This window comes from Cibotium barometz, chromosome 54 (genome assembly GCF_041138505.1).
Source record: "Cibotium barometz isolate CiBa-2024 chromosome 54, ASM4113850v1, whole genome shotgun sequence".
Classification (NCBI taxonomy): Eukaryota; Viridiplantae; Streptophyta; class Polypodiopsida; order Cyatheales; family Cibotiaceae; genus Cibotium; species Cibotium barometz.
Genome location: NC_141099.1, coordinates 14,057,290 through 14,201,468, shown reverse-complemented (window position 1 = coordinate 14,201,468; position 144,179 = coordinate 14,057,290). Strand labels below are relative to the sequence as shown.

The 144,179-nt window shown below is 44.8% G+C and overlaps 2 protein-coding genes across 4 annotated transcripts in view; one reads left to right on the top strand and one right to left on the bottom strand.

The window, feature by feature from the left end:
• The window catches only part of LOC147607872 (protein STICHEL-like 1), a 5,707-nt gene extending 3,324 nt beyond the window's left edge, over window positions 1-2,383 (bottom strand). The window contains exon 1 of the mRNA XM_086789911.1: window positions 23-2,383. Coding sequence (XP_086646037.1) covers window positions 23-2,215 — 2,193 coding nt within the window. The 5' untranslated portion in view covers window positions 2,216-2,383. The remainder of the gene's footprint in view (window positions 1-22) is intronic.
• A 51,201-nt stretch (window positions 2,384-53,584) lies between these two features.
• On the top strand, window positions 53,585-133,950 carry LOC147607871 (lipase class 3 family protein). Of its 3 annotated transcripts, XM_086789961.1 has the most exons (16): window positions 53,649-54,013; window positions 54,139-54,414; window positions 80,524-80,633; window positions 81,712-81,774; window positions 81,873-82,077; window positions 82,296-82,400; window positions 82,496-82,641; window positions 82,810-83,407; window positions 84,068-84,133; window positions 84,283-84,359; window positions 95,219-95,500; window positions 127,614-127,968; window positions 128,691-128,843; window positions 131,245-131,805; window positions 131,958-132,270; window positions 133,570-133,950. In XM_086789961.1, exons 2-15 carry the CDS (start codon window positions 54,388-54,390, stop codon window positions 132,135-132,137), a joined length of 2,928 nt encoding a protein of 975 aa, XP_086646087.1. In that variant the 5' UTR covers window positions 53,649-54,013; window positions 54,139-54,387; the 3' UTR covers window positions 132,138-132,270; window positions 133,570-133,950. The 3 variants fall into 3 exon arrangements, with proteins under 3 accessions (XP_086646085.1, XP_086646086.1, XP_086646087.1); XM_086789959.1 differs by having other exon boundaries at window positions 53,585-54,414; XM_086789960.1 differs by lacking the exon at window positions 128,691-128,843 and having other exon boundaries at window positions 53,585-54,414.
• Window positions 133,951-144,179: the final 10,229 nt, after the last annotated feature.

Below are 144,179 nucleotides of genomic sequence, written 5' to 3'. Positions count from 1 at the left end.
AACACTAGCACACTTGACTTACCAGCTCTTGCACTACTGATAGAGTGACTCTCTTCCCAAGCAAGCTGATCTGATCGAGAGCCATCTCTGCATCACGCAAGGAACCATCGGATCTGCTAGCAATAAGCTGCAAGGCATCAAGTTCTACATCAATATTCTCCTGCAGAGCGAGCTTCCGAAGTCTTAACACTATGTCTGCATCTTTGATCTTGGAGAACAAGAACTTCTGGCAACGCGAAAGTGCAGTGCGGGGCAGCTGATCTGGGTCTGTGGTGACAAGAATGAATACCACATAGCTAGGGGGCTCCTCTAAGCTCTTCAGGAATGCATTCCACGCTTCTGCAGTCAGAAGATGGCACTCATCTATGATGAAGACTTTGTACCGAGAAGACGGAGGCAGGGAGACGTGTTTAAGGAGAAGCTTCATGCTCTCAATCCCATTGTTAGCAGCTGCATCCACTTCTCTCACATCAAAGTTCTTTCCTGCATGCAGAGAGGAGCATTCCTTGCACAACCCACATGGCCTAAGCTCTTCTGCTGATAGGCAATTCAGCGCAGCTGTGAACATCCTAGCTGCAGATGTCTTCCCTGTCCCTCTAGGTCCCTGGAAAAGATACACAGGTGCAATTTTGCCTCTCAATACAGCATTAGAGAGAGATTGGGCGACCATGGTTTGCCCTACTAGATCCTTGAGAACCTTTGGCCGATGCTTCTGGCTCAAGCTCCGGTGCCGATCCACGGACCGTTTCTCCTTTCTTGCTATGGGCAATCCTAGCTCTTTACAATAAGAGTCATGCTCACTCCCCCTGAAGCTGTACCCATTACTAGATCTTCCATCCTCCTTAAATCTGCTAGCCTTCCTCAGACTGAACTCTCTGTAAAGGCTTTGAGTACCCCTACTTAGCTCCACAGAAGAGTCCACAACGTCATCAGTAGTGTAGTCATGGAAGGGCTCTGGCTCAGTCATGAGGGGAACTGTTTCCAAGTCTGAATCAAAGGAGGAAAAGGAGCCCTCTGAGTTATACTTGTCCCATTTACAGCCCTTTCTATTTTGTGAAACCAGCAGTCTTTGCCCAATTCTTCTTCTAGAAACTGTGGGGAAGCAGCCGCCTGTGTAGTGCATGAAGGAGTCATCTTTTGCATGATGTGCATTCGACCAGCGCCACGACATGCCACAGCCAGATCTCTGCCCATCAGAGTCTTCATCCAGACCATCCTCAGAGGCATACATTGAGACAGGAAGCTGGTGTTGAGGCTTATTAGAGATGTCATTGATGGGCTGCAGCGATGTTTTCTTGGCCATACGGTGGGGTTGATCTAGGTACTTGACAGAATTAAAGCCTCCTGATTGAGAAGAGCCAATTTCAGCCACCCCCAAAGAGCCCGAATTCTCCTCATTCTGCAGCTTCCTAGCAGCTTCTCTCTCTTTAAGATACTCCTCTAGAGTAAGCAGAGAGAAAGCCTTAGTGGCATGGAGAGATTCTCCAAGTATCTGCAGAGAGCTCACCACCGCACCTTGGCCTATAGTAGAGGGGAGGTTTCTTCTTGTCTTAATCTCTCTTCTTAGCTGATGCTCTCTCCTCATCAGCTTCCTTTTGCTATGCATCTCCAACACATGGTAGCCAGCCCTTCTCCTACTTCTTAAGCCACCCTTCTCCCTTCTAACCCTAGTTAAAGCGTGTCCACCATACCCATCTCTCCTCCTCCTCTCAGAAATACCTTCAAGCTCACTCACCCATCCTGAGTGCCTAGAGTTATGCACAGCGAGCCTACCTTCAATCACCATTCTGCCAGCATCTCTTCTTAGCCTGGAGATCCTTCCGTCTATAGATTCATCCGCAAGATCCTCTTGTTGTTGATGGTGATGATGATGATGATGATGATGATGGCGATGATCGTGCTGCCCACTATGGATCCACTTCTTAGACCTCCAGTCCCACCCCACACCAGCCACTACAGCCAGACCATCACCCCTCTCTCTCCCCCTGCTAGGGCTTCTTCTCAACACATGCTCTTCTTCTGAGAAATCCTTGTGGTGGTGGTGGTGGTTCTCCTCTTCATCAATCTCCATAGCTCTAGTGTAAGGGACAAGGCCAGGGGTGAACCATGGAGAGGTGTTAGAGGAGACAGAGAAGGTGGGGGATCTCTCCACAGGAGTGGTAGTGGGGTTCCTGGTAGCTCTGCTGGTTCTGGGCATTGGGTCCTCCATAGCCATCAGTTGAATGCTCAAAATGGAAACCCAATCTGTTAGGAAGTCGCCCACTCTAATAAGAACCTTTCCTGTAACTATGCATTTGGGAGCTCAGAAGCACATCCCAGCAGACAATGCATAGGAAAAGTTGGCAGAGAGCCTCGGGATGAAGATGACCACCAAATTAAGAGCAGAAATAATAAATCATAGTTAACCAATTAAAGAAAAACAAGCCAAAATAAAAAAAGATAAAGTAGGACTCTTTGTACATAAGAGTATGATAAGACATTACAGAAAACGGATTCCGAGGCAGACAGAGCGACAGCCATGAGTATTTAATAAAAAAAGCTGGCACTACAGAGCCAGAGAAACCTTATTAAAGAGGAAAGATAATATCAGAAAATACGAAAAAAAACATTACCGGTAATTAAAGTTTTAAGGATTGCTGCCACGTCACATACCGGTAATTAAAGTTTAAGGATTTCTGCCACGTCACATCTACTCGAAATCTAGCCTGGATTCACCTGTCGCTTTCGCTTCGGTATTCTGTGGGCCCATTTTGTTGGTTTTCATTTTTCCGAAATTTTACTTCCACGTCAGTGGCCAATCATTTGTCGAATAGTCCCCCTGTCGCAGTCAGCTGATTGGCTGCGGGCCCCACGCTTGGTCATTCTCAATCTGCAAGATGCGCACGCCACCTGTCACCCGCGTGCCGACACGCAGCGCCGTCGGATCTCGAAGGGGATCCTGCGGACGCTACTTCGCGAGGGCCCACCCTGGTGCTCCCGGACACAAATTTTGTCGGAGCTTTATTTTTTTAAATTTAGATAAAATCACGCCCACTCGATCTTGCTAAAATTCTAATGCCCACCTTGCTGCCTTGAGACCTAGCCACTCAATCCTCTCAACTGTCTACTTCGGAGTTCGAGTCCCTTTCACTTTTGTGATTCGTGTGACAAGGTAATTGTACCTTCTAGAAAGTTAACAGCTTATATGCTAAGAGACTGTTCACACGTAGCACGAATGTGCACTTATATATACATAGGTGTGATATATGCGCCTACGTGGCCACATTGTGGGGCCATGCGATCGGTGCTCATAGAACACCACGCCATCGATGTGATGGCCATCACCCACCATGTGGTGGGCGCTAGAACCGGTTAAAATTCAAAAAAACCAATTGAATTCACTCGTCTTTACAAAAACTGATAAAATTTACAGGTTTTTAATTATAAAAACCGGCTAATAATGAGATTTTGAATAGGGAAAACCGACTGTACTCCAACTTGTCTTTTTTCTCACTAGCTAGGAAAAAAGTTTTTCTCTCGCACTGGCCAGCATGTGCGCAGCTCCTACGTATGGACTTTGGATCACTATGTGGCATGGACCAAGGTGTTACAAAACACTTGACTCTTCATTCTCAACATCCATTCTAGGGAAAGAAATAGGAGCAAAAACATCCACTGTTGGGAAGAGAAGTCCTTCATGGTGGTGAATAAAATCCATTCAAGTTTTAAAAAGGAATATCCTCTGTGATAAAGGTTGAGGCATCTCTTGGTGTGCAACTAGAAAATCAAACACATTGCTTGAAATCTAAGGAGTTATAATGTAAAGCATCATACCTAGTGCTTGAAATTTAGGGAGCTATGATTAGCAAAGCATCATACCTTATAGCTCCAAAATGTCCTTTGTTTATTTTGAGCACGTCTAGAAGAGCCCAAGAGCTAAGTTGAAGGTTTCACTAGTAAGATGTTAGAATCCACAAGACACGCTTGCATCTCCCTAGCTAATATGTCCACTCTCCATCACACGTCAAGTGTCTTTTTAGTGAGATTGTTATGCACACCTAGGCCTTGCCTAGCAAAAATTGAAAGACCTTGTGGATGGCCTGTATGATCCCTACATTAACATTGTTCACACACCATTGGAAGTTAGGTAGCACAAGAGACAACCATTTGGAGCAATGTACCTACATTTTTTAAGGGGCCCTATTTTCCCCAAGTGTCACATGGAGTAAGAATGAGCAAGGGGGCCCTATTTTCTCCAAGTTCCACATGGAGCAAGAAGGAAGTAGGCAAACGCCAAGTGGCATTTACCCCGTTCGTTTAAAAAAAAGCCTTCATGAGGAAATAAGAAAGAGCTCTACCATATCTTTCAAAATAACTCTTTTTCTCTTTAACTTCTACCTATGCGTTAAAGTCTTCCAACCAGTATCATACTCTCAAATTGATAAGTATTTCTCTCGAGATGGCATCATGCTCCTTAACTTATAGCTTATAGAAAACATTTATAAGATAGAGTCTTTTTTCCTATCCATGTGCAACCAACTTCCATAAGCCTTTTAAATAAACTAACATGCTCACTTTTCATCTTCTTGAGCACTCTCATTCATGTACAAATACTTCTAAAATTCTCTTTCATCTCTTTCTTAAGGATTCCTACATTCCACTTAATTTTTCTTTTCTTTGAATCAATTTTACTTTTATCTTTTCATAGTGGTGGTTTCTTTATTGGAGGAGGGGAGGTAGGAAATGGATGCCACTCAATTTTCTCCCAATTAATTCTAGTAAGGATGCGTGGTAAGGGATATATAGGATGTGGCACTTGAGAGTCTTGCTTTACTCATGTGCAATAGCATTTTCAATTAGATCACTAGTTAGCTTTTTATCTTCTTTAGCATTTGTGTACCAATTAAGTTTTATTTTTTCTTCTCTTATTTCTCTTTACTCTCCCCTTCCACTCAATGTATTCTTTCTACATGAACATGTTCAATGCTTGATATACGATGATGAAGGAAAATTTAATGAGAGCATCAGAGTGTGAGTTTGGAGTGAGCTTTTTAGAACGAGCTTGGAGCGAGCTTTTCTTGACAACCACTCTCTCTTTATACCCATACCTCCATACTTCTTCTCACTCTTCTTTCCTTCTCCCTCCTCCTTGTCCAGCCCTCAATCCCCTCTCTCTCTCTTTCTATCTCTCCTCTCCTTATATGCTCTCTCTGTCTCTTTCTATATCCTCTCTCTCTCTCTCTCTCTCTCTCTATATATATATATCCTCTGTCCTCTCCGTCTCTCCCTTTATCCTCTGTTCTCTCTGCCTCTCTCTCTCTCTCTCTCTCTCTCTCTCTCTCTATTTTACTCTTCTTGTCTGCTTCTCCCTCTCCCTCTCTCTCCCTCTCTCTCTATTTTACTCTTCTTGTCTGCTTCTCCCTCTCCCTCTCCCTCCCTCTCTCTCTCCCCCCACATCTCTCTCTCTCTCTCTCTCTCTCTCTCTCTCTCTCTCTCTCTCCCCCATTGCATAATCCTCATCTTCTTCTCTCTCTATCTCTCCTCCTTGCACTAACTCTCTCTCTCTCTCTCTCTCTCTCTCTCTCTCCCTTCTCCTCTCTCCTCTCTCCTCTCTCTCCCCCCTCTCTCTATCTCTCCCTCTTACCAATTGTCTATGCAAACACCAAACCCTCCTTAGAGTGCTTCTATCCTCATCCTCTCTCTCTCTCTCTCTCTCTCTCTCTCTCTCTCTCTCTCTCTCTCTCTCTCTCTCTCTCTCTCTTCCCTCTTACTCATTGTTATTGCAAACACAAAAACCCTCCTTAGAGTGCTTCTATCCTCATCTCTCTCTCTCTCTCTCTCTCTCTCTCTCTCTCTCTCTCTCTCTCTCTTCCCTCTTACTCATTGTTATTGCAAACACAAAAACTCTCCTTAGAGTTTTTTCATTACAAAGAGGATATTAATAACCATTAAGAGAGAGAACAAGAGAGGCAAACATTTAGTGTTGATTTCATGTTCTACAATTTGATATTAAGTGCATTAGTAAGCATTAAGAGAGAGAACAAGAGAGACAAACATTTAGTGTTGATTACATATTCTACAATTTGATATTAAGTGCATTGAACACCATAAGAATATTGTACAAACAAAAAATGTGTGTGTGTGTGTGTGTGTGTGTGTGTGTGTGTGAGAGAGAGAGAGAGAGAGAGAGAGAGAGAGAAGTAAAAAATAGAGACGAGGGAGGGAGGGAGAGAGAGGGAGGGAGAGTGACTGGCAAAAAATAGAAAAAGAGAGGGAGAGCAAGGTGAGAGAGAGAGAGAGAGAGAGAGAGAGAGAGAGTAACATAAAATTAGAGAGAAGGGTGGGTGAGAGAGAGAGAGAGAGAGAGACGATGGGGGAGAGAGAGAGAGAGAGAGAGAGAGAGAGAGAGAGAGAGAGAGAGAGAGTAACATAAAATTAGAGAGAAGGGTGGGTGAGAGAGAGAGAGAGAGAGAGATGATGGGGGAGAGAGAGAGAGAGAGAGAAAAAAGATTCCCCTCCCCCACCCCCCGCCACTTGGGGATGGGGGAGAGGATTTTTAAAAAAATATTTTTAAAAAACTATTAAAAAGTAAAAATTTAATAAATATTTTTAATAATTAATTATTATCTTAAAATAATATTAAAAAGTAAAATTTTATAAAATAGTTTTTGAATAATCAAAAATTTCCCTCTCCCAACTGGCCAAGCTTGGGGGTGGAGAGTGGGTGAGAGGGAAGGGGGGGGAGAGAGAGGACAGAGATAGAGTGAGAGAGAGAGAGGGTGGATGGGGAGGGGAGGGGGGAGGGGGGGAGAGAGAGAGAGAGAGAGAGAGAGAGAGGTGGGGAGGGGAAGGGAGGGGAGGGTGGATTGAGAGAAAGAGAGGGAGTGGGTCGGGAGAGAGAGAGAGAGAGAGAGAATTCCTTCCCCCCACCCCCCAAGTGTTGATCTTGACACTTGGGGGGGGATGGGGAAGAGAAAAAATTTAAAAAGTTAAAGTTTTTCCTCCCCCACTCTGCAAGTGGTGAGCTTGCCACTTGGGAGGTGCACTACTAAGAAGCCCTATGTATCACGTGCATTCAAGGGGTATTTAAAAAACCCCTTACCTGTAAATTTTCATGAATAAAATGACCAGATTTTTTTCCAAAATCGATTAAGAAAACCCCTTCGTAAATGTATTTCTGTAAATTTACCTTGAAATTTTGAATTAAAAAACCCTTCATTTGAACTCACGTGGTATACTTACATATTTTTAAGTGAACCGCGCCGAGGGGGGGTCTCTCTCTATATCACTCCCCCTCCCACCCCCTCTTCTCTCTCTCTCTCTCTCTCTCCCTCTCTCTCTCTCTCTCTCTCTCTCTCTCTCTCTCCATCCCTTCTCTCGCCGAGAGAGAGAGAGAGAGAGAGAGAGAGAGAGAGAGAGAGAGAGAGAGCCCCTCTAGGGGGAGAGAGAGAGAGAGAGAGAGGGATGGGCTCTCTCCCCTAGAGGAGAGAGAGAGAGAGAGAGAGAGAGAGTGGAGAGAGGAGAGAAAGAAAGGAGAGAGAGAGGAAGAGGGGAGAGAGGGAGGGGAGGAGGAGAGAGAGAGAGTAGAGAGAGGGCTAGGCTGTGCTGTGCTGGGAGAGAAGGGAGGAGGAGGGGAGAAGAGAGAGAGGACAAGGGTAATAGAGGGGATATAGAGAGAGTGGATGTCAAAAAAGCTTGGCCCAAACCCATCCCCAAAGCATCATCACTAACTTTCATCACATAGTCTTTTGGTACTCAACCTAGGTTGGGAGGAGGGACGATGAGGGGAGGAAAGAGAGAGGACACATCGTCTCTCTCTCTCTCCCCACTTTCTCTCCTCCATCACTCTCTCCTCTCTCTCCTCTCTCTCCTCTATCTTCCTCTCTCTCTCTCTCCCCACTTCTCTCCTCCATCACTCTCTCCTCTCTCTCCTCTATCTTCCTCTCCCTAAGAGAGAGAGAGGAGAGGGATAGAGTGGAGAGAGGAGAGAAAGGAAGGAGAGAGAGAGGAAGAGGGGAGGGAGGGAGGAAGGGAGGGGAGGGAGGGGAGGAGGAGAGAGAGAGAGAGCGGAGTGAGAGCTGGGCTGTGCTAGGAGAGTAGGGAGGAGGAGGGGAGAAGAGAGAGAGGACAAGGGTAATAGAGGGTATAGAGAGAGAGTGGATGTCAAAAAAAGCTTAGTGCAAACCCATCCCCAGAGCATCATCACTAACTTTCATCACATGGTCTTTTGGTACTCAGCTTATAAAACATTTTCTCGATTAAATTAAAGTACAAAAATGGAAAAATTTTAGCCCATGGGATGGGTTGGGCTAAGTTGGGAGGAGGGAGGATGAGGGGAGAAAAGAGAGAGTACACGTCGTCTCTCTCTCTCTCTCTCTCTCTCTCTCTCTCTCTCTCTCTCTCTCTCTCTCTCTCTCTCAGGGAGAGGAGAGGAAGATAGAGGAGAGAGAGGAGAGATAGAAGAGGAGAGAGAGGAGAGATAGAAGAGGAGAGGAAGATAGAGGAGAGACTTTCTCCCCCCTATCCCTCTCTCCTCTCCTCTCTCTCCTCTATCTTCCTCGCCTCTCCTTGCGAGAGAGAGAGAGAGAGAGAGAGAGAGAGAGATATATATATATATATATTAAGCGTCTACTACTAAAGACCCAATGTGCCTATGAGACCAAAGTGATACAATAATATCCATGGCATATCTCATCATGGAATGGAAAATAAAACAGAAAGAAAACATAAACATAGCTATCTCACTGGGGTGATACAAAACTGTACATGGAAACTCATGATGGAATACTAAGAACATAGAAAACATGAGAGCAGCATCAGCCCTGAGTAGATGGTATACCACTCTCCAAAATATCAATCATGGGGCTAATGAGTATGGCCGAGAGGTCTCCCTCAGCCATGTCACGTGGAAAGGTAGCTTGATGGCGGTGGAACACGTCCTGGATCTGGAAAGCTGATGAGGTGATCGTGGTCGGCCGGGGGGCCGGGGGCGTGGGCACGCTGGAGTGTGGAGGCTCAATCCGAGGTAACTCCTCTCGGGCGAGGTAGGTCCGGAGCAACTCGTGGAGGGTCCACAAGATCCGCTACTATATTGGTGTCCTCGACCTCCTGGGGCCAGAAGAAACTGGCGATGGTTGGCTGGCGAGGGAGGGGGCGGAGTGATTGGGGTGGAAGCTCTCTTAAGAAGGTGTCTGCGGAGCTCAAGCAGGAAGAGGCCTAGGCAACGCTGGTCTTGGAAGTCAATGATCCTGGAGAGTGGACCAAATCCCTCACGAAATAGACAGTGAAACCTCTGCGGATCTCATAGTATACTAGGCAGCAGCATATGTAATGCTCCTTCGTCTCAACCTTTGTGTGGCATAATTGGCAGATCCTCTCCTCTCTGGGTCTCCGTATGAGCTTCCCAGCTCTGAAGATGCGCTCAGCTCTAAAGATGCGCTTATCTCCACTCTAAGGAGGCGGTGGGATGAAACCCGTATTCGGCCAATCACAATCCGCATGGCATGGGACATGTGAAGACTCAAGTAGCCCGGTTATTAGAAGAATCCATCCTCAGTGAGTGTGAGGAAGTGATCTTTGTAGAAGTGCATCTTTGTGGGGAGCTCTGGAGGTGTGATTCATGTGCAATGGGTGTAGAGGCTGAGAAGATCTAACTGGATAACCTGGTTGGTATCCTCGTGAGAGCCGAAGAAAAGGGGAGTCCAAACTGTACTGAAGGGGGGTAGGCGGTCCATGCGGAGCCCATATACTGAGAACCAAGTGAAAACTAGTGCATACCATACTCCAGAGTGTCCCTAAAGTGCTAGCTGTCTTGAGGACTCCAAGGCAAGCCTTGGGTACCTCTGGGGATCCATGTGACTGATGTGATGGAGCTATGTGACTGTCTGGAAGAGTGCATCCACTACCATCAGGGCTGCAACAAATTCTGCCTGGATAATCTGGTGTGGGACTGATGGTTTGTTGCGGATCATACAGGAGAACATCATGACTTGGGGCCTCTCAACTTGCTGTTGCCAATCCTCATCGTATAAATCTGGCCACCAGAAGGCTTCTCCAAACATCAAGGTTGGTGTGACAAGGGTGTCAAAAAGCTAGCCCTTCGTCTTGGGCTCCTAGAAATGTGCCTAGAAGCACTGCCGCTCAAGTAAGCTCAAGGCTGCTGTGTCACTCTGGCATGTGCTGCGGGAAGCATGGTGAAGCATGGGCCACTAAAAGTCACACCAAGGTAGATATTGTTGAGATATTGAGCTCAACTAATACTACGGTGGACATTGATGACCTGCCTGGGTGATAGCTTCCGCATCTACACCACTGGCATGGTTGGTGAGATTATGGGTGATATGCGGCCAGTGGGATGACAGGTTGTGTGACAGCCATTTTGGATTACTAGAGATTGGCATAGTTATAGTGCTAGCTCATTTAGTCGGGTTCACATTATGGACCGACCCTTATATGTTGTAGTAGTTGAGTACTAACCCATATAGTGTGTACTCTCATCTTTATGTTATGTTGGTTGAGTTGAGTAGAAGAAGAAGATAGGAGAAAATTCAGTCATCCATCTCTCTCTTGTGGTCTTGCTCTCTCTTGTGTGTGTGTGTTTGCTTGCTAGGGTTTGAAGCTCTCCCTCTCCCCCACATTCTCTTTATGGTATCAGAGCCTGGTTCGTGTGAGAGCTAAGGAGGCAAGCAAGAGGCAAGAACAAGCAAGGAAGGAAACGGTACTATATGGGTAAGAGCACCATCATCTCTTTCCCCTTCTTGGTTTAGGTACAACACCCCCTCAGTAGCTCTGGGAGCTACACATCTCCGATTGAGGAGCTATCTACAGGGCAGGTATTTTTTCCTATTGGACTTGGTTTTTTCGGCCAGATTCACGTTTCGGGCGTGTTACGGGCCCCGTTTTGTCACTGCAAGGTATTTTCGACAGTTTTCTGGAAGTTCTGGTAGAGAATTGTTTCTGCTCGAAATCTGGTTATTGCACTGCAGTAGTGCATTTTGAGAGTGCAGACAGGGTTTACACATGTATTGTTGATACTGGGTGTATGTACATGTACTCTGGTCACATTTGGTGACACACAGGTTGTGCTGAAGTACCGCTGCTACAGTAGTTACAGGAGATACTACTGTATTACAGGTTGTGCTGAAGTACCGCTGCTACAGTAGTTACAGGAGATACTACTGTATTACAGGTTGTGTACAGAAGTTGTCTGTTTGCAGGTTATTTGATTGCTGCAGGAAAACATGTCTAACGGAATTAATAAGATTGTTAGTGAGAAGCTGGATAAGAATAACTTCTATGCCTGGAAGTTCAGAATGACCAATTTCCTAATGGGTAAAAGATTTTGGGATTATGTAGAAGGAGACAATGAGGAGCCTCTAGAGTTATCTGAGGAGAATGCTACTCCTGCAGATGTAAAGGCATTCAAGAATTGGAATCAAGGTGCAAGAAAAGTCATGAACTGGCTTTCAATTAGTGTCACAGACACTATGATAGGACACATACAGGATGCAAACACTCTAGGAGTTGCATGGCAGAATCTGGTTCAGATGTTCCAGACTACATAAAGGCAAGGAAGTTGCAGTTAAAGCAAGAGTTGCATACTGTGGAAAAGAAAAGCATATCCATCAATGAATATTCCTTAAAGATCAAGGGCATTGTTGAATCCCTTGGGTCTATCAATGTATCAGTGGAGGATGATGATTTGGTGAGTGTCTGTTTAATGGGCTTGGCAAAGACTACAAGCCATTCAAGACCTCCATTGTAGTTAGGGAGAATATTCCCAACTTTCGGGACTTGATATCTATGCTGATCATAGAAGAAAAGGCTTTAGGTGAGGATTCTTCTTCACAAAGTAAGAATACATCGAAACAAGCCCTCTACTCTAATTCAAGTAGAGGTAGAGGTAGAGACCGTGGTTGAGGCCAAGGTGATAGCCTACAAGGAAATCAGAATTCTGGACAACAACAGTTCAATGATTCACAACAGCAATCATACACAGATGGAAGAGGCCAGTCTAGAGGCAGGGGCCTAGAGGCAGGGGGAGCTAAAGAGGCCAAGGTGGTTGGCAAAGAAATCAGAATGCAAATAGCATAGAGTGCTATTACTGTGGCAAACCAGGACACATGGCAAAGGACTGCTACAAAAAGCAGAATGACATTAAAAGTGGGAAGTTGCAGCAAGGCAACTATGCATCATCTAGCAAACATGGAGGTGATGACAGAAGTGAGCAGGTGTTTGTGATGCAGCACATGCTTAGTTCCATAACAGAGGATGTGTCAGGATCTCAAGATATATGGTACGTGGATTCTGGCGCCTCTAACCACATGACTAGTCATGCTGAGTGGTTTAGAGATATGCAGAAAATGGAAAAACCAGGTTATGTAGAAACAAGTGATGATACTACGCATCCCATTGCGCATGTTGGTAAAGTACCATTGTTTATGCAAGATGGCTACTTGGCTGATGTACATTATGTTCCAAATATTACAAAGAACCTGGGTTCTGTTGGACAGATAGTTGAGCAAGGTTGGCAAGTGAGGTTTAATCCTCAAGGATGTTTTGTGGAAGACTTCAAAAATAAGTGTCGCTTGGTTGCAAAGGGTAACAGAAATGGCAGGATGTTTACTTTGGATGTGAGCATGCCTAAGATAAAGGCAGCCATGTTTGCGTATGGAACAGGTGTCATTGCAGATATTGACATATGGCACAAGCGCATTGGTCATGTGAATGTACAACGAGACTGAAGTCTATGCATGCCCAAAATATTGTTGCAGGTTTGCTAAAGTTTAAGGTTGATGGTATGCATAAGGTATGTGAAGCATGCCAACTTTTGGTAAGCAGAACAAACATGCTTTCCCACATGAAAAGCATGTCAGTGCAAGGCCATTGGATGTCATACATTCAGATGTATGGGAACCGACCAAGACTGCAACAATTGTAGGTTGCAGGTACTATGTTACATTCATTGATGACCACACTAGGAAAGTGTGGGTTTATTTCATGAAGGAGAAAAGTGAGGTGTTTGCTCACTTTCAGAGATTTAAAGCCTTGGTCGAGAAAACACATTGCAGAAGTGGCATGTGCCTTGATGGGGCTGAAAAGAATATGCCACATTACTTTTGGGTAGAAGCAGTAGCAACTGCTGTGTACATTATGAACAGGACACCCATTGCATCTATTCATGGTATGACTCTTGAACAGAAGTTTACAGGCATAAGACCGGATGTGTCTCACTTGAAAGTGTTTGGGTGTATTACATATGTACATGTTCCTGATGAAGTGAGAACAAAGTTGGATCCAAAGGCAGAGAAATGCATCTTCATTGGTTATGCTATGGAGCAAAAAGGTTATAGATGCTATAACCCTACCACTCGTGAGATGCGAGTAAGAAGGGATGTTGTCTTCGATGAGATGAGTAGCTGGTATACACCAGTAGTGAAGGCAACAGAAGATGCAGATGTAAGAAGTGTTGATGTTGCACCACATGTAGAGTAGCAACAATCACAGGTGCTGAGTGGACCTGGGGAGTCCTCAAGCAGTGGATCCAATGTTAGCCCATGGTCAGGCAGGTTGAGGAATGATGCAGGTACACATGTATCACAAAAAGGGAAGGAAAAGGTAGATCAACCTTTTGTGCCTGATCTATCTCAGTAGGTCACTCATATGTGGATGGTGACTCTAGTGGCTCTAAGCAAAGCCTTGATGAGGAGCTTGGCATTCCGTCTGTAAGGAGAACCAGGGCTGTTTTGAGGACACCTAGCAATGATCCAGGTGTACGTAGGTCTACAAGGGTTAGATACCCTGTTGACAGGTTGAGATATGATGGATATATAGCCCATCATCATGCTTACATGGTAAAAGCGATACAGGAGGTTGAGCCCACTTGCTTTGAGCAAGAAATTGGAAATAAGAAATGGGAAGATGCCATGGATGAGGAGATGGCAGCATTGGATGCAAATGCAACATTGGATGAGGAGATGGCAGCATTGGATGCAAATGCAACATGGGAGTTAGTGCCTTTGGCCTAAGGAAAAGAAGGCAATTGGATGTAAGTGGGTGTATAAAGTCAAGCACAATGCTGATGGTTCAGTGAGCAAGTACAAGGCAAGATTTGTTGCCAAGGGCTATGCATAGACTTATGGCATAGACTATGAGGAGACATTCAATCCGGTTGCAAGAATGGCAACCGTGAGAGCTGTCATTGCTATGGCTGCATGAAGGGTTGGTCTTTGCATCAAATGGATGTAAAGAATGCTTTCTTGGATGGTGATTTGCAAGAAGAAGTGTACATGATGCAACCACCAGGTTATGAGAGTGATGCACATCCAGATTTTGTGTGCAGGTTACGCAAAGCCTTGTATGGCTTGAAGCAGGCACCCAGAGCATGGTCAAACAAGATCAGGGAGTATCTTGTTACCATTGGCTTTCAGATATCCAATGCAGATTTTTCACTATATGTGAAAAAGACAGATAGAGGGATCATGCTATTAGTCATCTATGTGGATGACTTGATTATCAGTGGTGATAGTGATGCAGACATACACCTCAATGTGCATTATCGAGGTGCATACACATTGAGGTGCATTATCACTTTGTGAGGGGAGAAGGTTCTAGCAAGAGATGTAGATTTGGTATATGTCAGCACATAGGATCAGGTGGCTGACATCTTCACTCACGAAGGCATTGGGCACAGAGAGAAGCTCCACAGATTTAGGAGCTTACTTGGAGTGCAGTGTGTAGAGTTGAGCTCGAGGGGGAGTGTTGAGATATCGAGCTCAACTAGTGCTACGACGGACATTGATGACCCGCCTAGGTGATAGCTTCCGTATCTACACCACTGGCATGGTTGGTGAGATTATGGGTGATATGCGGCTAGTGGGATGATAGGCTATGTGATAGCCATTTTGGATTACTAGAGATTGGCATAGTTATAGAGCCAGCTCATTTAGTCAGGTTCACATTATGGACCGACCCTTTGTATGTTGTAGTAGTTGAGTACTAACCCATATAGTGTGTATGCTCATCTTTATGTTATGTTGGTTGAGTAGAGAAGAAGAAGATAGGAGAAAATTCAGCCATCCATCTCTCTCTCTTGTGTGTGTGTGTGTGTTTGCTTGCTAGGGTTTGAAGCTCTCCCTCTCCCCCACATTCTCTTTAGATATAGGATGAGAGAATCTCCACAACATCCGCTCTATATGTGAAGCTCAATCTGGATGTGAAGGGGCGAGAGGTATTGAAGAGAGAGAGAGAGAGTGGTTAATGAGGGGGAAGAGACATAGAGAGAGAGAAAAGAGTGAGAGAGAGAGAGAGAGAGAGAGAGAGAGAGAGAAGAGGGGGATAGAGTTGAGAGAGAGAGAGAGAGAGAGAGAGAAGAGAGGGATAGAGTGGAGAGAGGAGAGAAAGGAAGGAGAGAGAGAGGAAGAGGGGAGAGAGGGAGGGGAGGAGGAGAGAGAGAGAGAGAGTAGAGTGAGGGCTGGGCTAGGCTGGGCTGTGTTAGTGTGATTTTTGAGGGAGCTTGGTGGAGGGAGCTTTTCTTGGATGTCTTCTCTCTCTACTTGAACTATCTCTCTCTACCTATTGCCACCACCATCTCTGCCCACCACTGCCCAACCCAGCCCACACCACCCTCTCTCTCCTTCTACCACCCTCTTCCCTCCCCCTCTCTCTCTTCCCTCCCTTTCACTCTCCCTCTCTCACTCTATCTATCCTTGTCTCTCTTTGCTATCTCTCTATATCCTCCCCCTGTCACTCTCTCTATCCTTATCTTTCCTCACTCTCTCTGTCCTCCCTCTCTCCCTCTCTATATCCTTCTCTTTCCTAACTCTTTCTATCCTTCGCTCTCTTTGGTATCTCTCTGTATCCTCCCCCCTCTCTCTCTCCTTCAATTCCCTCTCCCTCCCTCCCTTGCACTCTCTCACCCTCCCTCTCTCTCCTTCTCCCACTCACCCTCCCTCTCCTCTCTCTCCCTCCCTTTCACTCTCCCACCCTCCCTCTCTCTCCTCTCCACCCTCTTCCCTCTCTCTCTCTCTCTCTCTCTTCTTTTCCCACCACCGCCCAGCCCACACTACCCTCTCTCTCCTTCTCCCACCCTCTTCCTTCCCCCTCTCTCATCCCTCTCTTTCACTCTCCCACCCTCCCTCTGTCTCTTTCTCTCACCCTCCCTCTCTCTTCTCTCCCTCCCTCTCTTTCACTCTCCCACCCTTCCTCTCTCCTTCTACCACCCTCTCTCTCTCTCTCTCCTCTCTCTCTCTCTCTCTCTCTCTCCCTTCCTTTCACTCTCCCACCCTCCCTCTCTCTCCTCTCCACACTCTTCCCTCTCTCTCTCTCTCTCTCCCTTTCACTCTCCCACCCTCCCTCTCTCTCTCTCCCTCTCCACCCTCTTCCCTCTCCCTCTCTCTCTCTCCCTTTCACTCTCCCACCCTCCCTCTCTCTCCTTGCTCCACCCTCCCTATGCATAATCTCTTCTTCCACCTCATTTCTCTCTATCTCCCTCATCTTCACATACATTTGCATAGCATTACATGTGAGTTTATTTTCTACATTTGTATTTTTGTGTTTGCATGACATGGGCTACTCTTTATTATTCAATTGCATGTTAATGCATGACATGGGCTACTATTTATTATTCAATTGCATGTCAATGCATGTATGTGCCGTTATAATACATTGCATTGCATCTGGATGTTATTACATGTGCATGTCATTGCATGGTACTCCATGTCCTTTGCATAGTGTTGCATGTCATTGCATGCCTTTATTATCAAATTGCATGTATGTGCCATTACAATAAATTGCATTGCATGGCATGGATTACATTTGGATGTTATTATATGTGCATGTCATTGCATGGTACTCCATGCCCTTTGCATAGTGTTGTATGTCATTGGCATAGTGTTACATGTCATTGCATGCCTTTGTATGTGATTTCATATCACTTGAAGTCTTTGCATGTGACAGCATATCATTTTATGTGAGTACAATTAACAAGATGAATAATTTAAAGAATTATACATACAAGATCATTTCATTCTAGGCAAGATATCTAATATGCATTGCGTAAGAAGCAATGAGGAATGTAAATTTATGAAGGTCAATAATTTTTCAATTATGATTGAGATCATGGCCTAATTATTTGAGATGAAAAGTGAGTAAGAGAGATAAGAACATGACGAAATTACATCCTTAGGATCAAAAATACCACTTTCAATTACAGAAGATAAAACCAAGTTCATTCACATACACCTTCCAAATACAACTCTTCTATTATAAATGTTATTCAAAACATATAATAAACTGAGAATTTGACATAATTAATCAAAACAACAACAAACCCCAAGTTAATTAATACAAAAGACAAGGCGATCTATAGTTGAGACCACTTTATTCCAAAAAAGGTTATTACATGGGCTACTGTAATTTAAGATTGTTTAAAATTGAAAACATACCATAACTACCTTCGTATCCTACACCTATACACTTTTTTAGGCTACTCTATTCTTTAACTCCTCCCGTTAAGGGCTCCTTCTTCTCTTTAGCAATATACCCATAACTTCACCAAGTGCTGATGGCACTTCTAATCTACATGTTCCACACAAACAAATCTCCAGAATCAATAGGCTCATCCCCGCTAGCATCTTCGTTCAAAGATTTGCGGGCCTTTGCTATGATTCCGAGATGTTCTATTGCATCTTCACCCATTTTATTGTATAAATCTTTGCAAACCCTTTCCAGGGTTTCCTTCAGAGTATAGCTAGGGCCGTTAGAAGAAGCCATTAGAGATGAACAAAGGTTAGTTGATGGTGTTGAGGGTTGTAAGAAAGAGAACGATAGTGAGGGAGAGAAATACAATGAGAGGGAGAGGGAGGCAACAAGATTTGGAAGTGAGGATTAGAGTAAGAGGCAGGGGTCAAATTTATAGATACATAAAGCAAAAAGCAAAAAGGTACTTTTCATGGTTATCTACTAAATTTAGAAAACTAGATGCATGGCTTTTCCCTAAATTTAGAAAAGTAGATGCATGGCTATCCACTTTATTTAAAAAAGTAGATGAATGGAATGAACATATTCCATTGACATATAACCATATTAATTGTCCTGCTAAAACATAAAAAAAACAAAAAGTAAATAGTCCTTGCTAGAGAATTGACACAAAGTTAATTCTTTTTAAAACTACAGGACAATGGCATCAACAATACTAGATCCTTTTCACATTGTTCTCCTGCTGCTGCTGAACATTCTCATTAGGTCTTACTTTTTTAGAGTGGGTTGATGTACAAACATATTATGGTTCGCATCTAACCCAAAGATACACAAATATACAAAATAAAGGTGCTTGCATGCAAATATGGCCGTCCAGCACCTACCTTGATTGGAGAATCGAGACATGTGCATGATGGATTCTTTCCCATAGTCACCCGGTATTTTTCATTGTGTACTAGTGATTCCTGAGTCTCAATTACAAACACTTCCATCTGCCCAACCTTAATGACCAAATTCTCAAAGACCGTAGTTGTACTTGAAATTGCCAAATCTATTCTCTTGGCTACCATATCTGATATGCCACTTCTATAGCTAAAGAAATAGTGGGTGGAAAGCTTAATCTCCTACCTTGTTTCTTGTGTGACTGGTTTTCTGTGACATACTCTAGACGATGTCATGAGTTATCTTTCTCAAGATTTATAACTGTGGGTTTTTGATGTCGGCTAACAGTAATGTTATCACCAAAAAAGTTTGGTTGCACGTGCATTAGTGTGCCACTCACTGCTTCCCCCACCAATCTGCTTGACGAACTTGGAGATTTTGATGTTTTGGCCTTCTCCATCACCTTTGTTATTCTAGGGCCTGATCCGTGATATTTAACTTGCATGAATGCATGCTTCTTTGTGGATTGCAAGAGGGCATTAGCGAGGTTTAAAATAGTTGTATCATATAAAGAGATGGCTCGCCTGAAACCCTCTCCTGTAAACCAACTTGCATGTTTCATTTCTGCTAGATTGGTGGTCAGCATGTGCGGCACACAAGCATCGTCTCGACATCCTACAACAGGAGATTAAGTTAATTGCAAACTCCAACCGCATTCTATAACCAGCTAGTTAAATTGACAATTTAGATTCAAAATACAAGCTATTCTTTTCTAAAACCAAGAAAATAATACTTACTCCTACAAGATGTTTCCTCCGATGGGGATATCTAGTATGCCACCAACTAAGCCAACAATCCATGGCTGGTAAGTTTGCATTAGCGACTTTACCGTTCATCCACCACGATCTAATGTGTTTGTATTGTAAAAGTGCCTGCCTCTTCCTCACTCAATGCACAACGCCACTGTGACGACATAGTTGCTTGTGCTCTTTCTGAAAATTCCTAACTACATATTGTATTGTATGGATGTTCAAGCTTTGTTCCTAATGAAAAAGACATGAATGCTCATGACCTTCCAAGATATTCTTTGGTCCATTATTATAGACTATCCTAACTGTCCTCCAGTTGGCTCTAGCCTCATCAGCCACCATGAAGCCAAAAAATATGTCTTGGAAAAGCCTTTTTAGACCACAACATGTTAATCATCTCTTGGAAAAGCACTTGTGCCAATGTGTCCTCCTCTTTCATTTCACAAGCTCAGCGTGCAAAGCATGCAACAAAAAGTTAGCACTAGCTGAAAAAGAAGCCAAAATACTAGTTGATGAAGAAAGTGCTAAAGCCAAAGAGACCAGACAGGTGCCTAAACATTTCAATACCTTCCAAATGGCCAACCGATTTGTTGTCTAATATGATTCAACTCAAAGGTCTAACAATGGGTAGCCAGGGACCTCTCATGATGGTCCAACTAAGGTCAAGGAGATAAATTTGGCAGGCCCAGGTGAGGACTCGAGGTCAGTGTCTTTGAGTGGATCCAAGGTCAGTGTATATTTTAGAGAATTCTAGGATTGCTTCACCTAGAAGTACACAAACATGAAAGGTGTACCTCCAAAAGTAGTCCAGCATACCATTCCAATGGTTGATGGAGCTAGGGACCTCAAAAAGTCAGAGTGTGTGTAAACCTCAAAAAGGTCAATGCCACTACCATCATACGGGACCACTATCCCTTACATTTCACAAAGCATGTGCTAGAACGAGTAGTAGGAAAGGAAGCCTACAGCTTCCTTGATGGATTCTCTCGATATAATCAGTTGTTGCTGATCGATCCCAAGGACTAGCACAAAACAACCTTTGCCACCAAATGGGGCACATATGCATACCAAGTCATGCCCTTCAGGCTGACCAATGCCCCCAAAACCTTCCAACGTCTCATGTGTACGACGTATAAGGAATATCTTCGAAAATTCCTTGAGGTCTTCATGGATGACCTTTGTGTCCGCGGAACCTTCCAATGTCTCATGTGTACAGCTTACAAGGAATATCTTCAAAAATTCCTTGAGGTCTTCATGGATGACCTTTGTGTTAATTACTCCTGAAAGGAATATCTTCAGAAATTCCTTGAGGTCTTAATTCCTCCTGGAAGGAGCACCTTGCATGTTTATGCAAAGTACTAGAAAAGTGTAGACTATACCGCATCTCGTTGAACCCACTCAAATGCCAATTTTGGGCTCAACACGGAGTGATCCTAGGACACATCATCCAAAGTGTGGCTCATCCTAGAGTCATCCTAGAGCTGCCCCCACCTATTAACTTCAAAGGAGTCCAATGCTTTATAGGACATGTCGACTACTATCGGTAATTCATTTTTATGTACACTAATATTGCTCGACCTCTTTACAGACTCCTCATTGTCTTTGAGTGGACTGATGAATGCCAATGTGCCTACACTATGCTCAAAAAATCCTTGGCAAGCACTCCAATTCTCAGGTCCCCAAACTAGGACATCATCTTTCATGTCCACATCGATGCCGCAGCCTTTGCTATAGGATGTGTGCTGGCCCAACTAGGAGAACACAAGATGGATTTCCCCATTAGTTTTGCTGGCCACACGAACTTAATGAAGCTGAGAGGAACTACACTACGATTGAGAGAGAGGGATTAGCCATGGTCTACACCATCAAGAAGTTTTGCCATTATCTTCTGGGCAACTAAGTTTGTTTTCTTTGTAGACCAAGCTCCCGATCTTAGCACTCCCCCCACAAACACCCTACCAACTCATTGACTTCCATTTTTGAGGCGTCCGCCTAAACCTCCTCTAGCACAACCTCTACCTTGATGAGCCCCTCTCCCGCCGTTTTACTTACCTCCTCACCAAGCTCCCCATTTCTAGCATCACCCTCATCCCCCACTTCTTTTTTCAAGGCCTTCTTTCTTTCCACCACTCCCATGATTTCTATGAGCTCCCCCAACACCCTCTCCAAGCCACTTTGACAAGTTGGTGCCAAATATTATGTTTTGGCTTCCCCTTTGACCCCATCAAGCTTATTGACCTCTCCATCTTGGAAAGCCTATGCCCCTATCCCTACCCCTCCTAGATCTCTACAGGGGCTATGCACTATTTACAAGATGTCGACTGGCATGTCGTTCAACAGTGCCTATCTCTCCCTCTGGGTAGATGCTCTCCCCCCTTACTCCATTGAAGGCTTACTTATCCTTTATCACTCATCACAGGTGTTTTGAGCTGATAGAAGTCATGGCTACAAGTGGCCTCTGCCAGTTCGATGACACCCATGTTACCTTCCCACTGGAGTTCACTGTCGACAAAGCTGTTGTGCAGAAGTTTTCTTCCATGCACACGGCCCTGCATATGCCGTTGAAGCAGGCTCGACCCCTGACGACAATGATGGTAGAGATAACGGCCAGGGTAGTATACCACCACCACCCCCATGACCCTCTTCTCATCCACCTCCCCCACCACCACCTAGTTCCTCTTTTGCCCATACCAGCAAAACCAGCCCCCACCATCTCTACCCCCGTCGGGCATATCCACCCTCCCACTCTTCCATCATTTGCGTGTAGGGAGGGGGAGCCATATTTTCACGTGTAGGGAGGGGGGGGGAGTGGCTTCCACATTCGTAGGAGGGAGGGGAGAAAGGGAGTGGTTGTCGCATTCACGTGTAGGGAGGGGGGAAGTGGCTGTCATGTTTAGGGAGGAAGGGTAAAGCATTTTTTTAATGGGGGGGATTGGCTTCCACATTCGTAGGGAGGGAGAAAGGGAGTGGTTGTCGCATTCACGTGTAGGGAGGGGGGAAGTGGCTGTCATGTTTAGGGAGGAAGGGTAAAGCATTTTTTTAATGGGGGGGATTGCGTGTGCACCCCCCACTAAGGGTGACGGTTGGCCTTAGTTGGTGGGGGGAGAGTGTGCCAACTAAGGGTGACTATCACACTTAGTTGGCACACTCCCCCCCCACCAACTAAGGGTGACAGTTGCCCTTAGTTGGTGGGGGGAGAGTGTGCCAACTAAGGGTGACTGTCACACTTAGTTGGCACACTCCCCCCCACCCACTAAGGGCGATGGTCACCCTTAGTTGGTGGGGGGAGGGTAGTCACCAACTAAGGGTGGAGGGTGTGCCAACTAAGGGCAACTGTCACACTTAGCTGGCACACTCCCCCCCCACCAACTAAGGGTGACGGTTGCCCTTAGTTGGTGGGGGGAAAGTGTGCCAACTAAGGGCGACTGTCACACTTAGTTGGCACACTCCCCCCCACCCACTAAGGGCGATGGTCACCTTAGTTGGTGGGGGGTAGGGTAGTCACCAACTAAGGGTGATGGTCGCCCTTAACTGGCGACCCCCCCCACCAACTAAGGGTGACCATCACCCTTAGTTGGTGGGGTGGGGGGGAGTGTGCCAACTAAGGGCGATCGTCCCCCCCACCAACTAAGGGCAACGGCCACCCTTAGTTGGTGGGGGGTTTCCAACTAAGGGCAACGGTCACCCTTAATTGGTGGGGGGTTTCCAACTAAGGGCAACGGTCACCCTTAGTTGGTGGGGGGTTTCCAACTAAGGGCAACGGTCACCCTTAATTGGTGGGGCTGTGCCACCCCTCCCCCCCAACTAGGGGCGATGGTCGCCCTTAGTTGGTGGGGGGGTCGCCAACTAAGGGTGACACTCGCCCTTAGTTGGTGACTGCCACCATCAACTAGGGGTGACAACAGTCGCCCTTAATTGGTGGGGGGGTGTGCCACCCTCACTAAGGGTGATGGTCACCCTTAGTGAGGGCCCTAAGGGCGATCGTCGCCCTTAATGAGGGTGGGGGGTCACCCCCCACTAAGGGTGACTGTCACCCTTAGTTCATAGTTGGTGAGCTAAGGGCAGCAAACGTCCTTAGTGGGGGGTGACCTCCACTAAGGATGACCCACTCTTTTCCAAGCACATGCCTAAACTACCCACTCTTTCCAAGCACATGCCTAAACTCAACATGAGTGACTCACATGTGTGAACTAGTACTCTAATGTGTGTAAGTTTAAACTTTAAATAAAGTGGTTCCAATGTGTGTGAACACAAGTGCTAGTGTGGGTAAGTTCTTTGTGTGGGTTATGTACTTACTTGGGGTTAAAATCAGTGACTTAAGAACTATACAAGGATGTACTCTGAATACTTGAAATAAAAATGGATGGAATCATTAAAAGATACAAGAGCTATTGATGTGCTTTTGCTTTGCAATAGTCCCAGATGACGACTGGCAGTAAGGTTATATCCTAAATTGGGATCACAATAGACATGTAAAGGTTATGCAATCATTATATGGGTGTTAGTTATGGAATAATCATTATATGGGAGTTATTTATAGAATAATCATTAAATGGGAGTTAGTTATACAAGCATTTATTATATAGTATAATTATTAAAAATAATTTTAGATTTTGTGTATTAATGACACTATTTATAATGATTGAAGATTGTTTTTATGTTTATCAAAATAATGATTATTTTTAAAAAATGAGTAAATTATAATATGTATAGATTTAGTGTTTAGATTTTGAATTCATTGTCATTAGTTTGTTGTGTGTTTGTGAGCTGGTTTTCTGAGAGCTTTTCTTGCCATGGAGAACACTTCTTTTCACATTTTTATAGTAGGTTTGGAGAGTGATCCTATTGTCAGAACTATACAGGGTCATTTTTATATTACTAAAGCCGATGATTTTGATGGAATATTATGTCCTCACTCTGGATTAAAATTTTTTGCAATCAAACCACAAGATGTGATGTAAACCATCTTATACCCCGGTCAGCTAGACCCGCGGATAAAGATATAACAATAGAATACCTTGTTATTCCAATAATAGAAGAGTCAAGCAACACTACAGCAAGCACCCTAAAAGAAGTCATTATTGATCTTAACAATAGAAGATTCTCCCACAGGTACACCACTTTAGAAGAGTGTGGTCAAATACTTATTGTCTGAGGAATCTCATGCTGGTGTTCTTCGTAGAATGTTATTAGCAAGCACACATATTGAGTGTTGGATATATCACCCAAATCCATTCAAAGGTTGAAAGGGGCTATATAACCTTGATTACATTACTCAAGACACATCCTCAAATGGGCGCCTACTTCAAATATAGCCTAGAGGGAATCTTGCTCATTTATGGCATACCCACATGGGGGAGATGGCATACCCACATGGGGGAGATGGCATCTTATGCTTGTAAGACATCATAGGTGATGTCATGAGGTCATGTACTACTTGCCTATATAAGAGGCTCTTGCTAATGAAGATAACAACTCGTGTGTTTCCATGATTATGCCTAAGCCATGTCTCATTAGTATCTCCTAACCATGACTATAACCATGTTTGATCCTCCTTAGATTTGCTAATCCACTCTCAACACCAAGAATTGGTATCAGAGCAGGTTTTACATCATCCAAAGCTATCATATCTTATCCTCTCCTATTATCTAGGCTGAAAGATAGGTAGTCCATGGAGCTTCAAGATCTCATTGCCCACTTCAAGATTCACCACAAGCTCTCAGCCAGGCATTCTCAACTCAAACACGAAGCTGCTGACGGGCGGAATTAGCCAGAAAGCGCCTGGAGCCAACGGCATTGCAGCAGAAACCGGCGCCTTTTTATTTGGGGGAAAACGCTGCCCCATCGCCATCGCTTCACCAAACTCTAATTCCTGAGAGCCTCAAGGGTTTTCGTAGGCTGCGAACACGCTGATCTGGTCAGAATTGCAAATGGCTACGTGGTTTGGTGGCTGTAGGACTGACAGAGCTTCTGGAGCTTCAGTTCTTAACAGTAAATGAATGGGTGATTATTCCACTTAATCACCAATGTTTTATGCTTAAAATAGTCTCAAATCACTGATATTTAAAGTACTTAAAGCATTAGATGCTTTGACCTAGGCCTCTACTTCCTTCAAGTACTCCAAGTGACCTAATTTTTGGAAGTTGTTTTGTTGGTCACCATATACTTGATGATATTACTATATTGTGATGATGATATTGTTTACATCATTTTTTGAATCACAATGGCTGAACCATCTGATGCTGAATCATCGAACATTCAACATTTGAGGCCTAAGAAGAAAAGCAGAAAGCCGAGGAGACGGGTAAGAAACAATGTCTACAACTCAAGAGCAAACAATGTTTTAGGAGGGCATGACTGGTCTGAATTTTTCATAAATAACCTTCATCTATTTGGTGAAGGTATCTAATCTTGTAAAAGCATTAGACACTGCCCTTGAGTGATACTCAAGTGGTAAGACCTTGCTTTATCATCATGTCTACATCCTCATTTCATGTTGATAAGTTTAATGGGGTAGGCTTTCATACCTGGCAAGTTAGAGTAAGATTTATTCTCATGAAGAAAGGTCTGTGGGGAGTTGCTAGTGGAAAGGAGAAAAAACCTACCACTAGAGATGGTGAGCAAGGATGGTTACCTAGGGATGAGAAAGCTTTTGCCATAATTGCATTAGGTCTAAGTGACAACTACATACATCATATCTCTAATGCAAACAACTCAGCTGAAGCATGGGAAATCCTAGAGAAATTATTTGGGGCAAAAGGGAAGCATTCCAAGATAGGGCTGAAAATCCAATTCTTTAAACTTGAAAAGAAAGCTTCTGAGTCTTTACCTTCTCATCTTAATTATATGAAAAGCCTAATCTTGCAACAATAGGAGCACCAATAGATGAGGAAGATGCCATTGCAGTTTTATTGAAAAGCATGCCTTATGATGAATATGGACATTTAGTGTCAACTCTCATGAATCTTCCGGATCCTACTTTAGAAGCCATTGAAGCTGCACTCCTTGAGGAGTACAAGAAGAAGCAAGAGAATATGGGGATAATGGAAGGGGCATACTTCTCCAACAACAAGTCACACTTCAAGAAGAAGAACTTCATCGACACAAAAGGAAAGAAGAAGACTTGTGGATTCTGCGGCAAGGACAATCATATTGAAGAAAATTGTTTCTTCAAACAAAAGGCACAAAAGGCATTTCTCGCAAGTCAAGACAAAGAAGAGCTTCAAGAAGAGGCCTCCGAAGAGGCCAATTTTATCGAAGAAGAATGGGCCTTTTGAGTAAAATCAAGGGATAGCCCATACCATGTTTAAAAACCACTCCATCCTAAACATAACTATCTCATTGTAAGCTTTACTATGGTATTCTAGCATCATCCATCATTGCTAGCATTGTAAACCTAACGCTCTTCCTGAAAATTCATAACTACATATTGTACTGTATGGATGTTCAAACTTTGTTCCCAATGAAAAAGACACCAACGCTCATGACCTTCCAATATGTTCTCTGATCCATTATTATAGACTGCCTTAACTACCCTCCAGTTGGCTCTAGCCTCTTGGCTCTAGCCTCATCAGCCACCATGAAGCCAAAAACAATCTGGCTTGGGAAAGCCATTTTGGACCACAACATTGTTAATCATTTCCCAGAAAAGCACTTGTGCCATTGTGTCCTCCTCTTTCATTTCGCAAGTTGCAATTATCATGAGCTCTTGCAGGCTGCGTGCCATCATACAACAATAAGAAAAGTACTAAAAACAAGATCAAAATTTTTAAAAACTTTATAAGACCAAATTGTACCTTGGATCATATACATGTGCAGCCATTGTTGACCATCCTTGTGCATGCCTGACGTGATCAAAACAAATCCAAGCCTTCCTTAAATCCCCATCTCCTTTTGGCGCATATGGTTCACCAGCCCGATGCAGGCCCTGTGTTGACATTTAAACATAAAACACCGCTTTGACTCATTGCCTAGGAAAACGACTACCGTGGAAGAACTCAAAAGTGTATTGTCTCTTCAATTCTAGGATACTTGACTCTGTTCCTTGCACTGAACCATTAATCCTAGAAGCACGCACCATCCTCTTGAATCTACAAGAGAATTGGACAACTTAACAAACTATGTAAACTTAAGTTCACAAGAATTACCAAATAATTAAAATCAATATGGAATTAACACTACCTTTGACATTGAATTAGGGGATGCATGTGTTCCAAAAACAGTGACAACTCCATGTTTCCAATATTTGATTCATTCTTCATATACTTCGTGTGACAACTGCATCTAATACAACTTGTTTGGTGATATCCATTTGTACCTTCCTTGGACCACTTGTAGCCACTTCTGAAACTGCCTCTTGTATAAGTTCTCTTATCTTTTGCAATGCTTGCCTTGATGTGCCCCTTTACACCTCATGCAAATGTTCCTCTTGATATATCATCAATCTCGACATATGTGGGTCAACAAGCATACAATAGTACACCGTAGCACCACACATTCTTCTACACCGTAGCACCACACGTTTTCTACATACAGCTTTGTTGTTGCAGTAGAAACAAGCTAGTGATCCATATCCATCTGTTGTTAAGCCTAGAGATGGAAGCTTTTGTGTGAGCTTGCCTATTATGTGAAAAATTACCAAGTTCCAATAAATACTCTTATAAATCAAACTTTACTAAAATTAAACCAGGACAATAAGCTTACCAATCCATGATGTTGTATTCGGTGTGTCATTCATAGTTTTGTTTCCACACAAGGCATAAGTGCAGCCGCCACAGGAACTCTTTCGTACAACTCTAGGAAACTTCACATGACTCTTTGTAGGTTTCACCCAACAATGGCCATCATGTGCTTGCTCCATTCCTTGCATTGGAGAGGCTAAAGGATCATGTACATTCGGTAACTCAAAAGCCACATTGCCATTTAGATTTGAGGAATCTCTTCTACTTTCTCAATCTTGGTGTTGAGAGTGGATTAGCAAATCTAAGGAGGATCAAACATGGTTAGTCATGGTTAGGTCATGATTAGAAACATGATTAAGAGTGGATTAGGAGATACTAATGAGACATGGCTTAGGCATAATCATGGAAACACACGAGTTGTTATCTTCATTAGCAAGAGCCTCTTATATAGGCAAGTAGTACATGACCTCATGACATCACCTATGATGTCTTACAAGCATAAGATGCCATCTCCCCCATGTGGGTATGCCATCTCCCCCATGTGGGTATGCCATAAATGAGCAAGATTCCCTCTAGGCTATATTTGAAGTAGGCGCCCATTTGAGGATGTGTCTTGAGTAATATAATCAAGGTTATATAGCCCCTTTCAACCTTTGAATGGATTTGGGTGATATATCCAACAAACCCTCCTTCAACCAAATCCATGACAATGCTACCTTTATTATGGAGACTATATCGTCAGTGGCGTTGTACATTGAGCGAGAAAGAGGCACTTTTAAAATATAGACACATTAGATCGTGGTGGATGAACGGTAAAGTCATTGATGCAAACTTACCAACCATGGATTGTTGGCTTAGTTAGTGGCATACTAGATATCTCCATTGGAGGAAACATCTTGTAAGGGTTAGTACTACTTTCTTGGTTTTCAAAAAGAATAGCTTGTATTTGGAATCTGAATTGTCAAGTTAACTATCTAGTTATAGAATGTGGTCGAAGCTTGTACTTAACTTAATCTCTTGTTGTAGAATGTCGACGTTGCCAGTGTGTCACACATGCCGACCACCAATCTAGCAGAAACGAAACATGCAAGTTGGTTAGCAGGAGAGGGTTTCAAGGGAACCATCTCTTTATATGATGTAGCTATTTCAGACCTTGCTAATTCCCTCTTGCAATCCACAAGAAGCATGCATTCATGCAAGGTAAATATCACCAAGCATGCCTTACAATAACAAAGCTGATGGAGAAAGCCAAAACATTAAAATCTCCAAGTTCGTCGAGCACTAGCAGATTGGTGGGGAAAGTAGTGAGTGGCACACCAATGCACGTGCAACCAAACTTTTTTGGTGATAACATTACCGTTAGCCGGCATCGAAAACCCACAATTATAAATCTTGAGGAAGATAACTCATCACATCGTCTAGAGTATGTCACAGAAAACCAACCACGGCAAAAACAAGGTAAGAGAGTAAACTTTCCACCCACTATTCCTTTAGCTACAGAAGGTGGTCAACATAATGCAAAGGGAGAGATAATTGAAGCAAAGATGCATGAAATTGTGGAGAGTGACATACATGACTCAATGTGGGCTATACGTCGAAAATCTCTACATGGTAAGGTAACTTGCCAAGGATGGTTAGGTAGCCAAGATGGCAAGTGCAAAAAGAGCATCAAGAACTGCGGGCAAGGTGTTCTAGCTCCTTCTTTCTATGGTATGAGAGAATGGTCTGGGGGGGCAAAGACGTCAGTTCATGTGGTTTTGTAATAGCAGCATGGATCATACTTGGAGAGTATGTAACACCATCTATCAATCACCTGCTAGACCCTCGATTGTTTTGCCAGTGGGACGAAGTACAAACCTGACTGTGGATGAGATCCGAGCATTACAGGCTGGTGGGTCTGTGTTGCAAAAAGGACGATGTCATGATGTAAATGATGTAGGCCAATGGTCAACAAGGTACAAAAGTGGCATATCAGATATGGCCGCCAAGAGAATAGATTCGGCAATTTCAAGCACAACTATGGTCTTTGAGCATTTGGTCATTAAGGTCGAGCAGATTTAAGTGTTTGTAATTGAGATTGAGGAATCACTAGTACGGAATGAAAAATATCGGGTGACTATGGGAAATAATCCATCATACACATGTAACGATTTTCAAATCAGGGTAGGTGCTAGATGACCATATTGTGCATGCACGCACCATATTGTGCATGCAAGCACGTTTATTTTGTATATTTGTGTATCTTTGGTTTAGATGAGAACCATAATATGTTTATACATCAACCCACTCTATAAAAGGAGGACCTAATGAGAATGTTCAGCAAGAGAAAAATGTGAAAAGGACCTCATAATATTGATGACATTGTAATGTAGTTTTGAAAAGATCCTTCATGTTGCAATAATAAAATGTCCTTTGTCTCAATTCTCTAGGACTATTTACTTTTTGTTTTTTTAATGTTTAGCAGGACAATCAATATGCTTATATGTCAATGGCTTGAATATGTTCATTCCATTCATTTACTTTTCTAAACAAAGGGGATAGTGATGTATTTTCTTTTCTAAATTTAGGGAAAATCCATGCATGTACTCTTCTAAATTTAGGGAAAATCCATCATGCATCTTCTTTTCTAAATTTAGTGGACAGCCATGCAAAGTATCTTTTTGCTTTTTGCTTTGTGTATCTATAAATTTGACCCTTGCCTCTTACTCTAATCCTCACTTACAAATCTTGTTGCCTCCCTCTCCTTCTCATTGTATTTCTCTCCCTCACTATCGTTCTCTTCCTTACAACCCTCACCATCATCAACTAACCTTTGTTAATCTCTAATGGATTCTTCCAATGGTCCCAACTATACTCTGAAGGAAACCCTCGATAGGGTTTGCAAAGATTTATGCAAGAAAACGAGCAGAGATGTGACAAAACATATTATAATGACACATACATGCACTGACATGCAATTGGATATTAAAGATCAGGCAATGTTATGCAAACACAAAAATACAAATGTAGAAAGTAAACTCACATGCAATGCTATGCAAATGCATGTGAAGATGAGGGAGAGAGAAAGAAATGAGGTGAAAGAGAGACAAGGCCAAAGGGAGGGAAGAAGAGATTATGCATAGGGAGGGTGAGACAAGGGGGAGAGAGAGAGAGAGAGAGAGAGAGAGAGAGAGGGAGGGAGAATAAAAGGGAGGGAGGGAGAGGAGAGAGAGGGTGGGTGGGAGAAGGAAAGGGAGAGGAGAGAGAGGGTGGGTGGGAGAATAAAAGGGAGAGGAGAGAGAGGGTGGGTGGGAGAAGGATATAGAGGGAGGGTGGGAGAGTGAAAGGGAGGGAGGGAGAGGGAAAAGAAGGAGAGAGAGAGAGGGGGGGGGCGGGAGGATAGAGAGAGCTACCAAAGAGAGTGAACAATAGAGAGAGTTAGGAAAGATAAGGATAGAGAGAGTGAGATAGGGAGGATACAAAGAGTGAGAAACGAGAAGGACAGAGAGAGTGACAAGGGGTGGATAGAGAGAGTTAGCAAAGAGAGAGTTAGCAAAGAGGACAAGGAAAGAGAGAGTGAGAGAGGGAGGGTGGGAGAGTGAAAGGGAGGGAAGAGAGAGGTGGAGGGAAGGTGGGAGAAGGAGAGAGAGAGAGAGAGAGAGAGAGGGGGGAGAGGGTGGGAGAGGGGAGAGAGAGGGAGAGTGGGAGAGTGAAAGGGAGGGAAGAGAGAGGGGGAGGGAGTGGTGTGGGCTGGGCTGTGTTGGGCAGCGGTGGGACAAGGAGAGAGTGAGGGAAGAGGGTGGGAGAGGAGAGGGAGGGAGCGTGGTGGGAGAGTGAAAGGGACGGAGGGAGAGGGAAACGAAGGAGAGAGAGAGAGGGGGGAGGATAGAGAGAGCTACCAAAGAGAGTGAAGGATAGAGAGAGTTAGGAAAGAGAAGGATAGAGACTCAGGGGGTGCACTACTAGAGAAACCCTATGCATCACATGCATTCAAGGGGTATTAAAAAAACCCCTAATCTATGAAATTTTTATGAATAAAATAACCCCTTTTTCTTTATGGACTTACGGGTTTTTTTTCCAAAATCGATTTAAAAAATTCATTTTGTAAATGTATTTTTGTGAATTAACTTTAAATTTTTGAATTCAAAAACCCCTTCATTTGAACTCACATGGTATACTTATATATTTTTAGGTGAACCCCCCAAGGGATAGAGAGAGTGAGATAGGGAGGATAAAGAGAGTGAGAAAAGAGAAGGATAGAGAGAGTGACAGGGGGAGGATAGAGAGAGTTAGCAGAGAGAGGGGAGGATAGAGAGAGTTAGCAGAGAGAGACAAGGATAGAGAGAGTGAGAGGGGGAGGGTGGGAGAGTGAAAGGGAGGGAAGAGAGAGAGGGGGAGGGAAGAGGGAAGAGGGTGGGAGAAGGAGAGAGAGGGTGGTGTGTGGGCTGGGTGGTGGTGGGTGGAGATGGTTGGTGGAGATGGTGGTGGCAATAGTTAGAGAGATATTGTTCAAGTAGAGAGAGAGGACAGCCAAGAAAAGCTCCCTCAAAAAATCACACTCCTCCACCACCATCCTTGCTCCTTCCTTTCTCTCTCTATCTATTACCATCGTCCCTTCCTCTCCTCTCCTCTCTCCAAGTGATGGTTGGTGGAGATGGTGGTGGCAATAGTTAGAGAGATATTGTTCAAGTAGAGAGAGAGGACAGCCAAGAAAAGCTCCCTCAAAAAATCACACTCCTCCACCACCATCCTTGCTCCTTCCTTTCTCTCTCTATCTATTACCATCGTCCCTTCCTCTCCTCTCCTCTCTCCAACCATCTCACATCTTTTTATTGCTCTTCTCTCTCTATATCTATCTCTTTGCTCACTCTCTCTATCTACCATCCATCTCTCTATCCTCTCTCTCTCTCTCTCTCTATCCTTCTCTTACCTCTTATCCTCCTTCTCTTACCTCTTATCCTCCCCCTATCTCTCTCTATGTATCCTTCTCTTACCTCGTATCCTCCTTCTCTCTCTATATATATCCTCCTTTCTCTCTCTATCCATCTTTTTGGTGACTCTTTATTTCTTCCTTTCTCTCTCTATACCCCTTTCTTTTCTCACTCTCTCTCTCTTTGTCCTTCTCTTTGCTCACTCTATCCTTCTCTTTGCTACCTCTATCCTCTCTCTCTCTCTATCCATCTTTTTGCTCACTCTGTATTTTCTCCTCTCTTTGTCTCTATCCCTTTCTTTTCTCACTCTCTCTATCCTCCCTCTCTCTCTTTCTATCTTTCTCTTTGCTAACTCTCTCTATCCTCCATATCCCACTCTCTATATCCTTCTCTTTCCTTACTCTCTCTATCCTTCTCTTTCCTTACTCTCTCTATCCTCCCTATCTCACTCTCTCTATCCTTCTCTCTCTTTGCTAACTCTCTCTATCCTCCCTATCTCAATCTCTATATCCTTCTCTTTACTCACTCTCTCTATCCTCCCCTCTCTCTCTCTCTTTATCCTTCTCTTTGCTCTGGCTCCCTCTCTCTCTCTCTCTCCCTCTCTCTCTCTCTCTCTCTCTCTCTCTCTCTCTCTTTGCTCACTCTCTCTATCCTTCTCTCTCTTTGCTAACTCTCTCTATGCTCCCTATCTCATTCTCTCTATCATTCTCTTTACTCAATCTCTCTATCCTCTCTCTCTCTACCCTTCTCTTTGCTCTTGCTCTCTCTCTCTCTCTCTCTCTCTCTCTCTCTCTCTCTCTCTCTCTCTCTCTCTTTGCTCACTCTCTCTATCCTTCTCTCTCTTTGCTAACTCTCTCTATCCTCCCTATCTCACTCTCTCTATCATTCTCTTTACTCACTCTCTCTATCCTCCCTCTCTCTCTCTACCCTTCTCTCTCTCTCTCTCTCTCTCTCTCTCTCTCTCTCTCTCCCCCTTTATTCACTCTCTCTATCCTCCCTTTATTCACTCTCTCTACCCTTCTCTTTGCTCTCTCTCTCCCCCTTTATTCACTCTCTCTATCCTTCTCTCTTTGTTAACTCTCTATGTCCTCCTTATCTCACTCTCTCTATCATTCTCTCTCTCTCTCTCTCTCTCTCTCTCTCTTTGCTCACTCTCTCTATCCTCCATATCTCACTCTCTCTATCATTCTATTTACTTACTCTCTCTATCCTCCCTCCCTCTCTCTCTCTCTCTCTCTCTCTCTCTCTCTCTCTCCTCCTTCTCTCTCTGTATTTCCTTCTCATTTCTCAACACAGTACACTTAACTCATGTTTTGCGTACAGCTCCTCAAGTCTACAAACTTAACATCACCTTATTCATCCACACAATACAGAAAATGTCAATTCTTTATTGCTTTGTATGACATGTTGCGCATAAACATCGTTGCAACTGTCAATGATATCTTATTGCAAAACCCCAACATGCATTGCTCTCGCTCTTTTTCTCTCTTTTAAAATCTCTTAAGATCGGTGAGGTCCTCCTAAAATGTATATGGAAAAATTATTTGTACTTTTCTAATATTTATACAAGGATGGCCACACCCTATGCTCTAATCTCATGCCATATGACTTCTCTTCGAAGCCAATCCCTAAATAAACTTGCATTTGTTGCATTTGCCACTAAAATTGTTATTCAAACAAAATACAGTGTTTTGTATATATCAAGAAGAAAAGGAAAGTAATTATTACTTACTTTTAGGGATTTGTGAATCCTTCAGCCTCTTCGAATTGCCATCAATCAAAATATCTAAAATTTGTGCTTTCTAGTCATTTGGCAATGAGCTAGATGCCAAGTTGTACAACCTATCCTCTGTCAAACAATCTGGTTTCTTGTCCCAATTAACTTGCTAATCGTTTGCAACACAACACCAAAATTAAACCGCAACATTAAAACCATAAAATGTCATTGCCTACCAAATAGACAGAGGGAAGAGTGTAGGCTTTCTTACTCAAAGAAATCTTCCCCTTGTGTAGGGCTTGCAATCACCACCAGCCGCCTTGTAGCATGCCTCCACTTTCTTTTATCTTTATAAAATGCAGTTCTCCATTTCTCTTCGAACTCATTTGCATGTAAGCTATCTACTGGGGGGGTCAATATCTCGGGTGGGGGGGTCAATATCTCGGGTGGCTACAAGGTACTTATCCTATTATTCACACATTACAACATTAGTTGGTAATATGTAAATGTTAATCATATATTGCAAGTGTTAGAAGATTGAAGGTTTACTTAGAATACTATTTAGGAAAGTTCTGAAAGCTCGCAGTTGTACCAGGATGGGTGGCCCTTTTTTTTCTACATCGAGGCATGCTTCTCCATCCATGCCTTGTTCATCACTCTAGTGTGCCTCATAATTGTTTCTTTATTTGCTAATCTAAGAGCCCTAATGAGACACACTTTTTCCATAAGAGACAAAGAAACATAGCCTAATTCATTCATCCTATGGCAAAAATAAATATGAGTTATGATGAAGATAAAACGTACGACACTTAGACCATCCCATGTCAAAGAGACTTAAGACATATATTCTCATAATGTTTTTAAGCGAGCTATGACTGTGAGGACCTCCCTCTCGCTATCCTCATTGAATTCAATAAGGATAGGGTCCACATGGATGTCTTGAGATAGAACATTCTTGAATACTACAATTAGTCCCAATTTTATTTTAAAAAACTTAACCCCGTGTAGAAAAAGTAAGCAATTTAAGATGACTCACATTTACTAATCTCCTCCATCCATACCACAACACGATGATTGCCATCCCACACATAAAACATCTTATTGCTCATAAATTCCCACTCTGTACCTTTGATCACATTCTCGAACTCCTCATTTCTCATTCACCATATGTCATACCATGCACTAACATCATGTTGCATCACTCCTCTAACAAGATTATAAGATAAGGAGATAGAACAAATGAACTTGCATCGATCGGCAACATAGTCATTTGTATCGAATTCCCTTGCCAGCTTCTTGTACCCAAATTGAACTCTTCTTATAGAGGGGTTAGGCACAAGTCTGCACAAGGGAAGTGGCAATGGAGTGGATTTTTACACCTGCAATACATACACACAGGTTGTGCTTGGGAGCCATAGAAATATCTTATGCAAGATTTGGTAAAAAGTGGATAACAATTACGTTTACTCTATTTAGGCTGTCTTGTAGGAGTTCTAGTCACAAACAAGTTGCATGTGTCGCCATGAAGTGGTATTCATTATGGCCTTCTTTTTCAGTTCCCTTCTCCATCTCTACCACTTCCTTGTTGCCTTCATGGATTTTGAAGAAGCACATTTTTTTGAAGAGCGTGGTGGATTTCTTCAAGGAGGACCATAATCACCGTCATCTTCTTGCACTATTTTTATCCTCCTCTTTGTACTTGTCACTTCTTAGCTTGCTTGTCTCGTAGGTGTGCCCTTTAAGTGTTGTGCACACTTTGGATGTGGGGTTTCCTTTGATGTCTTTTGATCAATCTAAACAAATCGACATATACAAGACAAATTACTCAATCGCTTGCTATAAAGTACTCTCAACAAAATCACCAAAAAAGAGCATAATTGCAAAGGTGGAAGAGAGATATAAAACCAAACGTAAGCGCTTGCTACAAACAATTTTTAGAATCACCCTAAAAAAGAGCATAATTGCAAAAGTGAGAGAGATATAACAACACTTATGCAAGCGCTTACCAGCCATACAATGATGTAGCCTATAGTTTAATTTAACATGATGCTGATATCACCATCTTCAAGGGGAAGAGGAAGAGATACTTCTCACACTTTGACATCCTCAATCGACATGCCAACATGGCCAGGCGACAAAAGAATTCCATGGATGGCTTTATCTATATTTATACCTTTCTCTCTATTTATAACTCTTCTTCATTTGTTTATACCTTCTTAGTTTCTTTCTTTTTTGTTCACTCTATTTATTTGGTTTCTTTCCTCCTCCTCTTCCAATCTCCTTTCAAGCGATCTTATTTTGTACTCTTCTTTCAAGCTCCTCTTTTCTACATGGCGCCTTCTCAACTTGAAAAAGGGACACAAGTGTTCTTAATGGTTAATGGCACCAAAGTAGCTACTGGGACCATTTTGCACGTAAACCCCACTGTGGATAGAGAGAGAGCTATAAATAAAGAGAGAGCTAAAAATAGAGAAGAAAAATATTTAAAAAATAAATTTTAAGATTTGAAAATTTTAGGGTTTGGAAAATTTTAGGATTTAAGTGAAGGAACAAAAAAAGAGAGGTGTTTGAGATATATGTGTGTGTGTGTGTGTGTGTGTGTGTGTGTGTGTATGTATATATATATATATATATATATGTATATGTATATGTATATATATATAGAGAGAGAGAGAGAGGGGGGGGGTGCCCTTAAGGTGAGGGAAGGGTCCCCTCACTAAGGGTGATGTCACGTTTAGTGAAGGTAATACCTTCACTTAGGGCAACCACAAAAATTTAAGGTAGTTAAAAAAGTAATTATTAACTGGAGTTAGGTATGTAAGCATTTATTATTTAATATAATTATAAAAAATAGATTTTATATTTCATACATTCATGACACTATTTATAATTATTAAAGAATGTTTTTATGTTTGCCAAAAATAATATTCTTTTTTTAAAATTAATATATTTTTTATAATTTAGTCTAATATGTTTAGATTTAGTGTTTGAAATTCGAATTCGTTTTCATTAGTTTGTTGTGTGTTTGTGAGTTGACTTTGTGAGATATAGTGCTTGGCAAATAGAGATCTTTTTCTTTCCTATCTTCTTTTGATCTGTTTTTTTTTTTTTCATTGACATGGAGAACAAAACTTTTCACATTTTTGTAGGAGGTTTGGAGAATGATCCTATTTGTTTACAACTATGCAGGGACATTTTTATATTACTAAACCTGATGATTTTGATGGAATGTTATATCCTCATTCTAGATTGAATTTTTTTGCAATCAAACCACAAAGATGATGATGTAGATCATCTTATATTTATCCAATCAACTAGACCCACTTGAGAGGAACCATGTTATATATTTGATAAAGATATACCAGCAGAATACCTGATTGTTCCAATAATAGGAGAGTCAAGCAACACTACAACAAGCACACCAAAGCAAGTCATTATTGATCTTACAATAGAAGATTCTCCCACAAGTACACCACTTTAGATGAGTGCGGTCAAATACTTATTGTCTTAGGAATCTCATGCAAGTATTCTTCGTAGAATGTTATTAGCAAGCACGTATATTGAGAAGGTAGAAGAGATTCCTCAAATCTATAGCTTTTGAGTTACTGAATGTACATGATCCTTCATCCTCTCCAATGCAAGGAATAGAGTAAGCACATAATGGCCATTGTTGGGTGGTGAAACCTATGAAGAGTCATGTGAAGTTTCATGGAGTAGTACGAAAGAGTTCTTGTGGAGGCTTATTTGAGTGCACTTATGCCTTATATGGAAGCATAACTATGAACGGCTCACCGAATACAACATCATGGATTGGTAAGCTTATTATCTTGGCTCAATTTCAGTAAACCATGATTAATAAGAGTATTTATTAGGACTTTTACATTTTTCTAAATAATAGGTAAGCTCACACAGAAGCTTCCCTTGCAAGGCTTAAGAACAGATGGATATGGCTATCTAGCTTATTTCTACTGCAAGAATAAACCTGTACAAAAGAGTTCCTATGGAGGCTTATTTGAGTACACTTATGCCTTATGTGGAAGCAGAACTATGAAATGCACACCGAGTACAACATCATGGATTTGTAAGCTTATTATCTTGGCTCAATTTCAGTAAACCATGATTAATAAGAGTATTTATTGGGACTTTTGCATTTTTCCAAATAATATACAAGCTTACACAGAAGCTTCGCTCGCAAGACTTAAGGATAGATGTATATGGTTATCTAGCTTGTTTTCTACTACAAGAACAAACCTGTATATAGAAGAATGTGTGGTGCTATGGTGTACTATTGTATGCCTACTGCTAGCTAACCCACATATGACCAGATTGATGATACATCAAGGGGAACATTTGCATGCAACCTGCAAAGGGGCACATCAAGGTAGGCATTGCAAAAGATAAGAGAACTTGTACAAGAGGCAGTTTCAGAGATGGCTACAAGTGGTCCAAGGAAGATACAAATGGATATCACCAAACAACTTGTATTGGATGCAGTTGTTAGGAGGCATCCGAAGGATGGATCAAATATTAGCAACTTGGAGTTGTCACTATTATTAGAACACATGTATCCCCTAATTCAATGTTAAAGATAATATGTTTTCGATAATGATTTTAATTTTTTTATTATTCTTCTTAACTTAAGTTTACATAATTTGTTAAGTTCTCCAATTCTCTTGTAGATTCAGGAGGATGGTAAGTGCTTCTAGGATCAATGGTTCAGTGTAAGGAGCAAACAATGCACTTTTGAGTTCTTCCATGGTAGTCGTTTTCCTAAGTAAGCTTTGGACAAGTCAGAGTAGTGTTACGTGTTTAAAATGTTAACCAGAGGGCCCGCGTCGTCGGGTTTGGATCTAGTGTACCATATGCACCAAATAGGAGACGGTTATTTGACGAGGGCTTGAAATTGTTTTGATCACGTTAGGTGTGTGTAGGGATGGACAACAATGACTGCACATGTATATGATCTAATGATTAATCACAAAAAAAGTTAATCTTTATGCTTAATTAGGATGCTTTTTATGTATATCTCTCTCTCCCCAAAAGAATAGTCATTCCTATGACTAATTCTTTATCAACTGGATACTTCTCATTGATAAATTCTCAATTCAAAAATCAAACTCTATGCTAGTTAAGCTAGAGGTTAAGAAAATGGCTTTTTTATGCTTTTATGCTAATAAAATTATGGTAAACTTATGATTTAATTCCATAAATTGGATTTAAGTCTTATTCCTTAGACTTAAATTAGATTTAAGTCTAAGGATAGCTATTCTATCATAATTGTATTACAAAGTCTTATTCTTTCTAGAAATATTAAAAACTATCAGTAATAGCAGAAGTGAAGCTATGGTAAAATTTTTAGAAATTAATACATAACTCATTTTTATGCATAATGTGAAAAGAGGACTTCCTACCATATTCTAGGATTAGTCATCCTATACTAAAAGAATGATTTTCATCACATTCATATCCATGCAAAAAGAAATTTTGCATAGATATTTCCTAAATTTAGAAAGTAGATTCATGGATAAGTGTTGTGTTAAAAAAAAAGGAATTGCATGAAAAAGTAATATATTCAAGAAAATGTATGTAGATATAAATATTGACAAGACCTTGAAATAATAAATGAACATATTCCAGCCATTGACATACAACCATATTGATTGTCCTTCTAAAACATCTAAAAAATGAAAAGTAAATAGACCTTGCTAGAGAGTTGATCGAACCATGATATAAAGGACATTTTATTATTACAAAATGAAGAACCTTTTCAAAACTACAGAATAATGGCATCAACAGTACAAGGTCCTTTTCAGATTATTCTCCTGCTCTGCTGTTGAACATTCTCATTAGGTCCTGCTTTTTTAAAGTGGGTTGATGTATAAATATATTATGGTTCGCATCTAAACCACTAGATATCCCCATTGGAGGAAGCACCTTGTAGAGGTAAGTATAACTTTCATGGATTTGAAAACCAATAGCTTGCATTTGAAATTTGAATTGTTAATATAATCTTTTGTTGTGAAATGTGATTGGAGCTTACAACTTCTGTTCTTATCAGTTAATCTTTTGTTATAGGAGGTGGAAGACACCAGTTTGTTGCACATGTCGACCACCAATCTAGCAGAAATGAAACATACAAGTTGGTTAGCAGGAGAGGGTTTCAAGGGGACCATCTCTTTATATGATACTATTGTTTCAGATCTCCCTAAATGCCCACTTTTAATCCACAAAGAAGCATGCATTCATGCAAAGTAAATGTGATTGGAGCTTACAACTTCTGTTCTTATCAGTTAATCTTTTGTTATAGGAGGTGGAAGACACCAGTTTGTTGCACATGTCGACCACCAATCTAGCAGAAATGAAACATACAAGTTGGTTAGCAGGAGAGGGTTTCAAGGGAACCATCTCTTTATATGATACTATTGTTTCAGATCTCCCTAAATGCCCACTTTTAATCCACAAAGAAGCATGCATTCATGCAAGGTAACCATCACGGAGCAAGCCCTACAATAACAAAGTTGATGGAGAAGGCTAGAACATCCATGGCTGGTAAGTTTGCATCACCGACTTTACCGTTCATTCACCATGATCTAATGTGTCTGTATTTTAAGAGTGCCTCTTCTTCACTCAATGCACAATGCCACCTTCCTGAAAATTCCTAACTACATATTGTACTGTATGGATTTTCAAACTTTGTTCCCAATAAAAGAGACACCAACGCTCATGACCTTCGAATATATTCTCTGGTCCATTATTATAGATTGTCCTAACTGCCCTCCAGTTGGATCAACCCATGAAGCCAAAAAATTAGGTTTGAAAAAGCCTTTTTGCACCACAACATTGTTGATCTTGTGCCACTGTGTCGTCCTCTTTCATTTCGCAAGTTGCAATTATCACACGAGGAGGTTGCATACCATCATATAACAATTGCAAAGCAACTGAAAACAAGTTCAAAATTTTAAAGAATTTGACAAGACCAAACTGTAAGTTAATGGCCTCCCTCACCTATAAATAGATCCTTAGTATTTTGTTAAAAAATCTATGAACTATACCATGCCAGTATTACATTAAAATAATGATATTTTCTATTATCCCTTAAAAATCCTCTACTTTTGGAGAGCTTGGAGCTTCTCTCTCTCTTCAACAATTCTTGGAGCTTTCTTCTCAACATACTAAACCAATTGATTGGTTGGGGGCTTCCTTCTAAGATAAAGAAGAAAGCCAAATCTAGAGGTAAGAAGTAATTTCATGGTTTTCATTAATATTCTCAAAAGATTTCACTTCTCAACCCCTCTCAAGCTTGAGAAGTTTCAAATTAATTGTTTTCAATGCAAATCAAGCTTTCTATAAGAATTCCATGAATCTACTTTCTAAATTTAGGGAATATCCATGCAAAATTTCTTGTTGCTTTTAGCATTGTGTATATATTAATATGACCCCTGGCTCTTACTCTAATCCTCACTTCCAAATCTTATTGCCTCCCTCTCCCTCTTATTGTATTTCTCTCCCTCACCATCATTCTCTACCTTAACAACCCTCACCATCATCCACTAATCTTTGTTGATCTCAATTATGTCTTCTTATAATGGCCCCAACTATACTCTAAAGAATATCCTTGATAGGGTTTGCAAAGATTTATGCAACAAAATGGGCAAAGATGCGAAGAACATCTGAGAATCACGATAGAGGCCCGTAATCTTTGGAGCAAGATGCTAGCGGATGAGCCTATCGATTTTGGAGATCCGTATATGTGGAATATGAAGATTGGAAGTGTTATCGGCACTTGGTGGAGTTATAGATACATTTCCAAAAAGAAGTAGGAGTCCCTCTGAGGAGTTGAACAATAGACTAGCCCATAAAATCGCATAGGTGTAGGAACCCTTAGGTAGTTATGGTATGTTATGTAAAAAGTTTTTATTTGTTGTAGCCTTTATAAGTACATACATGTCTTTAGCCCGAGAGGATGATGTAATAACCTTTCTGGAATAAATTATCTTTCAACTATAATTCACCTTGTCTTTTTTATTAATTGCCTTGTCAAATTTTAGGTTTTTTGTTGTTTTGAGGAAAGAGTTTTTGATCTAAATGTAATTTATTTTTTGGAGTAAAATTTTCTCTTACCCACAATTAGCAACTATATTATCCTATTTAATTTTGTATTGTTCACTATTCTTCGTGATATACTCACTCTTCCCCAAAAAAGTAAGAAAATATGCCTTCATTATTGGGGTGTAGGATTTTGAGGGAAGATGCCTTTATTATTAACATTAAAAAAGAACAAAGGTATCTTTTTTTGTTTAGTGCAAAAGAAGAGCACACCTCTCCCACTACTATAAATATATAGATAACCTCCATACAACTTTCTTAACCACCCTTGAAGTTGTTGCACGCATCGCTAGGGAGGCCACCAATGTGGAGGTCAAGCAAAAGACCGTGGATGGTGCATAAGCATGGAAAGCTCTCACATCTTTACCACTTCCTAGTAGTGATGATGATATTTCTCCAGTATAGACCAAAGTGGTGGAAGTAATTGCTATATGGTGAGCCCATGGTTTTATTGATAATGCATCCGAGCGTCTCTTGCTAGAGGACATGTGGAAGGGAAAAACCATCATTTGCTTACTTTATGCCTACACCCCAGAGGATAAGCAACACCCATAGAGCTCTCGATGGTACTAAATAACACTTATTATAGAAGAGTTGTATTTGAAAGTTGTATGTGAATGAACTCGGTTTTATTTGTAATTGAACGTAGTATTTTTTTATCTTGAGAATGTAATGTTGTCATGTTCTCTCTCTCACCCCCTCTATTTCTCTCTCTCTCCCTCGTCCTCTCAAATAATTATGCCATGACCTTAATAATAAGTGTAAAATTATTAACCTGAATAATTTTACAATGTTCACAGTTTTTTATGAAACAATACGCAAGGCTGATGTAATATCTTTCCTAGGATGAAATTATCTTGTATGTATAATTGTGTACATTATTCACCTTGTTAATTGTACTCGTGAAATAATATGAAGTCACACACAAAGGCTTCAAATAACATACAATCACATGCAATTATCTTTATGAAATAGTACGTAAGGCTGATGTAATATCTTTCCTAGAATGAAAATTATCTTGTATGTATAATTGTGTACATTATTCACCTTGTTAATTATACTCGTGCAATGATATGAAGTCACATGAACAGACTTCACATAACATACAATCACATGCAAAGGCATGCAATGACATGCAACACTATGCAAAGGAAAAGTAGTATCATGCAATGGCATGCACATGTAATAACATCCAAATGCCATGCCATGCAATGCAATGTATTGTAATGACACATACACGCATTGACATGCAAAAGGATAATAAAGAGTCTGCAATGTCATGCAAATGCAAAAATACAAATGCAAACGCAAACATAAAAATACAAATGTAGAAAATAAACTCACATATGCAAAGGCATTTAAAGATGAGGTAAGAGAGAGAGAGGGAGAGAGCTAGAGAGAGAGAGAGAGAGAGAGAGAGAGAGAGAGAGAGGTGAAAGAGAGATAGGGGGACAAAGGGAGGAAGAAGGGTTGAAGATAAGCGAGAGAGAGGGAAGAAGAGATTATGCTGGAGGGTGAGAGAGGGAGAGAGAGAGGGAAGAGGGGGTGGGAGAAGGAGAGAGCGGGAGGGTGGGAGAGTGAAAGGGAGGGAGGGAGAGGGAAATGAACGAGAGAGAGAGAGAGGGAGGGAGAGTGAAAGGGAGGGAGGGAGAGGGAAATGAACGAGAGAGAGAGAGAGAGAGAGAGAGAGAGAGAGAGAGAGAGAGAGAGAGGGAGAGGGAGAGTGAAAGGGAGGGAGGGAGAGGGAAATGAACGAGCGAGAGAGCAAGAGAGAGAGAGAGAGGGAGAGTGAAAGGGAGGGAGGGAGAGGGAAATGAACGAGCGAGAGAGCAAGAGAGAGAGAGAGAGAGAGAGAGAGAAGAGGGTGGGAGAGGGAGAGGGAGGGAGAGAGAGAGAGAGAGAGAGAGAGAGAAGAGGGTGGAGAGGGAGAGGGAGGGAGAGGGAAAGAGAAAGGGAAGAGGGGGGGGGGAGAGAGAGAGAGAGAGAGAGAGAGAGGGAAGAGGGATATAGGGAGAGTGAGAGAGAGAGAGAGGAAAGGAGAGATTACGCATAGGGAGAGTGGGAGAGGGAGAGGGCAAGGAAGGAGAGAGGGAAGATGGTGGCAAAGGGAGAGGGAGAGGAAGGGAGAGAGGAGGAGAGAGAGAGGGGGGGAGAGAGTGAAGAGGGAGAGAGAGGGAAGGAGAGATTATGCATAGGGAGAGTGGGAGAGGGTGAGGGCAAGGAAGGAGAGAGGGAAGAGGGAGAGAGAGGGAAGGAGAGATTATGCATAGGGAGAGTGGGAGAGGGTGAGGGCAAGGAAGGAGAGAGGGAAGAGGGTGGCAGAGGGAGAGGGAGAGGGAGAGGAAGGGAGAGAGAAAGGGGGAGAGGGAGAGGGAGAGAGAGAGAGGGAGAGGGAGATAGGGGGAGAAAGGAAGAGAGAGAGAGAGAAGGGAGGAGCTAAGTTGGTTTAGAGGGGAGAAAGTGGGCTCGGCTAAAGGTGGTGGTGGAGGTAGTTAGAGGAGATGAGAGGAGGTAGTGGTGGAAAGGTTGGAGAGAGAATGTTCACATTTTTAAGAGAGGAGTTGCTAGCAAAAGCTCCCTCCACCAAGCTCCCTAAAAATCACACTTCCTTACATGTATTCATCCATACATCTAGTTAACTAACACATCCATGGTCAGCTAAAGTCTTTTATTAGTTTACTTTACTTATCTCCACATTAAGAATAAGCATGTTTTCTCTCCTTATAATCATCAGGTGATAAAGGTGGAGGGGGTTTAGTGGTATTAATTAATGTATTTGAGTTCCAATTGCTCTACATGAGTTATAATAGTAGGATATTTGAGAGAGAACTTATTTACCACAAATATCAAAATTTGCTCTAGATTCTTATAGAATTTATGATAAAGCTTTAGGGTATTGTAAGAGTGGTATAGAATACTCTCATGTAGGCTTAAGTACTTGTACAGATCATAGTGCTTTATCTGTCCTTGGGTTTGGAACCAAGCAAATGAGCTAGTGAGAGTTTCAAAATATTGGCAAGGGTAGAGGGAAGGTTAGGAGGCATAAAGCACTCAAGAATTTCTTCCCTATCATCCAAAATTGTAGAGTTCATTAGGACTCTCCACACCATTACCAAAAGTTAAGTACTATGGATTGTAAGATATAAGTATACATGGCTATATTGTTGGAATTAGGGTTGCAAGAAAGCACACAAAGCTTGGAGAAGAAGAAGCAAGAATGCACACAACACAAAAAATATTAGATTGTGTCAATGTACAAAAGATAAGTTAGCCCTAGAATGCTGGGCGTATATACAAGCCGGGGGAAAAAACCTCCTAAAGAGGGAAAAAGTGCCCCAGCGGTCCTAAGTGTGTTCACACACATCACTGCCTATATATATGGCAACAAATCTCCCCTGGGAGTGATGGTGTGAACGAGAGCTGGCACTCATGTATAGGGGAGTGCCATGCCCGAAGTAGATCAATCCACAAAGGGGAGCAAGCCCAAAGCTTTGTGGAAAGCTTCGAACTTCTCACGAGGAAGCGCCTTTGTGAAAAGATCGGCGAGGTTGTCCTGTGTTGGCACATAGGCCAAGTTGATCTCTCCTGCTGAAATTCTCTCCCTGACATAGTGATAATGCACCTCAATGTGCTTTGTGCAACTGCCAATGCGCTCTGACTGTCAGTGAAGATAGAGGTGGCAGACTCCTGTCCAACACCCAAGTCAGCCATAAGCCGTCTGAGCCACACACACTCAACCGTAGGTAGCTGTGAAAGCTGCCCTGTACTCAGCTTCACAACTAGACGTGGCCACATTAGGTTGCTTCTTGCTCAACCAAGATATGCATGAGCTACTAAGCAGCATGAAACAAAAACCACTTGTGGACACTCTTGTGTCATAGCAACCAGCCCAATCTGAGTCCGAAAAAGCATGCAAATCTGGCGGCAACAATCCCCCCTTGGGATAAAACAACCCAAGATGTATGGTGCCACTCAAGTAGCGAAAGATGCGTTTAACTGCCTTCCAATGTTGAGACCCTGGGCTATGCATAAACCTGCTCACCTCTGAGACTACAAACTGAATGTCCGGCCTCGTAATGCATACATAAATGAGGCAACCAACATTTGTCTGATAGAGTGTGACATCAAAGTGATCTCCAGCATCATGAAGACTCAACTTCAAACCTGTCTCCATTGGTGTAGCAATAGGCTTGCAGTCTTCAAGGCCAAATCTCTGCAACAATGTCTCAATATACTTTGTCTGACACAAAGCAATACCTCCATCACACTGCTTAAACTGTATCCCCAAATAATGATGCAAATGCCCCAAATCTGACATCTCAAAAGAGGCATTCAAATCAGCCTTAAAATCAGCAATATGACTCTCATTTGGTCCTGTGAGCAGCATGTCATCGACATAGAGAGCAATGATTAGATGTACATCATCCACACATTTAACATACAAAGTGCTTTCGGTTGGACTATTTTGAAAACCATGTGCAGTCAAATATGCATGTATCTTTTCATACTGAGCTCGTGGAGCTTGCTTTAAACCATATAAAGCCTTTTTCAACCTGCACACTTTGTTTTCCTGCCCTCTTTGAACAAAACCACGAGGCTGCGATACATACATCTCCTCATGCAAATCTCCATTCAAGAACGAAGTCTTTATGTCCAACTGATGTACATTCCAACCATTACGAGCTGCCAATGCACAAATGCTACGAATGGTAGTCATACGACAAGTGGGAGCAAAGGTCTCATCAAAATCAATGCCCTTTTCTTGAGCATAACCCTTTGCAACAAGTCTAGCTTTATAGCGATCAACACTGCCATCTGGATTTCGTTTTAACTTAAAAACCCACTTACATCCAATGGCCTTTTTACCAAGAGGCAAATCACACAAAGACCATGTACCATTCTTCATTATAGCATCATATTCACTTTGCATTGCAACCAACCAGTTTTTTTATTTTTGTGCCTCATCAAATGAAAGAGGTTCTTCCTCTTCACACATACTAGACATAGCCAAAGCATAACAATCTGATGCATAAGAGGCATGCTGAAAACCTAAACGAGTACGACTAGACATAGGTGCATCAATTTTACTATCACGCAAGGTTTGCACCAGCCATTTAGGCATACCTCTAGCATGCTCATTTTCAGCCCTATCTTCATAAATTACATCCTGTAAATCTGCATCAGAAATAGGCTGATCTATGATGTCGTTTGAAATCTGCATAGGTTGAAAATTTGCCTCATTAGGACTTACATTTGAATTCCCACCTATAAACAGAGGCAACAACGTATCAAATACATCCCGTGAGCTCACACCTGTCTCTTTGGTACATGATAACAAAGGCTGCACAGCATCTTCCACAAAAACAACATCTCGACTAATCAAGATACGCTTTGACTGCGGATGATACAATCTGTAACCCTTGCTCTCAGCACTGTAACCAACAAAAATGCATTTGACAGCCTTATCATCCAATTTTCTGCGTTGTTGCACAGGCACTAAAGCATAGGCTAAGCAACCAAAGACACGCAAGTGACCAATAGAAGGCTTCTTGCCATGCCAAGCTTCGTATGGAGTAATAAACTGCAAGGCCTTAGTGGGACACCTGTTGAGTACATATGCAGCACACATGACAGCCTCAAGCCAAAACGCATGTGGCAAAGCTTGGCTCTTGACCATACATCGTGCCATCTCCATAAGTGACCTGTTTTTTCTCTCAGCAACACCATTTTGTTGAGGGGTATGCGGCACTGTACATTGGTGTTTTATCCCACGACTAGCCAGAAATGCATCAAACTCTTTAGACAAGTACTCCCCCCTTCGATCAGAACGGAGGGTGCCCACAGTACAATTGGATACATTTTCAACCATAAGTAAAAACAGTTTGAAGCACAAAAACACTTCGGACTTTGCCTTCAGTGGATATACCCATGCATGCCTTCAGTGGATATACCCATGCATGCCTTGAGTAATCATCAATGAAAGTCACGAAGTACAAGTGTTTACCAAATGACGGAGTTTGCATAGGCCCACATACATCATTATGTACAAGTTGCAATTTGCGAGTGGCCCGCACAGAACCATCCTTTGGAAACGCAGAACGCTGCATTTTGCCCAAAATACAGCCTTCACAAACATGTTTCAATGGTGCCTCAAGAGGAGGCAATGAAGCAACCATATCAAATCTCTGCAAACGTCGCAAACTAGCAAAGTTCAGATGACCAAAACGAGCATGCCATAGTTTTGCATCTGAAACTGCCTTTTCATCAGAAACTGCATTTGCTGAATCTTCCACACACTTGTCATAAGAATTGAGCCTATACAGCCTACGAAACAAGGTGCCAGATACAATAATCGTATCACTAGAAGTCAAATCATGAACGGTACATCTGTCATCCACAAATTTGACTACAAGTCCAAGTCTAGCAAGCGCAGAGACAGACAATAGATTCTTCTTTATCCCTGGCACATACAAAGCATCTAAAAGTGTGAAAGCGCTGCCATTTGCAGCAGTAAGCATAATTTTACCAATGCCCTTCATTGGGTAAGAAGCATTATTGGCACATGTGACAGTATTCCCATTAGGGACAGCCTCAAGAGAAGTGAACCTATCACGATGCAAGGTAATGTGCTTTGTAGCACCACTGTCAAAATACCATACATGAGAGTCAACAGAAACTGCCAAACATGCAATACTGGCAATACACGCTAAACGCTCATTCTGTATCCTGCACAACATTTGCAGAATCTGCATTTGTAGAAGCATCCGCTATTGTGGCTGTATTTGACTCTTTCTTCTTTGTCTCTTTAGCCTTTAGCTTAGGGCAATTCTTAATGACATGATCAGTTGCCTTACAATAGTTGCACCTCATTTTTTTCTTGCCTTTATCAAGAGCCTTCTCAGACCTATTGTTGCTACCTGTGGAAGGAGAAGAAGTTGCAGACCTACTAATAGAAGAAGAAACAGTGGAAGGGGCTGCCTTACCACTTCTTCTTTGCTGGGCAGCAACAAATGCTTGATCAACTGCATGCTGCCTAGCCCTGTTTTGCCTGGACTGTGCTTCTTGCAAGAGCTTGTTGACCAAATTATCATACTTAACAACATCAGGTCTATCCTTAGTAACAAGTCTCCACGTGGAAGCAAAAGTTTGATATGACTCAGGTAAAGCATCAAGAACAGTCTGCACAAGAGAATGATCAGGAATAATCTCACCTGCAGAAATCAATTGTTCCTTGAGATCTTTAATCTCAGCAAGAAAAACATTCATGTCATCATTTTCCTGCATAATCTTCGATTCTAGCTCTTTACGCAGGTAAGAGATTTTTGCCTCGTTTACGACCTGCATACAAACCAGCTAGAATATCCCAAGCCTGTTTTGCTGTTTTAGCTGAACGAATATGTAGGGTGATGTTATGTTTGACAGAAAGTGCAATCAAGGCATGAGCCTGCGCATCTTTACCATCCCAACGAGCTTGTTCAGCAGTGGGTAAAATAGCAGCAATAGTAGAGCTGCTAGAACCTGTAACATTCTCAACAGATCCTACATCCACAGAACCTGGACGTACATCCATACCCTGCACAATGTTCTACACTCCTTTTGTAACCAAAACATGCTGCATCATGTATGCCCAAAGTGGGTAGTTACTGTCTCCATCCAGTTTGTCATCAGCAGACAACATGCGAAATACATCATTGTTGTTATCAGCCATGGCCACTGACTGAAACTGATGCAAAAGCTACCTGTAATGAAGCAAAGACTGAACAGAAAACAACTCGTGCTATGTAGCACGGTCCACAATAGAATACGTATGCCTATTTTGCAGAAAACTGCACTGTCGAAATTTTTGCACAAAATGACGAAAACACCTATGCAAAACTTGAAATGCAAAAACAGAGCTCGAAACGACCTCAGATGCAAATTTTGAGAACGCAAAGCCCTACGAGTTTATTTGCAAAGTATAAGGACCTGCAAACGCTCGTGAAAGCTCACCTCAATAGGAGAACGTGAGTCGGAGGGTGTTGGCGGCGTAGCCCTGGGAGCCGATGCCTGCTCTGATACCAATTGTTGGAATTAGGGTTGCAGGAAAGCACATAAAGCTTGGCGAAGAAGAAGCAAGAATGCACACAACACAAAAAATATTAGATTGTGTCAATGTACAAAAGATAAGTTAGCCCTAGTATGATGGGCGTATATACAAGCCCGGGGAAAAAACCTCCTAAAGAGGAAAAAAGTGCCCCGGCGGTCCTAAGTGTGTTGTACCCCCACATCAAACTCCATGTAAAATTTGACAAGATTTAGGGGATCTGGATGATGATGATGATTTGACACCTTACATGGGGAGTGCTTAATGCATTCCTCTTTCCCTCTCTTCACTTATTCCCTTTTTTTTTTCTCTCTTTGGTGTAAAAAAAGAGGGGCCTTTCTTCACTTATTAGCTTCATTTTTCTTTGTGTGAAGGTGGTAATGGTATAGCTGCTCCCTCTTGTGGCTATGGCTCTGTCGTGCAAGAGGTGGCAGCTTTGTGTGTGTTGATCTAGCCATCTCTCTTTCTCTCTAAACTTTGTTCCTGTCTGTGCTCTGTGTGTGTGTTGAGGCGAGGGGAAGGGGCTGCTGTGTGCATGCTCTATGGTGAAGAGGAATGGAAGAGAGAGGGGAGAGAAACCTAAGGTCTTTAAAATCAACCTTAACTTAATAGAGACAAAAATTATAACCTTAACTTTGTTTCCTATTCACTCTACTATTCACTAAAAATTATAACTCTACTTTTAAAAAGAGGACGACAAAAAGAAAACCATAGATATTTTTTATTTTTCATGACAAAAATTCCTATGGATTCACATTTGAGAAAAACATAATAAAAATGTCATTTATTGATATTTCAAGTGATTACAATACCAATATTTTTTTTTGGAATAAAGTAATATATTCTAGCTTGTGGATGTTCTCCTCATTGTCACTATCATCGACTTCAATATCAATTGAAATGTCTAACTTTTTCAATTTCTTTACTCGGTCTATGTGTTTGCTCTTCCTCCATTATTTCAATTGTTTGCTTATTTGTCTTATATAAATTCTTTACTATTTCATCTTCATTAAAGGCATACCTCAAATCGTCAACTTCATTCTCATTTCTTTTCCATCTATTCATGAACTAATCTAATCTTGGATGTGAAGCATCGAAATTTTGTTTATTAATAAAAATGTCAAAGATATCTTTCATTGTTGTGTTGGATGGGTATACCATTGTCCTCCATAAAGCATCAACTTTTTGAACCTCCATTCCTCTTCCTTGATATGGTGTTATCCAATTAGAAGACGGGTAGTACTTTCCTGTCTTGATCATTTTATGAATGGTGGTACAGAAATTATTGCCTAAAGGATGCTTTAAATAGAACTTCCAAAACATCAATGCTCTATCAAAAATGTTTGTTGGAGTAAGACAAACTTTGTTCTTCAAATCATCTGCACCATATTGCATGTAAATTTCTATTCCCTTTGTAATATCTTCAGCACTAATATTATGTGACACATTTTTATAATGAGGCTTATTAATATCTTTCATACAATAGCCTATCATACCATGAAATGTGTGCATGTTTTTCTGTCTTAATGCTCTACACATTACAATGCCACCAATGGGATTATTCTTATCCCATCCAAGATACTTTTTGATGAGCTTATTAACTGCAATTATTGACTTTGCATGAACTCTAATGACCATTTGATAGTGTAAATGGAAAACTGTGCCTCCTCTTTCCAATGAGCAACTACCAGCAAGGCATTCTTTAGTGATAAAATCATGAAGATTATTTAGTAATGCTTCATCAATGTCACTACCACCTAATGATATAGTCACACTTAGCTCAAGTACTTTCAAGCTGACATTGGATTGATCTAACATTGCATCTTCATTAGATAACTTCTTTGGTCTTCCACAATTTTTCTTAGGTTCCATGCTTGAAACTTCATGGCTTTCAATAGTTGAATTTATAAATTTTCCAGTCGTTGATTCTCTTGCTCTTTTTTTCATTTTTGACATTTCACTACATAAAAAAAAAGAAAAAATAGGTTAATAATTCAGAATACATATAGTCAATCGCCCGCGCTGATTGTGTCGGTTCTGTTCACTTAACCGACGGATCTCATTTGGGTCACAAGAGATGAAATTTATATTTTTTTAATATATTTAAAAATAATTTCAATAAGGTCTCTTATAGGAAGTTGCTGAATCGAACGACTACCGCCAAGCGCAGAAGCGTCGTCTGTTTGGCCTCTGAGAGAGCAACTGCACCGTGGAGCGATTGCGGCACACCGCTAACTGCTGTCTCGCCCACGCCTGTGAGGACAACTGGGACGTCAAGGTTTGCATCCGCTAACAAATGGTTCTAGTCCTTTAATTACGAATGAAATTAACGTACCCGACGTTCCATTGCGCGGCGACAAGGTCTCGCTCGGAGTCGCAGCAGGCGATGGCAAACGTGACCGTCAGGATGGCCGTCGCAAATAGCAGCGACACAAGAACAAACATCTTGAACGTAAAAGGCCTGATATTCAAGCGTAGAAGCGTCGTTTGTTTGGCCTCTGAGAGAGCAACTGCACTGTGGAGCGATTGCGGGACGGAAGCTAGCAATTGCTGCTGGAAGATCGCACGAGGAGGAGGGACAGAGAGGAGAAGCAGGGTGGCGGAGGAAGGTAAATGTCGCGCGGTGACGGTTGACGGTGCATCGTTTAATTTTTTCATGCAACCCGTCTCTAAAATTAATCAAAAGGACCTTGTAAAAGCATCTCCTTCACTAATTAATACATTTTTTTTTCACTCATTGTGGACCCCTATTAGAGACACCTTTAATCTAATTCACTTCATTATTTAATCGAATTTGTTTTTTTACTCATTGTATGCCCCTATTAGAGACACCTGTAAAAAAATCTAATTAATAACAAAGCGTGAATAGACAGACAACTATTAAAAGTTAGGGGGAAGGTGGGACTTCAAAAAAGAACAAAACGAGTCACATTTATAGTGAAGTTCAGAGCGTCTCGTAGACATCTCCATCTCTATTAATCGTCCCCGGCATCTCATTCCTTCACGCTTTTCCTGTTTGTCCTTTGCATGTTGTATAATCGCTTGCGACATCCCCTTTTCTGAGGAACCGCGCTTCAGAAAAACGCTGGCGTTTGCGTGATCATCACCCAGTCAAAGTTTCTGCAGGGCATGGGAAAGCAATAGGAACACAGAAGCCAAGCTCGAGCATGCTTGTACGTGGGATTTTTTGTCTGTCTACGTGGGATAAATTGCCGCAAAATCATCAAATAATATATCCCTGCGATACATCCTCAATTGTGCACAATCGCACTTTGGTATGTGCTCCGATGGCTTATATGAATTAGAGGTTAGAAGGGTCCTCCTATACAAGGCTGAATCGCTTCTAGACACCAAAACTTGTGCAGAAGGTGCTTTGGATTGCTTCCAGATTTCAAAGTTCATAAGGCTTAATTGCTTCTGTGATTCAAATTCTTTAAAAAAGTAAGCAGGTGCCATGGCTGGCTTGACTGGGTGGGTGGGGTCCATCCAGCAGAGGCTGGACACGTGGGCACGCCAGCAGAGGGATCTTGTGGCTTTTGTGGCTTCTCCTCTACCTCAGGTCCTGCCATTGCCGTTGTGGCAGTGGGGTTGGAAATGGCAGTGGCAGTGGCCATGGCAGAGTGGCCGTGATCGCAAAGAGCAGCTAGAGGAGGAATACAGGCGGCGAAAGGAGCAAATCCAGAGCCTCTGCCGTGCCCTCAAAGCGGAAGATGTTACCGACCTCAAGGACATTCTCAGTGCTATGATTCTCTCTGAATGTGTCTACAAGGTCAGTTAGCACATCCGCATTTTAATTACCTTTCCTCTTGCATGAGCGAGCGCTCACACACACGCACACACATGCGTGCGCGCACGCGCGTGCACACACACACACACACACACACACACACACACAAAATGCTTTCTTATAAAATTAGTCCAACATTTTTATCTGAATTCTTCAAATTAAACCACTTGAATGTTCTCTCAATTGTACTTAGTGCCACGGTACTTTGTGTATGTGCCTTCGTCCTCTTTGAGTTTGTCATCGGTAATGCGATTGTAACATTTCTATCAAGGCTGCTTACACATAAGCTCGCAAATTCTAGACAGGTGGGAACTGGACAGGTTCAACCCACCCGTCCTAACCCTTCAGATTCTGATCCATATGAGTCCATGTCTACAGTCAGGCAAATGTGTAAGCCTTTTTAATCACTTATTTGGGTCATCCTTGACTTCGTGTGTATGATTGGTCCTACTTTGGTATGTCATATTATCCAAGCTAACCCAGTTGGGTTCTCTCTCAACATTGCTTGGTGCCATGGTCCTCTCGGAATGCATTTATGAGATGAACTCAACGTTTCAGTTTCAATATTTTTCAAACTCTCCTCTTTAGGCGGTATTGCTTTGCAAATAAAGTGAAAAAAGCAGAACCTTGGTTCTCATCCACTTTTTTGGCTTTCAAAAATACGTTTCTTTGTATAAGATGATTGCACCTCTCTGATTCAACCATATGGTATAACTTCGCTGATTCAAGCAGTCAAGCTTAACCTAACCCATTTGGGCTCCCTCTCAAAGCTGCTTTTTAAAATGATCATCAGTTGCAACGTTTGGGGCTTATGTGGGGTGCCTCACTATGGCAGGAAACAAGTGATTAATGATCAGCTTAACTGCTCTGTTTGTAGGAGTGTTAGCCTTGCTCTTCAGGACCACAAGTTGGACAATTTGTTGTGAGCCAAAAGCTGAGAGCTACTATTAGGCCATACCTCTGGAATGGAGCCATAGAATTGAGAGGAGGCACTTGCATTTTAATTAACGACATAATTTTTTCCTAGGTGGTGGGCTCCAGTGTTCTTGCAGCCAGAGCAGAGAGGCTCCATCTCATGAAGGTTCCTCAACTCATTTGAGGAGGTTATGTTTTGGCAACAAGTTTTAATGCAGGCCAGAGTACATAGGCTCCTTGTTCAGGATGGTGATACGAAGGTTCCTCAACCTTTATGCACCTAATTTTGGGAGAGAGGATTATCTTTTGGCAGCAGGTTTGTTGATACCTCCCTTTTGTGGATGCATGGATTGTTGCAGTTGACTTTGATATGTTTGAGCAACCCGTAGACAGAAGAGAAGGGAAGGATGGAGGTATCTATCCCTCAAAGAGGCATCAAAGAGGGCTTCTTGGGAGGACTTTTTGCTTTTCCTAAGAGCAAGAAACTCTTGGATTGAGTACCCAGACCCACAAAGAGCGTCAAGATCGGCACCCCAGCCTTTTGTTCGAAGTTAAGCAGGAGGGGTGTCACACGCATCAAGGTTGAGATGCATGCATCATGACTTACGACTATTGATATGGTAGTTTAAGTGAGATCGGTGATCATTGTGAGCCCTGTTGATGAAGGGACCGGGTCAGCGAGTGACTGATGTTAGGGTTTCGACAAGGTTAGTCTAGGGGCATGCCTGTAAAAGGTTAATCCTATGAGAAGAGGAACCAAAGAGCAACAGGATATTGAAGACTGGACCCTGTTGGACATTGTGGACACTGTTAGATACTTGCATTCGGGCAAAAACAGTAAAAATCTTCATGGAATAGGTACAAGCCAGGTTTGGAGAGGAGGTGGGCCGCTTGGGAGCAGCCTACCTAGATGCCCATGTGTAACTACCTCAGAAAGGGGTAAAAAGGGCTTTCCCCCCGTTTTCCAGCCACAGCCTGGCCATCTTCGCCCACGCCAGCCATCAGCAGAGAAAGCCCAGCCATTGAGCATCCTCTAGCAGCTCAGAGCATTCAGATAGCCACACCCACTTCCGGTGACAGAGAATATGACGTGGATAGTCAGGGTTCAGACCTCGGAACATGATTTACCCCTTTATACCTTTCTCTTGGAACGTCATCCTTATCTTGGCCTTGCCATCCTAGAGGCATCTCTTATTTTCCATGAGCTCAGTATATACCCAGAGCAGGCTCCCCTCGCATTCAGTGCCCGATCCTCATCACCAACCTATACTCCTCACCTACTCCCTCACCACCTGCTGCCAGCCCTAGCTCCTTAACCACCCCTCCTAATCGTCCTCGATACACTGGGTGGTCGTTAGCAGCTTCTCCCTTGCCGCGGCCATATTCCAGCATGGTCCAACCTCGCCCTCCCAGAGATGGTTCTTACTAGGGCGTAACGGCGCCTTCGGGAGCAGCAGACGAGCAATACCAACCTAATCACCATGGAACCATGGAAGAACATATTATGGAAGATGCATGAGTCCTCTCCCCATGGCAATGGAACATGCAAACCCAAATGGAGGCTATGCAAGCTCAATTCCAGTCGACATTGTCAACGCTCACAACATAGATGTGTTGGAAATTGGGGGCCACTTCCCCAGAGGTCACCCATCCCAATAGTCTCACACCACTGCGCGCTTAACCTCCACTACTCTAATCCCTTCCAAGCCACGAAAATTGGTGGAGGGATGATAATGGCTCTAGTCTTCTATTATTTATGTATGATCTCATTATCCCTGGCACTATGCATGTGGTATGTAGACGGCTAGGCCATGACTTTCCAACACCCTCCCTCGATGGCCAGGATGTAGGGTACCGAGAGGCTCTGACGACACTTGGCTCAAAGGTCTGCCTGCTCTCATAGAGATGCCACCCTTTGGTCTTTCTACTAAGAGCATATGCAACCGGGTTATGCTTATTAGGGATGTACTTGATCATTCTTCCAAACTGTTGGAAGGTCTGACTCCATCTGGCTTGTCGATCACTCGACTAGACACTTGGCATTGTCTGGAGCCACTTAAATGCTTGGTGGTCTGTTTTGACTGTGAAAACCCATCCATAAAGAAAAGGCTTCCAATCTTTGAGCGTTGTGATCATACCCAAAAGCTCTCTGTCATAAACCTAATAATTTCTTTCGGCAACATCCAACTGAGGGATTGAAGATGAAGATGAGACATCTGCTGTCGATGAGGTAGAAGCTGTCTGAGCACAAACACAAATCAATGCTCCTTCCGCTTCCTTGCGGATAGCTCGTCGGGCCTGGAGATGAGAAATCAATGGAATGCCAAGAATGCTTCTATCCCCATGAACCATGACAGGCTTAGGAAAACCTTTATAGATAGTAAAAGTGTAATTGGAAATGGGTTCATATTGGGCGAAACCACTAGAAAAGATCATGTCACACTCCAAAAGAGGAGAGACAATGAAATCTTGTTGGAATGAGCCTTTTGAACCTAAAAAGAACGCTGTTGTGTCTTTTGAGATGTGTGGGTGCGGAGACCAGGTGTAAACCCGTTTACCTCCAAATGATAGGGCACTAAGGTACACGTCATTTTGGTAGCCAATTGGGGAGAGATGGCGTCCTTAGAACTACCCATGTCAAAAAGGACTACAAACTGGCGGCCCTTGGTAGAGCCATAAGCTCAGATAAGGCTTTTCTTTGTGGCTGTAGCCTCACCCTGTTGCTTAGCATCAAACACCACGGATGGCATGGGATTATAGAAGATAAGAGCGGAACCGCGTTGGTGGTAGCAGGGGATGATGGAGGAGCGGAAGATGTTGTGGCAAGTGTGGCAGAAGGCTATTGAAGGCTTGACAGTCCTTCTTACCATGCCCAATCGTATGACAGTAGAAACATCGGTTTTTTGATTGGTACTTTCTTTGCTCCTCTAGAGGAAGATAGCCTTCGGTGATGCCTGCTTTAGCCTTTTTGTTAGATACCTGTAACGTCGCTACGGGCGTTACCACCGGAGGGGACGGCCTCTGGCTCACCACCCAGCCATAGAGGAAGAATGATGATTGCCCCTCATCCCCCAGGCTATATAGTGTGTGGCCTGCCGTCCACACTAGCCTGGCCGCCCATGACTCCGCATGGGTGTCCTCTCCCACTGAACCCCGGACATGGCCATCCGGTCTGCCGTCGGTCACAGGCATTACAGCCTACGTGACATTACCCCCCCCTTAAGAAGAGTTTTCGTCCTCGAAAACAAACTGGGGAAACCTTTTGGAAATTGCACTACGGCGTTCCGAGGTAGCTACCTCCTTATCCCTATCTGTCCATTTAACAAGTACCTCCTGGTATACTTTATGTCGGGTTTGTCTGTCATGATACTCTAGAATCTTTTCAGGTTCATGTGGTATCTTTGGTGGCTCTATCAAGTCCACCAAAATCTCTGGGGAAACTGCGTTCTCTAACCCGTGAACTGATTTCTTTAGTTTACTGACATGGAAGACAGGATGGACTTGAGAACTCTCCGGTAACTCAAGTTTATATGCTACGTCCCCAATCTTCTTAAGGATTTTAAAAGGACCACAATATCTCGGAGAAAGTTTATCACACTTTCCCGTTTTCATGGTTTCTGACTGCGCAGGAACCTTGAGGAATACAAAGTCACCTTCTGCAAAGGTCACCTTTCTACGTCCTTTATCCGCATAAGCTTTAGCGCGATCCTGAGCGCTACGAATGCTCTCACGTGCGGCTTTGAGCATATCATTCATATCTTCAAGGAAATCCTTGACAGATTGAATCTTCTCCTTTTCTAGGCCTACAGCCATCGGAGATCTCGGCTGGAATCCATATATTAACATGAATGGTGTAAATCCAGTCGCTGAGTGTTTGGAGCTGTTATAGGCAAACTCCAATAAGGGCAAGTACTCTTCCCAATTAGATTGCTTCTTACTAACATAAGAACGCAACATATCCTCTAGAATTTGGTTAACTCTTTCAGTTTGACCATCAGACTCCGGATGATCTGCCGTACTCATACTCAGAGTAGTATCCAACTTTTTGAAGACTTCCCTCCAAAAATGACTGTTGAACTTTCTATCTCTATCCGACACTATATCTGCGGCCAGGCCATATAGCTTGTAGAGATGTTCAATAAAGAGTTTTGCCAACTCTGGTGTTTTTACAGTTTTCTTCGTGGCAATAAACTTTGCCATTTTAGTTAACCTGTCCACTACCACCCACACCGAGTCATTCCCTCGACTCGTCTTGGGTAAACCGGTAATGAAATCCATGGAAATGCTTTCCCATTTCCCTTGAGGAATCTTCAGCGGATGGAGTAGTCCTCTAACCTTAAGACGTTCATGTTTATTGACCTGGCACTTATTGCATTTCAGCACATAAGTCTGGACGTCCTTAAACAAACTAGGCCAATAAAACTGTCTTTTTACTAGTGCATAGGTCTTCTGAATCCTAGGATGACCCGCACTTGGACTATCATGACTTTCTTTAAGAATTTGGGCCCGAAAGTCACCAATAGTTGGTACACATATTCTACCCTTGTAGAGTAAGTACCCGTCATCAATGGAGTAATTAGCATATTTCTCCCCTCGACGAAGTTTATCACTCCCCTTTGAAGCCGTGGCAGTCAAAGGTGATGAAGGGCCTACGTCAGAACTCTCCGGCTCCAAACTATACCTAGAAGACACGGCTAGTCTCTCCGAACTAACTCTCGCTTCCCTTCTCGTTGCACCTTCGGCTAGTCTCTCCGGACTAGCAATACATGCCAACGAGGGAGGTGGTCGCGTCTATGAAGAAGTGCGTACGCGTATAGCGCGCCAGACCTCTGTAAAAGATGGATCATGCTCACATAAACCACGTAGTGACTCCAAGAAATCATTCTTGAAGACTGTGAAAGTAAGTTCATTAATCTGTGGCATGCGACTAAGTGCATCTGCCACCACGTTATACTTACCTTTCTGGTAACGTATCTGAAGGTCAAACTCCTGTAGAATCTCCGCCCACTGAGCTTTTCTACCCTTCAGTTCATTTTGACTTGAAAGCCATTTCAGACTTTCATGGTCCGTCCGGACCTCAAAAGTAGCACCATATAAATAGTGTCTCCACTTTTTTAGTGCATGAACTATCGCTAGTAACTCTCGCTCGTAAGCCGAGTAGTTACGCTGCGCACGATCTAACTTTTTACTCTCAAATGCAATTGGGTGTCCCCTTTGCATAAGTACGGCCCCAATGGCCTCATTACTAGCGTCTGTTTCCAAAACAAACGGCTCATTTGGATCGACAATAGTCAAAATAGGTGCAGTTGCTACGGTCACCTTAAGCTTATCAAAGCTTTTCTGTTGGGCGTCCCCCCAACTAATGTTTTTAGTTTTTGACCGTAACTGGTCAGTCAACGGGACTGCGATCTTCGCGTAGTCCTTTACATACTGTCGGTAGAACCCCGACATGCCAAGAAAAATCTGTAGTTCCTCGAGATTCTTCGGCGCTGGCCATTTAAGAATAGCCTCTACTTTTTCTGGCTCCATCCGCGTACCATCGGTGGATATAATATGGCCAAGGTAGTGAATTTCTGTTTCAAAAAATTCACATTTGCTCTTCTTTGCAAATAGTTTGTGCTCTCGCAACAACTCGAACACTAGACGCAAATGCTCTATGTGTTCTTTTTGTGTCTTACTGTACACAAGAATATCATCTAGGAAAACTACTACGAATTTTCCCAGATATGGACGTAAAATACTGTCCATCAGCGTCATAAACGTCGCTGGAGCATTGGTTAGCCCAAATGGCATAACCAAAAACTCAAAATGCCCGAAACGGGTCCTAAATGCTGTCTTCCCAACATCTTCTGCTTTTATTCTAACCTGATGATACCCAGATCTCAGGTCTATTTTTGTGAAGTATCTAGATCCATAGAGTTGATCAAACAACTTATCCCTGCGTGGCATTGGATACTTGTTCTTAATCGTTATCTGATTAAGAGCCCTATAGTCTATGCACATCCGCATAGATCCGTCTTTCTTCTTTACCAGAAGAATAGGCGATGCCCACGGACTTGAACTAGGCCGAGTAAAGCCTTTGTTCAAATATTCCGTTAATTGTTTTTCCACCTCCTGTGCCTCGGAGTGGCTTAATCTATAAGTAGGTTTGCTTATAGGTTTTGATCCTGGCATAACTTCGATGCCATGGTCTACTTCTCTAGATGGTGGTAAACCATCTGGTAGATCATCAGGAAAAACATCCTGAAATTCCTCTAATAAATTCATTAAAGTATCTACGTACTTTTTTTTAAATGTCTCATTCACCTTGGATTTTTTCTTGTTTGAATCACATGCATGCCAAACAGGGTTTTCAAACAGTGGGTCTCGTCCAAGGTTATTTTGTTTTCCTTGTTTGTCTACGCAAACATCAATTATTGTTTCATCTACGGAAACAGAATTCAAAAGAGGGTAACAAGCATATACCTCTGCTATCTGGTCTCTGCGGACCGCTATACACAGCTCCATGGAGGAAATAAGTGGTGTGGCAGGGACAGTACGGTCGCCCTGCAGGGTAATGACTCTACCTCCGTGCTCAAAACATAGCGTATTATGTAAGTAATTCCGAGCTAGACTAGGGCCCAAGCCATACAGCCACTCCCTGCCTAGATATACGTCTGCTCTGGCTAAGTGCATGACCTGAAAGTCAAGCGGAGCCTCGTAGTCGTGCATAGATAATGGGACCCCCAATACTACGGTATTCCATACCGTTTTGTCATATCCGTTGGCTAGGGCAATAGTATACTCATGATCACTCCGGGTCTCAGTCAACCCCAACTTCTTGACTAACGATAAGTTCAAGAAGTTGTGGCTAGCTCCATCATCAATAAAAACTGTGACTCTACGGCCACCTATGGTGCCATACATGCGCACCATGTCATGCGGACCTACAGTAGGCTGCCACATCACTGGTGTCACTGAACAAGCGTGATGCTCATCAGAATGACACACTGTCACCTCTCTGAACTCTGCGGAACTGAGAGGGAGTCTCTGCACTATATGCAACTGCCTAGAAGATTTACCATCTTTTTTGGACTCGTTGCCACTCGTGCTGGCTTTAGGCTTTGGACACTCAGCCTTCGTGTGCCCTACTTCATTGCAATTAAAGCAGCGATTTTCCTTTCGTGCTTTAATATACTGCTCTTTCTTTTGGATTTCGGTGTCTCTTTTTTTCCTGGATGGTCGCGGTTTTTTAGACCAATGACCACCCTATCCTTCCTGGTCCGTCCTATCCCCTTGTTTCTCACTGCGGAACCCTTTTCTTTGGAGGCCTGACCTCCTCTTTTCACTACCCTCGGCCCTGCTAGAACCACCACGCGCACTACGGCGCTTGATGTTGTGAGGATTATGTGGTTAATCCTGCATATTGTGTACTAATTACTACTTAAGTAATTAACTTAGAACAAGAACCTTCAGGAGAACACTTGAGAGAAGATTGAATTGACTTGTTGTATTAAACTGAGTACAATAGGTCTCTTATATAAGAGATGAAGAGACACATTTGAAGAGGCATGTCCTTTGATGAAAGGACATGACCTTAGACGAAAGGGTACAACTTTTAGGCTAAGGGATGTGTCTAGTCGATGTAGAGGCACAACCATTCATTAAGGGATACAACCATTCGTCGAAGAGATGTGGCTATTCGATGAAGAGGTACATCCTTTGACGAAGAGATGTGGCTATTCGATGAAGAGGTACATCCTTTGACGAAGAGTCGCAACCAGTCGAGGGTAGGGGTTCCCTTTGGCTGGTAACTCTTTGTATCTGCAACAGTAATCAGCAATGAAGAGAGAATCTGATATATAAACACGTCACAATCGTGACATTCCCTCCCATTTAAAATAAAACCCATGTGTCAAATGATAGACATCCGTTTGTCGAAGAACTCCTGAAGAAGGTTAGGGTACTGCTGCATTTCTTCATCTGTTTGCCAAGTGGAATCAGACTCATCCAAGTCCATCCACTTCACAAGAAATTCTGTAGTCAACTTTCTTCTTGTTTCCTTCTGTCTTACGTCAAGTATTACTTCTGGAACAAGGATAATATGGTCATCTTCAATTTCTGGTACATAAGAAGATAAGTCTGGAACAGGCGAATCTCCTTGAATATACTGTTTGAGCCAAGATATGTGAAAAGTTGGATGAATCTTTCCCCATGACGGTGGAAGTTCCAACTTATAACTGACAGTTGAATTTTTCTTAAGAATCTTGAAAGGCCCATAGAAGCGAGGTCGTAACTTTGGAAAAACTGACTTCACTGTTTTGTAGCGGTGAGGTGCCACATATAATAAGACCAAGTCTCCTTCTTGAAATTCTGCATGTCGACGATGCTTGTTGGCCTGTTTTTGATATTTTTGTTGCACATGGACCAATTTATCTCGAACTTGTACAAGCACATCTTGCATCTCCTGAACCAACTGATCTGCCAACGCCACTTTGTGTTGTAAAACAAAGTTTGTAGGCACAAGAGGAGTATGTCCATATGCGGCTTGAAATGGAGTTAATCCAATTGCTGAATGATGGGAATTATTATAAGCAAATTCCACGAGTGGTAAATAATCTTCCCATGATGCTAGACGGAATTGAATGTAATGTCGAATCATTTCTTCCAAAATCTGATTAACTCTTTCAGTCTGTCCATCTGTTTGAGGATGATAGGCTGAACTGAATAACAAATTTGTGCCAAGAGATTTGAACAAAGACGTCCAAAAATGTCCAGTGAACTTTGGATCTCTGTCAGAAATGATGGTCTTTGGTAAACCATGCAATTTGAAGACATGTTGCACGAATAATGACGCCACGTCTGGGGCTGAAGCAGCTTTCTTGCAAGGGATGAAATGTGCCATTTTGGAAAATCGATCAACCACCACAAGAATCTGAGCATTGCCTTTGGATGAACGAGGCAAGGTGGTGATAAAATCCATACTGATACTTTCCCATCTCTCATTGGGAACTGGCAATGGTTGAAGTAACCCTTGAGGAAGTTGTCGAGAGGCTTTCATTGTTTGACATGAATGACAAGCTTTGACAAATTTGATAACATCTTGTTGCATCTGAGGCCAGAAGTATGTAGCAGACAAAAGTCGATATGTCTTGTTAATACCAGGGTGAGCAGCATAAGGGACTTCATGATGTTCTTGAATAAGAATCCTCCGCAATGAAGTATTGTGAGGTACACAAATGCGGTCAGAGAAGAACAGCAACTCATCTATGATAATATAGGCTGCAAACATGTTCATTTCTGCAGGACTGGGATTAGAAGATTTGAGAGCACGGAACGCATCTCCAAAATCTCTATCCGTCAAATATTCATTTTTGAAACAAGCAGGGATTTCCATTTGCACATCTGTGATGGCAAAATTAATGGCTCGAGGCATGCGACTTAAGGCATCTGCAACCACATTCTGAAGACCAGGAACATACTGAATAATCATGTGGAAATTAGCCAAGAATTCCACCCATCTGCCTTGTCGAGAGTTCATAACAGGCTGAGTGAAAATATACGTCAGAGATTGATGATCTGTACGTACAACTGAATCTGCTCCAAGAAGATAATGTCTCCATGTTCGATAAGCATGCACGATTGCCAAAAACTCCTTATCATACACAGGATACCTGCTTTGAATGGCTGAAAACTTCCTGCTGTCAAAAGCAATGACACGATCATTCTGCATCAGAACTCCACCAGAAGCACGATCTGAGGCATCTGTCATTACATCAAAGGGCTGAGTGGGATCTGCAATGGCCAAGACCGGGGTTGTCGTCAAGGCATGCTTAAGATCATTGAAGGATTGCTCAGCTTCCGAAGACCACTGAAGTTTGTCCAGCTTTGTCAATTCTGTCAAAGGGGCAGCAATCTCCGAAAATCTATGCACCTTGTTGTGATAGAAATTAGCAAGTCCCAAGAAAGATCGAACATCTGAAATGGTGAGAGGCAAAGGCCAATCCACAATCGCCTGAATCTTCTTAGGATCTACTGCAATCCCATTAGCAGAAATGATGTGACCAAGATATTCCACATGGTTTTTGAAAAATTCGCTCTTCTTTTTGTTGATGTACAGCACATTGTTGCGTAGTACTTCGAAGACTATCTGTAAATGCTCTTTGTGATCGACCATAGATCGGCTAAAAACCAGAATATCATCAAGATAAACGATCACGAACTTATCCAAGTATGGCCCAAAAATTTCATTCATCAGGGTCATGAAAGTGGCCGGGGCATTGGTTAACCCAAAAGGTATGACCAAGAATTCATAATGGCCATATTTTGTCCGAAAGGCTGTCTTGTATTCATCACCATTACGAATACGAATTTGATGATAGCCGGACTTTAAATCAATCTTGGAAAACACCTTAGCACCAAGCAGTTGGTCGAACAATTCATCGATGCGAGGTAAAGGAAATTTGTTCTTGATTGTCAGCTTGTTGAGAGCTCGGTAATCAATGCAAAGCCGCATTGATCCATCCTTCTTCTTGACCAGTAAAACCGGGGCTCCGAAAGGACTTTTGCTGGGACGGATGTGACCTTTGTCCAGCAACTCCTGTAATTGCTTTTGTATCTCCTGAGATTCAGAGTAAGAAACACGGTATGGAGCTCGGGTTGGAGGAGGTTGACCTGGGATAAGATCAATCGGGTGATCCACAGGACGACGAGGAGGCAATGTCGTCGGAAGATCATTTGGAAACAAATCCTGAAAAGGCCTGAAGAAGGGTTGCTCCAAGTAAGCAGTAGTTGATGACGAGGCTTGAGATGGCTCACTGGTTTCTGCTTCAATCTCCCGTAACATGACCAAGGATGTTGCACTGTCACGTTTGCGAACGAGACGTTTGACTTGCAGTGCAGAAACAATGGTGATGGGTTTGGCACTGAAAAGGCCATGAAGTTCCAGCTCTCGACCATTATGATATAATTGGATTGAATGGGAACGAAAGCTAATCACCGGATCATATCGATACAGCCAAGATTGTCCCAATATCATGTCATAATGTGACAACGGCATCACTGAAAAATTAAGGTGATCCTGGTAATCTTGAATCTGGAACTCGAGCTGTTGCACCTTTTGGTTACAATTAAGGAAGGAACCATCAGCAAGCTCCACTTGAAAAGCATCCACAAAATGTCGGGTCTGTAGGCGAAGCTTATGAACCAAAGAAGTGCCCACAAAATTAGTGGAACAGCCACTGTCCACCAGCACATTGATGGGATGGTCGCCAATAAAGCCAAGAAGACTAAGGACCTGTTTGGATAGATTCACCGGAGCAGGGTTGGTACTTTGGCCATTAAGCATCAGGGTACTGACAAACTCTGAAACGCGAACAGAACAAGCCATCTGTTTGTTCTTGTCTTTCACAGGAAGCGGGTCATGATCAGCATGGTGACAACTGTCCACCTGAGAATTGCGCCGAGTGTTGGAAGGTTTAGGACGCTGAGGGCATTCATACCACCGATGATCGCCAGAACAAATTGTGCAGAGGCCTGGGCGACTAGGTTGGGATGAAGGGGCAGTTGATGAAGAGGTTTGCTGTCCTGAAGAGGGATCTCGCTTGAAATTGCGCCGATCATTGTTGCGACGGTCCTGTCGAGACCGATCTCGGTTTTTGCTGCTGCCAGAAGATTCGGTCTGAGAGGATCCTGCATTTGATGCAGAAGTTTGCCCGGAAAATCGCGGCCGGAAGGACTGTTGTCCAGAATATGGTCGCCGAGAGTTGGGTTGTCCAGAATTAGGACGCTGAGGTTGGCTAGTCCCATTGGATCGATTCCGCTGGAAGGAACGGGCGCCGGAGGAAAGGTTCCTGGGAGGACGCCGGTAATCACTGATGCGCTCGACATACGAGATTGCTTCATCCAGGGTGGCAGGATTATACTTATGGACTTCGTCTTGGATTGTGGGTTCAAGCCCGTCAATGAAGCTGTGAAGCTGGTCAGAGGGGCTGAGTGTCTCTATCTCCAAAGCCAATTTTTGGAACTCTGAGATGTACGCGGCCACGGAGCCAGTTTGACTCAGGCGGCGGAGAGAAGACCTGGCATGAAAATTCGCGTTTGCAGGCTCAAAAGCCTTGCGAAGAGCACGCCGGAATTTGTCCCACGTTGGAGTAGACTTGCCATCTGCAATCCTGCGTCGCCACCAGAGGAAGGCGGTATCCTTCAAGAGGGTACTGGCCAATGCTACTTTTTTGTTCTCGGGCAATTCAGTATTCGAGAAGTAAACCTCCATTTTGTAGAGCCAATGATCGATTAACCGCTTATCACGGCGGCCATTGTAGGGCTCGGGTAACTTGATGTCCATCTTCCGTGTTTGTGCTGTGGTCATTAATTTATATAAAAGTTTAAGTTCAGCATTATCTACCTCGGCAGTCGGATCGGGCGGAGGTAAGGGATCGTCCTGCTGGCCCACCGAGGATGATGAGGATGACTGTGGAGAATGCGAACGATGCGCTCGCTGGGACTTCCTGGATCCCGGTTGGTGCCGCTGCTGCATGTCTTCCATCTGGGACCTCATTGATGCCATTCCGTCGAAAAATGCCTTTTGCAAGTCCTCCATCTGCTGTTGGAGCGTATTCATCAGCAAGGCTTCCACCTGAGGATCGGCGGGTGGCACGTTGTCGTGCGACGTCGACATCTGAAGCACTCAGAGGGAGTACTGTGGTGAGGCAGGAAAGGTCCACCCGAAATGGAGAATAGAAGGAACAGCTGCTGGAGAGGCAGTAATAAGGTCCTCGTATGCGAAGTCGGGATCTTCCACTTCGTCGGGATCGTCCTCCGAAGTTACTGCATTGGCGTCCTCCAAAGAACTGGGTACTGGAGATAATGGAGTATAGTCGGGGACGAGGATCTCGCAGTAAAATGTCACAGGAGGGCGCGTGGAGGAGACATTGCGTAAGCCATCCACACTGCACTCGGGGAGAAAGTGTGCCAGCTGCGGGTACCGTGATAAAAAATACTCGAAATGAGTAAGATGCAGTGGCTCGCAGGTGAGGAAAATGGTCCAAATCGCCCAAGTGTCGGGTTCGGTCACATGCGGGCTGCTGACATGAATACGGTACACCTGAGATTCCGGGGATGCTGGGATTGGAGAGGCTGAAAGACTTGGAATCCACCCAACATCGGCGGGTAGTGGCACTGAATCCGGAGTGAAGGCACGAGGAGGGCTGTGTTCGGGAAGAACAGCCTCTGGGAGCTCGTCGATGTAACTTAGGTAAGAGATGTGCATGTCGGGTTCCTCCGGGAAGTGGTCCATGACGCATGCACGTAGGGGGCGAGAGCACACAAGAGATGTGGTGTGGGCAAAACCAGGAAAACCCACGAACAGCCACGAAGAAGCAGGGCGCCTATTCGCTGGAGAGAAGGAGGCGAGTAAGAACGAGGCGCCATCCTGACAGCCGGGTGGTGGTTTTCGAGTCGCCCACCTTAGCTGTTCACACCAGAAAATCCCAAACGGGCGGCCAGCGCACGCCCAGCCGATTACGCACGTTTGTTTGGGTTTTTTTTTTTTTTTTGGTGAAATCCACGTGGCAGTACACTTACGAATGTTGTGTATTGTTGTTTTTTTTTTTTTTCGAAGGTTAACGCTTCGAAGGCCGTCGCCGCCGGGTGGAGGTGACGCTTCGAACGTTGGGTCGCCGAGTGGAGTTGACGCTTCGCTGAATCACCGAAGGGGTCGCTGCAGTCACCGCATATAGTAGCACACCAAGTAGGAGTGGAGGTGACGCTTAGCCACGCTCAGCATACTAGGGCGCCCGTTGGCAGCAACCAAGGCGAAGAGAGGGGGGGCTCCATAGTCAGCATCGAAAGGGGGAAGTTTCCCATGTTGCGAACGCCACCGGCAGCAGGGAGGGAGAGCATTCCGGAAATACTGCAGGGGATCCCTCTCTGCTATACACACAACACGTGTATATGGGTGTGAGACCTTGTGTACTTGTTTACATTACTACAAGCAAAGATTCACGCCAAGTCCGCCATCGCTCTGCTTCTTCCATACAACACCGAGAGGAGAGGTGGATGAGGGAGTGCCGCGGAGAGGGTGAGGGCTTCACAACCCACGGGTAGGAAAAAAATTTGCTCTGATACCACTGTGAGGATTATGTGGTTAATCCTGCATATTGTGTACTAATTACTACTTAAGTAATTAACTTAGAACAAGAACCTTCAGGAGAACACTTGAGAGAAGATTGAATTGACTTGTTGTATTAAACTGAGTACAATAGGTCTCTTATATAAGAGATGAAGAGACACATTTGAAGAGGCATGTCCTTTGATGAAAGGACATGACCTTAGACGAAAGGGTACAACTTTTAGGCTAAGGGATGTGTCTAGTCGATGTAGAGGCACAACCATTCATTAAGGGATACAACCATTCGTCGAAGAGATGTGGCTATTCGATGAAGAGGTACATCCTTTGACGAAGAGATGTGGCTATTCGATGAAGAGGTACATCCTTTGACGAAGAGTCGCAACCAGTCGAGGGTAGGGGTTCCCTTTGGCTGGTAACTCTTTGTATCTGCAACAGTAATCAGCAATGAAGAGAGAATCTGATATATAAACACGTCACAATCGTGACAGATGTCATCAAATATCTGTGCATATTTAATTGCCTCTGCTAAGTCTTTAGGCTGTAAGGGCTCTACGTACTCAAGGTAATCATCTTTGAGGCCTCTCTTAAAGCCTCGCAATGTCTGGAATGCATCGATTCCCTTTAGCTTGAGTACTATCTCCCTGTAGTCTGAGATGTACTGAGTTAGGGATTTGTTCTCCATCGAGCACTTGTCCCATAACTCCCAGCTTCTCTTTGCCTCATTAACAGGCAAAAATTCTTTTTGAAACATCGTTTCAAACTCCGTCCAAGTGGCAGGACGAGTTGTCAAACTCATCCACCACTTGTACGCTTTGCCGGTTAATGAGAGGCTAGCCTCTACGGGCTGTATACGGCTAGGCTGCTGTCTCGCAGCGCGTGCAAATCTGACCACTTCGCTAGAAACATATTGACCGAGTCCTTGTTTCTTTCCTTCTCCTCGCCACCAAAACTAGGCGGTTTTAAGTCTTTTAATAACGATGAAGCTGTCGCTACGGACGGCCCCGCAGGCGCATCGGCCTGTACTCCTGCAATCACTGGCGAGGCTACGCTCACCCGTGCCGCAGGAGCTCGGCTACCACGAGGAGTCGGAGTACTAGCCGAGGCGGCTGTCAGTGCATCTAACCGTGTGGAGATGCTCTGTAGCATCGTGACTAGATCAGCCTGGACTTTATCCATATTGTTTAGTTTGGCATTAAGATATTTAAACAGTCCACTAGAGAGCTCCGTCTCTATCAGGACATCAGCAGGGTCCAATAGGTCATAATCGTCGTCGTCATAATCCAAGAGGTCCTCCTCGGTCCCCTCGGCGACGTCGGTGTTCATGTCCTCTGGCTCGTCGGCCAGAAAGGGGTCATCTGCCAATGCGGCCGCTGCGGGCTCGCTGGGTCCTAAGGAGGGGTCAATAGACGAGGAGGGCGCTGGCGGATCACGCGTGATCGACGAGCGCACTCCGGACCGAACAACAGTCGGGCGTGTACGGCCTGACAATTCGGTCGGGGTCAAACCCGCGAACGAGGACAAGAGACTGGAAAAACCTAGAGAAGTAGAAGGCGGTGGGGACACACTACGCCTAGCAGACATCTTTAATTCTTGCAAAAAACAATGCGAGAACTCGGAAATTACTAAAGAAAAACGCTAATAAAATGAGCAGTGGTGGAGAGAGAATAGTCACCCCCCTTTACGGTTGCCTGTCGATTTGTGTTGTGCTGCGAGCCTCCAGACAGCGCCGCTTCTCCGGGATGCTCCGATCCGAGGGAAAAAAATGCCTGCAACTCATAACAAAAATAAATTTTTGTTCGGGAAGCTGTGCCTGAAACAATCGGTTATCCCTTGCCGGGATTATCCCTCCCCAGCCGAGAGAGGATTCGTTTGAATTTAGTTTCATTTTTAATAAATTAAAAATGAATAATTGAAATATATATATAAAAATGATTTTTTTATTTTTTTATTTTCCTCTTTTTCTACTCTGGTGGCCGCTGAGGGCTGCCTTGGCCTGGCTGGCGTTGTGGCTACGCTGGCCGCCGGCTTCTCTGGTGGCCGCCGCCTGGCCCGGTTGGCCGCCGCCTGGCCCGGCTGGCCGCCGCCTGGCCCGGCTGGCCGCCGTCGGGCTGGCCGGGTGGCCTAGCTGCCGCAGCCGTCTCACAGCCGAGAGGGGGAGAGAGAGTGTTGCCAACGTGACCGACATACGCAGCCGCTTCCCCCCCCTCTTCCTCCCCGGCCTCCGAGAGGACGGTTATCTCCGACGGCGCTTCTTCGGCTACGGAGAGAGCTTCAACGGCAGCTGAATCGGAGAGTTTCCAGCGCCGACCATTCATCGTCGTCGGCCACTGAAAGACACTCGCCAAGCTCCGACGGGAGGTCGAACGTCAGACAAGCTTCAACGCAGACTCTTCGCCCCCCCCTTTGCACACGTCCTGTGGCTGGTCGGCCACTTGTGTCGCTTTGTTAAGAGGTCGTGGGGCTGGTCTTCGCCCCCCGCCCCCCCACACAGTAGAGACGGAGCTTCAACGCAGGTCGTGGGGCTGGTCTTCGCCCCCCCCACACCAAACGAAAATTTTTTGCACACCAGACAGTGGGGCTGGTGTCCGCCCCCCCCCCCACACACACAAGCTTCAACGAATTCTTTTGCAGACAATTTCAACGCAGAGAAAAAAAAACAAAACGAAAATTGCTTACCTGCGTTTTGCTTGCTGTGTGTGATGGGGAGAGAGAGAGAGAGAGAGAGAGAGAGAGAGAGAGAGAGAGGGAGAGAGTTCTTCTCTTCAAAAATCTCTTGGCCGCCTTCCTCCACACACTCCATTGTGGAGATAAGGATGAGGAGATGAATGGTTGAAAACCACTGAGTGGGCTCCGGTCCTCCGGTCACGCGCGGACCCTGACGACCCCATCGAACCACGCTCTGATACCAGTGTTAGATACCTGTAACGCCGCTACGGGCTTTACCACCAGAGGGGACGGCCTCTGGCTCACCACCCAGCCATAGAGGAAGAATGAGGATTGCCCCTCATCCCCCAGGCTATATAGTGTGTGGCTTGCCGTCCACACTAGCCTGGCCGCCCATGACTCCGCATGGGCGTCCTCTCCCACTGAACCCCGGACATGGCCATCCGGTCTGCCGTCGGGCACAGGCATTATAGCCTACGTGACACTTTTCCTTGGGGGTTTTCTTAGGCTTGGATTTCTTACCCCCTGAACTAGAGCTAGAACTGTTGTCCTTCTTAATGTCTTTAGAAGACGGAGTACCTTTCCCCGGCTGCGAAGAAGACTGCTGTTGCTAGGGTTTGGTACTATATCATAGGTACTGCGTTCAAAGTTACAAACTGTGAACCGAATGTTAGGATCCCTTCCACGAATGAATTGATCCATCTTGGCCCACTCAGATAACCCTAACTACTGTGCTAAAGTGATAACCTTAGCGGAAAACTGAAGCACGGGCGACTCGTTCTGTCTAAGTCCATAGAGCTTATCTGCCAAGTTGGTCAAATATTGGGGAGGGAGAAATCTGACCTTCAGGTCATGGACAAAAGTGTCCCAGTGAAAAGCTGTGACACCTGTGGTCGGGTTTGTATGTAAACTAGACCAATGCTGCCACCAAGTGACTACCTCGCCTGTAAGGCGGGGAGTCGCTACGTGGACTTTTTCTTGTAGATCTGTCAGCTTAGCCAATGGAAAATATGCATTAAGCTGATGAATAAATTGATTGACAGCTGAATGATCACACTTACCGTCATACTAAAGTTTGGTGGAGTTCGGATGACGGTTGTTAATGTTGTGGGAGTTTGGCTGTTGGCACCTATGGGCGGAGAGAACGAAGAGAGGGTATGTTGGAACTGTAGATGCATGGCCTCTGTTTCCACTTGTGTTCGAGTAACATTCGCTCATGATCGAGCTCTCGTTGGTGCTCCCAAGCTGCAAGGTCAGCCTGAGGCCGGTCTTCTTCAAGTGTGCGTTGGGCTTCCTCAATCATGTCTGTCTGCTTTTCTGCTTTTTCTTGTTGTTTTCTTGCTTCTGCTTAAGCTTTCTCTTCCCGGCGTCTGCCCTCATCTTCTCGCCTTTGTTGTTCCATTTGAAAGAAAAGAGAGATGAAGTCGGGGGTAGCTGGTGGAGTGGGTTTTGCTGCAGTGGCCTCCAAGAGTTGGAGACGCTCCATGAGAAGTTGGTTCTGAGCTCTGAGTAGAGCTAAGGGGTCTTCGGGTGGTGGAAGAGGATGATCTCCTTCGTGGGAGATGTCTTCCTGATGATGTGTACTCTCCTCTGTAGACATGTTGCTAAAGTTTATGGTCGTGCCAGAGCAAAGTTGGACCATCCAAGGATGCTCTCACGCTAGGATGCGGTGTGTGTGGACAAGCTGAATCTGATATCATGTAACGTGCAACGGGATTATGCGTAGATGAAAGGATCCTGTCACACAAAGTCTCACACCACCTTCTGTATCCTGAGTTTCGCGAGTCTTTAGCAATCCACTTTCACTTCAAACTTTAAGAGAGAGAGAGAGAGAGAGAGAGAGAGAGAGAGAGAGAGAGAGATCTGTACACAGTATGGGGTCCCAATTACCCACTGAAGGGTCCCCTCCTATTTCTAGGAGTATTTGCTTTATTTCTTTGAAGAGAATGACTGCAGGACTGACTTTGACACTGTAGATGACCCAAGCGCAAGAACTTAAGAAGACCAAGAGTAGGGCTGACTGCACACTGCTGTAGAAGCACCAATGATGACCAATGTCAATGCCAATGCACTCTTCCAAGGGGCTGTAGGAGGACTCGAATCTGTGGCTGAGAGAAGGGCTGAATTGGGGATTGTTTCTATGGCTGTGGGGCTGAATATGCAAGTGATTGATGGCTGTATATGCAGGCTGAGAGTGCCGCGTTTTGTGCAAGAGAGGAGCAGAGAGGTATGCGTTTCAGCCTGGTGATGATCGATGCTTGCTTGATGAATGAATGAGGGAAGCGCTAAGTATTTATATGCATAAAGGAGGCTGGTCGGTTTGCTTAAGCACGTTGGTTGGCTCCTCAATAACACATGACCTGGAAAATAAGCTATATATGCTGTTTATAATGCTTTTAAGGCTGCCGACTAAGGGAAGCGCTTGGTATTTATATGCATAAAGGAGGCTGGTCGGTTTGCTTAAGAAGTTGGCTGGCTCCTCAATAACACACGACCTGGAAAATAAGCTATATATTCTGTTTATAATGCTTTTAAGGCTGCCGACTAAGGGAAGCACTAGGTATTTATATGCATAAAGGAGGCTGGTCGGTTTGCTTAAGTAAGTCGGCTGGCTCCTCCTAGAAAATAAGCTATATATGCTGTTTATAATGCTTTTAAGGCTGCCGACTGGATCATTAGGCTGCCGACTAGTCATATGCTTATGCAAAGGGTAGAGAGGCTAAGCAAAGGTTCACATGCACATTAAGTGAATGATATGCAATGCAGACCATGATCTAAATGCAAACCCTATGGATTCTATTGACTCCTACATGCATGAATGATTCTCTTCAAGTGGGTTAAGGGACTGTATTTGACTGATTGACCGTCTATGGCTGAGGAAAGACCTACGTAGCTCGTGCTTGACATGTCCTGGATTGGGCCTTACAATGGGGCCACAGTATACGACAAAATCATACCCTAAAAGGGTTCCTATTGATATACAAGATGCATTGATGATGAGCTAGCTTGTCACAATATGCACTATAGTGCAGAGTGCATGTGACAGCTTTACACTTGGATGGGGTATGGGACACCAGAGGAGTTCATGCGTGGTGTTGGTTTAGCCTCAGGCTTGGGGATTCCCCCATAGGGAGCAATGGCTGGGTGTTACGCTAGCCAATCTCCCCATGGTGGCCCTTGAACTAAGTACTGAGTAAGTTTTAAGGTTAAAGTTGGTTGAGAGATGCTCATCAAACACTTCTTGACACATGTCAGAAATCCTAATTCCTTAAGTGTATTCAGACAGTTGCAAAAACCTGTCAAAATACGCAGCGGAGATGATAACTAAATCTGAGACCATGAGCAAGTAGAGTGCAGAAAATAGACAGCACAAGAGAAGGAGAGAGATATGTGAGTAACTGTGCTCTATATACACAAGATCCCGAGAATATACAAGATGAATATGGCAAGGGGCTATGGGGCCATTTTATATGGCCCCAATCGTGCAGTCGGAAAGGTAGCCGACAGGGCCTGAAAACTCCACGACCAGCAAAGACTACCAGTCGGCTAGCTGTACTCTGTCGGCCAGCAAGTGTGAGAGGTCGTGGACCTGAAGAGTCAGTCGGCTAGCCCATGTGTCCTCCTGCCAACACAGGGCAACCACCCAAGCCAAGAAAAATGGGGGAAAAATACGGGGAGTGAGAAAAAATGAGAAAACACCTGTACAGTGCGGGCACACCCACAACAGAGGCCCTGTTGTCTGATAAAGACAGGAGATGACTTCGAACACCCCCTCTCAGCTCCTGGCTGGGAAATCAACCCTAGGGAGCTAGAGTGCCGCCTGAGCGTAGCCTGAGGTAGAGACTTCGTGAAGAGGTCCGCCGCATTGTCCTCTGTTGAACAATAAAGTAGCAAGATGTCACCAGCCAAGATCTTCTCATGTACAAAGTGATACTGTATCTCTATGTGCTTGGTCCGGGCATGGAAGACCGGGTGTTTGGGTCCATCGGCGAAGTAATAGACTTGCAGTTCTCCATCCCAAAGGCCTCAAGCAACTCATAAACATACCGCTGCTGAGAGACAAAAAACCCCCTCTGGGTCTGCCAGATCTCCAATCCCAAAAAGAAGTGGAGTAAGCCTAGGTCGGTCATCTCAAACTCCTTTGACAAGGCAGCCTTCGTCACGCCAATGTGCTCCACATGACCGCCGGTTAGAATGAGATCATCCACATAAAGGATGATAATCGTAACCATGCCGCGTTCCCGAAAGAGATACAGGTTGGGTATTTGCAACCGATCTCTGAAAACCAGTCCGAACAAAGAAGGAATCAATCTTCTAATTCCAAGCCCTTGGAGCCTGCTTAAGACCATACAAGGCCTTACGTGACTTGTAAACCATCCCTTCTGATCCTGGAACAACAAAGCTTGGAGGCTGCTCAACATACACCTCCTCCTGCAGGTCACCATTAAGGAACGTAGATTTTATATCCATTTGATATACTGGCCACCTCTGAGAAGAAGCAAGGGCAAGAACGGTCCGAATCGTGGTCATCCGTGCTGATGGTGCAAAGGTATCCTCGTAGTCGATGCCTGGCCGCTGAGCATAACCTTTAGCCACAAGTCTGGCTTTGTGTTTGTCCACCGACCCATCTGACGCATATTTGGTCTTAAAGACCCATTTGACACCAATGACTGACCGTTTCGACGGCCTCGGTACCAACTCCCATGTTTTGTTCTTCTCGATGGCATCAAGTTCCACCTGCATGGCTTTCCTCCAAGTATCCTGTGAAAGGGCTTCCTTAACGGAAGTGGGCTCCTTGTCCCGCATAATACGAGACATCAAAGCATAGTTTACCTGAAGAAGCTCCGCTGTATTGCTTTTGTCGCGGACTTTGTGCGATCTTCGAGGGCCGTCCTCTGTGGTCCACTCGGAGGGTAACTTCGTGACACCTGACTCCCGAAGGGTGTCCAACAACCACCTGGGGCTCGAACAGATCGCGGAGCCTCCTGACGTTGCGGGGGCTCGGGCTCAACCTCCTGTGTTGACTGAGGTTGATCAACTGGAACAATGGTCTGGGAATCATCATCAGACTCTTCTGGATCTCCAAGAAGTGGCGGCTCCTCGATAGTGGATACTGGAACATGCTCATCAAAGACCACATCCCCCGGCTGACAACAATTTCATTCCTCTCTGGATCATACAATCTATATCCCTTGGAAAGAGAATTATACCCCACAAATACAAGCTTGTGGGATTTGGAGTCAAGCTTCCCCCTCTGCTTCTTCGGAATATGTACATACGCATCACTCCCAAAAACACGGAAGTGAGAGACATCGGGTTTCCTGCCAAAGTATGCCTCAAACGAAGTCATATTAGGTACTGAAGTCGTTGGAGACCGGTTGAGGGTATGGATAGTCGTTGCCATAGCCTCTCCCCAAAGTGGACGAGGAAGATCACGATGCTCCAGCATGGTCCTCGCCATCTCCACCACAGTCTTGTTTTTGCGTTCTACAACTCCATTCTCTGAAGGCGATCCTGTATTGGCCAGTTCCCTCTTGATGCCATGATCTGCACTAAATTTGACGAAAGCATTCGAAGAGAATTCACCTCCTTTGTCAGCCCTGAGAGTCTTTACCTGCAAGCCAGACTCTCAACAAGCAGCATGAAATATAGAGAACCTCCCAATGATGGTGTTTGCTGAGGTCCACACAAGTCAGTGTGAATCAACTCCAATGGTTTTGAAGCCCGCCTGGAAGCTTGCTTCGGAAAGGATTCCCTGTGCAGCTTACCACGGATGCAAGAACTGCATCGTCCTTGCCTGCTGCCAACATCGGGCAAGCCAACCACCATCTGGTCCCGGAAAGCTCGCCGCAGTGCATCCACATTTAAGTGGCCAAAACGAAAGTGCCACAGATCTCCGACCTGAGAACCTGTCAATGAGGAGAGTGCAGAGAGCTTGTAGATACCATTCTCCACACCGCCTTCCCAAACAACCTGGCCAGTCTCACGGTCCCGCAGAGCAACTGAATGCTCCTCAAATTCCACCCGAAAGCCAGTCTTGCATACCTCATGCACTGACAGAAGATGAAAACCAAGAGCAGGGACGTAAAGAACACGGGAGGCATGCTTGCCCCCCTTGCCGTTGGGAATAATCTCCATCCGGCCCTCACTGTGTATCGGAATAGTGGAGTTGTCGCCAATGAAAATGCGACTTGACTGCCGTTTCAGATCCAAAAAGAAGTCACGGGACGGAGTCATGTGCCTGGAAGCACCACTGTCAAGAATCCATTCTCGGGTATCCTTCGCAGTGAAGCCAACTGCCTCCTCGCTCGAAGACGATGAAGCATCGGAGTCCATCATCTCTAAGTGCACAAATGCAAGAGTCTTTGCAGCTGAGGCTGAAGAATCAGCAGTCTTCCCAGTCCGCTGAGGACACTTCCTCCAATGAGGCCTTTCTCGCCACAATCATTGCAGGACCGCTCGGCCTTCAGTTTCTCTCGTTCTGTGTCAGGCTTCTTCTCAGAAGACTTCTCTGGTGAAGCCTTCCCTTTTCCTTTGTTGTTATTCCGGCCTTTCGGCCTCTGAACCTCCGCTGTGAGGAGGGTTCGTGAAACGTTCCTCCTGGTCCAAGACCATGGGCACAAGCTCCTCCCAGGTAATGGTGCTGAGCCTGCCACTAGTAATCAAAGAGGAGTAGAAAGCGGAATACTGAGCAGGCAAGTGGGACAGCAGTGTAATGGCCATATCTTCTGATGATATCTCCTTCCCAGCCTGGAGGATTTCCTGCTGAAGGGCCTGCAGCTTGTTAATGTGTTCCTGCATCGTCGACGACTTTGCAGGGTTCATAACCTGCATCTGCACTTCCAAGGAAATCCTCTTCATGGGCGATACCCTGTTATAAAGAGAAGCCAGGTGCTACCATATGCCTCTGGCCAGCGTCATATGCTTTACGTGATTGATTACTTGTGGTGTGTAATTGAGGAAAATAAATGACCGGACCCTGGCGTTGACACGATCCCACATCTGTGCCTGTGCCTCGCGGTCCCTCTTTACTGACAGTAACTCCCCTTCCTCTGCTTCCGGCCTTGGAACCCCGATAACAATGAAATCAGCAAGGTCATATGACTCCAGCACAGACTCCATCATAACCTTCCAGATGCCGTAATTGTTCCCGTCCAACTGACGGTCCACAGGGAACGTGGGGAGTGTCGGGATCGTCACATGCTTCTCAGCTAGCTCTAACAAATCTGCCATCGTGGGGATTTAGCTGAATAGGGTCGGTGGGTGGGAAATTTTTTTAAAAAACCTGCAAGTGGCTGTCCAGCAATTTAGCCCGCCTTCCTCTTGCTTCTTCTTGTTCCCGTTCAGTCCCGAACAGTCCACCAATCAGCAATGCAACAATCCCCCTCTTGCTCAGAAAACTCCCAAGATCTTCCAAGAGCCTAGGGCTCTGATACCATGTCAAAATACGCAGCGGAGATGATAACCAAATCTGAGAGAATATACAAGATGAATATGGCAAGGGGCTATGGGGCCATTTTATATGGCCCCAATCATGCAGTCGGCCTGTAGAAAGGCAGCTGACAGGGCCTGAAAACTCCATGACCAGCAAAGACTACCAGTCGGCCAGCTGTACTCTGTCGGCCAGCAAGTGTGAGAGGTCGTGGACCTGAAGAGTCAGTCGGCCAGCCCATGTTCTCCTGCCAACACAGAGCAACCACCCAAGCCAAGAAAAATGGGAAAAATGGGGGAAAAATACGGGGAGTGAGGAAAAATGAGAAAACACCTATACAGGGCGGGCACACCCACAACAGAGGCCCTGGTGTCTGATAAAGACAGGAGATGACTTCTAACAAAACCATTAGCGTCACATGGGCGGTTACGCTTTGTGGAAACCATTAGCGTCACCTGTCATTTTTTTTCCAAAATACGTATGTTTTCTAAAAAACATGAGGGCTCTTTTCAAAAGGATATTGATTAGCATCAAGTTTTCCCAATTTCCTATTAGAAACGACTCCTTTTTCATATAATGAGGCTACTTTTTGAAGGAAAAACATTTCTCTTAGTTTTGGATAGGTGAACCTATTTGAAACTATTTAAATAGGTGAACCTTTTTAAACACTCCCAAATTTGGCTTTATTTTTTTTTATTCTCTAAATGCCCAACAATGGCACCATCAGTAATAGAAACTCCATAGGCAACATTGTGGCACCATCGGTAATAAACATGTGCAGCTTGAGCCCTTTATTGACTGGGATCCCAGCTGAGGCCAGATACTGTTGCATCCTCCACTTGCACCTCTCCTCTCTCCCCTCTCCCCCTCCCCTTTCCTTCCCCTTCTTTTCTTTGTTCACAAGAAAATTGTTTGTTTTTGTATTGTAAACTAACACAGTTTGATATCACCTTCAATGCCTTGTTTACAGAGACCTGATTCTGAGGTGATACGGTCTGTAAATAAATACATGGCCGACTTTGGGGGACAGCTGGTACAGTTGGAACGCGTGCAGCCTTCTCTTGACCACGTGCCCCACAGGTTGTTTTTCCTATCTTATCGTAAATCTCTCATCATGCAAAATTTATGACCAATCTTTGCCTGAGAATAATTGAACATAACATGAAGAGCCAGATCTCTGGCTGTGCCTGTTGGCCTCAACCGATTGGGATGGAATTTCTGCTGACCTCGCCACAAGCAAGGTTCATGCTGGTGGCAGGCCATCGGTACGGTGCCTAAGCTGGGACAGTGTACATAGAGCACTAGTCAGAAGAACAATAAGAGCTGCAAAACCATCGCGCCTCTCATGGGTTGGACCAAGTGTCTTCTACTCCTTTTGCAATGAACAGTGTATGGAAAGGATTCTTGGGCAGCCTTGTGGAGAGATGGGTGAAGTGATGGGATTTATGGCATCCATTCTGGGTAGGACTGGACTCCAATATTAAACCAGTGTGTAGAAAAACTAGCATTAAAGCTATAGCTAGGATATAAGCAGCTAAAATGATAATGAAGTAAGTGACAACTTATGAGTTCGGAGTGGAGGTGGTATAACATGTTGGAGTACTGCCTTTGTGGAAGGACAGCTTCAATGCCAAAGATGCAACTGCAGTTGCGGCAGTTTGGGGCAGCATAAAAGTCTATTTATAAGCCAGAGGCAGCAGCCAGCAGCTACGTGCCCAAAACTTTGGCTGGCAAGAAAGCTGCTGGGTTGGCCAGTTCTACTGGCCCAAAATCAGCGTTATTTTTTGAAGGGCTTCATTTATTACTAACAACAAAGTCCTCGATCTTCACCATCTCTAGTGTCCCATTAGAGCAGTCATAGCTGCAGAAGGTGGCTTTCAGGCTAGTAACTCTCTTGAGAGCTATGTGGGGGGAATGATGTGTTGCCTTTGCGCTCATGAGAAGGTGGTCTGAAGGCTTTGATTTAGGGCCTAGCACTCATGTCCTTTGGCTCTCTCTTGTGCCATGGCCCTTTTTTTGTGATTAGTCTGTGTAGTCACATGGACTAATGAGAATCAAGAACATTCGATATGGTTAGGATTATATTGACAATGTAGATAGATGCTTACTAATGCTCTGATAATCTTCTTAATTTTGTAGTAATTATATACGTTTTCAGGTATCTTTTGGCTGAATCTGGGGATACGCTTTTTGCATCCTTTATTGGAACAAAGCAATATAAGTAAGTTTGTCATTTATTATTTTCTAGACTTCTTAGGATTGCCTGTTTTAACCTCATGAACTGTCAATTGATTGACATGGATACTTATATATCTACAGGGATATGATCACAGATGTCAATATACTCCAAGGAGCACTTTTTCACGAGGATAATAGTGCAGATGATCTACAAGCTGAAGATGATGCTGAAGCCATAAGCAATTCACAAGGGAGACCTGCCAATGGCCAAGTAGCATTGAAGCTGGGATCACAATCAGCAAATGAAAAGGGAAAAAGATTTGGGAAGAAGCCGGCTGCTCATAGGGTATGTGAAAACTCGATTATCTAATAAAAATATACATGTATGTATGTACTCACACACATACTTAATGGTATTGGGTATGTATGTACACACGCGAGCACACATGCATGCATAGCCATGTGACCGTTTTCCTAGATTATTGATTGCTATAGATTTTGTTGTGATTTTGATGTCTCCAAAGTTATAAATACTGAGTAGTCACTAGCATTTCATCTTTATAGGGCTTTCTCACCCGTGCAAAAGGTATTCCAGCAGTTGAATTGTACAGGCTTGCGAAGAAGAAGGATCGCAGGCTTGTGCTATGCGGGCACTCTTTAGGTGGCGCGGTGAGTTTGCTTCAGAATTCTTCCTTGATTATATTCTTTTCATATTTAATCTACTGAAATAGGTGGTTATTAAGGGTTGCAAATTCTTTTTCCAGGTTGCAGTGTTGGCAACTTTAGCGATTCTAAGAGTGCTTGCATCAGCGTCATCATCATTGTCAGGTAGCTCTAAAAGGGATAAGCACGTTGAGGTCAAGTGCATCACATTCTCTCAGCCACCAGTTGGCAATGCAGCCTTACGAGAGTGAGACAGCAGGAACCCTTTTCATGCAAACAATTGTTTATTTATTTTTAATAATTCTTATCTCTTTGTCCAAAAATACTTTGTTTTCCACTTTTTTTACCCCCCCTAAAAAAAACAAAGGGAAAAGTTCACCAATGGACATGTTTTTGGGTGTTTTTACTGTTTCAGTTATGTTCACGAAAAGGGTTGGCATGGCCATTTCCGGACATATTGCATTCCAGAAGATCTTATACCTAGAATTCTCTCGCCGGCATATTTCCAACATTATCGCAAGCAAGCGCAGCCTCAGGAATCTATTATTGATCCCATGGTGAACACTCTGAGCAGTTCTCAAGTTGATCAGCTCGGTCATACTGCTAGTAGCAAATCAAAGGGAAGCCCGCCTGCCACCACCGAAGGAAGGCCTGATGTTTTAGGATTAGGTCCTATTCAAAACTCTTTGCGAAGGATATCAACCCTTGTCCCTCTAGTCGGTGGACCTAAGCCCTTTTATCAGTTGAGAAACAGAAACCCCGATTCAAAAGGTAAACAACTATCGAAAGGTGTTTTGAATGCTTCCATACAGGGAGATGAACCAGGTCCGGAGCCTTTTGCTATCCAAGAGGTTGCAGGAGCAGCGTCATTGACATCTGTTTCACAAAGTGTCGAAACAGATAGATCCACATCGACTGAGCTTGCAAAGGCTTCTTATACAGCAGCTGCAAGCATCACTCCTGATTGGCGGAATCGAGTGCCGTCTTTGCCATCTTATGTCCCGTTTGGTCAGGTGTGCTCTTTTCTTAAATCCCAAAAAATAATGATTGTACAAAATAGAAATAGTTCATTGTTGCAATTGGACAAAATAGAAGTACATTGTTATGCAAATTTAAAAAGGATTTATTGTATAGGTAAGGATGCCCATTTTTACATGTCAAAAAAGCCCAGATGAGACCTAAGCTCAGCACACAAATTTTGAGTGAGAAGAAATAAATGTGGAAGCGACTCACTCAATTCTGCTGCAATAATTTCAAATCTTGACATAGAACTTGCAGGCCAAATGGTGCAACACGGTGTTTACCGTTCCGCTTGCCAACACTTACGCAGCCTGAAAGCTGGGTGGAAGGGATCTGTCTTCACTATTTGGTTCATGATGCTTGTCCCCGCCCCCACACCCCCCCCCCTCCCCCCTCCCCCCGCCCCCACCCCCCTGGCCGGCGACTGGCCTTAGGCCCAAGATCCTCCCATAGTTACCATTTTTCACCGCTCTATGGTGCTTTTTATCCATCCGTAGGCAATGCTGCCGAGGAAGCACCATGTGGGGTTTTCCTTTCGGTCCTAGGCAAACATCTCTACCACTTGAGCTATCACCTCATTGGCTCATGGTGCTTGTTTACATGTCTTACTTTGAGATTATAAATGGTATTCCCTTTTTTCTCTTTATTAACAGTTGTACCTTTTGGAGAAGGCGTCGGTGGAGCCTCTCTCTGCATCAGAGTACACGTTGCTAACCTCTGTAAGCTTTTCTTTTCTCCTTCATCCTATCTGGTGTTCTGCCATTGGAGACAAATAATCAATTCTCTTTGCAACACATCTGCAGAATGCTCGATTGTTTTTTTTTTCTTTTTCTTCTCTTTATTTGTTTGCTGGCTTCTTTTTTCCCAGATGCAATCTGTCCTCTTGGAGCTCAGAGAGCGGTTCAAGTCACACACTATGCGCTCTTACCGAGCTCGCTTCCAGAGGTAATGAGCTGTTGTTATTATTGTTAATCAGCATGCCTTAATGTCCTTTCAGTGGAAAGCAGCACTTTGTACAAGCATTGTTGTTTAGATCTGACTCTTGATGCTGGGAAGCTCTTTTGGGGTGCCTATAATCACACTAGAAAAAGTAGTGCATGCCTTATGTCCTTTCAGTGGAAAGCAGCACTCTGTATAAGCGTTGTTGTTTAGATCTGACTCTTTATGCTGGGAAGCTCTTTTGGAGTGCCTATAATCATGCTAGAAAAAGTAGTCATGTGAAGAGCGAGGAGCTTGGAGCCCCCTGTGACACACTCACCTATGGTAACGTGGGCAGCCTGTAGGCAGTCAGGCAGCAGCCCGTAGGGCAGTCGGGTAGCAGGTGCAGCCATCTGGGTTGGCACAGGTGCCACGTGGCAGTCAGCCTCCAACAGGTAGGCATGCGTTATTCAGGTCATGGGCAGTCCTCATAACAGGCTGACAGTGTTTTCACAGGCTGACCAGCACCTGGGGGTGCTATATATAGGTGCGTGGGAATTCAGTCATTCTCTTCTACATTTCTCAGCTTTGGAGCCTTCCAGAGCGATTCTTTGCAGGGTGGGCTGGCTGGCATATGGACCAAGGGGAAACTTCAACAGAGCATTGGGTTGCGATTTGTGGTCAACATTCACTGTCATATATTGTACTTGAAATACAGTTATAACACCTTTTTGTTGTACAAATTACAGGACAGTAGTTTTAGGACTCGTATGTGCTCTGTGTTTGATTCCTTTGCTCTCTTCTCTCAAACCCTAGCACATAGGTACTAGTGTCATGGCCCTATGAAAATGATGTGTGGACATCCCTAGGTGTGAAGGGGGGGACTAGAACATTAATATTTTAATGTTATATGTGTGGTTGCCCCTAGGCCTTAGTGGCCCCTAGGGAACTTTAATAATTATTAAAGTTGGGGCCCTAGGATTGATATGGGGAGGGGGCAACTCCACTTTTGGAGTGCATGCCTCTCTCTCTTCACTCTCTCTCTAGCTTTTGGGCAATCGTGCAAGTCTAGGCGTGGAGGAGAGGAGAAGCATCGTGGAGGACTGCTGAATACTGTTGTTGCTGCTGTTTTTCTGTGCAAACCAGCCGTACAGTCCACATGTGCAGCCCATACAGCCCTGTACGATTGCAAGTACAGTACGGCTGTCTTCTCTGCTGCAGATTCTTCTGTGGGTACAGCGGCGTTGTACGGCTGCAGGCACAGGAGCTGTGGGTTCTGACAGAAGCCGTACAGCAGGTACAATCGTACGACTGCTGTCAGGTGGCTGTACTGCAGGTACAGAACTGTACAGCAGGTACAGTCGGGTATAGCAGGAGCAGGCGCACCAGTACCTTCAGGCGACAGCAGAACTGTCCGTGCAGTTCTGTACAGACAGATTCAGACACGTGTGCAGAGGCTGTACGGATTGGTATAGTGCAGCTTTTATGGTCTGAACAGTCAGGTATAGCACTGAAGTGGATGCAGAGAGGAAGGTACAGACAGGTACACCCACACGTGTGAAGCAAGGTTGTTGAAACAAGTGTGCAAGTACAGACTGGTACAACCACTTCCTCCGGTGCAGATCCACGAGCTGATTTTGGTAAGCTCTGAATTTGTTCATCTATCTCTCTTTCTATTGCCTTATGTCTGTTGCAGATTTGAGCTATCTGGCCCCTTGTGAGAGGAGGGGTATGGCAGATTGAAAAGGGTGGAGACAGAGATTGAACAATGAATGTATGTTTGTGCTGAGATGTTGAATCATGTGCATGAGATATGCCAGATGTATGCTCATGGCTGCCCTGCTAAATGGTCTTGGCTGATCAGAGGGAGGCACAGAGTGTTGCTTTGAGACACAGATCTGTGTGTGTGAATCCTCTGTGCTAAGAGGTATTGTGGGCTGTCAGATTGGACATACAGGTGTATTCTCTTGGCTGATTTTGTTGTACTCAGTCTTTCATATTTTTGAAATTGAATAAAGAAATACCGCAAGGGGCGCCAAACTTTGGGGCCAACAGGTGTTGATTTATTTTCAGATTTGGGGCACTCTAGCTCCAATCAAATTGGTTTTCATATCTAGACTACAAGTGGAAGGGTGACTGCTAGTCCACCGCACTTTGGTTTCTACCAGAGGCCGGTTTCAAGGTTCCGTTGCCAGGACCAATCATCAACTTTCTTAAGGGGGTGAGCTCGTGGTTGCCTCGAGGAAAGTCATCGCTGAAAAATTCAGCAACATGTCTGATACAGAAGATGAGTACTTCTATCATGAAGAGGAAGAGCAAGAGACCTCTCCTGAGAGAGATGTATCTGAGGATAATCTTGCAGGAGAATAGGCTACAGATGTTGAGCATTATGAGGATGTAACACAGCCAAAAGATGTACTTGTTAAAGAGGATGATGATGCTCGGTTTAAAGATCGTTTGGCTGGTGTTATGGATGTGTTTATGCAGCTCACACAAAGTGAGAAGTTTGCTGAATTTATGAGATCCCGTACAGAGCCCGAAAAGAAGAAGAAGAAGGTGCGATCTAAGAACCTTCCTCAGGGTCATAGTGGTGCCATCCCACAGGATCCATCTTTTGGACAGTTTCCGAACATGCAGCATGCTTATGGTGCAAACTCTCAGAGTTCCTTCTTTGGACAGCCATCTATTCCTCAGCAGAATATGCATCTAGGTTATTTTGGTGGTGGCTCTGTGTTCCAATCCATGACTGGGGTTATCCTCAGGGAGGCATGGGTATGCCAGGGCCTTTTGGAGCAAATTTTCAGCCTGGAATGCAGGGGAATATGTATGGTGGTATGCAGTCCGGTATGCAAGGAAATATGTTTGGGGGCATGCAACCTGGAATGCAAGCAAATATGTATGGTGGCATGCAGCCAGGTATGCATAACGGAATGTTTGGAAATATGGCTGGAATGTATGGCATGCCAGGTGTGGGAATGGGCAATGTTGACCCAATGATGGGCATGAATGTTAGGGGCAGCAATCTTGCGAAGCCACTTCCATATGATAATCTAACGCCTATGGGTAAGGCGAAAGATTATAAGGAAGGGGGAGCTGCAGTGAAGTTTGATACATTCAGTGGAGCCAAAGATAAATTGAAAGCACTTACCTTTTTACAGTAGTTTGATGCTGCTTTTTCTGGTGGAAATTACACAGAGTCCTCTAAGGTGAGGAAAGTTGCCACTTTTCTCAAGGGCAATGCTTTGCAGTGGTGGTCTACTCTTCGTTTTGCAGGGCATAGCACCCACTACTTGGGTACAGTTTAAACAGGTCTTCTCTTGTGTATGGCTCACATCTACATTTGAGGTGGATGTTATGACCGCATGGCACAAGTTGGATGCTTCAAAATGTGAAAATTTGGAAGATTATAACAAGAAGTTTTGGGAAGCTTTACTCCCAGTGACTTCTTACCATGCAGTGCCTTTGTCTGAGCAGGTAGAGAAGTATTGTTGTGGGCTGCCCAAAGAGGTGCGAGATTATTGTATCAAGACTCGAGTAACGAACATGTCACAGATGATAGAGAATGCTATGACAACTAATGCGTTACTCACTGGAGGATCATCTGGGTTTCAAGGAAGTAAGAACTCGAGCAAGGAAGCTGAAAAATCTGGGCATGCTTCTCGTGATGCTAAAGGGTCTTCAGAGACGAGATACAAGAAGTTGCCAATGCCCAAGAGAACTTCTGAGGAAAGACAGGCTTTGAGAGATGCTCGGAAATGTTTTTACTGTACTGAAGAGGGGCATATGTCATTTAATTGTCCCAAGAGAAAGTCCCAAAAGGACTCTGACAATAAAGGAGAGCCCAAGTCAAAGAAGCCAAAACCTTCTGCAGGGTTAGTTCCTGATCTTGTGGGGGAATAGCCAGGTGGTGAGGAGACAGAGTTGTGCAGGGCATGGGGCAAAGTGAGAGATCAGAATGCCTTGATATTCTTTGACACAGGTGCTAGAGCCAACTTCATTTCACCAGATTTGGCTGGCCGATTGGGGATTCGTGCAGAGGAGATGGGGCCGTTACATGAGGCTAGCATGGCTTGTCCAGGGTATGCAGAACCCGTTACTCCTATCATTGGGAAGCATCGGCTTCATTTGCAGGGTTATGTGGACAACGAAGAGTTTTTCATCATGCCTCTGGATGGCTGTGATGTTTTGTTGGGTATGCCATGGTGCCACAGAGTACATGCGGTGGTGGATACGTACAATAGGAAAATCACTCTGACTCATAGAGGGAAAGAACATGTATTGGATGTGAAACTTAAAGGGGAATCTGTTCCTATTGTATCCGCTTCGGTAATTTCATCAGTAATGAAAAAGCATCTTTCCGCGTACTTGATTTATGTAAAGGATGCATAAGATGATGAGTCTAAGTCTAATTTGTCTATGTTAGATAAGGACAAAACTGATTTCTTATGTGGGTTCCAAGATTGTTTTTCCGAGTCATTGCCAGGAGAACTTCCTCCTGAGAGGCCAGAAGATCATGCCATTGATCTAATTCCTGGTAGTACTCCATCGAATAGACCGCCGTACCGTGTTAGTGCAGCCCAACAAGAAGAGATTATGCGTCAGGTGCAGGAGCTTTTGAATAAAGGGTTGATACAGCCTAGCTCATCACCCTTTTGCTCACCTGTACTCTTAGTGCAAAAGAAGGATGGTTCTTGGCGCATGTGTATTGATTACAGAGCGCTGAACAAGAACACCATCGAGAATCGATTTCCCATACCGAGGATCGATGACATTTTGGACCGCTTACAGGGCTCCACAGTCTTTAGTCGTATTGACTTGAAAAGCGGGTATCATCAGATACGAATTAGACCCGAGGATGTGCATAAGACAGCATTCCGAACCACGTTTGGGTTGTATGAGTTCTTGGTTATGCCCTTTGGTTTAACAAATGCACCTGCCACATTTAACAGAATGATGGACAGGATTTTCAGGTCTCATAGAGCGTTTGTGGGCACTTTCTTTGATTATATGATTGTGCATTCACAAACGGAGGAAGAGCATAGAAGGCATTTGGCCATTGTGTTTGCAGAACTCAGGAACCATAGGCTGGTTGTTAATGGCAAAAAGAGTGAGTTCTTTTTGCAAGAGATACATTTCTTGGGGCATATTGTGTCTAAGCATGGAGTCTGTATGGATCCAGCAAAGGTGGAAGCAATTCTTAATTGGCCAGATTTGAGGACCGTGCATGATGTACGCAGCTTTCTAGGATTGTGTTCCTATTACAGGCGGTACATACGGTACTTTGCTGAAATTGCTTCGCCTCTTCATGCCTTGACAAAGAAGGCAACTCCGTTTAGATGGGTTGATCGGGAAATTACAGCATTCAAAAAGCTCAAAGAAAAGCTTACTTCGGATCTAGTATTGGTGTTACCGGACCTCCGAAAGGCTTTTATTGTCCAGTGTGATGCATGCGGAAGTAGCATTGGTGTAGTTCTCATGCAAGAGGGACACGTCATAGCCTATGAGAGTAGAATATTGCAAGATGCCGAGAAGCATTTACAGGTTTATGAGAAAGAGATGTTGGTTGTAATTCACGCTCTTTCTACATGGAAACACTACTTGCTTGGGGCTGATTTCACTGTGCAGACAGATCATCAGACCTTGCGTTATTTCCTCACGCAGACTAAGCTTTCAGAGAAGCATATGCGTTGGGCAAACTTTTTGTCTATGTTTCACTTTCAGATTGTGCATGTGGAAGGCAAAAAGAATGTAGTGGCAGATGCTTTGTCATGCAAGCCACAGGTCTCCGCAGTTTCACTTGCTTATCATCATGAGCTTGATGAAATGAAAGAGCAGTATGCCCATGATGAGGAGTTTGAAAGGTTGTATGATCAGATGTCTGAGGGTCAGCGGCATGAGCATTATACTCTCAGAGATGGATTTCTATTGATGTATGGCAGACTGTGTGTTACCAGGCCATTGCGACTCAAGGTTATGATTGAAAGTCATGCTCCACCGTATGCAGGTCATCGAGGTATTGACGCCACGGTAAAAGCAGTGGAGACTTTCTTTTATTGGCCAACCTTGAGAAGAGACGTTGATGCCTTTGTGAGGCAATGCATCGTATGTCAGAAGGTAAAGTTTGACCGTCAAAAGACACCAGGGTTATTACAGCCTTTACCTATTCCAGATAGACCTTTGGAGAGCATTGCCATGGATTTTATATTTGATCTTCCACGGACACAAACAGGCAATGATGGCATTTGGACTATCATATGCAGGTTTAGTAAGCAGGCTCATTTCATTCCCGTGTGTAAGACGATCAAAGTGGATCATATGGTGAAGTTGCTCATGGCGAACATCTTCAAGTATCATGGCTTGCCTATGTCTATCATTAGTGACCGTGATCCACGGATGACGAGTTTGTTCTGGAGAGGGTTGTTCGACAACATGGGTACAACTCTCAAGTTTTCATCGTCATTTCATCCACAAACAGATGGTCAGTTGGAAGAGGCTAACTCTATAGTGTTGGATCTTCTTAAGTGTTATGTGTCAGAGCACAAGCAACAATGGGAAAAGTATCTTCCTTTGGTGGAGTTTGCATATAACAACACTGTACATACCTCGACAGGCAAGGCGCCTTTTGAGATTGTGGAAGGAGGGAAGAAGGTACCACCCATTTTGCATACAAAGGATAAGATCTTTGAGGCTAATCAGTATGTGCAGAATATGGATGAAGCTTATCGGAGAGTTAAGTTGGCACTCCAGAAAACTCAGCAGAAGCAAAAGAAAGCCGCAGACCGTCACAGACGTGCTTTGGAGTTTGCATTGGGTGATTGGGTGCTTTTGCGCTTTGAAAAGGCTAGACTCAAGAAGATGAAGGGTAAAGAGCACTTATTCCCTAAGTTGAGCATGCGTTATTATGGGCCTTTTCAGGTATTTGAAAAGATTGGTGAGGTAGCCTATCGTTTGAAGCTACCAGATCACTGGAGGATTCACAATGCTTTTCACGTGAGTCTCCTTAGACCTTTCCGTGGAGATGTGCCTGAGGATGTATCAGATGAGGCTCAGCCGGAAGTTGAGGAACTTGATGAGGTTCTGATTCTAGAGCAGATACTGGCACATAAGGAAAGAAAGGTACGAGGTAAAGTTTCCTGTCGCTATCTTGTGAAGTTCAAGAACTATTCACCGATGGATGCGAAGTGGATGGAGGAAGGTGACTTAACGGATTCACCTCAGGTTTTGCAGCTTTATCTCGATGCCTTTGAGTTAGAGCCGACTCTTATTGTGGCTCATTCAGGTTCAGCAGAGCATGGGTCTAGAGCATTGCCTGATGCTCAAGAGGGGGGGTAGCACCTCCACTCCCTTGATACAGACAGGCTCAGATGACATCTAGAGGTCGCTTGGTGCAGTTTTTATCTCACCCGAAGGTACTGATGGCTGACAGTACATCTGTTTATGGGACTTTTATCATATATGTGTACTAGTCACATGGGATTTTGTGGTTGTGTATGGTTCACAGTGGTATACAACTTGGACTACTACTACACCATTGGTTTGCAGTGAATGATGTTGATACATGTGCATGGCTTAGAGAGATTGGGACGCTGATCTTGCCATATTGTATATTTCACTTTGGATATTTTGCGTATCACCAGAATGCAATCGAGGATGCTTGCCATTTTTCAAGAGGGGGGTATGTCATGGCCCTGTGAAAATGGAACAGCACAAGTGTGGGCATGGTGGTTGCTGAGTCAAAATATTGAATGATTCACATGTGGGGTACCCGGACAAAGATAATGATGTGTGGACATCCCTAGGTGTGAAGGGGGGGACTAGAACATTAATATTTTAATGTTATATGTGTGGTTGCCCCTAGGCCTTAGTGGCCCCTAGGGAACTTTAATAATTATTAAAGTTGGGGCCCTAGGATTAATATGGGGAGGGGGCAACTCCACTTTTGGAGTGCATGCCTCTCTCTCTTCACTCTCTCTCTAGCTTTTGGGCAATCGTGCAAGTATAGGCGTGGAGGAGAGGAGAAGCATCGTGGAGGACTGCTGAATACTGTTTTTGCTGCTGTTTTTCTGTGCAAACCAGCCGTATAGTCCACGTGTGCAGCCCGTACAGCCCTGTACGATTGCAAGTACAGTACGGCTGTCTTCTCTGCTGCCTGCAGATTCTTCTGTGGGTACAGGCGGCGTTGTACGGCTGTAGGCACAGGAGCTGTGGGTTCTGACAGAAGCCGTACAGCAGTACAATCGTACGACTGCTGTCAGGTGGCTGTACTGCAGGTACAGAACTGTACAGCAGGTACAGTCGGGTACAGCAGGAGCAGGCGCACCAGTACCTTCAGGCGACAGCAGAACTGTCCGTACAGTTCTGTACGAACAGATTCAGACACGTGTGCAGAGGCTGTACGGATTGGTATAGTGCAGCTTTTATGGTCTGAACAGTCAGGTACAGCACTGAAGTGGATGCAGAGAGGAAGGTACAGACAGGTACACCCACACGTGTGAAGCAAGGTTGTTGAAACAAGTGTGCAAGTACAGACTGGTACAACCACTTCCTCCGGTGCAGATCCACGAGCTGATTTTGGTAAGCTCTGAATTTGTTCATCTATCTCTCTTTCTATTGCCTTATGTCTGTTGCAAATTTGAGCTATCTGGCCCCTTGTGAGAGGAGGGGTATGGCAGATTGAAAAGGGTGGAGACAGAGATTGAACAGTGAATGTATGTTTGTGCTGAGATGTTGAATCATGTGCATGAGATATGCCAGATGTATGCTCATGGCTGCCCTGCTAAATGGTCTTGGCTGATCAGAGGGAGGCACAGAGTGTTGCTTTGAGACACAGATCTGTGTGTGTGAATCCTCTGTGCTAAGAGGTATTGTGGGTTGTCAGATTGGACATACAGGTGTATTCTCTTGGCTGATTTTGTTGTACTCAGTCTTTCATATTTTTGAAATTGAATAAAGAAATACCGCAAGGGGCGCCAAACTTTGGGGCCAACAGGTGTTGATTTATTTTCAGATTTGGGGCACTCTAGCTCCAATCAAATTGGTTTTCATATCTAGACTACAAGTGGAAGGGTGACTGCTAGTCCACCGCACTTTGGTTTCTACCAGAGGCCGGTTTCAACTAGTGTTTTCATCACCTATGCTCGTTGGCTGCTTGGTTAGGGTAGAGCCCTAATTTCCAGGTGTGCACAAGTTGGGGTTGGGAAAAGTCACTGTTTGGGTTCCCCGGGGCTGGGAAAGTCAATGCATTTGGGGGTGGGCTGGCCAAGGGGAAACTTCAGCAGAGCATTGGGCTGTGATTTGTGGTCAACATTCACTGTCATCTCTTGTACTTGAAATACCTTTTTGTTGTACAAAATAGAAAACAGTAGTTTTAGGACACTTGTGTGTGAAAATATACCCAAAAGGGTATTTTACCCAGCCCAAAAAGGGCCATTTACGCATTTACACTTTACTTTTTATCTACTGGCCGACTGCCTCTGCTGGCCGACCAGCACCCTGCTTTCCATATAAATATGAGGCGCCTCCTTATGATCTTCACCAACAGGAGTACTTCCCTGCTGGTCGCCTACTTCAGGACTGCACCTCAGCGTTTTACTCCTCCCTGATTAAGAACAAGATGCTGAATAAACATGATTAAGACAGAGGAGAGAGAAGAAGAGAGAGAGATAGTTGGTGTCAGGTTTTCTGTATTAATATGGTACAAAAAGGAGACTTAATGACTTTACATATTCAAGGTCCTTGGTCACCCTGAACTACACATTAGTCAAGCAGGCATGAAAATAGCCTGCAAATTCAATTTGCAGGCAAGCACATATGCAATGCAGCATTGGCATGGGCAATCCCTGTTCATAAGACTATACCAAATTAGACGTGTTCCAGGCAAGTATATGAGGTACTAGACCCAATGGAACACCAACCTCTAGGCATTTTGAGGCATGTACTCAGGCACAAATCCCAATGCAAAGCCAAGTCCACAGTATCACATGAGTGACATCAATCCCCGGCATATTCAACTGCCATGGACGCCAGTCCAATGTATATACATAATGAGAAAGCACGGGTGGACCAGTTGGGTGGCCAGATGGTGACAGTCTTACAGGGGGAGAGGGAGGCGAGGAATGGTTGCAAAGGGGGCGCATGAGGAGGCTGGATGAAGAGGTGGCTAGGGCACACATGAGCTGGGGCAACAGGGTGAAACCAGGGCGTGGCAGCAGGCATAGAACAAGAGGGTGGCGAAGCAAGGGAGAAGGAGGGCAGCGGCACAACTGAAAGCAGTGAGAGGCGGAGGCTGGGGGTGCAAAGGCTAGACAAAGGGCAGAGGGGCACACGGAGTTGACTTGGGGCTGGCGCAGAAATGCGCAGGGAGGGGGGGCGAGCCCAAGACATAACCTTTTTTCTTTTCTACCTAGATGCCAGTCAGTAGGCGTTTTTTTGTCTTTCTTTGTTTTCAACATAATCATCAACAGGAGAGGTACTTGACATGACACGAGGAGGGCATAAGGTACATACGTAATGTTGGAGGATATCATCATCACCATGGGATTTGGTAGGCTCCTCTCTTTTTGGTGTCTTAGTGGAGCCAGCCTATATATGAAAGTGCGATAGGAGAAGATTCAAGGGACATTGTTCCATGGAAGTCAGACTTCTCTAGTGTATTTTGTTTATATGTAGCAAAGTATTGGACAAGGTTTTTACTTCGTAAGGAGGCAAGGCTTCAAAAGACTTTGTTGCTAATGACTGGTTTTAAGGTCTGGAAACAAGCGTACTGTAGTATTAAGCACATGATTGTATGCAATTTAGTAAAGTGTAACTCTTGATCCAATTTTTTTACAACTTAAACATATTTTTTCATTCAAAGTTGATTGTCTTTTAAATCATGAACTTGGCAGGGTATATGATATATGCATGTGCGATAGCGTTCCTCCGAATTTTTCCATAGAGCATTTTTCCTATTTGCCACACTTACAGCAATGGCTAGGATTGCCAGGAGTGACAGTCACGGAGCTAGGAAAGATAGCGGAACCCTTGATTTTGCGCAGTGCAACATCTCTAGTACCGATTGGGTGGACCGGAATGCCAGGAGAGAAGAAAGGGAGTCCTTTTAGAGTTGATTTGTGCGGTTATGGGCTACACTTGTGCACGCTAGTAAAAGCTCAGATCAATGGGCAATGGTAAGAGACTCTGGACTCGTTGATTGATCTTTTTTCCTAGATAATCTTTGAGCTTGTACACTTGCATTTAGCAGAAAGGTGCTTTGTTTGTGCATTCTTTTATCTTGTTTTTCATGATTGCATTTGATTGTATGACTGTGGACTTGAGTTGATTCATTTTTTTTCCTAGATAATCTTTGAGCTTGTACACATGTATTCAGCAGAAAGGCAAATTTTTTGTGGTTGTCTTTGCATAGCAAAACATTACAGGCAGTTCTAGTGCTTGGATGTCTGTGTAATTCCATTGAATCTTCCACTTTCTTATCTTTTTGTGTGTGTGCGTGGTGTGCACAGGTGTGGTTGTTGCAAGCGTGTATTGTTGGTCATGACCACTCCCGGCTAGTTCAAGTGTGAACACAGCTTACTCACGGGCACTTTTTCCTTGTGACTGGACACATGTTTTTTCCCCGTGTGAACACACTTATGTGTGTTGGGCACTTTGCCCTAGGCTATATCTTGTACTCATAGTACTTTTGTACTCATCATTATCATAAGAGTACTTTCCAGCAACTAGCTCTCTCTCACATGTGTGGTTCAAGCTGAGTGTGTGTGTGGGGTGGTGTACGGGCAAGCTTTCCTCAATCCCAACATTGGTATCAGAGCTTTAGGGTTAGGATTTCTGAGCATTAGGGTTAGGGTTTCTCCCTGCATCCGCTTAGATATGCCGCCACTCCTTCGCCCTGCTGCTGTCCTCTGCATCCTTGCGCCGCCTGTTTCAAACAGAGCGCCGGCGCTGCCGGTCTGCACTTCGTCGCCCCTGCGTCACCTTAGATCTGCTCGGCGCCGCCACAGATCTGCTCGTCGCCCCTGCGCCGCCTCAGATCTGCACTTCGCGGCCCTTGCGCTGCCTCAGACCTGCTCGGCGCCCCTGTGTCACCTACTCGCGCCGCCTCAGATCTGCCCTGCGCGGCCTCCACTTAACATCCCTGTTGTCCGTCTGCAACACCTCTGGTACCTGTTGTAGTCCGTACAGATCTGCATTGAAATCAACATCTTCTTCTTGAAATCAGTGCCACCAGTAAAATCAGTAAAATTTTTGCTATTATTTCTAATTTCTGTCAAACATTACAGAAATTGCTATAAAATTAGCAAATTGATAGCAGTAATTTTGGGACTTTTCATCATTGAGCCTGAAATTGCGACATTGGCATACATTGGCATTGATTTTCTCAGATTTGGTGCATAATTGCACTAAAATTTTGGGAATTTTGCAGAAATTAACACTATTTGCAGGCATTTTTTGCTATTACAAGTACATTGCTCTGGCATTGGGGCATTTCCATCAATTTTTTGGGTGTTACAACATTGGAACAGGTGATAAAGACACAATTGGGGCATTTCCCCCAATTTCTCGTGTGTCTCTGCATTGGATTGCAGATTTTTGCCTACGCATTTGTGACAGCCATGTCTAGGAATACCAGTGATTTGTTTGGTATGATCTCCATTGATGATAAGTTGGATGGCACCAACTATCCTATGTGGGCATATGTGATGAAACATGTATTAGTTGCAAAGAATTTGTGGGTCTATGTATCAGGGGCTGATGTCAGGCCTATTGTACCTGCACGAGCAGCTAGTACTTCAGGAACCATTGATGCATGTGCTGATGTATCTTCAGGTGGTGCTACATCTTTTGCACCTTTGCCACCCACTCCAGAACAGCTCAGATGGGATGCCAAGGATGCTCAGGCACATGCTTTGATTGCCCTTTCATGCAAAAGGCAGGTTATACCGCACATTCGTTCATGCACTTCTCCTAAGGGTGCATGGGATATACTTGCTTCTTTGTATCAGGTTCGCAATGAGGCTCGTGTTGCCTATCTTGGCAAGAAGATTGAGTCTGAGCATATGGATGAGGGTGATTCAATGGACAAGTTCCTTACCCGCATCAAGGATTTGCGAGAGCAGCTCATCAACATTGATGAGGTCATTCTAGATGGTTCACTTGTATCTACAGTGCTTCAGGGTTTGCCAGAATCCTATCAGGGTGATTCAATGGACAAGTTCCTTACCCGCATCAAGGATTTGTGAGAGCAGCTCATCAACATTGATGAGGTCATTCTAGATGGTTCACTTGTATCTACAGTGCTTCAGGGTTTGCCAGAATCCTATCAGGGTTTTGCTACTACTCTTCGTCTACTCATGAAGGGTAATCCAAACTTGTATACCTTTGATGACTTGGTGACTCTCTTATTGTAGGAGGAGCAGTCTCGTTCTAATAGGACCACTATGTTTATTGTTGATTAGGCATTTGGTGCCTTTGATCGAAACAAAGGTAAATTTGGGGCTGCATCTAGTGGTAAGCCTAAGGGCAAACCACATGCCCATTCAGATTCTAGCTCGTCTAAAGAGGGTGACACCAAGAAAAAGAAGAGATGCAACTATTGCAGAAAACCTGGCCATCTTATTGAGGAATGTAGGAAGCGCATTGAGAGTGAAAAGAAAAAGAAGTAGCAAGGTTTGGTTGCTACTGTGGACACTAAAGAAGAGGCTAACTTTGCTCATGAGGGATATGCATTAGTGGTTACATGCAGTTTGCCTGCTTCTTGTATGTCTATCTTAACTAGAGATTGGTACTTTGACAATGGTGCTTCTAAGCACATCACTTCTTGCAGAGATCTATTTGCCAATTTGCAGGATTCACCTCCAGGTGGCATAGTTATGTGTGCCAATGATGCCTCTTACTCCATCAAAGGCATTGGCAATGTGGAGCTAACAGCATGTAATGGGGATAGTTTTACTCTTTGTGACACTTTATATGTACTAGGCATTAAGAAGAATCTCATTTCTGTTTCAGCCCTTGCATTATCTGGGTTTAAGGTTCAGTTTTCTGACCATTGTTGCTCGGTGTATGACAGCAGAGATTTAGCTTCTCTATGCTTTCTGGGACATTATGCAGTGGCTTGTATAAGCTTGATATGTATGACAGGAGTACTTATTCTCATGATGCTATGCTTGCATCCACCTCCCGTGTGTTGAGTGACACTGAGTTATGGCATGCTCGGTTTGGTCACTTGAATTTCCCATCTCTTGTACGCTTGCAGAAGCAAGGTATGGTGCATGAGCTTCCTCGTATGCAGGTTCCCTTCAAGCATGTATGTGAGGGATGCATCCTTGGAAAGATGCATAGGAATTCCTTTCCTAAAGATGGTGCTATGAGAGCTGTCCGTCCATTACATCTCATTCATAGTGATCTTTGTGGCCCCATGAGGGCTCCATCTTTTGGAGGACACTTGTACTTCATCACGTTCATTGATGACTACACTCGGTTTTGTTGGGTGTATGGTTTAAAAATGAAGTCAGGTGCCTTTGCAGCTTTTAGAGACTTCTGTCCCATGGCTGAAAATGCTTGTGGACACAACCTTGTCACATTGCGTACAGATCGAGGGGGGGAATATTTGTCAAATGAGTTCACAGCTTACATGCAGTTTTATGGTATTTCCCATCAGTGTACTACCCCCTATACTCCTCAGCAAAATGGAGTTGCAGAGAGACGTAATCGTACACTTATGGAGATGGTACGTTGCATGCTCAAGAGTAAGGATCTGCCCAGTAAGTTTTGGCTTGAGGCGGTTATGTGCCAATTATGTGCTTAACCGTTGCGCCATTAAAGCCTTGGAATCTATGACTGCCTATGAGGCATGGAATGGCAGGATTCCAGTGGTGACTCATATGAGAGTCTTTGGGTGTTTGGCATATATGCATGTGCCCACACAACAAAGACATAAGCTTGATGCAAAGGCAATCAAATGCATTTTCATTGGTTATAGTACTGAGAGTAAGGGATACAGACTCTATGTGCCTAATACAGGCAAGATCATTGTGTCAAGAGATGTTATCTTTGATGAATATACATCTCAACCACTTGTCTCATGTACCAGACAGCCATCTATTGGGCCGGAAGATGTGTTTGATACTTTGTTGCCTTTGAAACCGGCCTCTGGTAGAAACCAAAGTGCGGTAGACTAGTAGTCACCCAAACCAATTGTAGTCCAGCAGATAAAACAAATAAATGGGAGCTAGAGTGCTCCAACACGAAAAGAAGAACGACACCTGTTGGCCCCAAAACTTGGCGCCCCTTTCAGTATTTCTTTATTCAAATTCAATGGAAAAGTTTAAACGAGTACAACATGGCCATTCATGGCTTGTATGTCTGCATGTCCAATCTGCCAATCCTCTAGACCTCTTAGCGTAGAGGTTACACACAGCATTGTGTCCCAAAAACACCACACTGTTATCTTCTCTAATCTGCTAAGACAGTGCATCCATGAGGCCTTGAATATGCATCTGACTGAACCATGCACATAGCCACAAACTCAGCCATGAAAACAATCCAAAAACTCTTCCAAACCAGTCCACAAACTTGCCCTGTTTCCACCCTCCGAACTGCCAAACCCTTCCTCTCACAAAGGGCCAGAGTAACGACTCCGAAACAGTCACGAGCTAGTGAAAAGAGAGACTCAGTGTGACACCTCCTGTAGTCCCACCTGCTCACAAAGAGAGAGAGAAACTTACAGTCCTTGTGTCGCTTTTCACAAGAGAGAGGAGGCGTGAGGAAAAGCCCCGTTCTGTCCTGCCCTCTTGTCTTGCAGTCGCTTGCAGTCCAGCACCTGATTCAACGTGATAGAGAGAGAGAACACTTGTGGGTGAACCTGCTGTCCAGCCCTGCACTCCCTCCTACAGTCCACGTTTCTGTGTCAGCTCTGCCTGTATGGACAGTAGTACAGCCAGCCAGCCTCTTGCCAAAAGCACAGGAGAAGGAGATTCAGTAGGCACCTGTATACACTGCAGCGCAACAGCCAACCAGCCCTCCAAAAGCCAAAGAGAGAGAGAAAGGTTCAGCGCCTGTGTTCTCTGTTCTGCAGTACAGCAGCCAACTAGCCTTCACTCTCCAAAAAGCAGACCAGGGCGTGGTATTCAGCAGCGCCTGTATACACTACAGTGCAGCCCGCCAGCAGTCCCTTCCAAAAAGCATGAGTAAGTGAGAAGCGCAGCCCGCCAGCAGCCTTTTTCCAAAAAGCATGATAGAGAGAGAGAGAGAGAGAGGGAGAGAGAGAGAGAGAGAGAGAGAGAGAGATACGTGCTAGCCCCACCCTCCAAAAGAGGTGTAGGCCCCCCAATTTAGCCTAGGGGCCACCATCCTTTAAAAAAGATTTCATAAAGGTTATAAACCTTTAAACTTTGTTCCTTTTTGTCCCCTCCACCCTTGGGGTTGTCCACAAGGTTATAAACCTTAAACATCCACACATGGAGTTGTCCACATGGTTATAAACATATTTCTTGCTCTCCGACCACCATGCTCACACTTATGCTGCACAAATTCACAGGGTCATGACATACCCCCCTCTTGAAAAATGGCAAGCGTCCTCGATTGCATTCTAGTGATACAGCAAGACATCCAAAGCGGAACCACACTGATAACGAAGGCTGCCCAATACAGTAAGATATCAGCCACGTGATCTAGCTAAAAGTGAAAAGTACAATATGGCAAGATTAGCGTCCCAATCTCTCTAAGCCATGCATATGTAACAACATTCACTGCAAACCAATGGTGTAGTAATAGTCCAAGTTGTATACCACTGTGAACCATACAACCACTGTGTGACTAGTACACATATATCATAGAAGTCCCATAAGCAGATGTACTGTCAACTGTTAGTACCTTCGGGTGAGGCAAAAACTGCACCAAATGACCTCTAGATGACATCTGAGCCTGTCTGTATCAAGGGAGTGGAGGTGCTACCCCCCTCTTGAGCATCAGGCAATGCTCCAGACCTATGCTCTATTGAACCTGAATGAGCCGTCGGCTCCAACTCAAAGGCATCAAGATAAAGCTGCAATACCTGAGGTGAATCTGCCAAGTCACCCTCCTCCATCCACTTCGCATCCATCAGTGAATAGTTCTTGAACTTTACAAGATAGCGACGGGAAACTTTACCTCGTACCTTTCTTTCCTTATGTGCCAGTATCTGCTCGGGAATAAGAACCTCATCAAGTTCCTCCACTTCCGGCTGAGCCTCATCTGATATATCCTCAGGCACATCCCCACGGAAAGGTCTAAGTAGACTCACATGAAATGCATTGTGAATCCTCTAGTGATCTCGTAGCTTCAAACGATAGGCCACCTCACCGATCTTTTCCAATACCTGAAAAGGTCCATAATGGCGCATGCTCAACTTAGGGAATAAGCACTCTTTACCCTTCATCTTTTTGAGCCTGGCTTTCTCAAATTGCAAAAGAATCCAGTCACCCAATGCAAACTCTAATGCACGCTTGTGACGATTTGCTGCCTTCTTTTGCTTTTGCTGAGTTTTTTGGAGTGCCAACTTAACTCTCCTATAAGCTTCATCCATGTTCTCCACATACTGGTCAGCCTCAAAGATCTTATCCCTTGTGTGCAAAATGGGTGGTATCTTCTTCCTTCCTTCCACAATCTCAAAAGGTGCCTTGCTTGTCAAGGTATGGATGGTGTTGTTATAAGCGAACTCCACCAAAGGAAGATATTTTTCCCATTGTTGCTTGTGCTCTGACACATAGCACTTAAGAAGATCTAACACTGTGGAATTAGCCTCTTTTGACTGCTTATCTGTCTGTGGATGAAACGATGATGAAAACTTGAGAGTTGTTCCCATGTTGTCAAACAACCCTCTCCAAAATAAATTCGTCATCCGTGGATCACGGTCACTAATGATAGACGAAGGCATGCCATGATACTTGAAGATGTTCGCCATGAACAACTTCACCATGTGATCAACTTTGATCTTCTTACGCACGGGAATGAAATGTGCCTGCTTACTGAACCTGCATATGATAGTCCAAATGCCATCATTCCCTGTTTTTTGTGTTCTCGGAAGATCAAATATAAAATCCATGGCAATGCTCTCCCATGGTCTATCTGGAATAGGTAAAGGCTGAAGTAACCCTGGTGTCTTCTGACGGTCAAACTTCACCTTTTGACATACGATGCATTGCCTAACAAAAGCATCAACATCTCTTCTCAAGGTCGGCCAATAAAAGAAAGCCTCAACTGCCTTTACCGTGGTGTCAATGCCTCTATGACCTGCATACGGTGGAGCATGACTTTCAATCATAACCTTGAGTTATAACTGCCTGGTAACAGAGAGTCTACCATGCATCAACAAAAAGCCATCCCTGAGAGTATAATGATCATGCCGTTGACCCTCACATCTGATCATAGACCCTGCCAAAATCCTCATCCTGGGCATATTGCTCTTTCATCTCATCAAGCTCATGATGATAAGCAAGTGAAACTGCTGAGACCTGTGGCTTGCGTGACAAAGCATCTGCCACAACATTCTTTTTGCCGCAAGGTTTGATGATCTGTCTGCACAGTGAAATCAGCCCCAAGCAAATAGTGTTTCCATGTAGAAAGAGCATGAATTACAACCAACATCTCTTTCTCATAGACCTGTAAATGCTTCTCGGCATTCTGTAATATCACATAGGCTATCACATGTCCTTCTTGCATGAGAAGTGTCCGAATGTTGTTCCCACATGCATCACACTGGACAACAAAAGCTTTTCGGAGATCCGGTAGTACCAATACGGGATCCGAAGTAAGCTTTTCTTTAAGCTTTTTAAAGGCTGCAATTTCCTGATCAGCCCATCGAAACGGAGTTTCCTTCTTTGTTAAAGCATGAAGGGGCGAAGCAATCTTAGCAAAATATCGTATGTACTGCCTGTAATAGGAACACAATCCCAAAAAGCTGCGTACATCATGAACGGTCCTCAAATCTGGCCAATTGAGAATTGCTTCCACTTTCGAAGGATGCATACGGACTCCATCTTTAGACTCGATATGCCCCAAGAAGTGTATTTCGGCCAAGAAGAACTCACTCTTCTTGCCATTTATGACCAACCTATGCCTCCGGAGTTCTTCAAACACAATGGCCAAATGCTTTCTATGCTCCTCCTCTGAGCGTAAATGCACAATCATGTCATCAAAGAATGTGCCCACAAACGCTCTATGAGGCTGGAAAATCCTATCCATCATCCTGTTAAAGGTGGCGGGAGCATTTGTCAAGCCAAAGGGCATGACCAAGAACTCATATAGCCCAAAGGTGGTCCGAAATGTTGTCTTATGCACATCCTCGGGTCTAATGTGTATCTGATGATACCCGCTTTTCAAGTCTATCCAACTAAAGACTGTGGAACCTTGTAAGCGATCCAATACGTCATCGATCCTCGAAATAGGGAATCGATTCTTGATGGTGTTTTTATTTAGCGCCCTGTAATCTATACACATGCGCTAAGAACCATCTTTCTTTTGTACTAAGAGCACATGTGAGCAAAAGGGTGATGAACTAGGTTGAATCAACCCCTTTTTCAACAACTCTTGTACCTAGCTCATAATTTCCTCTTGTTGGGTTGCACTAACGTGGTACGGCGGTCTATTTGGTGGGGTACTCCCCGGAATAAGATCAATAGCATGATCTTCTGGCCTGTCTGGAGGAAGTTCTCCTGGCAATGACTCGGAAAAGCAATCTGGTACTCACGTAGGAAATCAATCCTGTCTTTATCTAACATAGACAAATTAGATTGAGATTCATCATCTTTTGGATCTTTTACAAAAACCAAGTACGTGGAAAGATGCTTTTTCATTACTGATGAAATGGCCGAAGCCGATACAATAGGAACATATTTCCCTTTAAGCTTTACATCCAAAATATGTTCTTTCTCTCTATGAGTCAAAATAATCTTCCTGTTGTACATATCCATCACCGCATGTACTCTATGACACCATGGCATACCCAACAAAACATCACACCCATCAAGTGGCATGATATAGAATTCCTCACTGTCCACATAACCCTGCACATGAAGCCTCAACTTTCCAATAATAGGGATAATGGGTTTTGCATATCCAGGACAAGCCATATTAGCCTCATACAAAGGCCCCATCTCCTTTGCACTGATCCCCAATCTGCCAACCAAATCTGGTGAGATAAAGTTGGCTTTAGCACCTATGTCAAAGAAAATCAAAGCATTCTGATCTCTAACTTTGCCCCATGCCCTGCACAACTCAGTCTCCTCACCACCTGGCTATTTTCCAACAAGGTCAGGAACTAACCCTGTAGAAGGCTTTGCTTTCTTAGACTTGGGCTCCCCTTTAGTGTCAGAGTCCTTGTGGGACTTACGCTTGGGACAATTGAAAGACATATGTCCCTCTTCGGTACAGAAAAAGCATTTCTTGGCATCCAACAAAGCCTGTTTCTCCTTTTTTTTTTTCCCCAAAAAAGATCCTTTCATTAGTTGTATAAAAACGCCCGTAAGGCTACAAAAGATCCCCTCTTGCTCATGAGAAAACAGAGCAGAGATCCAAGCAAGGTAGCTAGGGAGACTCTCCCTAGGTGCAGAGAAATACAAATATCAGTACATAGACTGAGGGGCTATATCATACAATAGGAGGGGGAAAAGCCAAACAGGTGGCCTGTAGTGCTAGCGGGGGGAGCCCGCGTGTAGGGTATAGAAGGGGCAGCTGCGCCAAGTAGTGTGGAAGGCCTGGCGTCGCAAGATCGCCTCATCCGAGTCGCCCCGGATGCGGTCATACTGTCCTCGCAGAGTGTGGATCAACTCCTGCCAAATCTTCCGAACAGTCTTTGCTGGTGGCTCCAGTCTCCCCTCAAAGGCCCTGAAACACCGGGCTCTCTAGGTGAACCATATGGTGAGGCTGCTGAGGAGCTTCCATCGTAGATCCCTCTCCTGTGTCCAGCCGGCGGACGAGAAATCTGGTGAAGGAACCAGGCGAGGCTGGCCCCTAATGAATCTGATGGCTTGGCTGTCCTGCTCCGTCTCATAGCCCATAGCAGGCCTTGACGAAGTCGACCAAGCAGCGGCACCCCACGTATACATACCCTCTGGAGAGAGGGGGGCCAGAATGCGCAGCATCCGCAGCCAAATCTGCTGCGCCTGGGGACAGTCCCATAGGCAATGTCTCTGTGTCTCCATAGGGTGGCCGCATCGGACGCAGGCTGCCGGAAGACCGCTGTAGACAAGCGAGGTGTCAACCGCAGAGCCCCTGTGGGCGACCAGCCACTGGAAAGTCGAGATCCTGCGTGCCTGTCGACTAGCCTAGAGCCTGTTCCAAAAATCCTCCAGGAACTCCTGTGAGAGTCCCTGTAGCCGCCAATGCTCCGATGCAGTTGGAGAGACCATCCTCCTCGCCGTCAAAATATATCGTCCCAACCGAACAGTATACTGGAAAAAGGTGATCTCTGTGGCCTCCGGGGATGCATAAGGATCATGCCACTCGTACTCGCCAGGGTCCCACTGGAGCCGGGCCAAAGGGCGCGCTGCATAAGCCCATATGCGCCAATTAGAGTCCACATCTGCAGGGTCTGGGTCAATATGCCACTTCCGAGAAGCGGCGGACACTACCCGTATCCTCTGAAAAATGCACTCTGCAACCAAAGGCGACTCCACCTCCACTCTCTGAAGTCTGCCCTCATCCTGGATCTCATAGTAGAGGCATCTACCATCCTCAGTGCAAGCTCTGACAGCAATCAGGATCTCCAACTGTGTAAAGGCTCCCATCCACCGTGGGGCCACTGGCTCGAGAGGCGTGAACCACTCCTCTGTGAGTGCCTCCTGAATGTCATCCCTCATAATCAGTCCCCCTCTGAAGTGACTCAGCCTCTCCACCTGGATCTCCTCTGGGAGACTGCAGAAGGCCTGCCAGTCTCCAAAACTACGTGCTGGGCCTGCCGTCAATGGTCCCCAGGCTAGACGAGGCCGAGAACCCAGCATATGACCCTACTCTGTGCGAACCGCTGGGCTCCAGATGAGCGGTTGTCTGGCCCGCTCCTCATCACAAGGAGGAGGTCTCTGAGAGAGTCCCGGTCTCAGCAACTCCCAAGCTCGCAGGATGCTCAAGGCAAATCTGTCCCCCATCTTCTACTGAGGCCTGTCCTCCTCATCTCTATGAAGATCCATCGTATCTCCGGTGCCCAAGTGCCCCCTGCTGGAGGAGCCCGAGCTTGCAGCCGTTGCAAAAGAAGCTCTTTCCAAGGCTCAGCGCTTGGAAGCAGCGCCCGAAAAATAAGCTTCCCCAATAAGGCTCTACTCTGATCAACTGGATCTATAATGCCCAAGCCCCCCTGGGCCAGCGGAAGTGTAATAATTGCCCAAGCGACCTTAGCCCGGGCTGACTGACTGTCCCGCCCAGACCAAAGAAAGTTCCTGATCAGCCTCTGTACCTGCCTGATGCAAGAGCTCGAGAAGATCCAACAAGACGTGATGTACCACATGGTCGCTAAAAGCACCTGATTCGCCACCACCACCCTCCCAGCCAAGGATAGCCGAGCTGTACTCCAATACAAAAGCTTCCTCTGAATGCTCAGAAGAAGCGGGGCAATCTGCTGCTCAGGTGACAAATCTAGTCCAATCTGGCATCCCAAATATCACACTGCTGTGCCAGGAGGAATCCATCGAAAGCCCGGGTCTGGGCTCCATGCCGGAGTGGGAGCGCTACTGATCCAAAAGGCCACTGTCTTGCGCCAATTGATCAATGCTCCCGAAGCTGCACTAAAAACCTGAAGCGACTGCTCTGCCCTCTGGAGATTGGCCTCCTGGCCATGCAAAAATAAACCTGTGTCATCAGCAAACTCAGCATCGAGCAGGTCCTCCCCCCGGACTGGGAGCTGGAGTCCTCTCAAACCAACCTCCTCTGCCGTCAGATACATGCTCATAGCCTCAGCAAAGAAGAGAAAAAGAAACGGGGCGAGAGGACACCCCTGACGGACTGATCTGGTCAACTCAAAACTCGGCCCCCATCCGCCTGCCATCAGCACCTGGCTACGAGCTGTGGAATATAGAGCCGCCACTCCTCGAATCCAAACTGGCTCAAAGCCCAGGCGAAGCATCGTGCCCTCTAAGAAGCTCCAATCGACTCGATTGTATGCCTTCTCAAAATCGAGAAGCATCACGACCAGGTCCTCACCGAGAAATCTAGCTCGGGCCGTCGCCTCCCAGAAGGTGAAAATGTTGTCAAGGATACTACGCTCCTTGACGAATCCTGTCTGGGTAGCATGAATCAACTCCCCTAGGAAGGGCTGGATTCTCAAACTCAAGGCCTTTGCTAAGACCTTGTAGACAGTATTGAGGATTGTAATAGGTCTCCAATGCCAAATATCATCTGATACTCCCTCCCCCTTGGGGATAAGAAAGATCAAGCCCTCTGAAAAGCTCTGTGGCATCACCCCAGTGTCCAAAACATACTGAAAGCCCCTGCGGAGGCCTGGCCCCAAAAGGTCCCAATAGCGCATAAAAAAGGCAGGCGTCAATCCGTCCTCCCCAGGGCAACTGTGGCGCGGAAGGACTCTCAAGACCTCAGCAAGCTCAACCTCTGAAAGAGGCTCACCCAGAACTGTACGCATACGATCTGTGACCCTCCTCTGCACATGGGCCCACGCAGTCTGTCTGCAAGCATCCCGAGCCTCAGTGGTTGGCTCCGCTGAAAGCAGGTCTCTATAGAACTCAGTGGCAATGGCTCTGATCTCCTCGGGCTCAGTGGCTACCGATCCGTCCTGCCTCCTGAGCTGGCGGACTCCTGCTCGAGCATGGTGAGGTCCAGTAATCTCAAAAAACTCCCCAGTCACTCTGTCACCAAGCTGCGTCCACTGAGAGGCCTGGCGGTGATAGTCAAACTCATGCCTCTGCTCCTCTGCCTCTCTAACCTCCTGGCGTGCCTGGCTCAGCTGCGACGCCACCCACTCACATGTAGGCTGCTGCTCCTGAAGGCGCTGAAGCAAAGCAAGGCTGCGTCTCAACCGCCGCTCCCGCTGGCGTCTCTCTCCCAACCGTGTCAAGGCTGCAGCGTGCAAAAAAGAGCTGAGCTCGATGAGTCCCTGGGCACACTGGTGGCCTGCTGCATCCTGGTCAGAGCTCTGGCTATCATGCCATATCCTCTCAATGTCCTCCGCGAGACTAGGATCTGTATCCTCTCTGGGATCCTCAACTGTAAGCTGGTCTCTCGTGTCCTCTCCTCAAGTGTCAAAATAACTGGTGCATGGTCTGAAAAAGAGGTGCCAGCGAGAATGCCAACGGAGCTCCCTCGCTCCCCTAACCTGTCGCCCACATAGAAGCGATCAATCCGTGATAGATTAGTCCCTCCTTGCCGGCGATCCGACCGAGAGAAACTAAGACTGTCTTGAGAGCGGGAGAAAGCCTCATGTTGCCATGCATCAGTGATCCTCAGTGTCATGCAAAATCGCTCCCAAGCTGCAAGCTCTGTGCGGTGCACTGTAACATGACTGCCTCCCACCCTATCGGCTGGGTCCTCAAGCATGTTGAAGTCTCCCCCGACACACCAATGTGCGGTCTCTGGCAATGCATCCGTAACCTGGGGTAGAACTCTGCTCTGGCACTAGCATGGTTGGGCGCATAGACATTGAGCACACCAAAGAGCGCATCATGCATCCTCAGAATGACATACTGTGCTCTACCAGGCACAATGATCCCACGATCCACAATGGCCTGCCGCCATACATCCGCAATGACCATACATACTCCTCCCTGCCCACCCAAGGGGCCAAACCCTGCAGACCAAAAGGTGTCCCATCTACCAGGCATCACCGAACCGCATCTCCGAATCCTGCTCTCACCCAAATGGTGCTCCTGCATCATCAAAATGTCAATACTGCTCGCAACCAGGCATCTCTGAAGCTCCTGCCTCAAGCAACCACGGTAACGTATATAGTGTGCGCCGCCAAGGCCCTGTACATTCCATGAGATGATCCTCATGGATGACCTACTAAGGTGGATGCTGTCTCAGCCGTACGGCGGGCCTTCGCAAGCGGCTTGGATGGAGAATAGTCCCCATCCGAGCGGCTACGAATCTGCCCACGCGGTGTGCTACAAGAATCTCGGACTAGGCGCCAGTGGCTGTGTCCCATGGCGACTGCCTCCCGCTCAGACAGAGCAACCTCGTGTATGCATACATATCCAGGGTCGCGTGCTAAGTCTGCCACTATGCGAACCACCAAATGTTGAATCCCGGAGGCATCAACACTCTCAGGATCAAAGAAAAAATGAGCCAACTCCCATAGTCGGCTTATCACATCTGTCACCTCCAGATCGCTCACATGGTGGGAAAACTCAACTGCCTGAGTCTTCAAAGTGCTAAGAGCGAGATCCATAGTCCACTCCCGGTCGCTAGGGCCACAGAGAGGGAATGAGAAGGCCACCGCTGAATCAAGTGCCTCCTCCCCTCGGGCTGGAGGCATCACTACATGCACTCTGATGGGTGCTGGCTCATGGGGGCCCTCCGCAAAAAGCCATGTGAAGGAATAATCAAAAGCCTCCGAGCGCTGTCTAGTGTCGAGACGACTCAGCCGACTGCGGATAGAGGATATCCGTGAAGCCCGAATCGGCATGGTAAGTCTCCTCTGCGGTGCTCGAGCAAGGTCGGTGCTTAGTGTCCGCCGGACTGCAGGTGAGCGCCAGGGCCTCCTGGGGAGCTGAGGCGAGCGGGGAGGGGGGGGGGAGGAGGGGGGGGGAGAAGGGGGTGGAGAAGGAGCCGTTGCCAAAACCGGAGCGGGGACGGGAGGAGGCGAAGGTGGAAGCGAGGCGGGAGGGAAGGTGGAAGCGAGGCGGGAGGGGGGGATGGGGGAGGGGGGGTGGGGGCGAAGGAGGGGGTGCTGGCATCTCCCGGTCCTCAGTCGGCGCTGGGGTCTCCTCTTGTAGGGGAGAAAAGCTGTTCCTCACGGGAACCCAGTGATGCTGAGCCTGTGGCTGCTGCTGCATCGGTCTCTGGGCGTGCTGCTGAGGCTGTCTCCCTCGACGACGCCCTTGACAGGCTGCCACTCCGAGGTCTCTATGGGCTGAGCAGGTGTCCCGGAGGGTGCCTGCCGAGCCGCATCTGTGGGCGGGCCATCGGGGGCCTGCTTCTGCAATGAAGGTCTGGGTCTCCTGCGAGGGCAGGCCTTGGCCAGGTGGCCGATCTGCCTGCAAATAAAGCACTGGTTCGGGAGCCCCGAAAACTCCACTCTCTGATCAATCCATCCCCCCCCTATCCTAGGTAGCTGAATGACCTTCGGAAGGGAGGAGATGTCAGGAACCAAAACTCTGACCGCCGAGGGTAGTCTAGCTGCTCTGGCCACCACTGAAGTTGCTGTGGGACTAGCCTCAAGCACCGAATCCACCAATGCTCCTAGCCTAGAAAGGAGCGGGAGGTACTCACGGCGGAGCCCAGAGAAGCAAACTGTAACATGGAAAAGGCGCTCTCTCGGCCGCTGCTGGGTCAAAGCCATGCTGCCAAGGTCTGAAGAATGCCCGAGCGCCCCTGATGTCAAGGGAACTCATGGCAAGGACCTTGGCTGGCCACGCTCTGGGCTGTCTCGAACTTGATCTGGTAGTGTCCACGGCCCAGTAGCTGAACGTCCAGGATCTTGCCCACATCTACAAGAAGGCGGGCCTGGAGAAGATCCCGGATCTCCCCTCTGCTGGGGCGAGTGCCGACTATACGGCAGATGGTGGAATGTGCCTGGAGGCGTTCCACCTCTGCGGCGAGGCTCGCTTCCTCTTCTGGCGAAAGAGAAAGCCTGATGGGGGTATCCTGAGGGGGCTGCGGGAGAGTCCCTCTGAGGTGGGGCGGGAGGAGCCTCCATCAGAGTCTGAAGCTATGTCGAAGGCGGAGCGAATGCGGAGAGTCCTACAAGAACCGAGCTGCACACAAAGGGCGGAGGGGGAAGGCGGGAGGCAAAAAACCCCAGGGGACGAAAAAAAAAAAAAGAAAACACAGAAAGAAGGGGAGGGGGGATAAGGCGGCGAGGACAGAAAGAAAACCAGGGGGGGGAAGCAGCGTGCAGAGGGGGGGCAGGGTGGGGCGCTGATGAAGGGAGGTGGGGCGCGAAGGCGAGGAGCAGGGGGCGGGTGCGTTGGGGCACGCAAGAAAGCCAGGCGGAGGGGGGGGAGCTTGCGTGAGGGCATGCGGGGGGGAGCAGACGCGTGGGCGAGAAGGGGGGGAGTGTGCGCAGGCAGTAGCGCGAGCAGGGGGGGAGCGTGAGAGCTTCAGCAAGTGATCATCGCAATTCGATCTAATAGGAACCACGTTTCTCTCATGCCTGTTTCTCCTCAGGGGTTCTCTTGGGCATTGGTAGCATCTTACGCCGCTTCTCTGCAGGCACTGTTGCATCACGCGATGCATGCCCTGACTTTTCAGTTTTCTTGCCAGTGCTTTTGCTGCCCTTAAATCCAGTTGAAACCCCAGTGAGTAACGCATTTGCCATCATGGCATTCTCTATCATCTGCGACATACTTGTTTTTTTGTTTTTTTTCCCCATGAAAAGATCCTTTCATTAGTTATAAAAAAAAGCCCAATGGACTACAAACCCTCTCCTGCTCATAAGAAGGCAGAGCAGAGACCAATCAAGGCAGCTAGGGAGACTCTCCCTAGGTGCAGAAAAGTACAAATAACTGAGAGGCTATATCATACAATAGGAGGGGGGAAAATCCAAATAGGTGGCCTGTAGTGCCAGCGGGGGGTACCCGCGTGTAGAGTATAGAAAGGGCCGCTGCGCCAAGTGGTGTGGAAAGCCTGGCGTCGCAAGATCGCTCGATCCAAGTCGCCCCGGATGCGGTCATACTGTCCTCGCAGGGTGTGAATCAACTCCTGCTAGATAGCCCGAACAGTCTTTGCTGGTGGCTCCAGTCTCCCCTCAAAAGCCCTGAAACAACGGGCTCTCCAGGTGAACCATATGGTGAGTGTCATGTGCATAGTGTGTATCTACCGTGTGCTATACGCATGCAAGACTAGTTTCGAGGCTTGGGGAAGCTTGGAACTAGGCAGGCTGATTGACGAGCTGAGTTAGGGATATACTAACGGGCGGGGACCCAAGTATGGACGGGCGGGCGCCCAAGTGTGGACGCCCGATGACCGGCCAAGAGCCTATAAAAGGGTGGCCAAGGTTAGTTATTGTAATATGGAGAGTCTCGCGAGTTTGTGAGAGCTCTATGGTCTTGGAGCCTGGATCTAGTGCAGACGTGCACCTGCTTTACGCAGCCGACAGCAATCTCGAGGTCCGCGAGGGCAGCTTCGTGGCGGTATGGGACGTCGCGAGGAGGAGATTGGTCGGTACGTCATCCTAGTTAGCTCAGCTTGTGGCTCGGTGGGGACAACCAAGTCTGTGGGCTTGCCCACGGCTGTCATGGTTGGGAGGTGAGTCAGGCCTGCACCCCCTTGCTTGTTTGTTTGTTCGTTTGTTTGCAGGATTCGAGTTTCGAACCAAGATCGATCACGAGGGGATCCGTGGGGATTCGACAGTGGTATGTGCACAGTGTGTATCTACCGTGTGCTACACGCATGCAAGACTAGTTTCGAGGCTTGGGAAAGCTTGGAACTAGGCAGGCTGATCGACGAGCTGAGTTAGGGAAATACTAACGGGCGGGCACCCAAGTATGGACGGGCGGGCGCCCAAGTGTGGACGCCTGATAATCGACCAAGAGCCTATAAAAGGATGGCCAAGGTTAGTTATTGTAATATAGAGAGTCTCGCGAGTTTGTGAGAGCTCTATGGTCTTGGAGCCTGGATCTAGTGCAGACGTGCACCTACTTTACGCAGCCGAGGCCGGCAGCAGTCTCGAGGCCCGTGAGGGTAGCTTCGTGGCGGTATGGGATGTCGCGAGGGGGAGATTGGTCAGTACGTCATCCTAGTTAGCTCAGCTCGTGGCTCGGTGGGGACAACCAAGTCTGTGGGCTTGCCCACGGCTGTCATGGTTGGGAGGTGAGTCAGGCCTGCACCCCCCTTGCTTGTTTGTTTATTCGTTTGTTTGCAGGATTCGAGTTTCGAACCAAGATCGATCATGAGGGGATCCGTGGGGATTTGACAGTATGTTCTCAAGTGTCAGATTTGTCAGGCAAATAAAGCTGAACGCTTTAGACAGGTTGGGTTGTTGCATTCTTTGCAAATCCCAGGTAATAAATGGGAAAGTATTTCCATGGATTTTATTACCGGATTGCCAAGAACACATCAAGGCCACGATTCTATTTGGGTTGTGGTAGATCGCTTGACAAAAATGGCTAGATTTTTACCGACCCGGAAGACTATTACAGCTACGTAATTAGCTCGGCAATTTATCGAGCAATTGTTTAGACTGTACGGGTTACCGCAGGACATAGTCAGTGATAGGGACTCTAAGTTTACGAGTGATTTTTGGAAACTTGTTTTTGAGAAGTTGGAAACAACTTTGAATTTGAGTTCCTCAGATCATCCTCAATCTGATGGCCAGACTGAAAGAGTGAATCAGATTTAGGAGGATATGCTTCGGGCATATGTATCCAAAAGACAGAGTTCATGGGAGGATTATCTTCCTATGTTAGAATTTGCATATAACAGTACTAAGCATACGAGTACAGGGTTTAGTCCTTTCATGCTTATGTATGGTTTTCAACCAAGATCACCTGTTACAGTAGGATTCTCAGGACTTCAGCATGATGCAGCACGTAATTTTTTGCAAGATATGCAGGAAATGTTACAAGTTGCGAAGGAATCTATTAGAAGTGCTCAAGACCGAGACAGGTTTTATTCTAATAGACATCGTTCACCTAGAGAGTTCTCTGAAGGAACGATAGTGTATTTGCGAGTTCTGAAAGATTTCGAGACTTTACGGACAGGTAGATCTCCGAAATTATCTCCTAGATATTGTGGACCATTTCGTATTACACGACGGATTGGTTCAGTTGCATATGAATTGGATTTGCCTTCTCATGTGAAAGTTCATCCTGTATTTCATGTCAGTAGACTTAAGGAAGTACTGGGTGGAGCAGATCAGTTAGTTACTCCTCAAGAAATTATAGATGTCGAGGACATGACATTTGTTCCGCACGAACCTGAAAAGATTCTCGCATTTCGTGAAAGAAGATTGCATAATACGCTTATCACGGAATATAAGATCAAGTGGAAGGATCGTGTTGAGGAGGACGCTACATGGGAGACATTGACTACTCTTCAGAGAGATTACCCTAGCTTTTTAGTGAGCTTAGGAGTGAGCTCTTAGAGGAAGGGGAGTATGTCATGTGCACAGCGTGTATCTACCATGTGCTATACGCATGCAAGACTAGTTTCGAGGCTTGGGGAAGCTTGGAACTAGGCAGGCTGATTGACGAGGGGATATACTAACGGGCGGGCACCCAAGTATGGACGGGCGGGCGCCCAAGTGTGGACGCCCGATGACCGGCCAAGAGCCTATAAAAGGGTGGCCAAGGTTAGTTATTGTAATATGGAGAGTCTCGCGAGTTTGTGAGAGCTCTATGGTCTTGGAGCTTGGATCTAGTGCAGACGTGCACCTGCTTTATGCAGCCGAGGCCGACAGCAGTCTCGAGGCCCGCGAGGGCAGCTTCGTGGCGGTATGGGACGTCGCGAGGAGGAGATTAGTCGGTACGTCATCCTAGTTAGCTCAGCTCATGGCTCGGTGGGGACAGCCAAGTCTGTGGGCTTGCTCACGGCTGTCATGGTTGGGAGGTGAGTTAGGCCTGCACCCCCTTGCTTGTTTGTTTATTCGTTTGTTTGCAGGATTCGAGTTTCGAACCAGGATCGATCACGAGGGGATCCGTGGGGATTTGACAGTGAGGCTGCTAAGGAGCTCCCATCGTAAATCCCTCTCCTGTGTCCAGCCGGCTGTCGAGAAATCCGGTGAAGGAACAAGGCGAGGCTAGCCCCCAATGAATCTGATGGCCCGGCTGGCCTGCTCCATCTCGTATCCCATAGCTAGCCCTGACGAAGTCGACCAAGCAGCGGCTCCCCACGTATACATTCCCTGTGGAGAGAGGGGGGCCAAAATGCGCAGAATCCTTAGCCAAATCTACTGCGCCCGTGGACAGTCCCATAGGCAATGTCGTCGTGTCTCCAATGGGTGGCCGCATCAGACGCAGGCCGGCGGAAGGCCACTGTAGACAAGCCAGGTGCCAATTGTAGAGCCCTTGTGGGCAACTAGCCACCACTGGAAAGCCGAGATCCTGCGTGCCTGTTTGCTAGCCCAGAGCCTGGTCCAAAAATCCTCCAGAGTCCCTGTAGCCGCCAATGCTCCGATGCAGCTGGAGAGACCATCCTCCTCGCAGTCAAAATATGCCTCCCCAACCGAACAGTGTACTGGAAAAAGGTGATCTCTGTGGCCTCGGGGGACGCATAAGGATCATGCCACTCGTACTCGCCAGGGTCCCACTGGAGCCGGGCCAAGGGGCGCGCAACATATGTCCATATGCGCCAATCAGAGTCCACATCTGCAGGGTTTGGATCAATATGTCACTTCCGAGAAGCGACAGCCACTACCCGTATCCTCTGAAAGATGCACTCTGCAACCAAAGGCGACTCCGCCTCCACTCTCTGAAGTCTGCCCTCATCCTGTATCTCATAGTAGAGGCATCTAGCATCCTCAGTGCCCCCTGCTGGGGGAGCTCTAGTATCTGTGGTGCCCAAGTGCCCCCTGTTGGGGGAGCTCTAGCCTGCAGCCGCTGAAAAAGAAGCTCCTTCCAAGGCTCAGCGCCTGGAAGCAGCCCCCGAACAATAAGCTTCCCCAACAAGGCTCTACTCTGATCAGCTGGATCTATAATGCCCAAGCCCCCCTGGGCAAGCGGAAGAGTAATAACTGCCCAAGCAACCTTAGCTCGGGCCGGCTGACCATCCCGCCCTGACCAAAGAAAGTTCCTGATCAACCTCTGTACCTGGCTGATGCAAGAGCTCGAGAAAATCCAGCAAGACGTGATATACCACATAGTCGCTAAAAGCACCTGATTTGTCACCACCACCCTCCCAGCCAAGGAAAGCCGAGCTGTACTCCAATATAGAAGCTTCTTCCGAATGCTCAGAAGAAGCGGGGCGATCTGCTGCTCAGGTGACAAATCAAGTCCAATCTGGCATCCCAGATACCGCACTGCTGTGCTAGGAGGAATCCATCTAAAACCCGGGTTTGGGCTCCATGCCGGAGCGGGAGCGCTACTGATCCAAAAAGCCACTGTCTTCTTGCGCCAATTGATCAATGCTCCCGAAGCCACGCCAAAAACCTGTAGAGACTGCTTTGCCCTCTGTAGATTGGCCTCCTGGCCATGCAAAAACGATCCCGTGTCATCAGCAAACTCAGAATCAAGCAAGTCCTCACCCCGGATTGGAAGCTGGAGTCCTCTCAAACCAACCTCCTCTGCTGTTAGATACATGCTCATAGCCTCTGCAAAGAAAAGAAAAAGGAACGGAGCGAGAGGGCATCCCTGATGACGGACTGATCTGGTCAGCTCAAAACTCGGCCCCTGTCCTCCTCGTGCCATCAACACCTGGCTACGAGCTGTGGAATATAGAGCCGCCACTCCTTGAATCCAGTCTGGCTCAAAACCCAGGCAAAGCATAGTGCCCTCCAGAAAACCCCAATCGACTCTATCATATGCCTTCTCAAAATCGAGAAGCATAACGACCAAGTCCTCGCCGAGAAATCTAGCTCGGGCCGTCGCCTCCCAGAAGGTGAAGATGTTGTCAAGGATACTGTGCTCCTTGACAAAGCCTGTCTGGGTAGCATGAATCAAATCCCCCAGGAAGGGCTGGATCCTCAAACTCAAGGCCTTGGCTAGGACCTTGTAGACAGTATTGAGGATCGTAATAGGCCTCCACTGCCGAATATCATCTGACACTTCCTCCCCCTTGGCGATAAGAAAGATCAAGCACTCTGAAAAACTTTGTGGCATCACCCCAGTGTCCAAAACATGCTGAAAACCCCTGCGGAGGCCTGGCCCCAAAAGGTCCCAGTAGCGCATAAAAAAGGCAGGTGTCAAACCGTCCTCCCCAGGGCACAACTATGACGCAGGAGGGCCCTCAAAGCCTCAACAAACTCATCCTCTGAAAGGGGCGCACCCAAAGCTGTGCGCATACGATCTGTGACCCTCCTCTGCACATGGGCCCACACAATCTGTCTGCAAGCATCACGTGCCTCCGTGGTTGGCTTCACTGAAAGCAGGTCTCTGTAGAACTCAATGGCAATAGCTCTAATCTCCTCGGGCTCAGTGGCTAACGATCCGTCCTGCCTCCTAAGCTGGCGTACTCCTGCCCGAGCATGGCGGGGTCCGGTGATCTCAAAAAACTCACCCACTCACATGTGGGCTGCTGCTCCTGAAGCTGTTGGAGCGAAGCAAGGCTACGTCTCAAGCAATGCTCCCGCTCTCGTGTCTCTTCCAGCCGTGTCAAGGCTGTAGCGTGCAAAAAAGAGCTGAGCTCGGTGAGCCCCTGGGCACACTGGCCTGCTGCATCCAGGTCAGAGCTCTAGCTATCCTGCCATACCCTCTCAATGTCCTCAAAAAGACTGGGGTCTGTAAGTATCCTCTGTGGGATCCTCAACTGCAAGCAGGTCTCCCGTGTCCTCTCCTCAAGAGTCAAAATAACTGGCGCATGGTCTGAGAAAGAGGTACCAGCGAGAATGCCAACGGAGCCACCATGCTCCCCGAACCTGTCGCCCACATAGAAGCGATCAATCTGTGATAAATTAGTCCCTCCCTGCGGGCGATCCGACCGAGAGAAACTAAGACTGTCCTGAGAACGGGAGAAAGCCTCATGCTGCCATGCATCAGTGATCCGCAGTGTCATACAAAATCGCTCCCAAGCTGCAAGCTCCGTGCGGTGCACTGTAACATGACTGCCTCCCACCCTATCGGCCGGGTCCTCAAGCATGTTGAAGTCTCCCCCAACACACCAATGTGCGGCCTCGGGCAATGCATCTGTAACAAGGGCCCAAAACTCTGCTCTGGCACTAGCATGATTGGGCGCATTGACATTGAGCTCACCAATGTGCTCATCGTGCATCCTCAGAATAACATACTACGCTCTACCTGGCACAATGACCCCGCGATCCACAATGGCCTGCCGCCATGCATCCGCAATGACCATACATACTTCTCCTTGCCCTCCCAAGGGGCCAAAACCTGCAGACCAAAAAGTGTCCCATCTACCAGGCATCACCGAACCATATCTCCGAATCCTGCTCTCACTCAAATGGTGCTCCTGCATCATCAAAATATCAATACGGCCCCCAACCAGGCATCTCTGAAGCTCCTGCCTCAAGAAACCACAATAACGTACATAGTGTGCGCCGCCAAGGCCCTGTACATTCCATGAGATGATCCTCATGGATGACCTGCTGAGGTGGAGGCTGTCTCAGCCATACAACGGGCCTTCGCAAGCGGCTTGGATGGAGAGTAATCCCCATCCGAGCAACTACGAATCTGCCCACCCGGTGTGCTGCAAGAGTCTCGGACCAGGCGCGAATAGGCATCTGATTGAACCATGCACATAGCCACAAACTCAGCCATGAAAACAGTCCAAAAACTCTTCCAAACCAGTCCACAAACTTGCCCTGTTTCCACCCTCCGAACTGCCAAACCCTTCCTCTCACAAAGGGCCAGAGTAACGACTCCGAAACAGCCACGAGCCAATGAAAAGAGAGACTCAGTGTGACACCTCCTGCAGTCCCACCTGTTCACAAAGAGAGAGAAACTTACAGTCCTTGTGTCGCTTTTCACAAGAGAGAGGAGGCGTGAGGAAAAGCCCCGTTCTGTCTTGCCCTTTTGTCTTGTAGTCGCCTGCAGTCCAGCACCTGATTTGACGTGATAGAGAGAGAGAACACTTGTGGGTGAACCTGCTGTCCAGCCCTGCACGCCCTCCTACAGTCCACGTTTCTGTGTCAGCTCTGCCTGTATGGACACCAGTACAGCCAGCCAGCCTCTTGCCAAAAGCACAGGAGAAGGAGATTCAGTAGGCGCCTGTATACACTGCAGCGCAACAGCCAACCAGCCCTCCAAAAGCCAAAGAGAGAGAGAAAGGTTCAGCGCCTGTGTTCTCTGTTCTGCAGTACAGCAGCCAACTAGCCTTCACTCTCCAAAAGCCAAAGAGAGAGAGAAAGGTTCAGCGCCTGTGTTCTCTGTTCTGCAGTACAGCAGTCAACTAGACTTCACTCTCCAAAAAGCAGACCAGGGCGTGGTATTCAGCAGCGCCTGTATACACTACAGTGCAGCCCGCTAGCAGTCCCTTCCAAAAAGCATGAGTACGTGAGAAGCGCAGCCTGCCAGCAGCCTTTTTCCAAAAAGCATGAGAGAGAGAGAGAAAGAAAGAAAGATTTTATTAACATCTTCCAAAAGACCAAACTCGGCCTATGAGACAAATCGGTGTACCTGTATGGGGTATCCTGTGTCATCCCAACAAAATGAAAAAGTACTGAACTAAAAAGCTGAATTTGGGTGTGCCATAAGTACAATGAGTGGGAGAGGGGATGGAGCTCTACTACTAGGAGAATGCAAAGCTATATGCATGGAGTATACAATCATGATATGCAACCTAGCTAGCTCCATCCTGTTCCATAGTGGGGGTATAAAATGGTATACATCAATGAAGGGGGTGTCCACAGCTCCCTGAAGAACATGCCTGTGTGTGCTCTGAAGCGAGCCACTCGCTCCGCACCCTCTTTGTGAAACTGAGCTCTGATCTCTGTCATCTCTCTCTGGTATAGGCGTGGTGTCCGAATGCCAGGTGTCCTCTGTGTCTTGTGGGCTCTGAGTGTCTCTGCTCTGTGGAGAGTAATTCCCTGCCGTGTAGGGGCTGGGAGTGGGATGGATCTCTGAAAAAATGTAGTAATCTGTGTTTGTCGTCACCCCTCTGGAGCTGTCTGAGCCTGTAATGATGTCTCTTTGTGACGCTGTATGTCTAGAATGAATCTCCCCAGTATGCGCTGGTCTGCTGCCTCAAAGATCTAGCGTAGGGAATGTGGCTTTCTGAATAAAATGGGATATCTCTCTCTGAATAAAATGGGATATCTCTCTCTGATGGCTGTATATGCTCTGCATCTGCATACATAATGCTCCTCACTCTCCACCTTCTCTCTGCACAATCTGCATACCCTCTCCTCTCGGGGGATCCGTGCTGCTCTGCCAGTCTCAATCTCCAATCGATGTGATGAAACTCTAAGCTGACGAATAACCACTCGGGAGCCGTGTGGTAAAAAGCCCTCCATGTATCTAGGCCTCTCTATAAATCCATCATCAGTGATACTCATGAAGTGATCTCTGTAGTATAGCATCTTCGGTGGAAGAGGCTGTGTAGGCGATATCCATGTCTCTCGTGTATAGAGCTGCCATAGGTCCTGTCTCAATACTGTGTTTCTCTCACTATGAGAGAGACGGGTATGTGGTGCATCCTTGTCATACTGGAATGGTGGTAGATGATCCATGTCTATGCCATGCTGTGAGAACCAATGTGTGACCTGTGCATACCATGATCCTCTGTCTCCCGCCTCAGCCAACTGTCTAGATGCCTCAAAAGCTCTGTATGACAATCTGTCCTGTGGCATCTCTCTGAATCTGTCTAGCAGGCATATAGTCTGAAATATGGCCTCTACCATCATAGGAGGCGCAGCAAACTCTGCTCGGATAATGTCATGAGATACTGACGGTTTGCTGCGTATCATGTGTGCCATCATGAGGGCCTATGGTCTCTCTATGTGTGTCCACCAATGGGTAGCAAGGCCTGGCGCCCATACTGCTGCTCCATACATCAATGCCGGTGTGACTAATGTGTCAAATAGCCACCCCTTCGTCCGGGGCTCCTGAAAATGCGCCTGGTGGCACTGTCTCTCTAGCATAGCCAATGCTGCATATCCCCGTGTCAATCTAGCTCTGGCTGCTGAACCCATGGTGAAGCGTGTGGCTGCTGAGAAGGTAGGCCCCCCAATTTAGCCTAGGGGTCACCATCCTTTAAAAAAGATTTCATAAAGGTTATAAACCTTTAAACTTTGTTCCTTTTTGTCCCCTCCACCCTTGGGGTTGTCCACAAGGTTATAAACCTTAAACCATAGTAGCAGGGGAACCCCGTTTCCCCCCATTGGGAACGGTGGAACGCGTTCCCCCATCGCGTGGACCAGTGGAACGCTGGAAACGTATGGTGGAACGTGGAGGTGGTCGAAAAAAGGTGGAACGGCAGGAAACGTTGGTGGAACGGGCCAGGGAACGCTAGCCTGCCGTTCCCCCACGTGGGAACGTGCAGATGACGTGGATTTTATAAAAAAAAATGAAGCCCGTAAGCCTTGCAAGTTGCGCTAGGCGCTTTTCGGAAATTCGCAAGTCCGTACGCCGCCCGTCGCTTTTCGGAGTTCACGCCGTTGCTGTCCACGACTCCACGAGTATAGCCGCCTGCGCCCGTACTGTCCTGCCCGTACAGCAGCGCCCGTACTGTCCTGCCCGTACAGCAGCTGTTCTGAGTCCTGACATTCTGTACTGCTGCCTGCATAGTACAGTCGCCCCAGCCACTGGCAGCCAGGCTCCCAGCCCTTGCACTGTGCAGACTACAGTCATCTAAAAGGCAAGGCAGCAAGAAGCTTTTCTCTTTCTTCTCTCTCTTTTTTTGTTTGAACTTTGAACTTTTGGTGTTTTAAAAATTACCTATGGTGAATCACAATCTGGACTGCACACTGCACAGTGCACAGTCTCTCCCCATTAAACAGAAGAAAAAAAAGGACTCATTTCTCTGGAATGGTTAACTTTGAAAGCCTATTCAACTTTTTGCCCGAATTTGCAGACATCATGGCTTACTCGGGTTCAAAGCGATCAGCTTCGAATGCTACTTGGTGGGACGAGGTTGAAAGGCTAGAAAGGTATTCATCTAAGGGAGGTGCAACACGATGGAAATGCAAGCAATGTAACAAAGAGAAGTCAGGAGGAGCAAACCGTGTGAGAGCACATCTATGCCATGTGAACAATGAAAAAGCACAAGTGAACAAATGCCCAGGGACAACACCTGAAATGCGTAGAGAGCTTTTGGCAAAGTACCCAAGTGAAGAGGAGAAAGCATGTGCACGAAAGAAACCGGCAGTTGATGCATCTTACTTCAGTAGACAAGGGGAAGATGTACACTTGGGAGATGGACAACAGTATGGAGGACTTGGGAGCTTTGCATTTTCCCAAGATTCGCAGTCTATGGGTGCAAGTTCCGGCAAGCAGCAAACCTTGGGACCAGCTTGGGATCCCCGCAAGAAAGAGAGGGTAGATGCAGCTGTTGCAAGGTTCTTTTATCATGATCATGTAGCATTCAATGTTGCCAGGTCTCCATATTTCATTGAAATGGTCCAGGAGATTGCATGGTATGGCCCAACATACAAGCCTCCTTCATATGAGACCATACGCACCACCTTGTTGCAAAAGGAGAAAGCTGCAATTGAATGTGCTTTAGAGTCTGTGCATGAAAGTTGGGCAAAGAATGGTGTGTCACTTATTGCAGATGGTTGGAGTGACACTCGAAAAAGGGCCATTCATGGCATGGTTGCTTATTCTCGAGGAAGAATGCAATTCATTTCCTCACGTGATGCTTCTGGGACTGGAAAAACTGTAGATCAGCTTGTGGAAGAGTGGGCCGAAGGTATTGAGAAAGTTGGACCAGAGAATGTTATTCAGTTCTTAGCTGATGGTGAGGCAACAAATAGAGCAGCTGGTCTTAAGCTTGAAGATAGGTATCCGCATATCACATTCAGTCCATGCTTTGCTCATTGTTTGAGCAACTTATTGAAGGATGTTGGCAGCTTGCCATGGGTTGATCCACACATTCAAAAAGGCAAGGAGATAATAAGCTTCATTCAAAACCATCAGTTTATTTTGAATGAATTCCGCAAGAGATCGGCCAAAAAGGATCTCTTGAAGTACTCAGAGACACGCTTTGGTTATAACTTTCTCATGATGAAGAGGTTATCCAAAGTGCAATTGCCTTTGAAGCAGTTGGTTGTATGCAATGAGTGGATGGGATGGGCACTTTCTCGCTCAAGAGCCGGCATAGAGGTTGCAAGAACCATACAAGACTTCACATTTTGGGATGAAGTCAATACTATCAATGCTATGATGAAGCCGATCATGCGCTTGATGCGGATTGCAGATGGACGGGAGCCATGCATTGGCAAGGTTTATGAGGGGGCTGACCGAATGATCGAGAAAATAGGGGAAATGGGCTTGTCTGATGAGAAATATGCAGAGGTTCGAGAATTATGTGAAGCACGATGGAATGGTTATCATTCTCCTATGCATGCTGCAGCGTATGTCTTGGATCCCGAGTTCCAAGGATGTGGACAAGAGGCCGATGATGAGGTGATGGATGGTTGGGAGACAGTGCTTTCTAGGCAGGTTCGTGATGCAGATAAACGAAGGTTGGTGAAAGACCAACTTGGATTTTATCGCAGCAAGTTGGGAAGGTTTGGATCGGCTGATGCTCAGAGAGATAGGTTTAAGATAGGGGTTGCTTTATGGTGGGAGGATTATGGGGCTCGTACACCACAACTTCAATCATTGGCAGTAAGGATCTTGTCTCAAGGTGCAAGCTCCTCTCCGATTGAGCAGCTATGGAGTGTGTTCGGCCATGTTGCATCCAAGAAGAGGAACAAATTTGGGACAAAACAAGTCAATGACTTGATTTTTGTAAGTGCTAATTTGCGCTTGCTTGGTGATATGGCATCTCCCAAACCAGAGAAGTTTATATTGCTTGATGAGGAGTCCTCGGATGATGAGGAGACACATGGACTTGCAGATCCTGGTCAGGATGGGATTGAAGATTTGGATGCTGCAGATGTTGGTCTTGATGATATGGCTTTCTTGGATGACATAGATGATAGTCTCCTTGATGGCATCACTGGCAGTAGCCATGCATGATATCTCCTTACTATTTGCAATGTGCATGTCACCTTGAGGCTTGGACTTTGGACTTGGATTGTTTCTTTTATCTAGGCTGTGCCATGTGGGCCACATTTTGTGCTTTTTGTCACTTATGTCATGTATGATGTGGGCTAATTTATTTTGACTTGTGAGATCTGTTCAGTGTTAGTATCTAGCCATGCAAATTATGGTGCACTAGACTTTAGCGTGTCTCTGATTTGGTTATATAAATGAGCATTGTATGTTAAGATTTATCGTCATTTCTAGGAATTATCTAGGTCGTTCCCTGTTTCCGTTCCCCCTCGTTCCCGTTCCCCCTTTTTCTCGTTCCCGTTCCCCTGGTGGTGCTTTCGTTCCGTTCCCGTTCCCGTTCCGTTGCTACTATGCCTTAAACATCCACACATGGAGTTGTCCACATGGTTATAAACCTTAAACAGATATCTTGCTCTCCAACCACCATGCTCACACTTACACTGCACAAATTCACAGGGTTGTGACAGCCTTTATTCAATTCCAATGTGGATAATGTAGAGCCAGTTTCAGCTCATTTACAGCCACCTATGCCTACTGAAAATCAGCAAAATCAGCAACTGAACTTGCTCCAAATTGATCTTGAAATGCCTCAAATTGATCAGGATTCCTTGGGTGATGCATTGGCAGAGGAAGATGCAGATACTAGGAAGTCAAAAACTGTACCTAGATGGCTATTTGAGACTTTGCGTGATAGCAAACAGTCTACATTTATGCCAAGTCGTACACGTGCTGCTTCTCGCCATGCATCTTCACATTATGTGGATACAGCTCTTGTTGCCACCGCTTGTAATGAGGAACCCATTTCTCATGTTGATGCATTGGAGGATGACAATTGGGTGGCAGCCATGCGTTCGGAGTTGGACTCCATTGACAAAAATGGTACTTGGGAGTTATGTGACTTGCCTCCTGGCAAGTGTACTAATGGCACAAAATGGGTTTTCAAGCTAAAGCGTAAGCCTAATGGTTCAGTTGATCGCCATAAGGCTCGCTTGGTTGCCAAAGGGTATGCCCAATGTGAGGGCATTGACTATGAGGAGACCTTTGCTCCCACTTCACGTATGACTACCATACGTACTGTTATTGCATTGGCTGCACACAAACAATGGCATGTACATCAGATGGATGTCAAAACTGCTTTTTTGAATGGCGATTTGCAGGAGGAAGTTTATGTGTCTCAGCCTCCTGGCTTTGTTCAAAAAGGTGCAGAAAGTAAAGTATGCCGTTTACATAAAGCACTGTATGGTCTTAAACAGGCTCCTCGTGCTTGGTACCACAAAATTCATGCATACTTGACTGCCAAAGGGTTTCAGAATAGTTCAGCTGAGAGCACACTTTATGTACGCCACATTGGGAACAATGTTCTCATCCTTATTCTTTATGTGGATGACATGCTCATCACTGGCCCTGAAGAGGGTGATATTTCAGCTTTTAAAGCTGATTTGCAGCATGCATTTGATGTCACAGACATGGGGCATTTACATTACTATTTGGGCATACAGTTTATACCTTTTGAGGGGGGTATCATGTTATCTCAGTGTAGATATGTTGAACAGCTCCTTGATCGTTTTCACATGACAGATTGTAAACCTGTATCTACTTCTATGGAACTAGGTTTAAAACTGTCACTTGAGCGTGCTGGTGAGCCTTTTGACGTTGCCACCTATCAGCAAGCTATGGGATGCCTTATCTATTTATGCTCTACTCGTTTGGACATACAGTATGTTGTTTCTCAGTTGAGCAGATTCATGCATTGTTCGAGTACTATGCATTGGCAAGCGTGTAAGCGTGTCTTTCGCTATCTTAAAGGCACTGCCAACTTTGCCTTGTTTTATGGCAGTTCTTCTACACTATGCTTGCTTGCATTTACAGATAGTGATTGGGCAAGTTGCTACCACTGGTTGACACGCGAGTGTCAACCAGTGGTAATTGTTTTCTTCTTGGTGACTCATGCATCTCATGGCTCAGTAAGCAGCAGCCTACAGTGGCCACTTCTAGCTGTGAAGCTGAATACAGGGCAGCCTTTACAGCTACTGTGGAATGTGTTTGGCTACGACAACGTTTAGCCGATCTTGGTGTTGGACAACAGTCCCCTACCACCATTTACACTGACAGTCAAAGTGCTTTGGCAGTTGCACGAAACCCAGTATTTCATGCCCGCACAAAGCATATTGAGGTTCACTATCATTATGTCAGGGAAAGGCTCCATGCAGGAGAGGTTGACTTGGCTTATGTGTCTACACATGCCAATATAGCAGATGGGTTTACAAAGCCTCTTTCGAGGGAAAAGTTTGAAGCTTTCCGCAAAGCTTTGAGCTTACAGCCTCTATCAGGGTAGTCTGCTACACCCTGTCTCCGTTCACACCATTCACTTGAGGGGGGTTTGTTGGTCATGACCACTCCCGGCTAGTTCAGGTGTGAACACAGCTTACTCACGGGCACTTTTTCCCTATGACTGGACACAGGTTTTTTCCCGTGTGAACACACTTATGTGTGTTGGGCACTTTGCCCTAGGCTACATCTTGTACTCATAGTACTTTTGTACTCATCATTATCATAAGAGTACTTTCAAGCAACTAGCTCTCTCTCACGTGTGTGGTTCAAGCTCTGTGTGTGTGTGGTGGTGGTGTACAGGCAAGCTTTCCTCAACCCCAACATGTATGTGCATGCTGCTTGGGTGGGCACAAGTGGAAATGGACATGTGTTGGGTGCATGAATGTGCATGTCCAGGTGTGGGCAAAATCTTACTAGAAAGGAAGCATCATAATAGGGCTAGTGGGTAATGAACAAACTTGTAACCCACTTGGTTCAAAGGAAGTAAGTTGTAACAAAAGAGATGAAAGAGGACTTGGTCAAAGGAAGGTAAGCTGTCACAAAGAGATATAGGCTAGAAATGAGTGATTTTCACTGGTAGGGCAGTCCCGAATGAAGGTGCTGAAAGAAATATATGCTTGGTTGCGGAAGGAAAGTGAAGATGTTGTCATATCCCTTAAGGATGCAACGGAAATATGTTTCCAAGAAAGCGTGCTGCTATGTCTTGTGTATTCCAAGGGAGCACACCATGCTTATCCTCTGTGTCTGAGGTCGGTCTTGCCTGCTGACCAGTCTCACATCGCGAGTGGTGAGAGGCTAGTGCAAAACTATGGTTCAGTTCATAACACTAGTATGGTAAGAAGTTGCATGCGTAATGTAAGACTTAAGTACATGATTTATCCTTTTCCATCACAGGGACCAGAGTAACAATTAAGCTGGTTATGGCATGTTAAGTGCGAGGACATCTATTAAGGCTTGTTTCATTTGATCACATTTGTATCTTCCTTTTTGGGGAAACTCGGGTCAGAAAAAATTTACTTGTGCATTTTCTAAATTAACTGAACAGGTGTTCAGCCACTGTGGAGTCCTCACCAACACCAGATTATTCACCTGATGGGGAGCTTCAGAAAACACACCAATTGTTACAAAAGATGCGCATTAGGATTGGACAACCTATTCAAGAACACTCTTTACAGCCATGTACAGTGCCAGCAGCAAGTGCCGCGGAAAGTTCCCTGGGAAATGATAGGCCAGGTGACAACACTTCTTTTACTAGAGATGATATTGACACCACCTTGGGAACAAGAGGCTCTGAGTTAGAAGGCCTTACTGAGGTCATTATACATTGTAGCAGCGATTTCATGACTGTATCAAGAAAAGTAGTCATGCGACTCAGGCGTGTGCGGCTTCTTGGCCTGGAGGTACTACTTGATACTCTGCTTTTTCATATATTTGTATCTTCAATCATTTCAGCACTACCCTGGGGCATTCATTTCTTTAAAAAAAACCCTATTATCACCTACATGAGGGTAATAAAACACGTTTTTGGACTATATATATGTATATGTGTGTGCACACATATTACACACATGTATATACACACACAAATGTGTATGTGTGTGTGTGTGTGTGCGCCTCTCTCTCTCTCTCTATATATATATATATGTATATGTATGTATATATGTATATGCATGTATATGTATATGTGTGTGTGTGTGTGTGTGTGTGTGTGTGTGTGTGTGTATATGTGTGTGTGTGTGTGTGTGTGTGTGTGCGCACATATACATACATCCATATGTATGTATGTATGTATATATATATATATATGTGCACACACACACATTCATCTCTCTCACACACACAGAGGCGCGCACACATACACACACACACTCAAACTTTTAAGATGAATATTTAACACCCCTAATGTAAGTCGAGTGCATTAGAAGCTGACATATGATACGAGTCTTGTAATGTAAAGTTTGTAATTAGACTTAAAGAAGTAAACCATCTCATGTGCACTCTGATGATATTATATACATTCTTGCAGTGATGCCTCAAGGAGCATTACATAGGTAGGCCTAGTTTAAAAATATTTCAAAGAATATTTTGTAAAGAGAAGACTTTTTTTTTGTGTGCCATGCAGGGTGCTGGAAAAACCTCCTTATATTATGCTCTTCTAGGACAAGGTCGAGGTACTATGTTCAGCACAAGTGATGGAGTATTTCCGGATGTTGATCGGAGAGAGGGAGTCGCTGAAGGAGTAGCATTTATAGATCCAGCAGGAGTCAATCTTCAAGTGTGTTGAGATTCCACAAGCCAGTAGTAGAAATGATCTCTGCATGCTAAGAGTAGGGATGAAGTCAATTTTAGGAAATGTACATAATTGTAGGTGATTTTCTCTTTATAAATAACACTTAAAGGCACACATAAGATACTGCAGCCAGAATCCTCTTTGTAAGCTTGTGTATCTGGTGTATGCTAAAATTCTGTGCTGCTTTAAGACTTCCATCCAGTATTCTGCCTTTAGGTGTGACTACGCCTTTTGATGTCTCCAATCAGGGGAGTTAGGCTGGCTGATGTACAGCCTAAGTATCTATGGGGGACATGAAGAAGGAAGCACACACTTCTGTTAGCACTTGTATACTCCATTGTGTGCTTCTTTCTGCATAGCTCGCCAGCAGGGTTGGGCTTCTTGCAATCATTTTTGGCATATCTCTCCCTCGCTTTTACAAATTTGAGTTCCTCCTCTTGGGCTCCTTATCTTCATCAAGTCCGAGCAAAGTAAGCTCCCAAAATTGCCTCACAAGATGACACAACGGCCTACCTCTTTGGAGAGGTGGAGAGCCTTTGGAGGTTTGCAGATGCAGTCGAGATCTTTTGTCGGGCCTCTGGTGCACAGATCAACTGGCACAAGTTGTGTGGATTTTGGATTAGCTCATCCCCTACCCCGGCTTGGTGCCCAGTTGAGTCTTTCCAGTGTATTCCGAGGAGTACACCAGTGCGTTATCGTGGCTGTCAGGTCGGGATCGACATCACCTCAGAGCAGCAGCTTGCCCCCCTCCTCCTGAGCATTCGGAAGAAGCTTCTATATTGGAGCACGACAAGGCTCTCTCTTGCCGGCAGAGTAGTGGTAGTGAACCAAGCCCTTCTCGCTACCATGCACCTCCTGTTGAGCCTTTTCCAGGGCGTGTATTGGAACGGTTGATCCACAGCTTCCTCTGGGTACACGGGCCAAGGTGGCTTGGAGTGTCATCATTCAGCCCTGCCTCAAAGGCAGCCTAGGCATTATTGATTTTTCTATGTAGAGCAGAGCCCTTCTGGATAAGCTGATCATCATAGTCCTCCTCCCAGGTGGTGAGCCCTGGAAGGACTTTCTCATGGCCCAGTCCCCGCCTGTACTCGAATTCTTGGCGGTCCCTGGCCCCGGAGCTTGAGATGGATCTTTACAGAGATGAGGACCCACACCCTGAGTCCAGCCTTCAAGGACCACTTTGCAGCCAGCCTTTTCAGAGCCTTGGACCACATCTGTTCTGCTCTTAGCCGGTTTTTTATCAGACATGATATCCTGATAGCGGTCCATGGTGCACCACAGGGCATATTGACACCCCCCCCCGCCCCCGCCCCCGCCCCCGACAAAGGACCTCACCAGCTGCGCTTTACAGAGAGTGAGAGTGATCAGGTTTCGCGAGCACAAGTGGCATGTTGACCCTTCCCCACCAAAGTGGACACAGAGAGATTATGGAGATTGTGGTTATGGGAGGGCCGACCACTGATGATGAGACTGTAGTGGGATCTGGGTGAGTGACAATGGCATGATGCCTTCGCCCCAAAGGATGCCCCTGAGATCCCTTTTTTGAGTATGTAGTTTGTCTGGGCCGCAAGATTTAGATGCCAGAGGTCGGTAGTATGCCAGCGGCAGCAATACATTGGCAGACCCAGGACATCTCCGTGTGTTTCCTCTGGGATTCTTGGAAACGGCTGTGGGACAGCTTCAAGCCACGGAAGACTATTGTTTTCCTTTGGCAGATAGCTCACAGGAGCTTGGCAGTGGGCACCTGGCTGGCAGTTAGAGGTTGGCTGGTGCTCTCTTCTGGGTGTGGACACCCTCATGAGTCTCAGCGTCATTACCGTCCCAAGGCGCAGCAGGTACGGCAGAGGATCCTCCACATCTTCAACATTACCTGGGGGGTGGATCTGGAGCAGCGGGGTCCTTACCTCAGGGTTAGAGACAGTGGGGTCACTTGGCATTACAGGCCACCTGTTGTGCTATTCCCTCCCCCACCCCCCCCCCCCCCCTTGCGCTCCCTGCACCTACCTATTGTATGAGATAGCCTTCCTCCGAGAGCAGCCAGCCAGCGAGGACAAGCCTCTCTGTCCCCATCTGTTTTTCTTGTCTCCCATGATTGAGATTGGGCCATTTGCTTAGCCATTTCGATTGCATTTTGGTAACTAATGGTTTCTTGGGGGAAAAAAAAGTGCTCTTGTAGTCAGCTATTGCTGGGAGGTGAGCTAGGCAGTTCCTCCTTGAAGGTTCTTGGACCATTGAGTTTTGCATGCTGTATTTCATGCTTTAAGAAAACAAAACATATGAGAGTTTGCAAAATATTTTAAAATTTTGACTGATTACTGACTGCTTTAGCTAAATTGCCTGGTTTTATTTATGGGTTCTTAACTGCTCGGTGGTCATGCTATGCCAGGATCTAGCAGGTGAAGTTGATCAGCTAAAGAAAGAACTTACCTTTCCCAATGGGGAAGCAAGCAAGAAAGTCGATCTTGTCATTCTTGTACATAATCTTGCACACAAGATCCCGATACTGCATCAATCTGTCAAGCCAGCACTTTCTGTCCTCATGGACGAGGTGACTTCAGCAGGGATTCCTAACATTCTGGCCATAACAAACAAGTTTGCAGTTAGTGCAGATCGGCGACAATCAGCAGCTGCGTCTGTAATCAAAGCATATCAGATGCCTTCTAATCTCTCTGTGGTTGTGAACTCAAGCCCCTATGCAGTGCATGAAGTTGGGGGGAGTAGCAACGCTGTGGTGCAAGAGAAATTAAGTGTGGATGTGGCTAGGAGGAGAATGAACAACCTGAATGGCATAGTGCAAGGGGCTACACAGAGGCTTATTACTGCTCCCATCAACCTTGTCCAACTTCCCTTTAGAAGGAAAGAAGTTGTGCTAACTGTGGAAGGCGTAAAAAGCTTACGAGAGCTTGTAAACAGGGTGCTGTTGGACCACGAAGACACTACTCTCATGGTATACAACAAAAAAAGCACATTTGGCTTACTTTCCTGGAAGAGTAGTGTTGTGTATACGTAGTGTAGTCTCTTTTCCTTGCTTTGGAAACCTTTCACCCTACACGTGTTCTAGGTATATGGTGGCTGATTTTCTTTGAATTCCGTGTGCAGGAGCTCTCCAGGGAACAGTTGCTTCTAGAAATGAAGAATGACTTGTCACAGGCTGCCAAGCAAGCACATAAGCAGGAAAATGGGCTTTCCGCCACCGCTGCTGCTTCTGCTGTAGGTGCGAGCCTAGGCCTGGTTGTTGCAGTGGTAGCAGCTGCAGCTTCTAGCCTGCGCAAGCCTTAACGCAAACCATGGGATACTTGACTGGAAGTTCTCAAAGCACGAGTGTTTCTTGTGGAGCTTGCCTTTATATTGAAGGCTAGCAGTCTTCTTGGATGATAAAGAGACTGAAAGACACAGTGCAATCTCTGAATAGGTAGAATTTCTGGTTCCTCTCTCTGCTTCTATCTTCATTTAGCACAAACTTTTCTCGATTGTCTGGTTTTCAGGTTTTCTGTTTATGTATTTTTCTCCTTTTTGTGTATGGAGGTAACCTTTTTTGTGAACTCCTAAAACACGTCTTGTTGTAAAAAGCCAAGGTTTGGAAGAATTATAGACCCAGATTAGGCATAGGCCAATTTTTATTCATACACTAAAAAAATGGGCTCTAATGGATAATGATTTAGGATGCTAGGTTTTTCCACTTAGACTCCATATTTATGCAGGGACAGATGGCCATCCTGCGAAAGAAAAGGTGGCCTGGAGGGTAATTATTCAGCCCTGTCATCGTGGTGGGTTGGGCAGCTACTGAGAGCAGAGCCCTCTTGGGCAAGTTGGTCATTCGAGGCCTTCAGCCAAGGGGTGAGCCCTGGAAGGCTTTCCTCCTTGCTTGGATCTCTGCCCACATGCTGACTCTCGGTGGACCCTGGACCCCCAGTGTGTGGTGGACCTTCACGGAGGCCTGATCCCACAGCTTCAGCTTCTCCTTCGAGACTCCGGGCAGTGGGTCTCCAAGTCACCAGACCACCAGCCAATTTGTGTGTGAGGATGGCAGACCAACGGGACACCCCATGGCCTTGTGGAAGTAGTGGCAGTGGTGATCCAAGGCACCACCTTCTTGCTAGATTTTGTGGTAATCCATTTGACTGAGGCCTACTCACTCCTGATTGGGTGACCATGTCTCAGGAACACAGGATTTTTTTACGTTTGGGGATCTGACCGGTTGTGGATCCCCTGGGAACGTGGTCCACATGAACTGCAACTGGAAGAAGTCTCAGAACGGGCTTGCACGCTTCGACGTACGCAGTGTCCCTAGTCCACGCACACCAACCACGATCCTCCCATCAGCTCCAGATCCAGGATATGCTCCACTGCCATCACACCACCTTCCCACGTACGTGACAGAAGGGGACCTCTTGGCTATACTCAGTAAACCCATGCTCGACATACTTGAGAGTAGATTACCCCCACATGCTTCACATTCTCCTGTACTCCATGATTAGAGTCTCTTGTAATAGTGCTTATACCTCATGTACTTCCCCATGATCATCATTATATCAGCCTCTACTTTCAGAGAGCTATGTTATTTGTACTCGTTATGTTTTTCTTTTCCATTGTGAGACATACCATGGATAGCATTGGATCACTTTGGTCTCATAGATCTTTAGGAGACATTTAATAACTTTTGTTCTTTCTTTCTCTCTCTAACAAGGACCACTTCCTTTGTTTTTTACAGGAGAATCCCATCAAGGGGAAACGACTGCATGTTAGCTGGACTACAATTTGCAAGGCGCACCATCAACATTCTTTTGCCACTTCGTTTTAAATGCTTTCGACTATGTATACAAATTATGGACTTCTAATCTGACTTGAAGTGCTCCTTCCTTAATGTAAATGAGAAGACGATAGTCTGTGCAAGAGCTCTGAACTATGACAACGTGAAAAAAAAGAGCAACAAGTTGGAGAAGGATTATCCACAATTAGCAGGGGCATTTATTTTGTAATAAGATGGTGAGACATGGAGGATTTGCTCACGTCTCTTGACTTTCATGCCAGGTATGGTCATTGTGGGTAGCCCTCTTGAGCTTTATTTAATCAAAATTGCTATGTTCCATTTTGTGTTATCTAGTGTGAGTGGGTAAAATATTGAGCTGCAATTAAGTAGCAAGGGTAATTCTCAATGGCATGTCGGGAAGCCGGGGTGGTTGTGGCTGGGCTTCTTGTGTAGGTTGCATGAAGTTCACATGTTAAGAAACACCCCCCCCCCCCCCCCCCCCCCCCCCCCCCCCCCCCCCACCCCCCCACCTCACCACCCCCCCCCCAAAAAAAAAAGAAAAAGAAAAGAGAGAATTTTATTACTACTAAAAGAAATCAACCTTTGAAGTGTTACCTCAAAAATAATGGATGGGCTATTATGAAAATAATGGATGGGCTATTACGGTCAAAAGGCGTTCCTTTAAATCTTCAATCTAGATTTGCTCAAGGTCGACTTTATTAGTGACTATAATTGCAATAGATTAACCACATCATTCTCAGATATCTCATTCAGCTATGCACTAGTAAGATCCAGTTACTACTCGTGAAACTTCCCAAAGAGCTTCACTTCTACAAGAAACACTTCCTCGGGACTTTTTGACAGTGGATTTATTGAGAAACCCAAGCATCTCAGTGTAAATGTCATATACCATGCTAATGGCAATCAGCCAATTGAGAGTGGATTTCTATCGGCTCCGGATAAAGATAGGGAGAGCACATGGCATCCCTAAGGAAGAATGAACGTGAAAAGTGTACCACAAGAAGGGAGAGAGAGAGAGAGAGAGAGAGAGAGAGAGAGAGGAGCACAATCCATTCATAATATTACGAGGTACGAGGCTGATTGCATAAGGGGGTTAGTCAAGGCTAGTGATGTTTAGGTGATAATATGTTGAGTGCACTCGAGGGGTCACCATAGGTAGATCATTGTACTTTTAGAGAGCCAAGACCTTGGGCACCATCATTACCACACCACACATGGGTCCACCTCTTGGGGCATGAGTACTATGCAACATGATGTCAACATAGTATGTATGTATTTTGTATATGATCATGCCACATGACTCCCTCACATGGGTGCCTGTAAGGCATTTTGTACCTCGAAAAGCCATGAGAGGACATCATATTTTGTTGTGCTTGAGAGTATCTCATTTATGTAAAGAGTTTTTCTCTCCACCTTCAACCTTTAATCTCTCATGGGATATGTGTACCTTTCATGAACCGTTTGCATCTTTTGTAGATGTACATATATGTCTTTCTTCTCTCAAAGGCATGCCTTCTTAAAAGGAATCATTTCCTTCTTGTTGGAGGAGAGTCTCTCCGTGGTGGCTAGTTAAGATTGGGTGACCGATTTGCCTTGAAAATCCGTATCCATCTACAAGCATCTAAAGGATAGGCCCTTTATACTAAATCTACGTATGTATATATGTCTATATCTATATGTCCCTTAACGCTAAATCTATGTATAAAATATATATGTATGTCCCTTAACGCTAAATCTATGTATAAAATATATATGTATGTGCATAGAATACGTCATGGGGGACGGGGTTTGTGTGCACCTACATGCGCTACCAAAAAAAAGCTGTAAAGGTGCAATGACATTAGTTTTGAAAGGTTGAAATACATAAATGCACCTTTTTTTATTGTGATGCATTTTTGGTATTTACTCTAGATAGTTCCATATAGGGTGTGAATCCTAATGACCTATATCAATTCATAATTGGTTATTATACTATCCAACTTTATGTCAGATAATCTATTACACAAATGATAATTTGTTACACAAATGATTATGCTACTTAGATAACACATGGAGTTTAGAACACAATGAAAGATGTACTAATGCTTTCTATATATAGAAAGTGCTTTACAAACTGAGTTATATGCCATGTCTATGCACAACACAATGCACATGATGTAGACTTTTGCAAGTTGCATGTCTTGGCACAACAACAAAGATTTAACCACAAAGAAAAACATTAAACATTTTTTATCTTGAAATAGATCTAACGATACAAATCCAAGAGGAGCCAAAAAGAAAAACACCATTTATCAAGCATGTGCAGACTTTTGGATCCTATAATAGACCTTGTGAAACTTTTTTTTTCTTAGAATGTTGTATAAAAGAAGACATGATATGCACATATAAAGCATGGCTTTCTATAGAATACAAATGATCACAAAATTTGATTTATGCACAATGTAATGTAGATGAAATGGTACATATTCTAATTTGTTTGTTGATGTGAGTGAACAAGGGAAATAAAGCACACAAAGCAACCAAATTATGAAACTAAAAATAGATTAAACCAATATTAGTGAGAGGAAAAAAGAATTATAAACAAGCATGTGCATCTAACTTGTGGTCATGATATCATTATTATTACTATGGGGTTCAGTCTCTCTCTCTCTCTCTCTCTCTCTCTCTCTATCTATCTATCTATCTATAGCTTGATGTTCCTTGGACCTTGGGTCATGTCCTATTTTATTCTTGACGATGCTACTTGTATTTGTAGCTAGTAGTCTTTTTCCAGTGTTTTATTTTTTTGTTTGACTAGGATCTGTGTAACACTTGGATACTTTGTAACATCTTAGACCCGAGGGGTCTTTTGAAGACGTTAATAAAATTTTATTTATTTATTTCTTTCTCTCAAAGAGTTGACCTCTTAAAATTATTGCAAGCTATCGTAAGAGTTCAATAGAGGTGGTTACATATGCATTTAAAAAGAGGAAGATTTTACTTGTGGCATGCTTTCAACTTCATGTGTATAAATACATCGAAAAGAGGTTTCTTAGATACTCCTTGAACGTACACTCTATCTAAGGTTTCTATAGAGTGAATCTGAAAAAATATGGCTTGTGCATTTACACATACCGTAGAATCTTCCACAAGGCAAAGAACTTAATGTAAGAGAGATGGAGAATAATATTGAATTGCTATAGAAAAATTACAAATTTATGGCGTCTACCCACCTATGCACTCCAATAATGAGGAGCTTTGATGGCCATTTAGGTAGGCTTTGAGATAAAACAATGTCATGCACTAGAAAGGGGGAACAACGCAATGAAGATAGATATCAACGAGATGATCTCAATATGACAGAGGAGGCTTTTGAATCCATTTATATATAGTACCTAGGTTTGGTCATATTCTATACAACTGGTCCAAATAGACCAAATTGACTACATCACTAGGTTGGGACAATATTATACTAAACATGAGACCATAGGTCGTCCTACTAAAGCTTCTAGGCCAATCCAATGTCGTGTGTGCTGGTTTAGACTCAAGAGCCTAGGAATAAGGCATCCTAGGAAGATCTTCTTCTACCCTTGAGTGTGTTAAGCCCATGTATCCTACTTGGCATGGTGCTAAGAGTACATAATCCATCTCTTTACTATCCAACCATTTATGGCGAACACTAATGTCATTGTCCAACATTTGGGCATGCTCAAGAGACAATGATGACTATTGAGAAAGGGAACCTTACACAATAGAGCAACTCATTACCCACATAACAATGACGAGGGTGGAGCATTGATTTGCCAGCGTCCCCTTAATGTCCACGTGTAGATGAACTATTGTTAACCACTTTGGTTAACATAGCTCTTGATCAACAACATCTTCATGTATATTGTAATTCTAGTCATTTGACATTGTAAGCACTCTTAAGACACTCTTGAGTCATGTATGTCAAGGTCATAACATCAAAAAACCGCTAGAGATGCCAAACACTTGTAAAAGCCTTAGAATTAGTCATGGGTGTCTCGGGTCCCTTACCCCTAGGTAGGCCTAGTGAGAAAAGGCTTACAAAGTATAAAAGTCAATTTCATGTGTTTGTCAAGAAACAATTCTCCATACATGCAATGGAGCTAGTGTTTTCTCTACTCTTGCAACCTCTTTCATGCACTAGAATTAGTGTGAGTAAGTGAGGAGATTGTAGCCATTTATATGGTAGTGACGTGTGGACTTGTGCTTCACTCATTCTCATCAATCTACTTTGAGTGTTATGCTGCTCTCTACATCTTCTTGCTTGCTGCAAGAGTGTGTGGTTGCCTTTGTCTCCACTCCAATAATTGGTATCAAAGCAAGTTCTCTTGGCCCTTACCCCTTATCATCACCTCCTCGAACTGCTCTTCTGGTTTTCTCACATTGAGCTATCCTCTTAGGTAGAGAAGTTATACCCTATAGTGCGTCCTTAACTTCATTAATAGAGTTTTTGCATCTTTCATAGCATTTTAGGCGCGTTTCAAGCCTTGTTCGCATGCTATAAGGTTTCTGCAGACATCTCGAGGGAGTCCCAGTTTAAATTGTCTGTGTTCAGTTTTGGGCTTTCTGCGCTGCATCATACATTTGGTGTACAAACAGGGTTATCCTTGCTACGTCTCTGTCGTTATCAACATCGCATTTTTGAGCTCATCATTATTAGCAGCTTTGTTAGCATCGTCATCATTGTCATCAACTTTTGCATTCCTTCCAATAACATTTTTGCACTCTACGTCCTGTCATTTTTTGAACACTTTGTAGGTTTCTTTTTCATCAGTGTGAACTACTGGCAGCCATCTTGGTTGCATTTAGTGGGCATTGATAGTACCTATAAGTTTTTGTGAGATATTTTCATTTTATGTTAGGCTAAAATGGTAGGCAGTGATATATTTGGGATGCTTTTCGCTAAGGATAAGCTTGACATGACCAAATACGTGTTATGGTCCTATATGATGCGTCATGTAGTGGTTGCCAAAGGGCTTTAGAATGTTGTTATTGCCATTGAGGCATGCCCTATCTCGCCACCAGCATAGGATAGCACAGGTACTTTGGATGGTAATACTAGTTTGGATATAAATATGGCATCCACCTCCACACCTCCCACAACGAGACAAGTCAGGTGGGATGGCTAGGATGTATATGCACATGTATTGGTGGAACTTTCTATGAAAAGGATAATATAAGCAAGCTTAGGATGTGCTTGCTGCACTTTACCAAGTGTGTAAAGAGGCATGAGTGGCCTACTTATACAAGCACTTAGAGTTTGAGGATATGAATAAGGGAGACTTAATGGATGAGTTTCTCATATTGATCAAAGATCTTAGAGAGTAGCTTGCATGTATTGATGAGGCCTATTCAGACAATTCATTGGTGTTTAATGTTCTCACAGCTTTACTTGATTCATACCAAGGTTTTGCATCTATGCTTTGGGTCATGATGATAAAGGATAAAACCAATGTCCTTATGTTTGATGAGTTGGTTGCAGTGATCTTACAAGAAAAGAAATCCCAACAAAATCGAACTAATATGTGTGTGGGAGATCATGTATTCTCATTGTTAGTCAACAAGGTAAAGGCAAAGCCTTTTCTTAGGGTGGCTACAAGACAAAGGATAAGCCTAAGAAGAAAGGTAAATCCAACTATTGTTGGAAGCCAAGACATTATATCAATGAATGTCGAAAAAGGCTCAAGAAAGAGAGAAGAAGAAAGAGTTAGGATGCGGCTATGGCTGATGCATCAGCACCAAGTGTTAAAAAAAGGAGTCAATGAACTATACACATTATGATTGGGAATTCATTGTGCACTATAGTTATGATCCTTTTGTCCATAATGTATGCATAACAGATCAACATGTCAGTGAGACAGGATGCCAAGAAGGGGGGTGATAATCCTAAGAAGAGATATAAATGCAACTATTATAAAAAATCAGGCCATTATATCAATGAATGTAGAAGAAGGCTGGAGAAGGAGAAGAAGAAAGAATGAGGCATGCATGTGGCTGATGCATTAGCACCAAAGTGCTAAAACTAAGGAGTCATTGAGAACTATGCACAAAATAATTGGGCATTCATTGCGCACTGCATTTATGACCCTTATGTCCATGATGTATACAAAGACAGATTAGCATGTCTAGTATTTTGGTAGTGGTGCTAGCAAGAACATTGCTTCTCAACATGATTTGTTTTCCTCCCTTGAGTCTGCTCCTCAAGGAGACACAATCACATGTGCAAACAACTCCTCATATCCTAGCGTGAGAAAGGACTTGGTAAATGTTGTGTTCATTGTGCTGCTGCAAATGGTGGGACAATCACTCTTAGAAGTCTTGTTTGTTCTAGGCAAAAAAAAAAACTTATCATTAGTCTCTGCCATTGCTAGGGTAGGCCTAGTGGTCAGGTTTGTTGATGACATGTGTATAGTTCATGACGAGAGTGATGAAGATATCATTGTGTTATCTGATACACTAAGCCATGGGCTTTACATGTTAGACATGTATGAGAGATTGGAACATAATTCTTGTTCAGTTACTACCACACATACTATGAGTGACGTGGAGCTATGGCATGCACTTTGGTCACCTGAATTTTGGCAGGTTGTTGTGCATTAAAAGGCAAGAGATGGTGTCAAAGTTGCCAAAGCTTAAAGTCCTTATCAAACATGTATGTGGGGTGAATTTTGGGTAAGATGCAATGGGAATCATTCCCAAAATATGGATTAGTAAGGGTAGTCTAGAATTACAACTTATACATGGTGATATATGTGGTCCTATGATGAGGACACCATCAATCGTCGGGGTATCCAATTTGTGACTTTTACTGTGATGACTACTCTAGGCACACTTGGAGGTGTATTCGTTGAAGGAAAAGTCAAAGATTTTTACATGTTTTAGACACTTTGTCTCTATGGGGCTAAAAAATGTGTATACATGTAAAGTTGGCACCCTTAGTACATATCGAGACGGGGGGAGTTTATGTCAAAGGAGTTTCACACATATATGGTTGAAAGAGGTATAAAACATAAATGCAACGTGCCTTACACACCTCAGAAAAATGGTGTGGGTGAGAGAAAAAGTAGATCTCCCTCATGGAGATGGCATGTTACATGGTTAAAGGCTCGGATTTGCCTCATGTTTTTTGTTGGAAGAGGTCGTTATGTGTGCCACTATGTGCTAAATAGATACCCCACCAAGGCCTTGTACACAATTACCCTTATGAAGCTTAGAATAGCAAGAAGCCCTCTATGGCTCATTGTGTGTTTTTGGTTATCTTGCTTATGCTCTTATGTGTGAGCAACAATGCAACAAGCTGGATGATAAAGCGGTAAAATGCATTTTTATGGGATACGGCTCAGAAAGCAAAGCATATAGACTCTAGCATTCGGCCACAAAGCGGATTTTGGTGAGTAGAGATGTTGTCTTTGTTGAGAACTCAATTCAGCCCATGATTTTATGCCAAAAAAAAAGAGCAAAATGTGTGCCCACATGATATCTTTAATACACTCCTACCTTTCTACAATGCCAAATAGCCATACGTGTAGCAAGTGAATACTTAACAAGGAGCTACAAATCTGCATGTACTGATTGAAAATTAGCTTGGATTTTAGTCCACAGATATTCCTATTGACGAGGCAATTATGGATGATGCAATGGATGAGAAAAGGGAAGTCATACATGCACCCTAGGGTATGCCAAAATGGCCAGTGCAAACATTGCGAGATAGCAAAATAGCTATTCCATTACTTGGCAACGATAGCAGGATACGTGAAGGTTCTCATCATGCATCTTATTCTTCTGTGGATCATACTCTCATTGCCAGTAAATGTAATAAAGAGGAACCTATTTCATTTGAAGAAACATAGGAAAATGATCATTGAATGCATGCCATGTAGGATGAGTACGACTCGATCCTCAAAAATGACACTTGGTATTTGGTAGATTTGCCTTATAGTAAAGAGGCCATTAGTACAAAGTGGGTCTATAAGCTAAAGCATAAAGCTGATAGTACTGTTGATGTGATGGCTACAAGGCAAGGCTTGTTGCAAAAGGTTATGCTTGGGAGAAGGGCATATATTATGATGATACCTTTGCCCCAATCTCTAGTATGACTGCAGTAAAATATGTTATTACATTGGTAACGTATCATGGATGGAATGTACATTAGTCTTTGCATGAGGTTTATGTATCTTAGCCTCATGGTTTTGTTTAAAAGAGACATGAGTCTAAAGTATACAGATTAAGAAAAGCTTTATATGGCCTTAAGCAGGCTCTACCAATGCATGGTATGAGAAGATAAATGTATACTTGGTTGTAAATGATTTTTCCAACAGTCCAATCGAGAGTACCCTGAGGAGTAAGAATTGTTTTTTAGTCATCATTTTATACATCGATGGCATGCTACTGACAAGGCCTAATAAGAAGAGATATTTCAGCCTTCAAGGTTGAGCTACATGTGTCATTTAAGATAACAGATTTGGGCTCACTACATTATTATTTGGGCATATAGTTTATGCAGCGTGATGACGGTATTGTGATGTTACAGTCAAAGTACATATAGATACTTCTTACACGATTGTAAGCATGTTGCTATACTAGTACAGATAGGTTCTAGGCTTAGTCTCCAAGATACACATGTACCATTTGATGCATCAATTTATCAGCAATGTTGGGTGCCTCATCTATCTATGCAATACGAGGCCGAACATTTAGTTTGGGGTTTCCCAATTGAGCAAGTTTATGCACAGTCGTGGGAGTGAGCATTGGCAAGATGCCAAGCGAGTATCCTGATACTTACAAGGCACTCAGTCCCTTGGGCTATTTTATGCTAAGGGGAGTGATATTCTTTCAGTGACTCCGATTGGGCTCAATGTTATGACACGTTGACTTTTTCTTTCATCTCAATGATTCACAGATATCATGGCTTAACAGGAAGTAGCGAATGGTTTTCACTTTGAGCTATGAAGTTGAGTACAAGGCACCTTTTGTAACAATTATAAAGTGTGTATACCTTGGTGTTGGCGACAACATCAACACCAGTCCCCCACCTCCATCTAACTAACTTTTTCCCCCCTTCAGGAGGTTGATTTTCTCCCCAAGTGTGTGTACACGCTCTTACATGTGAGTGTAAGTGACCTTACCATGTCACGTCACTTGTACTTTACTCATTCTCATCGATCTACCTTTGAGTGTTGTGCTACTCTCTATCTTTACTATGTGTGTGCCGCTAACTTTGTCTGGACCACTCCATCAAAGATTTTTCATCAATTGGTGGATGGAGAGTTGATGTGTTGTAACAATGCATGCAGAAGGAATGTGATGATCGAGCTCTCTACAAGGGTTAAGCTTTTGAGATTTCTTGAGCTCAACTAAACTTTGCCAATCCCATGATATACGTTAGAGCGACGAGGATAAAGAAGCTCTTAACATTGGTGTTACTGTCAAGAGGCAGGGTAAGCCTCATTTCGTTGCTTTGCTCATTTTTGTTCTATTGGTTTAGTTATTTACCACATGAAAAATATGCTGTTTTGGAGTCCAATTGATGACTTCTTCATTGTTTGACAGCATTTTAGAGCTCATTAGAGTAGAAGTTAGATCATTGTGCATAAAAAGAGAGTTTTTTTGTGTTTATACATCTTCTTCAAGCATGGAAATCATCATTTGCAAGTCATTTTCATTGATTAGAATGCTAAATTTCAATTCTATCCATTTTTTCCATAGAGTAGAAAATATTACAAATTAATCTTGTTTTCCTCAATGTTTTTGTATAACTAGGTTTAGCAAGTAAATCATTCCAAGAACCCATCATTTTCTGTGTTAATTTACATGTAGGTTGCTAAATGATATTAGGGATTGGGACATTAAGTATTGGATTTCACTCAACATAAACAATACTAACATAACAATAAAGAGAGACACATGTAATCCAAAAAAAACAATATTGACATCTATAAAGTATACCCCCAAATAACAAATGTATGAATGCATGCCTTCATAGCCTTAGAAAGCATCTCCCTTTTCCTATAGTCTCTCACATGATTATCTCAACCTCTTCTAAACTCTTCTTTTCCTATAGTCTCTCCCATGATTATCTTGACCTATTGTCTCTTTTCCTATAGTCTCTCCCATGATTATCTTGACCTATTGTCTCTCTCATGATTATCTCAACCTCTTCTAAACTATCTCATTAACTAAGTCCACATTATTATAACTAATATCTTTTATCTCAATCATAAACTATGGTTAATGTGAACCATTCTTATAACATATATTTTATCTAATCAATCATAAACCATGGTTAATGTGAACATTTCTATGACCTTAGTCTATGCTACCCTATTACAAAAGTCATGCACTAGATGTGCATTTTCATACTAATCCAACAAATTGGCCAATCATCATCCACCATATCCCCTATGTAGGTAATTTTGCAAGTTTTGGTATGTAGCTTCTTTCTTACTGAGATTTCTAGCTACTTCTCTTTACAACCACAACTATAATCAATAATAGTATTCATGGTCATGAGGCTACTCTCAAATTGCATAGTTTCCCCCATTTAG

Excerpts from the sequence above, each read along its gene's own strand:
- LOC147607871 (XM_086789959.1), top strand. The coding sequence starts at position 54,100 with ATGGCTGGCTTGACTGGGTGGGTGGGGTCCATCCAGCAGAGGCTGGAC. Across the intron at positions 95,501-127,613 it reads GCTCAGATCAATGGGCAATG|GTGTTCAGCCACTGTGGAGT; the intron begins GTAAGAGACTCT and ends TTAACTGAACAG. Across the intron at positions 128,844-131,244 it reads CAGCAGGAGTCAATCTTCAA|GATCTAGCAGGTGAAGTTGA; the intron begins GTGTGTTGAGAT and ends ATGCTATGCCAG.